The sequence below is a fragment of the Teleopsis dalmanni genome, chromosome 1 (assembly GCF_002237135.1).
Source record: "Teleopsis dalmanni isolate 2A chromosome 1, ASM223713v2, whole genome shotgun sequence".
Lineage (NCBI taxonomy): Eukaryota > Metazoa > Arthropoda > Insecta > Diptera > Diopsidae > Teleopsis > Teleopsis dalmanni.
The window spans coordinates 69,331,895-69,436,417 of NC_051846.1; the positions used below are offsets into that span (position 1 = coordinate 69,331,895).

A 104,523-nucleotide genomic window follows, 5' to 3' on the forward strand; every position below is an offset into this window, starting at 1 on the left:
ATAAATATATCAATATATAAATATATAAATATATAAATATATAAATATATAAATATATAAATATATAAATATAAATATAAATAAATATATAAATATAATAAATTCAAAAACTATATTATGTTATAAATAAAACTTTAAGTCAATCGAAACACTAAAGATAAAATAAAACAACAATTTAATAAAACATAAGAAAATAAATTAATTAATATATTGTAAATAATTAAAAGAAATACTATGTAAGTCGATATCAAATATTATAAAAAGATTAAAAGTTATTAAAATTTATATAACTAAATTACTACATATTAAAAACAATTAAATTAAATAATAAAAAAAAACATTAAGATGAATATAGAAATACTGGTTCAAATAAAATTAATCAATTTTATTTATAAAGTGTATTATTTAACTATATAAGAAATGTATAAAATATAATATAAAGTAATAAAATGAATAAAATAAAAATAAAAAATAAAATAAAAAAATATAAAATAAAAAGTAGAAAATAATAAAAAATAAAATAAAATAATATAAAATAATAAAACGTAATAAAAAATAATAAAAAATAATAAAAAATAAAATAAAATAATAAAAAACAAAACGAAATACTAAAAATAATTGTGAAAGTGAAATGTGAAATGAAGAATATACAAATGAAAAAAAAAATTTATGTTTTTCTTTAAATAAATTTTAATAAAAAACTTTGATTAAATTCTTTTAGTTAGACTGTGAAAATATCATCGATACTACAGTTCCTAAAACACGCAGATTTTGCCATTTATACTGGATAACATTGTTTTTCCTAAGTGACGTGGTTCAAATTGGTTCGTCTCTCATGAACCAATTTGAACCCAGATTTTGTTTTTTCTCCCAATCTCCAATTTTTTAATTTGCATTGAAAGCAACAACAATTTTGATTTTGATGAGTCCATAAGCTATATGTTGATATAGCATGATTCTTTATACGTGTAGCTTTAAAGTTGCAAGTTGTTATATTAAAATCGTTAAGAAAACCTAGTGATTATTTTTTATTTGTGCAATCTATAAATTTACTACTGGGATCTCAGATATCTGAATAACCATACTATATTGCAGTGGAAAAACTTTTTCGGAATAGATGATTATACTAAAATCTGTTTTTTAATCGTGTTGCGGTGGAAATGTAGTCGCACCCGAAAGAAAAATTCTATCTTTTAGTTAACGCAAACTTTTTGTTTTCAAATAAAAGTGGCAAGAAACTTAGTTTAATCAAAAGTTTTTAGTATTAAAAAATTCAAATGATGAAATGTAAGATTTAAATGATTAAAAAGTGCCAGCATCAGAAAAACAAATTCCTCCAAGAGACAAGATGGTGGGAAGTGCATTTAAATTATTTAAAATGCAATTTGTAAACAAAGCCATGAAAAGACTCCACAAACGCGGATGAAAACTGAATATTATTCTTCGAAGAACAAAATTATTCCGGCGGGTGCAGATAATGTTGAAGTAACTCACTCCTTGACTTCGACCTTGTCTTCACTGCCTTAATAGTTGTCAAAGTGCAACACTATTAATATTAAGAAAAAAAAAGAACCACGTGAATTCAGCACTAAAGTTACTTCCTTCCTGTGCGCTGCGTAAGCTTCCGTTTGCAATTCAACTTGCGTCGCGATGCGTTGTCTTCCTTATGCAAAGCTCATTAAAACTCACCAGCGAAAAACGCTGAAGTCATAATACTTTGTACTTTGCTCGCCCGCAGGAAAAGTGTTGATCGTTGTGCCGCAGCGCATAAAAATTTCACAACGAAGCAAAATTTTCTTCAAGTGAAGTTGAAGTTTAACCAACTTTGGCGATGATTGCTTTAATTGCTTTAGCTGGAAATTTACTGATAAAATAGTAGAATAGTAAAATTAAATAAATTTCATAATATTTGAAATTGTGTTTTTAATTAGGAAATTTGAACATTTATCTAAAATAAAAAAAAATAAAATAGAATTAATATTAAATCGAAAGTTCTTAAAGCATTGCGGGCTGCATTGTGGCAATGGCGGTAGGAAAATATTTGCTGTGCACGTTGCACGTTTTCAGTACATGATTGATTGAGAATTTTTGCTTAGTCGTTACTATGAAATAACCAAACCAAATATCTTTAATAGTAGTAACTAGATATATTACATAATTCATTTGTTTAAGCAAAAAACTGAAATTTGTACAACGAAATTATTTTTGCTGCATAAGCACTTCTGTTCATTGACAGCGAAGTGATTGATTTGCATTTTTAGCAAAAAATCACAATAAAAAGTACGAAAATATAATTAAGCATTTTCTTTCAATTATATTTTTAGACTTTATATCATTTTTCATTATTTAAAAAGTTGTAAGTGAAAAAAAAAATTTTTTTTTATATCATATAGAATTATCAACTTTTATATATATATTAATTTATAAATTTAATAAATTTTTAGTAATGACTACAAGTAACGTAATAAGTACTTGTTAAGCGATTGTTGTAGGTCGTTAGAAAAGATTTTTTAATATCTTAAGTACTTACACGGGTTTTGAAGGGCAAAAACAATAATTTATCTCTAATTTTTTTTTTGTATGCATTAAAATAACTATACATATTTTAAAACAACATATGGCAATCCAGTGAACTCAATAAGCAGACCAACTGTCAATTTTTAACACAAATGTGAATTGTGACAGCACTCCAGACATATTGAAAGAAAAATTAAAGTGTTTGTCAAGAAGTGTCTACATAGAATTCTCAAAATATGGTGGCCAGATCGATTATCAAATCAACTTCTGCTAAACCAAACGATTCAAAATGCAGCAAAAACTTAAATGAAAGTAACAAAGTGGAAGTGAATAGGCCAGACACTTAGGCAACCAAGAAATTATATAGCGAGATAAGCTTTTTCATAGAATTCACAAGGTAGCAGAAGACCTGCTGTGGCAACGAAAATTGGAAAAATTCATTCGAAAGTGAGTTAGCTGAAGTACGATATACATGGAACGATATCTATAGGAAGGCATCAAATAGAGTCAGATTTAGAAGAATTATTGGGGCTCTATGCCTCACTGGGGGAAGTTGACAATAGTAGTAGCAAAATCACTATAGTTTAAGTTGTTGAAATTGATAAATTATATTAAATAATACTTTTAAGATAATTTTTTTAAAAATATCCATTCAAAAATTTAGAAAACTCAATCGTTGAGTACGGACATTCGAGAAGTTCTTAGAAAAGAGTACTTTAGTTACAGTAAGATAAATGAGGATAGTATTATTTAAAATCAGAAAATCAAATCTTTTTTACTAACAGAACTGGTTAACAGAACAAGTGTTTGTAGGCCTCTTGACCTGTTTGTTAACAGGTCAGCAGGAAAATTCAAATTCAATCGTTGAGAACTGGTGTTTGGAGACATCTTGAAACAAAGTATTCTTCGGATAACTCAAGTTAGCATTATTTGAAATAAAAAAATCTTATAAAGCTGCTAAATTAACAGGAAAGTTTTGCCAGTGAGAACTGTCAAAAATTATTTTACTAGTTTTAATATCATATTGCATATTCCTTATATATTTAAAATGACTAATCTAATTAAAATGACTAATCCTATAAATATACATTAGATAGGATATGTTATAGCAGTAAATATCATATTAGTAATTTTCACATCAGTTTGGTTTATAATTTTATTATGCTTTAAAGTTAGATTAAATAAAACCTGGACGCGAATACTTAAGTTATGGTATTTTGCCAGTTTTGGAAGTAGCAGCATTTTAATCTAAGTATGTAGATTCGGATACCTATTAGTATTTGGAGATATCTTAGGAATAAGTATTTTTCAGTTTTTGCTTCTCTAAGAAGTATTCTTTCCCTTTGCAAAATTAGCAGAGAAATTCAACGATTGAGGACCGTTGTTCGAATACCTATATTAGTATTTGGACCTCTTAGAAAAATATTCTCTGGATAACTCAAGATAGTATTTTTTGAAATCGAAAAACCTAATTAATCTGCAAAGTTAGCAGAGATCAAAGAGCAGAGAAGCAAAATGTGATGAAAAATCATTAAATAAATATGTTTTCAGTGATTATCACAAAAAAAAATTACTATTCTATTATAAAAATCTTTTTATTTTTTTAAAATAATTTCTTTGTGACTTATTTTAACGATATTCAGTGTCTAAAAGTACTGAGTCTTTTAGATCGTAAAGTAGAAGATCCTGAAAAATAGCGGCATACGCCTTTGAAATGGTTATAATATTTATAAAACGTTCTCTATTCAACGGCAAATGTATTTCTCCGAAAGTTAAAGTTCAGATGGATGTCATTGAACATTTATTGAGAATGAATTTATTGCGGACTTGACGTGACCTACTAATATATGCCCTCACTACAAATATCTGTGTTAATAAACATCTGTTTATTTTCCTAATTATCTATATACTTTATGTTACTGATGTCATGTCAATGACATGAATGTCATTGAACATTTATTGAGAATGAACATAAGGCGGGCTTGACGTGACCTTTCACTACAATCATCTATTTTAATAAACATCTGTTTATTTTCCTATTTATATTAGTAATCTATGTCATTAATGTCATGTCAATGACATGGATGTCATTGAACACTTATTGAGAATGGATATAGGGACGGTTGGTAGACGAAACCTACTAATAGATGTCCTCATTACAAATGTGTATTTTACTAAATATCTCTTTATCTATGTAATCTATGAAACAAAAGATGTGGTCAATTGAAATAATTCACTGTTTCCAAGTAACATCTGCCTATTATGTATCTCCTACCAAATTTAAAAGTATTAGTTTGAATGTCGTTACTTAAGAGATTAATTTTAATTGCTTTTTATAATTCATTATCTTTCTAAATCCAACTAAAAAGTAAATTCTTAAAAGAAACTCTGTGCTAACTGAGCACACAGTTTATTTGTGTATAAAATAATTTAAAAATAAATTTTCTAAAATGAAGCTAAAATTAATTTTTTCCAGACTATCAGTAAAAACATTTGTTAGAGGAAAAAAACTATTTTCTTAATATATACTTTCTTGTCTGATAATGGTATTTTGTACTTAATTTGCAAATAAACTCATAAAATCCAATGACTTTAATCTTTTGCACACTTGCGAGTGCTAGTATATGGTCAGAAAAAAGTTCTAAATGACGTTCTTTGTATTAATGTGTGCTTAATGTGTCGGCGATAAAATTTCCTATTAAAAGTTTAATTTTATTACATACAAACAATTGCTCCAAAGTTCCTATAATATTTTTAAAAATAGTATTTTTTTTAATAAATTCTAATGGCACGATTTGTTTAATGTATATAAATAAACTTATATTTAGCGCTTATCTACGATTTTTTTAGTAAAAAATCTAAAAATAAAATTAACACAAATATAAAAATTAATTTGTGTGTGATAATCAGACTTATTTACAACCTTGAAATATCGTAACAATATTTACAACTGTCGTAAGAGTTACTTGACTTATTGCAGATACATTTATCATGTGAATTACTTCAGCTTTTAGTACATAAAAGCTTAAAAGTGTTTCTAGTTTGTAGAAAACTGCAATGGTAATGCAATACTAGAATTCTGCTAGAGTGCATTTTTTATTAATTAAATAATTATATAGTAATTTATATAGTAAAAAAAAATTATTTGAATCCGCATATTTTGAATAATAAAAAATAAAGTAACAATGTTTTTTTTTATTTATTATTTCACATTTTAATAATTTATTTATATATATTTTTTTATCTCAAACGCTTACATATATATAGTAAAAAGAATTTTGTAATCGTAACTATTTCGATATTTCATTATTTTATCATATGAAATGTGTAATCAGATAATAGATTTCTATATGATTAATTTTTTTTTGAAAAATTTTTATAGAAAAACCTAAAAGCAATTAGTTGCTCTTTGAAATGTTTTATAATAATATTGTAAAAATTGATTAGATCAGAGCTTCTAAAAGGTCAAAGAAACAAAATTAAATAAAAATAATAAAATTAAAAGAGATAAGATATTCATTACAAAATTTTGGGGTAATTTATACACATACAAGAAAATATATATTGATAATTATATACAATTATGCTATATATATACAGAAAAAAAAATCACTCAACATCATTTAGATATTAAAAATATTGTGAAAACTAAGTGAACGTATTTTCTTGTGGATATACCCTACACACAAATAATGATGCTGCAGAACAATGAGTAGTTTATAAAATTCAAAAATATTCAATGTTAGTTTTGTTTTTGTTGAAAGTAACACGTCTTATAATGAAAAGAAACTATTTAAAACTTAGAAGGGTTCGAATAGAAATGAAAAGACAAGAACAAAAATTTTAGTTAATTTATTGAAGTATTTTTATGGTCAGCCAAACTGCAGTAAATTATTGCTGCTCTATTTGTATGTTCAACCAAACTTCAATAACTTAACTAAAATTTTTGTTGTCTTTTTATTTCTATTTGAACCCTACTTAAATTTTCAATATCTATTAGCAAAGATTAAGAAATGTATTACATACTTAAATAATTTTTTACATATAAATCAACTTCTAAAGTATATAAGACACCACTGTTGTTGTTGTAAATTTATTATTTTTGTTTTGTATATAGTTGGAGCATTTAATTAAAATGAGCTTCTCAACTCATTTTAAATAATTTATTGTAGCGTAATTAGTACACTTTTATTTTTTTAATTTAGTTTTTTTAGTGTAATCTTTATTAGATAATATTTTAAACATTAACATTGCCAAAAGAAGATTAAATACAAAAAACATTTGGAAGTTAATAGCGCATTTGGTGTGCTATATTCTGTGTCTATGTAGAGGGTCTGCCATCGATTATCTCTTAAGTTGATTGCATATAATTGGTGGTTAGGCTGTTAGATACAATAATTGTGGGTAAGAATACTTTTAAAGTCTTGGATAGTGCCAATTCGGTGTTGTATTTAATGCTTTATAAGACGTTAGACCTTTATAACCTTAAGGTTATGATACATTTGAATAATTTTTTCATAATAAGGGCTGTTTACAATAATTCTGGTACATTTTGATTAAAATCGTTACAGGATTTTTACAGGTTACTTCGTCGTAGTGAACCTAAGTCAAAATCATGCTTAAGACAGCTAGATATAGTAGCAAATGGAAATTGTCAATTGCGTGCTTGAATTCATTAGTTATTAAAAGTCACTGAGATTAAAACCCAGCTAATTTTTTAATCTATATGGTTGTCTAGGTATTCTTACTGCTTTATAGTATCAATCTCTTTGTCAATCTCTTTGACATACTCTTTCCTTTCATTTGGCTATTTCTCTTTGCTCCTCAATAGGGAGAAAATTTTTGAACATCTGATGAATAAATGTTCCATTACTTCAATCTTCATTTCTTGAAAAAGTCTATATAAACATCTGTTATGTTAAAAAAATTATAAAATATAAAAATTTGGATATGCATTGGTAAAGAGTTTAATCAAAATATGTATATATATAAAAATTATAAAAAAAAAAAAATTAGTTTTTATATTTGTTACTGGGCTTAGGTCGTTTATTTAATACATAAATTTATAAAAATGTTTTTTAAATAAAATAAAACATTACACTTTTTAAACTGTGTTAAATATTAAGTTATATTTTAATTTTTATACAAAATTATTTTTATTACAAATATTTCGGTTTATTTCGTAGACCATATTTAGTGTATAATAATAATAAATAAATAAATAATAAATGAATAATTTTATTATAAAAAATTCTTTGGTGTTTTTAATGTTATTTTGAAAATTGTAAATACGAATCCAATTCTAAACTTATTGTCTTGTTATTTTCTGAACGTTTAAGTCTTAAGAGTTGTGCTCTAAATGAATTTTATTTATTTTATTTCTGACGTAAAAGTCATTTTCTAGTCATATCCTAGACAATCCAAGTATTTGTGCTTGCTTGTCATTGTTAATTCAAATTGAAAAAAAGGATTGAGTTGCTGCAATATTCTTCAATTCAATAAAGAAAAATGAACTAATCCAATGTTGAGAAATCCGAACAAAATAATAAGCTTCAAGGAATAAAAAATTTCTTTTGTGCATTTTAAACTTAAGTGCCACTTACTCTTGGGCGTGCATTTTATGAAATGCTAGTATCTTAACATTTCCTGACTGTTTTGATTTTGTGTTCCAAACATTTGAAAAACAATTTTTTTTACTTAAATCAGTATGAACTATTAAATGCTTTCCTACTTCACTTGTGCTAATAAATTAAATTTTGTTGCAACCTTAAAATTACGTGATATAATAAAGTTGTTTGTATTATAATTATTTGTATGAATTTGTACAAACATCTTTTCTTTTTGCTAATTTATTTCTAAGAAAATTTTTCGGCAATATTTGCTTGATGTGATGCAATTTCACTTCTAAATATGTCTTAGCAACTTAAATGACAACAAAAAAAAATCACAAACAATTTTTTAAAGTATTTTTTTATCTTGCTATCTTCATATATACTTGTTTATCTTTGGAGCTTTGTTAAATTCGTACTAATTTACAAAAACAACATATTCTGTTTGACAATTGTCAATTGCTGCGAAAGTCACACATTAACACGCTTCAGTAGATACGCTTACGAAGCGCACCATCACCACGTGATGATATCTAAAGATTTTGAGTGCATTCACATGAGCTTTGGCAGATACAAAAACGTTGCACTCAAGCAAATCCGTGCGCTACGAAAGTGACTGTCGACGACGACGATGAGGGTGACGACGACGCGTTGAACAGTAAATCTGTTGGATTATGCGGGTGTAAGTGCAATTGCGCTCTCACATCTACGATTCAATTTGGGTTCGACTTAAGTGCCTTAAAACGGTCATTTTACCAAAAAAATCATTTTACGAATGCTTAAAATTGCGATTTTAATTGAGATACGAAAAATTCTTCTAGATACGGGCACAACACAGAGGGTGTTCTCTCTTGTGGATAAAAAACTTTATGAACTATATTTCTTTAATAATTAAAATTTTTATATATATAAATATATATATTGTATATAACTTTGATCAATGGGGAATACTAACCTTCAAGTTGTACAAACTTAATATTTGAAATTCTTTTAATTGCGCACTTAAAATTCTTCAACAGTACGTACAGCCTTTCGTTCCAATTATGAAATTTTTATATTCACAAATTGCATTTCTTTATTTTTTAAATACACATAAATGGATATATATATTTATATACATATATATATATTTTATATTTAATATGTTGAATCACAAAATTTTATTTTATTTTTTAAGTTTTATAAATTCCATGTATTTCTTGCTTTTTAAATATTTTTGCTTATGACTACATAATAACTTTTTATCTTATTTCTTTTAGATATGGATAAATGTAAACAACCGAATCTTAGATATTGGCCTTCCCCACTGCACCATAGAAACGATATCAGAAATAGTTATAAAGTGACTTATAACAATAACAACATCGCGTAAGTAATTTTTATTTATATTATTATTAAAATATTTTTTTAAAAAAGTTTTCAGTATGAAATTTGTTTTTTTTGAATTATATATTTTTTAAATAATTAAATGTATTTTTGTTAATAGAATTTATTTATTTATATAAAAATAGTTAGAGTTCACTATTTTTATTATCTCTGTTTAAAGAAAGGCTTCTGTTAATCTTTAAATGAAAATCATTTATTTATGTATTTAAATTTTAGACGGTCCTAAGGGTCGTGTTTTTTAAAAAAATTATGTTTTTATATTAAATAAAATTATTAGGAAGAGATTTTTCGAACAGTAGTGAACTACAATAACAATAAATTCATTTTTATATTATTTTAATTAATTGAATTTTTTGGCTGACCATACAGCTGTTTCAATTAATGGCAAATACCCATCTTCAGTGGTCTTGGAAATAATTTTTAAATTTAATTATTCGTAAATAATTTTTTTGAGACTGCAAGTACCAAGAATTGAACTCGTACCCTACCAAATTTGAAGCTTAGAGTCAGCGCTCTTTCCTTTCCTTTGTTTGACATATGTTTTTTGTTGTGTTGTGTACAATATAATATGACACGAAGCACTTAAATTTTGAAACATATTTTCAGTACACATTCACAATAGACTGATTTTTTGAATTTGGCCGCATTAAAACTTTATTCTTAAATTTTTTTGGGCGTGAAATCTAACTCTGAGGAATTTAAGAGCATAGTTTTGCTTCACATGTTTTTTTTCGTAAGTTGCGAGTATTTTTTTGCTACTCTGAAAGAAAGAAACACAACTGTAGTTGCAAAAAGCTTCGTGGTTCGTATCATATACGAAAAATAACCAAAAAAAATGTAACAACAGTTTACAAAAAAATTTCTTTTGAACTATTGTAGCAACTTTAGTACAATCCCATAGTAGACTTGATATCTAATAGTAAAATATATATAAAGAACCAAATACTGATACACAATTTAAAAAATTTGGACAAAACGTATTTCTATTATTAGTATTTTGATTAACGGTCTTTTCCGGATGTATGATGATTGGACAACATGTATTTCAGCCAAAGTTAATAATAGATTTGTACCATCTATACCATCTGATTTGTAGTTTTAGAAATGTGAAACTAAATTACTAAAGCTTTATTTTTACATTAAAGACAGACAAAATAAAAATTTCAAGAAAAAAGGAACCAAATTATAAAAACTGTAAGAAAAGTTATTAGTTCTTGTTATTTGATCTTCCTACTTAGAATTTATATTATTTAAAAACAATGAAGCAAAGTGAAAATAAGTTTTCTTATTTTAAATTATTTTTTATGTAAAAAAAAATTTATTAAAACTTGAATGTACTTAGAAATGCGCATCTCGTGGCTTATCAACCCACGCCCTCAACTAACTTTGATGTTTTATTTACGTATTTTTTGCATTTGTCAAAAAAAAAAGCTGTAAATGACAAATGAAAAAAATTTGAAAGTAGTTCCTTGAATGACTGTTGCTCTGGTAAAGAGCAAATGTGGGCTCATGTATTCACTGCTGTTTCATAAGAAGTACGATTAGTTTTATGATAAATTGTTATTTTGTAACTTTTTATATGTTTCAATTTACAGAATTTTTATAGAATGAAAAATAGAATATTATTATAAAAAACTTAAGTGTTTCGTTATAGCTACTTAAATATTACAGTAATATTTATAGATAGATATTTATATCTTAAAATAATAATATAAACTTAAATTGAGGAAAACTCCTTAAAGTGCTTTTATCAAAATTTCGTCATTATAATTTGATTGGTGCATCTCGAGCGAAACGAATAACATTTCGAGATTCATTTTTAACAGTCTAGATATTATGTCGGATTAGCAAGATTACTTTGTAATAAACAGCTGTTTTATATGCTTTGACAAATAAAGTGTGATTTGATTTGTTATATTAGGTGGATTAATAAGTACCTGGCTTCACAACAGATGGCAACGCCAGAACAAAATCAATTTTATTTTATATATCTGACAAGGTTTAAACGATAGCTTTACAAATTTCGACTTCATCAGATGTTTGGTAAGCTTTTTGCAAATAATTGAAATAGTAAACTTTGATTATTTTTGGAAAAAAATGGAAAAAAATTGAATAATATGGAAAAAATTGAATATCGTTCAGTACTCGTAATAAAATTCATCCATTTGAAAGGAATGAATAATGATGCAATCAAATTAGAAATGGATTCTGTTTACGGCAACGTTGCACTATTGTCTTAGTTTTTGTACTACTACAAAAAATGTTACATTAGGCAACAAAATTAGACAAAGCGAAAGTAAATTTAGATTGAATCCAGATATAGTAATCCAAAAAGGCTATAAGAGTTGATAACAGTTTTCTGTAAAATTTAAAGCTCAGAATCATGTTTAATTTTGAGCTTTTAGTGAATTGACCTAAAGCCGTACTTGACTTCGTGTATATTTGAACTTGAAATTTTGTTAATTAATGTTCAAAACCTCTTTATTAAATACAGTAGTCTCCATTACATTAGGTTAGGTTGAGAAGGCGCGTGCGTGCTGGCAGTTATCACCACTAACACTCGGAGATATAAATTGCCCATTGTGATATCCTCAAAGATTTTACCGAGTTTCTAACCTTTGTTATATTCATGTACTATCCTTGTTAAACCATTTGGTTTTCCAATATAGTTACATTAAGTAAAATAGTCACTGCCGTCATAACTGACATTTTTTCCTTTTTTAAAACATATATTTATTTATCTTCTCATACAATCTTCTCATACAATGAGACTAACAATAAGTTGTAAAATTGTATAATATAAAATAAAATAAATAAACCTTATATCACAGACATCATTTAGATTGGTGGGTTGAATTTCAGTGGTATGAGTGTGAGATGGATTATTAAGAAATTAAATTAACTTTATGAAATTACTAAAAATAAGAGAGGGGTATTTACTTGAATCTATTGAATTTTAATTATTGGCTGGACGGTCAGCTCTTCTTAGGCGGGAAGTACTGCTTTGAAATGCGAGTTTCCTCGCTAAGGGGTTAACATGTTCTGTCAGCTTTTTATCGTATTTTTTTCTTGTATTGTCAAATTCGGCTTTAATAATGAAATTTGTAGATCTCGGTAGATACTTTCATTCTTAATATACCATTTAGCTCCTGTGATTGTTCTCAGTATTTTTGGCTGAGTTCTCTGAATAATTTCAATGTTTGAAGCACTAGCATTACCGAATAGCTGGATACCATAAGTCCATATTGGTTTTATAGTGCTGTTATACAGGAGTAATTTATACTCTATAAAATTACACTCTAAAATTATATACTCTATTAAAATTCCTGGTGTTAACTTTAGATTAAAGTCGAAATATCGATAAATTAAAATGTGATTTATTTTTCAAAAAAAGTTTTGATCAATTAACTCAAAAAAAAAAAAAAACACTAATCAAATGTAATGTTATAAATTATTTTATTTATAAATAAAAATTATTTAATTTTTATTGTAAACTAAAAGAACTTACATAAATATTCTTATACGATTAAATTTATATGAAAGCATTTTTTATAATAAATAAAATCATATATAAAACTATTAGAAAAAAGGCATATATGTTATGGGTGCAAACTATGGTAGATCGCTCGCATTTTGCATGAATTTGTGACCTCGTTGGGTTTCCATGCATTGTGCTCAGTAAATAATTTACTATAAATACTTGAAATAAAAATACCATATTACTCTTATCAGCAATTCTATAATTTCTTTGCTATATAAATAAGTAAACTGACTGTCTTCGTACATAAATACCCGTACATTATTCGTTGGGAATGTACTGAAATGTACAAATACTTGTACATTCGAATTCTTATCAAACCACAGACGCAGCTCTGTCAAAGTATTGATTGCGAACTTATCACAGTTCTAGAGTTGAATTGAATTCAATTGATATTTGAGTAAAGCAATGAAAATTAGGTGTTCATTAATATAGCGTGACATATCAAAAATTAAATAGAAATAAAATAATATGGCATGAGACAAATTAATTATACATTATCAGTTAAATCGACTTATGCCATTTAAACAATCGCCAATCGCCAATCGGCAATCGGCAATTGGCAATTGGCAGTCGGCAGTCGGTGAAGTATGAGAGCTAGCTATTCAAAATTTGGTAATTCAACCAATTTATTGGTTAATTGAAATGTCAAAAATACTTATAATAATAATAACTGAATAAATAAGATTGTATGCCAATCTTATTTATTTGTTTTCTAATTATTTTGAATTGTTTTTGCTTTTTTGTTTTATAATTTTGATTTTTTTGCTTTGTAACAAATGAATGCCTCAGGCGATTTGAAGTGCTCAGTGGCAGTAACAATTACTTGAAGCGAACCGGCGAACAATAGCCTAAGTCCAACAAAGAAGATAGAACTTCAGCCGGTTAACATCTTTTATTGTCGGTGAAGTGCTTTAAGCCGTAATTGAAAAATGTGGCTCAAGTGTGCTGCCGCTTTATACTGTTCGCTTCGCCTTAATGACTCTTAAAAAGTCATTAGTTGATGAGTTAACATTTTGTGTGTGTTCCAGCTGAATTTTTTTTTAATTGATTAAATTTTTAATAAATTGTTTAATAATTGAACAATCATGTTTATGAAAATTATTACTGTATTTAGCTTAAAATTAATACTAATTACGAGTACACTTAGAAATCAATCAATTATACAAAAATTTTGATAGTAAATGAGACTCGAGAGATTATTTTAATGGTTCATTTATTAGCTTTGTGGATAAAATTAAAAATACAAGAAGATTAAAATATTGTTTATGAACATTTACTACTATGTACTTAAAATAAACCGAAAATATATAAAAAATATTAAAATTTTTATATAAATTTAGAATTAATCAGTTTATAATATTGCTTAAATACATTAAATTTGTATTTCTTATTCGAAAAAGAATATTATTTTCTTATATTAATTGTTTATAAAAAAAATTAATAATATATATTAATAATATTAATAATATATTAATAATTAATTAATTAATAATATATATTTTTTATTTCTAATCTAGTTTCTTGGAGTTTTAAATTTATTATTCCAAGAATATTCCTTCTACATTACTATATGAGAATAATATAAAATAGGAGAATACAAGAGTAAAAATATTAAATTACTAGAATAATATAATATTACTTAAATAATATTATAATATTAATAAAATAAATTGTTATTACGACCAATATTCAATTAGTTTTCATATTTGTTACTTGAATTAGATCATTTATTTAACACATAAATTTATAAAAACGCTTTTTAAACTGCGTTAGGTATTTAATTATATTTTAATTTTTATACAAAATATTTGTATTATAAATAATTTTCCTTAGTTCGACATTATGATTCCTTTGTTCGGCAAATGAGAATATTACATAAATGGCACTTCAGAAAGACATCTTTTCTAGTGAAGCATTTAAACCTCTTCTACGATCTTAGCAAGATAGTCTTCTCTTTATTTTTTTTATTTAGAAATAAAGTTTCAAAAGCCTAGAATGTGCTGTACTTTAACCAGCTAACTTTCTTTCTGTCTGGACGTTTGTATTTTCCTAGTAATACAACGACATAGGTATTAAGCAGGAGACTGTCGTAAACATTAAATATGAATTATGTTCGTCTGTTATTTTTCTATCGGCTGGACACTTTGTTTGACTCTTTTCTAATCAACATTTTTATAGTTTGCTTGGTAAAAATTTTTACTGCAATTCACATTTTTTGAACTAGGTTTTCCCTTTAAAGTACAACCCTAACAACAATCTTGTTGTTCGTTCAATTTCAAATCGCATGTAATTAAAGATGATATGTTTACAATTATACACTTTGTATATAGTGTTATCTAATTAACAGGTTAGAAATAGTTCTATAGAAGATTTACAAAATGTTAGCTCTATCTGGAAATCGATGAAATATTTAGTTTTATTATGTGTGACTTTGACTTTGGGCCAGGAGGAGTATGTTCTGATTTTAACTCCTGTCTTCGTCTGATCATAGAACACTCTCAACGAGTACTATTTTCACCAATATTTGAAAAATGGAATAGCTTCTGTTCAGTTTTAGGATCAAATAAAGCACAAAAAGTCTGCTATAGTCGCAATTCTCTTCTTCACTTTTTCTCTTCTTTGCATTATGGATAACCTAATGTTATATTGTGTATATATAAATGGTTTTGGATATTTGGCAAAGTCAAATTTTTTTATTTTTTGTTTTTTGAAATAAAGTTAAAGAATAAATTAAGAAATTAAAATTAATTTTTGTTTCTATTTTTCCATAAAAGAATTTTTTTAAAATGTGTGTTTCTTTCGTTTTTCTTAATTTATTATGAGTTTTTAATTTTTTTATTATATTTTTTTATGAATAACATATTTGTATAAATTTATTATCTATTTATTTATTTGAATTTTTTTCAAAATTATTTTCTTTTTATTTATTTTTATTTATTTATTTTTATTTTTTATTTTTATTTATTTTATTTTTGTGCTAACTTTTATTTTCTCTGTGTTTCTAATAATTGCTATCCCAAAAATGTGAATCAACTTATAACGAAAATTTATTATGAAATTTTTTACGCAGAATTTCAGTTTTGGATTGATTGATGAGTTTGTTGACGTTTTCTAATGGGTTTTGATTTTTGGGTTAAAACGCTTCATTAGCTTCTTAACCTTTTGGATGCTATTTCGTTAAATTTGGGTTCAATTTATATTTAAACATAATGAATTTTTATGGTAATTTAAAGTTGAATATTATACAAGTAATTGATTTCTTGTTAGTGACATATTTTAAAAATAATTTTTTAATTATTTTAATTAAAATTTATATGCTTTATGACAAAAATAAATACTTTTGTACGGAGAGTAAAAATTATTTCCTTTAAAAATTTCTTTTAAACATTTTTTAATAATTTATAAAATTTTTACATTTTTAATATAGAGTTTTAACCATTTAATTAAAAATTTAATTAATTATTAAATCGTTAAAAACTTCAAACAAAATAAAAATATTTTTTGATTTATTTATAATAAGTACGTTAAATCAAAAGATACAGAAATCTGCATTAAATATAAATATTTTTTATTAAATCGATATATCATAAAGAGTTTGTGAAATTTGGTTTAAAATATGATTATTAAATATAAATATGTTTTTATAAAATTAATATAAAGATTTTGTGCAAGTCGGTTTAAGTTTTGAACACAGTTCTGCATGTTGTCATTATTACAATTATTATTTCTATTATTTTTAAAATCAAAGTTTTGCTGTTTTAGTTAAGTAATATTATTTAAAAATAAAAAAAAACTGCAACTTAATTTTTTAATGACTTATTCAATCGAGATGCTTTTTTAATGCACTTTTAGAGCAATTTTAATTTTCGACTACTAAATCTGGAGCAAAATGTATAACATCGAGACTAATGTATAACACTCGAGATTAATTTATAGCACTCTGGACAGTTTGCCAGATTATCAAGATTACCCTGAAATTAACACCTGTTTTATATGATTTAACAGATAAACTGTGATTTAATTTTATATATGTATTTGTAAAAAATATGTCTACTAACACAACTAAAATATATTAGATTATTTTAATTGTTATGCTTTTTTATTGATATGTCTGGTGTAATTTTTTCAATCGAGATGCTCTTTTAATGCATTTTCAGTGAAATTTTTATTTTCGATTGGTAAATCTAGGACAGAATGTATAACACTAGAGATTAATTTATAATACTCTAGATATTTTGCTAGAGTAGAAATATTACCCTGAAATTAACGGCTATTTTATATAAATTGACAAATCAATTGTGATTTGATTTTATATATGTATTTGTAAGAAACTTAAATGTATACTAACACGACTAAAACAATGTTATATTACTCTAAAAATTTGAAGGATCGAAAGTAAATTTAGATATAATCCAGATTTACTCATTGTAAATGCCAGAAAATGTTCGATTTGACAACAAAATTTGACAGATCTAGAGTAAATCTAGATGGAATTCATATTTACCAATCGAAAACCTCATAAAAATGTTCGATTTGACAACAAAATTTGACAGATCTAGAGTAAATCTAAATATATTTCAGATTTACCAATCGAGAATGTCATAAGTTAAATACTGATAATGTCACAATATGTAATAGTTGTTCTACTGAATTTAATTTACAACAGTTATTAAGTGAAACCCCTTTATTCCACTTATGCCAACAATCAATATCTCGTATATATTTAGTACAATTAGCAAAAATAGCACCAAAGACGCTGCAAATACAAAATAATTAGATGTCAAAAATTCCAAATGTTTAAAATATCCTAAAACCATCCATATATAAATATTTTCAATCTTCATATATATATATAAAAATCTTGCTTTGAATGCTTTTAGCGTTACATCTGCAAATTTTCGCTTTTCTACATCCAACTAAAGATTATATAAACCAAATCAAAAATACATTAATTAATAATTTAGTATTAAGGCATGTTTTCTGGTATTTACAATATATTTTTGCATTCATAAATAACCAAATTTTTTTATAATATTTCCTAAACTGTACGCAAACAAGCAATTCGAATTCAAACATTTCATACATTTTATTAGATTTTTTTCCTTTCATTGGCGTTGCACGGTGTCAAGTGCAGTTATTAAGCCATAAATTTTTATTTCGATTTGACGCTTTGACAAAAACAACACGAACAACAAACAAACAACACAAAACCATCTACGACATTAACATCGACATAGACATCGCCATCGACATCGACGTCGCCAACGAAAACAATATCAAAACCATTTGTGCCATTATATGCTGTCTGAATTTTTCAATTTAAATTTCCGGCAAACACACCCACAAATTTATGGGAGAGACACACCTAAAGCACTGAACATGCTTATAAAGTAAACTGAAAACAAATTTCAAAAGTGACAAGCAGAAAAATCTATTTGCAAAAAAAAGAAAAAAAAATAACGAAATTTACTTAACAAACCTAAAATCGTAGAAGTACAAATTTAATTATTGTTAAGTGCTTCAGAATCATTATGCATATCGCTCATCTTCTTCTTCTTTCAACACTCGCCTTAATTCAGGCTTACCCTCAGCTCAGTCAATTTTCAGTTTAATAACTGCATAATTCAAATTTCAGTCACATATTTCTGTTCTATAAATAGTTTCGGCTTTCAACAGATTTCTTGAATAATTTGAATTTTTATGCTCTCTACAAACTATAAATATTATTTGATGCCCATACAAAATTATTAAGGTCATATGAAATATTATTCTGTTGTACTAGTTGAATATTATTGGTTGGAAAATATTATTTTTATTCAGGCAAAACAATATATATATAAACCTTAAACCCAAGAAAAATATAAAATAATTTTTAAAAAGTTTAATAACTTTTTAAGTAGTTAAAAAAATTATTATTCCAAGAACTATTGTTTTTAATTTCATCATTCAGTTTGAAGATAATGAGATTATATCTATACTTCCCAGGAAACTAACACCATTACCATAAACAGTGGATGTAAAGGCATCTATTTCTTTTTAAAATGCCAGTTTCTACTTACCCCGGTGAAACTACAAAAACTTGGTTCACTACCCTATTCGCATACACTTCTACTACATGGCTTAACTCTTTTATAAGGTGGGATTTGACACATAATTATTTGCAGTTATATTGTTTTTAATTTTAATGCACATAAGGTGTTAGTAATAGACCTACTTTTTTTATGGATAGTTACTTGCATTGTCTGTATTTGTTTAATTCTTTTATTTTTTTGAGCAGAGATCCTAAGTTTCATCGGTGCTTATTAAACCATTTATTGCCATCGCTCTATATTTGCCGTATACCTTTGTCAATATTGTAATTTGCAGTGTTTTTAATCTTTTTTTGAATACCCTCATCTTTTCTTAATAGACACTCACAATATTTTCCCGCATTGCTCTATTAACGGTTGTTCATACTACGTACTACGTCCTCAATTATCTTATTTGCTGTGACTTAATCTATTTTATGAACATTTTAAAATAGAGCATCTGTTTCCTCATTGATATTGAATAATACGTATAGATACATATAGCATCTATAAGACCTTACCTTTTTTTAAGCATTTGTGCTATCACAACTTTTAAATGTATATATTCGTAAATAAGCAAAAAGGCGCCTAATTTGGGTTTAATACTTGCCTAATTTTTGTCGATGTGACATAATTTTGGCCTTCTGCTGTCTTCTATTTTTTGGAAGATTACTTTTACAGTGCGTATGCTAAGCGCTTTCAGTTCGATATTGGTCATATGACCGTCAATTTAAATCCTGCTATTGAAATTGCATTTATCAATTTCAGCTCTGGTTACATTAAATTGTATTATTTGGAATATTTAATAGACTAAGTGGCTTTTATGATGTTTTATGTTATTCCTACTTGTTCTGAACCTGATCATACTCCCTTGGTATTGTGTGATGTCAGCAAATTAGATAATATAAGAAGTAAAGTGTGAGTAAATAAAAATGTTACCAGTTGAGTAGATATATCTCTAAATTTACAAAACTTCCTTTTGCTCTAACTTGGGGAACTTTAATCAAATTCATGAATTGTGTTATTATGGAAAAAGAATCACAAACGCATGATTTTCAAGCAATTCGTTAATATGCAAAACACGAGAGATACGAAAATAACTACAATAAATAATTTATTGCAGTAAACAATTTACTAACTAATTTTAAAATTTTTTGTTTTTGTTTACTATCGATATCATCTATTACGATCCCCCAAATTATTTATATGTATAAACGTAGTAAGATGTAGACTTTAAGCAAATGAATAGATTCCGAGTAAGGGAATGTTATATTTGAATGTAAGGCTTATGTCTTCAATGATGGATTAGATAAGTACTAATTGTTTATATTATTTTATTATTTCTATCTTTTCTATTGTTCTATCTGTCGCATTAAGACGAAACCGTGTTTATAGTATGTATGTTATGACTATAAGTAGTAAGTTAACGATTTTTTTTTTCAAATAAGTATTTGCTTAGTGATTTATAGAGAAAAAAATCATAAATGAACAAATTGAATACGAACGAGCAAATGAATAGTTGATTTGCTTATAAGCTGATATACTTACCAAAAATCTCTGTTTCATTTTTATAAAACTGTTATTATTCGCAATGAGCTTTTCGCATATTTTTTGTAAATATGCGCCTACTTAATAGATCACAAAACGGAGTGTATTTAACGTTAATAATTTCTGATTTGTTGAATTTTAAATAAAAATAATTTATTTTTATATTAATTTTAAAGAGCATCGAACTAGATCATTGAAAATCAAATAGAACTTGGCAAATGAAATTTGAAGATATTCAAGAAAATTTTAAATATCGTATATAAATATCGTATATAATATTAGCAGAGTTAATATGTATTATTTACTTTTGTTTAATTTAAGCTTCAAGCTAAAAAATTTGTTTTTATAATAATTTTAAAAAATATCGAACTTGATCACAGAAAATCAAATAGAATTTGGCAAACGAAATTTGCAGATATTCAAGAAAATTATAAATATCGTATATAAATGTCGTAAAATTTTAATAAAAATATCGTAAATTTTGTTTAATTTAAGAATTAAGCTAAAAAATTTATTTTTATAATAATTTTAAAGAATATTTAACTTGATCACAGAAAATCAAATACATTTTGGCGAATTTGTAAATTTGCAGGTGTTTAAGAAAATTTCTAATATCGTATATAGTATGTTCTAAATGATATTAAAGTAATTATAAAAACAAAAATTTTTTTTTTTTAATATTTTATTTGTTTATTTTTTAACGGTCTAATTGGTCAATAATACATACTTTAAAATTTTTTTTAAAAAATATATTTTATTGTCATGTTAGCTATTTTACCGTGATGATGACTATAGACTATAGTTGATATTTTAATGCCAATAAAATTAATTTTTTTGAAATAATTTGTGTCTGATTTCAACAATTGAATAATTGGCTCGTTTAAATATATATAAATAAAAAAATATAATTTTTAAAATTTTTTACAGAGCCTTTAATTTTATATAACGAAATTCCCAAAACAATTCGTTTCTATTTATAAAATAATTTCATTTTCTTAAATATTTTTATTTAAAGTTTATTTATTTTAGTTTGTACGTCAAATTCGCCTTTTTTTAATGTAAAAAAAAATAATATTTTTGAACTAAAATGTTTATACTTAACATTTTTCTTGGGTGTACCATGTGTCTCAGATACATTTTAATTAACGCATTTATGAAATTAACTTGACTTGAATTTTTCTTGTGCTATGTATCTTGTATCTTTATGTTCGCTTAAATGTTTTATATCAAAATATTGTCAGAAAAACTATTCTGTTTTTATATTTGTTTTTACTTTACTCTTTCTCTGCGATATAATGGTACGGAATCTGCGCGCCGCCGTTTATATGGTTTCATATCTGAAATGGTGCTGTGTGTTTAGTTGGGTGTTTACACTTGCTTATTAATAAAACATTTTGTACAAATGTGCTAGTATAACATTTACAAAATGAAAAATACAAATAACAACAACAATAATAATAGCAACTATTATTCTTTTAATATCAATAATAATAAAAATGTAAGCTAACTTTTAGTTTGCATATAGCGGCTGCGACAGCTGCAGCGGCTGCTGCAACAATTTTCAGAATTATTGTGGAATTAACCCGTAACGTGTGTTGCTGCTGCTGCTCTACGAACTGACTGTCGCAGTCACAGTCGCAGAAACATATGCCGCAGTCACAACAACCGCTGCTACTGCTACGTTTGTTGCTATTTTTAGCTTAAAGTATTTTTAAATGGCCTTGAGGGCGTGTGTGAGTGAATAAAATTCTGTTTTATGTGCATATAAAACTTAACGAGTGGCTTTGTGTGTGCATCTGAATGTGTTTGTGTGTGTGTGTGTGTGTATATAAGCACGTCTGTTAATAAGTTGTTTGCAGTAGTGATCACATGTGACGATCGTCTTTAATTTTATTACATACGCACTTTGCATACAAACTTTCACACACACACGCACACACATTCTTACATATATTCGTGGAACATAAACAAAACAGAATCAGTCATTGTGTGTCCAAAAAAACTTTTCAGTGTATTTTCAAAAATTAATTAAGGCATTGGCATGGTATGAACGTGTGGTATGGTTCTGAGGAATTTTAATAACCGTATTAAATAATATTAAATAATTAAGAAAAAAAAAGCATTGCAAAACACATGCAAAAAAGTGGAAAACAACAAAAACAAAAAAAAAAACGGTAGCAGAAAAAACCAATAAAGGAAATGAAAACAAATTCATCAATTTTAATTGCTTTTTTCAAGAGGCACACTTCTCTGAAGTGTTAGCGCCGCATAAATTACTTAATCCGCCAAAACAGTCGTTAAATTGTGCGCAAAGTTAAAACGTCGAAACGTCGAGCTACTGTTCGACTTTAAACAAACAACGCTCGTTATGATAAACAAACACTACACATTATCTATAATTAGTTTGTCTTAAATATTGTAGTTTCGTTATTCCGAGAATTTTTTGCACTGTACGCGAGCGAGTTAGTATACTTAACGCCAGTCATAGACTCATCACAATTTTCAAATATCTCGAGTTCTTTCATAATTAATTTTATAGTAATTATTGGTTTTTGAATTTTAAGTACATATGTATGTTCTTAAGATAAACACATTTATTAAGTATAGTTGTATTTTATAGATATTTTTGGAAGAGTATCGATTGGAAACATAATTTTGGAAATTTATAAATGAAATATATAGGCAGGATGTGTACTTTCAAAGTGCTCTCAGCAATTCCGTGGCCCACGAAAGGAATTAAAACGCTACGAAAGAAAGGTGTCTATCGAATTCGGTGTCCTGGCACTAATGAACTGAAAACATAAATTAGATACATGAGATAAATTAGGTTTTCCGCAAATTTTCGAAAAATAAGTTGGAACAACCACAAATTTGTAATTTGAACCACAGCCACGAAGAATAATATTTATTTTGATCAATGCAAAACTTACTTCATACACCACAAAGAAATCAAATAAATTAGTTTGGTAAATAGATTGCATCGAAAGGCTCTGCGAAGACTTTTCAAGGTACCATGATACATTAGGACGAATGACATCCTCAGGGACCTTAAGATTGATCCGATCAAAAAATACATAAGGGATAGAGCCCTGAAATCATTTATAAAAACTGACAGGCTTACCAACACCGCGTAATCGAATCTCAGAATGGTTACAGGCTTCTCGGTGAGGTATGTAGATCTCAGGTCGATTATTGCTTCAGATTGAAAGCCGTAGCTAACGATGGAAAATATTTGAATTAAAATAAACTTTTCCATTACTTACAAATTTAATGTCGAATTTTCATCTAAACACGTATGACTGACTGAAAGTTCCTTATAAAGAAATGGTCTAACCATCTTCATTGACATTAGTGTAGGCAGTGGAGGTTTGTTAGAAGGACTGACTATATCTACTTATTATAGATAACCTAAATTTGTGAAATGTTGAGAAGATAACAAAGGAAAACAAAAAAATAAATTTTAAAATTCTAAGAAAATTATGAAATTAATGATTATTGCGGATGTTTTATATATCCATATAGATAACTTGTTGCTCGATGTCGATAATAACTTCGACAACATCATCAATAAGTACAAAAATAAGAATATCCAACTTGTTGGAAGTTACTCCAACTTGTCAGACTAGTTTTACATTTGGAGACTAGATTATATTGTATAATCTATTTACAAAGTATTGGGCCAGCGCTGAAACCCTAAGATAATTTAATAAGCTAATTTGAATAAATAAAAATACTGGGAAGTTTTTATATTTCAATAAACCTGTAATTAGATTGACAACTGATTTTCTAAGTACAAATTCATCTTTAATGGACGCCTGCAATTGACGATAAATGAGCATAGTATTTTTATCTGGCTTAAGTTAATCCGACAAGGTCTGATCCGACTGTTTTATCATCTTTAGATAAGCAGAATAACTCTATGCATAATGTAATAGATCTGATAGGTCGCGGCATTATTATTCCATATCGCTGTAACACTCACAATGAATTTTATTATTAATGGTACATAAAACATAACTATTCTTTGCTGTCAAATCTATTGGCATGAATTCATTTAATGAATAGCAGGAAAGTTAAGTCGGATTTAATAGAGTTTATTAAAATTGAATCTATTGGAACTGATTATTATTAATTAGTATTTGAACCTATAGATGGAGCAATCGTTAACTTTTTTTTTTAGAAAATCCAAATCTCATCTTTTAACTTTCCAATTTGTGCGGCTGTCAAAATTTCATCCGATAACAATTTTGTTAATAATTGTTAATATTATATGCCTTAATTTTTTTTTAATTTACCTATTTTAATTTCAAGAGTTAAATATTTCTGTTAATACGTAAACCATTAAAGCTATAACCTGGTGCTTCTACTTTAAATGAATAAGAGTCATCAAAAGGCATATCAAAGGCAGCAAAACTTTTTTTTTGGAGTTCGCTCAAATTTTGTGCCACGATGATAACATTTTACAGATTTTTTCCTCATACATTTTTGTTCATATCCCAGCTTGAGGTTTTTTGGTCTTACGTAACAATACACAATGAAAAAAATTGGGTGCATATATGCAGTCACGTACATTATGTGATACAGTTTCAGCTTCAAAAGGCTAACAGGCTTTGTTTTAAATGAACACTGAAAAATGAATTTAAATGGAAATAAATACCACAACGGAAGCGGTTTAAATAAATTATGTGAAAAAATGTGGTGTGCTTTTAGGGGCTCTTGCTTGTTTAACAGTTTTTGTAATATTTAAAACGTTTTATGAATCTCTTAAAAAAAACCAAAATTAAACGCATTTATTAATATTGTTTTTTTTTCTAAAATATATTTTTATCATTTCACCTCAATATTCAATACTCTAAAAAGCAATAACAGTCCGTAAATATTTAAGTGTATCCTTATTAAACATTTTTATTCATAGTTCTTATGTATAATGTTCAACAGTGAAAATTTATGATTTTAATTAACACAGAACTGTAGGCTATTAGCTGTTATACAAGTGAAAACGTTTTGTAACGCCTGCGGATATGCAAAGATTTTATTTCGTTTATTGATGCAAAATAATTTTCATATGAAATTCTCAACTCTTTGCTTACCATTTTAATCATATTCGCCATAAATTTTGAATTTTCAATGAAAATGAAAAATACAAAACGGACTCCGGAATTTAGTATTGTTTATGGTCCAACCAGTTTTGGCCAATGAATCATTTTTAATTGCCACAATTTACGATGGTATTTTATATTTTATGCTTCCATCCAGCAATAAGCGGCGGCTGTTGTAAGCTTACGCATCTTAAGCCAGTTTCCGATGGCTCTTCGAACGGGTGACAGGGTGGCTAGTTGATTTTAATTCGACCATTTAACAAGTTACATTTAAAGCGGCTGCCTCCGTGTCTGACAGCGCTCCGCATATACCAGGTAATAGGTTTTTCTATGAGGTGGCCAAACGAGTTGTAGTTTTTTGTGCCATTTTGTCTTATTTTTGCGTTAATTTTTTGTAATTTGTATATAGTTTTTCTTTTTTTAAATAGTTTATTAGATGCATATACAGCTTAAAACCAATTTTTTAATAAAGCCAGTTTTGTTAACGGCTTTTCACATTTGAATGTTAAATAAAGTAAGGTGCGATTAACTTCAATGGGTAAGAAATACAATAAATAAATATAAAATATTATTAAATTAAGTTTTATTACAGTTCAGATTTTTTATTTTAATATTTAATTAGTAAACCCGATTAAAGTTGTTAATCTTAGGTATGAATCAACGCTAGAAATTTAATTTCTTTTCGGCTGGAATGCAGAAAATCTTGTTTAATACTTTCGTATCGGTTGACTCATGTGTTACTTGTAACTTAATATTATCCTAAAGGTTTTTGTCAGAAAAGTAATATATTGATTCTATTATAAGTGACTAATACAGAATATGTTTGAAATGTACTCAACTTTTTTGGTGTTTATTTTTTAAACATTTTTTTTTTTAACACAGTTTCCGATCGTGATCCAACTTTTTTCTCTTTTCCAAGTACTTTGAAGGTTTTAAAACGTTTTTTTAAACAATTTTTTTTTTAAAATACAAACCTTTTATCGTTCATTACTGTGTTTGATTAATTCAGTAATGTTGTGTAGTATGGTCCAATGTTTGTGCATCAAAAAAAAAAGAAAGCCATAACAATTCCGACAGGCAGTCAGTCTTCGTTTCTCTTCAAGATCTGTCACATTTTTAGATCCACTTTTAATACTGGAGGTAAATACAACCTTGCGGCATAGCCTAACTTGAAGTGATAGATGTGTATGAGTGGTGCCATAAGGTTTAGGAATACTGTAAAAAATATAATTTTTGTATAATCAATTAAATAGTTGAAGTAAAGTATGAATATATTGTAGAATCATACAATACATTTGTTTATTGTTTTAATTTTCGAAATATAGTGATGAATCTACGCTTCTTCAAAAGTAATGAGTTTGCTCAAAATTAAAAAGTCTAAACTGGTTCATTTCAATTGTTCCCACATAGCCTTAGAAATGTTAAAGCAATTACATTTCCGTACAAGTAGCGAAAGACTTTCTCATATCTTAATCTTAATACCATATTTTTTTAATGCAATCAGGTCAAATGTGTTTAGCTTCAACATACTTTTTAAGTTTTATAGGTCTATCATCACATACTCTACGAAATCGCCATAGTCCGATTCATTACGATCGTATTAAAATGGAAAAAATAATTTATAAATATAAACACAGACAAATATAATAAAAAGGGAAACAAATAAAATTAAGAGAAACCCAGACATAGGCTAGTGAATAAAATTATCAATGGATAACCAACTTAGGAATCCTACCTTAAAGTATTAATAATAAAGTTGACAAACGGGAGGAAATAAACGATATAGCACTTTTTTATCTTTTTTTTAGTATGTATTAACAAAGAGCAAAATTTAAAAAAATAACGATTAGTCACATTTACTAACAAGAGACTTTTGCGGTCTAATATTCGAGAAGAATTATTATAAGTCCCGGCTTTGTGACAATATAGTGACGATACGTTAGAGATTTTTGAAACTTCTTATCACAAAACAAAAAAAAAATAAATAAATGTCTATGTTTATAAGAAAAACGAAAATTAAGTAACATAGAAAAGAGGTTTTCCGAATAGTAGTAAACTACAACAACAAAAATTCATTTTATATTATTTTAATTAATTGAATTTTGGGTTGACCAAACAGCTGTTCCGAGTATTACGAAATACCCATCATCGTAAATAGTTTTTTGAGACTAGTACCAGAAATCGAACTCGTGTCCTGTCACATTTGAAGCTCAGAGTCAGCGCATCTTAACCAACTGACCCAAAGCCGTACTTGACTTTTATGTTCGCACATTTTTCAAGAAGTTTTGTTACTTTGCAGTAACATAGAAAAGTTATTGGAAACTCATGTTATAGTTACAATAGATCAACTGCGATAGAAAAAAAACTTTACATTGAAGTTTAACAAAATGTAACGATTTTTCAAAATTAAATTTAACCATCAGTTTTGTAAACCAAACTTTTATTAGTATACATATCTACTTGTATGCATAAAACTTATACACACATATTTTCTAAAGTTTATGTAACATATTTCTAGGCGGAAGGGCTTCAATTCTGATAAAACGAAAGCAGAAGGCAGAAAGCAATGTAAACGAATTTTATATCTGCCGGAAAAACACAGTTTAGTCAACAATTAAAACAGAAAACAAACATATGTTATCTGAATTGTTGGTAAATATTTAATACAATAAAAACAAACGAACCCAGCAACAGCATGAACATCTTTTCATCATAACAAAAAAAATGATAACAAGGGCAATAAAGTTAAAATTGAAACAAAGTCAAAAACAACACAACAACAAAAAATAAAACCCCGTAATAAAGTGCACATCGATAAACACACAAATAAAATGAAATTAAGCACAAGCCAAATCTAAAAGCTGTAAACGAGCCTTAAATCAACTTCAGGCAAACTTGAAAACAAGCACAAAAGGAGACAAACACTGACTAACACATATACACATACACACGCCTAATATCAACATCAACATCATCACTAACACAAACAGTAAAACAGTAACAATTTGCGAGAATAAACCCAGCGGCACCATTATGCCAGCGCTGAAAAAGTAAGCGAGGAGGTAATAGCTCTTCGTTTTTATTTTTCTTTGTTTTCGACATTTGTGTTTGACATAGGCAATTTCGGGGTTGAAATTATAAAAGAATGAAGAAGAAAAGCATATGAGTTAAGAATTTCTTGTTTTGCCTACATTGTATACATTTAGTCTGCTTTTGATTTTAGTGAAGTGCGAACAGTGAACAATTTTAATTTTTAAAATCAAATAAAAAACAAAAATATAAATAAAATATAATTTGTAATTTCACATAAACTCACTGTAAGTATATGCAAAATTAAGTAAATATATTTAAAATGATAATTGTAATTTTTGTTTTGTATTATGTAGAAGCTACTGCGTCAAGAACGATTAATTGACCAATGTACTGCGAATGCAGTCATTCTAAAGCAAAGGGTAATCAGCTGTAGTCATGTAGTCAGCTGTTTCAATTGGAAAATTTTACAATTCAAACTGAGGAGGATTTAATTCAATTTAATGAAGAAATAAACTGCCGTTGAAGTACTTGTAAGTTAAATTATATATGTTTCTTACTCTCAATTTCAACTTATTAATATATTCACATGTAACAATTTTACTAATTCATACATTTCTTTTCATCTATTACGTTATTTATAGACTGCATCAATGAGACGCGTTATTAAAAAACAATCAATTACGCGAAAAATTTCCTGGAATTTTGGAGAATGGTACCCAAGGCAAGAAGTTCTTAAGAGCATTAGAGAATGTGACAGCAGCACTTTTTGGTATGGTATATTGTACATAATTAACTTTAGCGTATACAATAACATACTTTTGTATTTACAGATGCTTTAAGTACAGATGGTAAGCCAGAACAAGTGATCGAGTCGAGTCTGGAAATCTCTTCAAGGTGTTAGTAACAATTTCCAGAAAAATATTCATCTATATAAGTATGTTATATTTTTTTATGTAAATATTAATATTTTAATTGTATAAAACATAAATATAAAATATAATTTATTCAAAAAAATTTATGGTATTTTATTTAAAAATCAATAGCATAGGTAAAATTGAAAATTTAAGCGAACATATCAGCGCTGATATGTTGCATTACAAATTTCGAAAAGGTAAGCTAACATGTCAGCGCTGATATGTTGCATTACAAATTCGAAAAAGTAAGCGAACATGTCAGCGCTGATATGTTGCATTACAAATTCGAAAAGGTAAGCGAGCATGTCAGCGCTGAAATGTTGCATTACAAATTTGAAAAGGTAATCGAACGATTCAGCGCTTGCCCGCAATGACATGCACGTGTTAAAGTAATTAGGAGTTTCATTTGAATAATCAGCGCTAGGCATTACCATTCAGCGCTGAGGGAATCGATTCCCTCAGCGCTGAAAGTCCCGCTGGGAACATTCTGAAGAAGCACCAAAAAAGAAAGCGAAAAACAAAAAAAAAAACAAACTACAGCTTTTTAAAAGGCTTACAAATAGAGACATACTCACTCGTTTCTCATTTATTGCTAGGAGCGCTCACATGCATATGCATGTGGATGGATGGAATACAACAAACAGTGAGCAACAAACAAACAAAACAAGAGAGACAAAAAAACATTCATGAACAACATTGTACATTTTTAATTTTTAGCGGTTTCTTTTTTTTTTTAGTTTATTTGCTATGATTTTAAATCGCAGCTCAGCTTTTAATGCAATCCCGCAGAATAGTTTGCCAAAGAGCTTGACCGACCGACTGACCGACCGCGCTTTTCTCTAGTAGTAGCCAGCCAGACCTAAGTACCCTTGTCCCTGGCAGCCTCTTGTTGAAGTACGCTGTGGTTTTGTTTCAATATTTAGACGACACAACGCCGCTGTAGGATGGCGCATGATACTCATGTAGCATTTATGCGTACACAGTGCATATGATTCAAGTGCGTGTGTGCATTAAAAAAGTGCGCTTAAGTTCATGTGTGAGCATATTTGTATGTTGGTATATATGTTTGCTTGTATATGTGTGGGCTTATTGGGCATTGCATTCACACTGCACAAAAGCACATGTGGCGCGCATTCAAGTATTTCCCCACGGTCTATTTTTAGAAAATCCAGTTTTTGGCAGCGAAAACTTAAAACAACTACTAAAAAGCCAACAACAACAACAACAACACAACAATAACAACAAACAAACAACTAAATAAAGCAGATAACATTACAAAAAGAAAAGGTAAACAAAAACTAAAACAAAAACAAAAACAAAAATATTAAAAAGAAAAAATTAAAAAAATTATGCAAAAAGTTGCATTCCTGCGCGCTTGATTTTGTGCTAATTTGTTTGATTTTTTATCTTTTGCAAAATTAATTTAGTTTTGCATTTGCTTTTGTTTTTGATTTTGTTTTTGTTTTTGTTTTTGTCTGACTTCTTGTCTGACTTTTAACATTTCACGTAGACGATGATTTCGTGTTATTATAAAGAAATATTGACTTCAAAACTTCTTTAACCAAACAATAAACTTTCTGAAGTAAAGGCAGGTAAATTAATAGCGATAACATCGAATAAAAAAAATGTGATATAAAAAAATAACAAAATATTATAAAAATAAATTATATGTATTTAAAGGGTAGAACTGGTAAAATTTATGTGTTTTTTAATTTAATTTAATTTAATTTAATAATTTTTAAATTTAATAGAGTTTTAAACCAACAAACATTATAAAGGCCATGTGGGACTTTTTCCACTGCACTTATGTAAATATTTATTTATTTAATTACTGCACTTATTTATTATTTTTGGTTAGAAGTTTTCAAATTTATTTATTAAACATCTTATAAAATTTTCACCATAGTTGCACTTAATTTACCTAATTTTTATCTAATTTACCTTACTTGAAATTCTGGTAAATACCAACATTCGCTGCCATACCGACATAATTTGCTATTTCCCTCAATTTATCATCAATTTACTCAAACTCGCACACGGCCTAAATTATAGCTATATATTTAATTTTATTATGAGGTTTATATTCTTAAATTATGTATATTTATTTAATTAGTAATAAAAGTATGATTATTTTTCTGTAGTTTTAAGTATAATGATTGCTTGACAAAACCCTTTTGAAATATTTTTAGAAATTTATGCGAACCTATGCCTTATTTAGAAAAAATACTCATTACTTGCTAATGCTTTCAAGCACGTACTTCATTATAACTTATATATACTAGAGCTAAAAATTCATTAAACAAAAAAAAATGTATAATATATCATTAAATTAAGTAGTTAATTAGTACTTAAACAATAGATAGATGACCGTTTCAGCATAGTTCTTAACAATTACTGCATAATGAATTTGTTTAGTACTCTTATGACTCAAAATTGTTGTAGTTTGTTTAGACATGCATTCACGTCAAGAAGTTTCAAGTACATAGCCAGAAAAATATATAAAAAACACTTAAAAAAAGGAAGAAGATATATGAGAAGACAAGACTTTTATGTGAAGACAAATATAACTATTAGACTTATGACGTTTTCGATTGATAAATTTGGAGTAACTTTTTTAATCGGAATTCACTTTTAGTGCAATTTTCATTTTCTATAGGTTAATCTATATAATACTCGATATTAATGTATAGCATTCGAGATTAATGTACATTGTGACCGAAAGGTTTTCGGAAATTCTCATTTAAAATTCGCGCGCTGTATATTTTTCGATATTTTAAGTTTATGTAGTTTGGCAGCACTGTCCTTAATTACTATGCCAAAAATGAGCGCGATCTGTCGGACAGTTCGTTTACGGCAGCTGTTGAAACCAGTTCACCTCAGTAGTGCGTTGCGAAAAAAACAATGGAAAAAAATATTGAACAAAGAGTTTGCATCAAATTTTGTTTTTCGAACGAAATTTCGTGTGCAGAATCGTTGCGAATGCTACAAAAGGCTTATGGGGAATCAGTTTTATCGAAAACTCAAGTTTATGAGTGGTACAAAGCCTTTCAGGACTGTCGTACGACCGTCGAAGACATGCCGCGTTCTGGACGACCTTCGACCTCTACCACCGACGAAAACATTGAAAAGGCAAAGGAAATCGTGTTCAAAAATCCTCATGTGAGTGTTAGAGAGATAGCACGAGAGCTAGGCATCGGTCGTGAGATGGCTCGTTTGATTTTGGTGGACAATTTGTGTATGCGACGTGTCAACGCCCGGCTTGTTCCGATTCACCTCAATTTGTTCAACATTATCAACGATTTTAAGGCCAAACATTCAATAAATACCATCGAACAGCCACCGTATTCACCTGATCTTGCACCGTGTGACTTTTTCCTGTTTCCCAACCTCAAATTACCACTCAGAGGAACGCGTTTTGAATCCATAGAAGACGTAAAACAGAATTCGCAGAGGGAACTCAAAGCCATACCGGAAAGCGCCTATAAAAATGTTTTGATGATTGGAAGAAACGTTGGCATTTGTGTATCGCTTCTAATGAGCATATTTTGAAGGAGATAAAATAAATATTGATGAAGGTTAAGAATTTTGCGTTTTATTTAAAATTTCCCGAAAACTTTTCGGTCACAATGTATAATACTTAAGATTAATTTATAACACTCTAGTTATTTTGAAAGAGTACCATAATTACTCTGAAATTAGCAGCTGTTTTACATGATTTGACAGATCAAAAAGCGTGTTTGCACATATGTTTTCCCTCTGTCTCTCTCTCTCTCTTAATTTGTTTGTTTATATATTTAGTTATCGTTTTGAAAAAAAGTAATAAAATTAAAATAATAACACATTTGGCTGCAAATGTATTGTCATCTGACAACAAACAATGAGATAAAGACGTATTTTTCAACTTAATACCATATGTAAAAACGAAAAAAATAGAGTTGAAGATTTTGTCATGAAAAGTGTGTACAAATATATAGAAAAAGAACTTGGTCTGAACATTAAAATTCATTTGGTTTATTTACTATCACAACTACAAAAATTTTAGATTAATCTAAAAATGTTCGATTGGGCAAAAAAATTTAACAGATCTAGAGTAAATCTATATTGAATATAGATTTACCAATCGAAAGCGCCATTAATTTCATTAATGTTTGTTAATATTAGTACCTCTTATAATTTTTATTTTTCGTAAATTTTGTATAATGCCTAAATACATAAAAATGTAGAACTATTTTAGTTCATTCCCACAGGTGATTTCGATATTCTGTTGATTTCGTCACTATACCATACTCTCATGAAACTTATAATGGTGCCATTTTTCGACTTTTTTATGAATGATTGGTTTTCAAACACGCACTATTTTTTGATATGTTTTTTGGACCATACTACCACTACTACATCAAGTCTATTCTTTTTAAATACAGATTTTAAATACAGTAAAGTCAATTAATCCATTTCTTAATCGTAATGCAACATATTACATATCAAAAACACTGACTAAGTCTATTAAGACTAAAAGTGAGAAAACTATACATACCTCTAACATATTTTTAATTTTTATATATGTGTTTTTATTATTAATATATCATGACTATTTTATGAGATAAATAATTTTTTTATACTATCGAAATTATTTAAAACACTGAAGTAATTTTTTGACTACAGGTCTAATCACGATTCTAGTATATGATTGTATACTAACTTTTGCAGACAGAAATCTATTTTCTAACTATTTTTGGAAGTCACATTTAAAATAACAACTCTATTGTTAAATAATTAGGATAATGAATAAAGTTAATAACAATTTGGAACGATTTGTTTTTGCAAAAACGAAGCAACATCCCTTTTAAAAGAAACAGAACTGAGATTGCTGACAGGTTAGCCGATGGGACATACTAATTTGCCTGAGGTTATCTGAGGTTATTTGCCTGTAAGGAAATCAAACTTATAGGCACATTCACAATGATAGTCTGACTCTAATCTGGGCGTAGGAATCAGAAGCTTTTATCCGTATCTGATATTAAAACATTTTGATGAGATATAAAGGCTATATGGCTTCTGTTCAGTTGGGATCAGTTAGGACCACTACTATGGTCACAGTGCCTCTACTCACTGTGTTAAATTAAACTCTTTTGTTACATTTATTATAATTTTTATTTGTTAATTTCTTAAAACATTAAAAAAGGAAATTTTCAACATTTAGATAGATTAAATTCTTTCATAAATACGTCGAATACAGTTTCGTGAACATTTTAAAGAAATTTAAATCTTTGGTTCTTTAAACAGGAAAAATAGATTTTTAAATCCGTATTGACGTTCCCACAAAGTTTTCTTCAACCTCTTTTATTAAATTTATCTTTTCTTAAATTGCAGGACTGAATGAAAACACCTTCCATTGATTTCTTTGCTGGTTTCAATTGATGCTATTATACTTGCAACAACCTGGTCTTCTCCATTCAGTAGGTTGACAAGTCACACTTTGGTTGGTCATTTATATTCCTTATAAAAAAATTCATCGTTGGAACGTTTGTTTACCTTTTGCGTCAACGTAAAATGAAAACAAAAGCTTTAATTAAAACTTCAGACGGCAAAATTTGCATCTCTTGAATTCTATTCTTTAAAAAATATCTATTTAATAAGAACAATTTAAAAATTGTTTACTCTTATTTAAGTATGGAGATGTTCTATTAAATGATATGGCAGACATTATTTTGACAAATTTAGTTTGTCTTGCTTTTAATCCTTATACTGGCCAAAATTGCTAAATGAAATGTCTATTCATTTTCGTTATCTGAACTTTAAAAGTATTCGAAAAAGGTACTGCACATATTTTAAATAATAATATATAATTCACGAATTAAAAGCTCGACTTTGCTCATAGGCGGATAAGACCTTTAGTCTATCTTTGTGAGTGTCCGGCTTTGATCTGGATTAGCAAGAAAACTTAGGTAAGGAAACTTTATTCCCAGTTGCTGCTAGGGTATATGGTATTTTACAGTTGACATTTTAGCTTACTTTCGAAGGGCATGATATCTTCTGTGCTTTTTTTCAGCTGCATGAAAACTTAAAATGATAATACAAGACAGAAATATTGTAGATATACTGGTAGATAATTTCATCACATTTATTAAATATGATTTCTATTTTTTGCGATAAATGACCCTATGGCGTAAATGGTAGCATGAAATTTGATTTTCAATGCTCCAAGAGTTGCTAGTTTGCTGGTTTGTCGGCATAAACCAATAACTTAACATAGCCCCATAAAAAATAATCGATAGATGTGAAATCACACTAACGAGGGGGCCAGTTGACAGGACCACTTCTGGAAATAAAGTTGTTATCAAATTGATATCGCAATAAATTGATTGTTAAACGCGCTGCATGGCACGTTACGCCGGCGTTGTCTTATTAGAACCAAATATCGTCGATCCTTAACTGATTGATTTTTGGAAACAAAAACTCAGTCGGTGTGGCTTGATAGCACTCGATAGCGTCATTTATCATAACCGCAGCTCCTTTCTCATTTCGGAAAAAATACGGACCGATGGTGCGTGTAAACCGCACCAAACAGTCAATTCTAATGGTGATCTGTTAACGGCTTGAGGAGCATCTTCGCTCCATAAACTGCAATTTTGTTTATTGCCGTAGCTCACTAGGCGGTTTATTTTGACTGTCAAATGGACGAAGTGCTCTATAAACTTTACGAACAGATTTATTTTTTTTTTTAAGTAAATTTCCACAATTCGGTAACGCTACGCGTTGTTGTAGCGTTAAACGTTCGTGATGAATTGCCCAACCTTACAACTTCACAGAAATGTCCATACAGTTTGACATATTCAGCTGTCAAACCATATCGACAATTCTCAAAACATATCGATATCGACAGTTCTCATGCAGTTAAAAAATCCTCGGTATAAAAGAATATTGTGTTTTCGCTTTTAATTCGTCGTCTGCTGTAATATAGTGTAGTCAATGCAAAAAGCTCAGGACTTTAAATCTTCTGCTCAAAAAGTACTCGGATTTTGTAAATAAAACACACAAATTTAAATTTTATTCCAAATTTATTTTATCTCCTTCAAAATATGCTCCTTCTGAAGCGATACACATTTGCCAACGCTTAAACCAATGTTCCATACACTTTTCGTAGGCCCGTGTAGGTATGGCTTTAAGTTCCTTCGGCGAATTCTCTTTTACCGATTCAATCGACTCAAAACGCTTACCACGAAGGGGCAATTTGAGTTTCCGGAACAGGAAAAAGTCGCACGAATCCAGATCTGGCGAATATGGTGCCTGAGCGATGACAGTGGTGGTCAAAAAATCGCGTACAACAAGAATTTTCCATAGTAAAAATCGCTAAATGCACTTGAGGTAGTCTCACATTAACAGCTGCTGTAAACAAACAAATTGACAGATGGCGCTCAAATTTGTACCATATGTCAAGAAATTCGGATACTTTTTGAGCAGAAGGTATATCACAGTGGAAAAATTTTTTAGAACGGTTGACTTTACTGTATATCCCCAAAGTGTGTATTAAAAACTAGCTTAATTTCTTAAATAAGCAAATAAATGATTAATGATTATTTAATGATAATTTAACTCTTATTTATCAATGCTGTTATTTCTTAATATATGTCATAAATATTCATAATTATCATTATAATATTAAATTCACATAATTATAAGAGGCTTTAATATCATATGCGTAATATCTTACTATAATATAATAATATTTAAAAATTGTCATAATATTTTAATATTGTCGTAATAATAAAAAATTATTATTTCATAATCAGTTTTAATTTAAAAAAAAACCTATTATAAAATGAATTTAAAATATAGTATAAAAATTTTGTAGATATGTATGTATGTAATTTTTTTTACCTGGAAAAAATAATTTCAACCAATTCATGCAAGTAATTAAATTCAGACGTGTATTAAATTTGCAATACACGAGTCCAATTAAATTAATTAAATAAAAATTAATTTTTTGCGCCTTTATTAAATGAATTGCACACTTTCAAAAGGCAATGGCAACTTTTTTCAACATAAAATATAATATTACCAAACTTAACCCAATTTAATGTCTGATTTTATTTTCAATAACATAATTTATATCTGCTTATTGAACTGAACCCTTCACTTTCACACGTTCAACGTTGAATGTTCAGCGTCCAGCATCCAGCATCCAGCGTTCATCGTACATCGTTCATCGTTAATCGGCAATTGTCTGTAGTTGGAGCTGCTGGTTTGCTGGTGCTGATGCTGATGCTGATGTTGGTCTGGTGCTGTTGCTAGTGCTACTGCAACCTGCTCAAATTGGTAAAATCCCAAGCAAAACCTGTCAACGCCATTTATGGCACAAAAAGCCGTTGGTGTTGCAAATTGCGTTGATGAAAGTGAAATTCTGTGACGAGCAACGACGCAATGTGCCATTGTCTTTGAAACATGAATTCGCCAATTCATTCAGCGAATGCAACAGCATTTCAACTTTAATAACAGGAAAAAACTATATATATTAAATCATAATGAATAAGGCTGCTTGGTAAATTACATTTTAAAAAGCATCTCACACGGCAGGCTACACATACTACAGGCAAGTCAGTCCATTCCTCGCCAGCGCACACAAGTGGCAAGAGAGATACTTTTTATTCGATCAGCCGTTAAGTTGCTCATTGGTTGTGAAACATGCATCATTGCCACATTTTGGTCCTTTGCAAATAGCATAAAACAAAAGCTGTTAACAAATAATATACATACAACATACGCAACATATATACATTATATGCACTGGTAGATACTGGTAGATGAAGGGGGAGGGGAACTTTTGTTGTGAAGTTATATGAGTACATTATTTGATACACTTGATGGCACTTTGCAACCATCTTGGGTAAAGTCAAGTTACATAAATCTAAAAGCAAGTACGTGCTGATGTCGGTATATGCATGTATGTCGATTATGTTAGTTTGAAGAGGAGACGACTGCATAAGAGATTACATACTTAAAGGTTACTCATACGCAATGAAAACGAAAAGCTTGGAAAAGCATTTCGTAAAAACAAAAGTAATAATTTGAAGCAGTCGTATGCCTTGGCCGTAAGGAACTTAGTCAGGAACTTAAGTAGGAAAAGCGGAAAAGGTAATGTTGTGTGCAGGGAACACATTATGGAGTTGTTAGTGAAAAGTTTCTTAAATGTACTTTAAGTACGAGTTTTCTACTTTTTTTGTTTATTTTAAGTGTTTTTACTTGAAATTTATATATAAATAGGTTGTAGCATAATTCAGTACATATTTCTGTAAGCATTATTTGAAATTTTTTATCTTTTCAGAAAAAACATTTCAAAAACAAACGAAATAAATTAAATTAACTAAAATTTTTGTTGTTGTTTTTTCATAGCTGTTCGAACTCTTCTAAAATATGTTTGGGTTAATTGATATGCTTTGTTACAATATTCTATGTTTAAATATAACTAGAAATTTTAAAATAAAATAAAAAAGATTAATTTATTGTTAAATATTTATTCCATTGTTCTTCAAAATAATCACCATCATAGGAATTATAAATATGCTGTAGTTTTATCTACTCTTCAAACCATTTTTCATGAACCGACGAAAGGGATTTTCTTCACCATCCTTAGCGAATTCTCTTTTGGGGGTTCAAAGGACTAAAAAAATTTTCCTCAAAGTCCAAACATCTGAATAGGGCTGTTGTTGTGGTTGTTATAGCCTGCGGTAATTGTGTAGTCCCTTTGGGGGATACGGGTGGCTGCGGTACGTGACCCGACCGTTCTTAGAACTAAGTAAAGCTAAACTGATGTTGCTACTAATTGTTGGCACACCAATTATTACTTTGTAGTACTTCCAAAGGAGATCGAATACAATGAAGATCGTTGAATTTTCTTTTTGGAGACATAAATGATAGTCTTGGCATGAAGTCCTTGCCATTTGATTGTCTATTCTGTAAAGAAGTGTACTAGATCGTTATTTGTTTATTGGATAGATAATTGGCAATCACAATTAAGCTCACCTAATTTAGTAAGCTTGCTGGTCAGATGTATCATTTCTTTTCATAATTAAAATCAAAATTTGCTTAAAATGTGCGTTGTTAAAATTTTTAATGGAGATTGAATACAATGGATATAGGTAAATTTTTTTGTTGGGGACATTAAAGATGAGAGATAATTTTGACGTGAAGTCCTTGTCATCTGATTGTGTATTCTGTTAGGGAGTGTATGTTGGATAGGCGTATCATTGTCAATTGAGCGTACCTAATTTAGCAAGCAGGTGTATCATTTTCTATTATAACTAAAACTAATATATAATTAAAGTGTGAGTTGGTAGTACTTCCGAAAAAAGATTGAATACAATAGAGTTCGGTGACTTACCTGTTTGTGGATATTACAGATACTTTTGACGTGAAATCTTTGTTAAATGTTTTTTTTGTATTCTATTAAGGAGTGTACTAGATCGTTAGATAGGCATTGTCAGTCTCAATAGAGTTGCTAAGTGGCAGTTGTGTGTATAGGTGAATGTGTTCGTGAGCTGTATCATTTCCTTTCATAAATATAGTTAAAATATTATTCAAATGTGAGGTAGTTTCATTTTTTATTTAAAAAATGTATATTAAAATATAAGTTTCTTGCTCTCTATATTCACACTAGTGTATCATATATATGGTATAATCCTTGCTAACAAATGTACACTTGTTTTTATGAAAGTTTCTAATCAAAAAATATTTTATTTTCAAATAATTCAAATATAATGACATTCAGACAAGTAAATTTTAATATTCATTTTATATCATCTGCAAGCTTATACCTTTAGCATCTTAACAATTCCACACATTTAACACACGCTTGCACCATTTTCACAGCATAAAGGATAAAAGGATGTAGTGCAGTCCAAAGAAGACTGCATCTGTAGAAAAAGATAAATTGCACTGCGAAAAGTGCAATTTTATTTTCAAATTTATTTGTGTTACGAAAGTATAAGACATCAAATTAAATTTATGATAAATTTTTTGCAATATTTCACCTTGAGTTTTTACAACACCACATAATTGAGTAATTTCAGCTCATCTGAAAGAATGAAAATATTTCGTAATGAGGACTTTTCCATAAGGATATCTTAAGAATAAAATATCTGTTCATAACATGTATTGCCTTTTACTCATTAAGTGAAAAAGAAATTGCAGCTAAAATTTAAGTGCATTGCAAATGGATCTACTGTTATTATATTGCACTCTTCAGTCATAAGTTGTTTTTCATTTTACTCCCAGGATAAACATATAATCTTCTTGACATGTATAAAATGGCCATAAGGATTTCTGAAAAACTTCCTCAGTTATGTTATTTCCAGATAAGTTTATTAGAGCGAAGAAAAGTAATGGTCGGAATTTATTTACAAAATATTTATAATAATTTTTTTTTCAACTTATGTTAAAAAATATGACAACTAAAAATTTAAGTAATGTGGAATCAGAAATAAATATGTAAAATTTAGTTTTGTAGTGTTCTACTATAAAAAATTAAAATATATAAAATAAATAGTAAATAAATACAACTACTCCGGCTGTATATAGGTACAACACAGCCGGAGTGGTTGTATTGTATATAGTAAGACTTTGCACTGAAACAATTTCAGTTACGTTCAATCTAAGCGCTTAAATGAATCGTGTAATTATTTTGATATATTAGATCGATGGACTTACAAAGATATCTCCATACCGAATACTTAGCTGTATACACACGCGATAATTTACCCAAACTTTTCAATATCATCGGCTCGCATTTGAATACTATCCTTTCTGTCCCAAACATAATTTCTACTACTAGTGTCAAATATGTGAACAGTTGTCAGTAGTCTCAGATATCAAATTTATGCATATAATTAATTAATATAACTAATACAAATAATTAATAAAATTATATAATAATTATAATTATAATTAATATAATTATTATATTATTAATTTAATATAATATAATTAATATGTTAAAGGTGTTTATATTGCCAACTCGAAAATCATTTTAATAACCACAATAACAACTAATTATTAATTTTTTGACATTCTAGAAACCAAAATATGTATTTTGTTTATTACTTTGAACCTGCAAAATCGAAATATTTTTTAATTTTAATTTTTTTTATCGGATAGTGACGCGTCTTATGATGAAAAGAAACCACTTAAAAGTTAGAAGTGTTCAAATAGAAATAAAAAGACAACAACAAAAATTTAAGTAAAGTTTAACTGACCAAACAACACTGTTTCGAGTATCTGTAAATTTTGTTGTTGCAAATAACTGCAATTCGAACCTCTCTAAAAATATTTTTGTTAATAAATTAATAGGCTTATGAATCTGTAGTCGTTCTGTAGAAATTTTATATAATTTTATATTTTATGTATTTTAATAATATACAAACATAGTAATTTTTTGTATAGAATTCTACTACTTACCATATAGTAATAATAGAAGATAAAATAACTTTCATAGCAGTGATAAATGCTCTATATTCGACAATTCTTGTTTTCATACAAAGAAGAGTTTTAGTATGGATGTCGTGTTTTAAAACCATCATTGATTAATTTTCTTCTAAAAATATTTTTAATAATACTTTAATAGGTTTAAGAATCTATTATTTTTCTGTGAAAACTTTATATTTATATAATAATAATAATTATTTTAATACTTATTATTTTATTCATACTCACACATAAACAATTTGGCAAACTTTTCCGAATATATTGTATAGTGAAAAATAATTGCATGAGTAAATATGCGATTTATTGAGTTATGATATATAAATTGAGTAAATATATGTAAATAAGCTTCCTTGAATACGATTTATATGTTATATACAATATGTTAAAAAATTAAGTCGAAAGTTTATGACATAAGTCCCATGTAAAAAGATAGCTTAGTACCTGGATGCTAAACATCGTAAAGTTCTACTATAAAAATTAATGATATACATTATTGTATTGAGTTTTTTATGGAATATTTAGTATCACACAAATGAATCCGAAAAATTTCATTTAAATAATTAATTGATCCACATTGAAGTCATAAATGCAAAATAAGTATATGCAAATCGCCTAACATTGACGTCTATATAAGACGAATTTTATCTAATAATGAGTTATTAAAGTAAATACAAATTAGTTGAACTGCTTAAGTTAAGTTAAGGGAATATACGTAAACGAAGACATTCAAAATACTACATATTTAATTATTTTTTTACATAAACAACCTGTCGTACTGACGTCTATAAGACGAATTTATTTAAGATTGATTTACTAACGTAATACTGTGTAAAGGCTTTCCTCTCAGTGTCAATGTCAATGATAAAGTGTTTACTTACTTAATATGATTGTGTATAAAGGTCAACTAAGGCAATTTCATTTTGGTCTTGAAGTCAGTCTTACAACTGTTCGACATCAGTTCTGACGTTGAAGATGCATAAATTAATATCAAACGCAGCATCGAAGCATAGAACAACACAGTACGTGCGTGACTAAGAGTTCTCTAGTTGGAAATAATAGAAGTGATGTGCATGACCAACAACTATGATGTTGAAATTAATAGAACTGAAAATTCATAGTTACTCGGCGAACGCAGTCACATAGATGTCCTTTGTGTTCTTATATCGCTGCAATTGCAATTTACAGGCAAATAATGCTAAAAACCTCATTACTTCGTTTGAATACTTGACCAGTTACTCTAATTGGCGCACAATAATATTTTCAGTTAGAAATGATATTTCCCCTCATAATTTTATTGCAGACACAGATACTCTTGATATTGTATCTGAGCGCTGCATTACTAAATTACAAAATGGGTTCAGTGAAGTGAATAATTTTTTAGTGTTCTGATGTTCAGTGTTCTGATGTTCAGTGTTCTGTTGTTTAATGTTGAGATGCATTCAATTATTCATTTGCAAAGGTAATGCTTCTATTGAGTTTATTGAATTTATTGACAATAAACCAAAAATATTGTCGAAATAACATCGTAAGTTGTTAGATTTATTAGATAGATTTCTTTAAATGAGTTTATCCATTTCGAGTTTCCTCAAGTTAACACACTTATGATTGAAGTTTCAATCATTTGAATTGATTGAATTTAATTGATTGAATCAATGAATCAACTTATCATTGGGTTCGAAATATAAACTCTTTTATATGTCCTTCACAGGACAAATTGCAGTACGAAATTCTTTTGAGGTAATTTCTGAAGGACTTGTCTGTACATACAAACATAGTTTGCCATAATTTAACGAATATTCATGGCGAAATGTAGAGACTTGAAAAGTGGAAGCAATTCATAGTCCCATAAATGATACTTATTCCAACTTCGCACATGAGTACTGGTTACTGGAATTACTTTTTTTTGATTATACAATAAACAGACAATAAATTTGATCAACGTACGTCACACACAATATTGAATTAGTGTCGTATTACACACATCTCTATTTTGAGTTGTTAGTGTTAAAAATCAGTTTATTTTCCATGGTAATATTTTGCATAGTCCGATATAGTCAGCTCAAAAATGTTATTCATTATTCCTCTTAATTATGTATGGAAATATAATAATATTAACTTATTATCTTCAATAATATAATAATTTTGACTCTAATATTATCCATATTGAACACAGTGTCAAAGTTAATGGTGTGCTTATTAACAACATTAAATAGGCATATGACGCTACATCTAAAGCTGATAGTCTAATAGGCTTACAAGAGCTAGTAAATAAGTTTATGTCATAAAGTGAAAAATTTAGTCCTTAAATTAAATGAAAATAATAAAATTGTATGCTTGCAAGCGAAAAAAATATTTATAATATAAATTTAATTATTAACAAATTTATTATCGAAAGAGTGCAACATATTTAATATTTGAAATGTCATATTAATGAAAACTATAACTATACTAAAGAAATAAAAGTGTCTACGCAAGGGCACCCGAGGTACCAAAATTTGCATTCTTTCGAACAGTCAAACATCCCTAAAATCTTCAGTAAACTCTTCTTTAGTAAACTATTCAAATCAAAGTTGGTCAGGGAATGCTTCCACTTCTGAATACTCTAGCATCGAGGAACTATGTTACTCTTATGTGGGTACCGGAACATGAGGGGCATGTGGGCAATGAAAGGGCAGACTCCCTAGCAAAGAAGAAAGCACATACTTTTTTCATTGGTCCAGACCCCTTTTGCGGGATAACAAATAGTTTCATAAATTAGTTAATATGTGAATTAGAGAAACGTAATCTACTTGAACACTGGAAAGTTTAAACAGGCATGCGGCAGTCAAAAAGATTCATTGATCCTGAACACATCAAAGTTGACGCTATCTTTAACCTTAGCAAAAACGATATTAAATTTTGCACTGAACTACAGGACACTGTAGACACAATTTTCACATGAAGAATAAAGGTGCGGTGGAAAGTGATTCCTGTCTATTCTGTCATGTAAAGAGGGGAAACATCAGAACATATGCTATACAACTGCTCAGCGACGGCAAGACGTAGACTTAACTACGGGATTTTGGTCCCAAATCAAATAGATAAAATTAAGCCCACAGCAATTACGAGATTTATTGATAGTCTAGAATTGTTTTATTTGGGCTCAATAGACCTTCTAGGTTGTGGTACATTCAAAGATTATTATTTAATAATAAAAAAAAAAATAAAATGTCGAACAGAAATGTATGAAAACAAGTATGTAAGTATGAAAACGTGACATTAATCTCAAAATTAAAAACCGGATTGTAAAATGCTATGTGTGATCTATATTATTCTCTGCTGAGAAAACAGTTGCTAACAACAGATATCAATTAGTTAAAATCGTTTAAATTATAGGCCTGCCAAAGACTTTTATAATCTATAGTAATTAGACAACCATTTTACAAACAAAGAAGTTTTATGTAGAATGGATTGTGAAGGCGAACCGAAAAAGATAATATTATATAAAGGACATATCACGCAGAATTATAAAGTCGTGCTCTTACAATTGATTATCTAAGCTAGTGGTTCCCAGCCTTTTTGTTTGACCAAGGACCACTCTGATATTTTTGTTTTTAGTAGGGACCACAAAGTTTAACTATAATAAACTGTCCATAGGTATAATATATGGGCTATATAATTACTTTTAAATTTTTTGTGCTTATTTTCTAAAAAGTGAGGTCTCATTGGACAAACTACAAACTATTTATCCATATCTGTTAAATTTGTTTCACGTACCATTTTTAACCGTCTTGTGGATCACTGGTTGAGAACCACTGATCTAAGCAAAAATCGAAGTAGGGTAGAGTAGTAGTAGGGTGAATCGGAATATAAAATAGTTGAAGTAACCTAAAACTTTCCTTAAAAAAATAATAATACTGTAATGAGTGGCAAAACTATTAGTCCAGTTGACAAATGAAGAAGTAAAATTTTGATAATTCTTTTAAAAAATATAACAACATTCTTTAAATTCTTCTACTGTTCCGTTTAGAACTCTTATCATCATATTTTAACCGCATTAAATTATTTAACAATAACAAAATTTAAAAATAACTTTTTTACTAAAGATAAAAAGTCTAAAATTAAAATAGTTTTTAATATATATTTTATTTTACACCAAAAATATTTTTAAAGCAAACAATTTATTTTTGTACCAAACCAAACAAAAAGTACAGCCTAAAAATTATTCTAAATTTAGTAGAAAGAGTGCTGATATACATAATATAAAAAAAGATTAAGGAATTCAGAAGTTTTTTTTAAATTAAAATTAAAAAGCATGGAAAATATTTTGACTGCGGGAACTGAGAAAATACACATACTATTAAACTATACTACATGAGTATAGCATAGTCGTATATTATCCACTACTTCCATTATTAACAATGGATGTAAAGATGTAACAATGGAAGTAGTAGATTAATATTTGCAAGCGACGTAAATAATACGGACAAGTTTTAAGATGAATGATTCTCCTGTAGATATATATATTTTAAAATAGTTTATGTGTAGTTATATGCAAATACTATATTTTAAATTTTCCTCTTAGAAATGTTTAATAAGTTTAAAAGAGGAAAAATCTTTTCGCGGAGATTAGTATTAAGTTTAAATTAACTAATAGTCCTTAATCATCACATACATATATTAAAGTCAGCAAAGTTCTTAATTGTTTTTAGGAGTTATGAAATCCATTGTTCAAATATATGAGATCTAAAATATACATCCTTAGTAAGTTAATATCTTTATCTAGTTTATTAGTATTAACTTTAATCTAACCACCACAGATTATTTAACCACCACACTATTGAAATTAGTTATGTGGTGTTCAAGTACCTCACAATTATCATCAGTACTTTTAAAAACATACTGACACATTAAATGTGAATATATTGTTGTTTTAACAATGTAAGTTATAGACAGATGACAGTTATGATCTCATACATCGGTAATTTTTTTATTACCACACTCATCTTGTTAACTACGTTGTTATTTCTAATAAACTACTTTATAAAGTAAAGTTTAATTAACTAAAGCAAAAAGATAAGATTTAAATTAGATTTACTCTTATAAACTATATTTATATATATATACGGACCTATTCTGTGCACTTTATAATCTTGTCAAACATTGACACTTGTCAAAATTGACAAGTGTATTCTGTGACATAAATAAAATGCTCTTTTCCTTGTTAGTTGTCAATACTACAAATGCTGTTGACAACTATAAAAATATGCTCTTTTTAAGCATTTTTTATTTTTTACATGCATGACAAATATTCTTTATTTGTTATATAGATATATGTATCTATATATATAGATCTATATATACAGATCTATATATGCCTATCTATTTATGGATCTAAATATAGATCTATATATATCTATCTATATATATGGATCTTTATATAGATTTATATATATCTATCTATATATATGGATCTATATATATCAATCTATATATATAAATCTATATATATCTATCTATTTATGGATCTATATATAGATCTATATATAGATCTATATATCTATATATAGATCTATATATATATATCTATATATAGATCTATATATATCTATCTGTATATATGGATCTTTATATAGATCTATATATATCTATCTATATATATAGATGTTTTTATATTTATCTATAAAATAGATTTACTAATATCTATAATATCTATATATATAGATGTATATGGATCTATCTATATATATATATCTATATATATAGATCTTTTTATATTTATCTATATGTATAAAAAAATATAGATTTACTAATATCTATAAATACTTTTATAAACTAATATATATAAAGATGTGTTTTAAAATAAAACTTATTACTTGAGGCAACTGTAAGTCTACAATTTGTTGTGTTTAATATTGCAGCGTTTATTGTTGTTGTTGTGGTTGTTGGCTGCCTGTTTGACCGCATTTGTTGCAGTGTAACTACTAGAATCTAAAAATAAACAAACATAAATAAACTTAAATCTAAAAATAACTAAACGGAAACTACTATAACTCACATTTGTTACAACAACTATATTGTTGCATTGACAAAAAAAAAAAACGAAATAAAAAAAACTAAATCAACAACATCAACACAACTGCAATAATAACAAGAAGAAGCAAATCTTGACTAAAAGCAAAGGCAATTGCTGAACTCAACTCAACAGTTGTCAATTGAAAGACAAGTTAGAGAAATATGGCAACTCAACACAAACATAGTAGCAAAATCATGAGATTTTATTACCGCACTGCGTAAAGAAGCTACTCCATGGCTCCCATGGCAATACTCGTACACTGTACTCCGCACTAGCAGAGTCCTGCCTGCAATTGTGGCCAGCCAACAAAGTTGCAACAGTTTAAAATTTGGACTTTAAATGGTAACACTCGACCGACAAATGCAAGTGCATACGAATGGGTACGATTACGTACGAGTGAGTGCATATGTGTATGTACGAACATGTATGTTTATATACGATTATATGTGAGTGTGTATGTGTGAATGTGTTAAATTTACACTGTAAATTGAACTAAATTTAGCACGTATCGTTTATGCAATAATTTGTAGGCGCCTGAATATTTAAATGCCGGATTTATGGTAATAAAAGATTAAGTACGTGCATTAAATTTTGCTCACGTAGTTGAGTTGTAGCAACATTATTGCAATTCCCTCGTAAAGGAATTCTATAATAGGACCCAATTGCATAAACTATTTTACTGGATTTATTAAATGTTGCAAAAATCTTGTCATCCAACCACAGGTGAACTGTAATATTAAATAAATAATAGATACAAAGGAATACACTTGGTGTAATTTTACTAATTTAAAATATTAAGTAAAGTTAGATAAAAACTTTTTGCTGGAGAATGTAAATGAAGTTCACAAAACTTCATCCATTCATCCGTCTGTGAAAATATGAAAATTGAAAATTATGCGTATACTCCCACTTAAATGTATTGTATTTTCTATCCAATTACGTTAATTGAATATCATTATTTATGTTTGTTTTAGTTGCTATGATAATTACGTCAAATATTTCTTTTCATTAATGAAATAACAAGAATGAAAGCAATGAGAAACCCGTACATCACTTATCGTACAATTTTTCTTCATTAAATTTTGAGTGAAGTATTTAAAATGTATGGTTGGTGTTGCTCCTACGTACCGAGTTTTTTTTTGTCTTCGCATTTTTTCAAAAAAATTTCAAAAAATTTAAGTATGAAATTTTCTTTGGTACCCTCTTAATTACCCGAGCCAATGTTGGCAATAAAAACTTTCAAGAAACAATAAACAACTGCGGCAATTTAATTGTCCGAAAACAAAAATGAAGACTAAAAAAAATGAGAAAGAATTTTTGCAAATCATCACATAAACAAATAAGATAGATTATTGTTAAAAAAAAAAGATATATAAAAGAATTTTGGTAAAAATTTTTTAAGTTTTTTCCTATATGTTAAAAATTATTTTTCAACCAATAAAAGTTGAGTTTGATTTTGCCGTACACTTTACCCAATGAAATGTTATTATTTTTAGAAAGGATAATGGTAAGGTGTGAACTATAAGATCTTTTCTGCTATAGTAGGCTAAGAAAACAGCCTTCTAAATAAAGACTGTTAATAAACCTAATCATTTCTCTTGGTTCTAGATCCTTGTTGTTGTTGTGTTAGCACGCGGAGGAATGTGTAGTCCATTTGGGGACGGTGAACGGTACTTGGTCGTCGAAATTGACGAGTGTCTTCAAGAGGTATATCTGACCGTTCTTGGAACCTTTCTTAAATCCGTCACTTTATTAAGTAAAATTCAAATCAATGAACCAATTCACAGCCGTTATATAAACCTGTAACCCTGAATGCTAATCGCAGGAGAGTACGACTAAAGACTTTTATTTAATTTAGTATTTTTGTTTCAATTTTGTTTATTATATGTTTTGTTTTTATTAAATATTAATACAATTTCTTATTAAAAAATGAATATATTAAGTTAAATCAAAGTAACATAAATTGCCAGTTTACCTCGGTTTGACTGAATATACCCACATGAAATTTAGGTAGACATTATCTCCGTAACGCTTAGTCACTCTAAACAAAAACTAGTTTACCGGTAGCACACACTAAGAATTTTTATATGAATGTATTGAGTACTACCAATCTTTTATAACTGTATCCCGGTCATACTTCAAAATTTTCAAAATGAAATCTGTTTTATAAATATCGAATAAAGCAAAATACCATAGTAGAGGTAATAAATTTAAAATTCAAATTCCCAAAAAACTGTGAATGTGAAACTTGAATATGTAGACTTCAATACTTTAGAAATCCTTTGCTTTCAAAACTTGAACCGAAGTCTTGATCATTAATGTGTATCCAACTCCCCAAGTCCATATATGGTTTTATTATCTCATAATATGCTCTAAATGTCTCTTGAAGAATAATAGTGGATTCTAAGAAACTAGTCTATTATTTTGTCACAGCTAGAGCACTTGATATCCAATATCTATGTCTATATACAAATTCTTCCAACACTTTTATGTTATATCAATAAAATTATTTTAAAATAAATTCAATTGGTTTTAGAAATACCTCATTATTACGAAATAGTTTTTTTTTTAAGTTAGAAAAATACCGGAAACATCTATTGCTGCTTAAAGTTTTTCTTCAAAGTATTCATTCTCATGCATTTTTAAAAAAAACACTAGACTCAATGTTTTATGACCTAAAATATCAAATTATAAGATTTTTTGTTGATTTGGAGTGGTATATATAGAATAAGAACTATGGACCCTTCGTGTTAATCCCTTAGTAATAAAGTGAGTCGAATATCCGAAAAATAACAGTAAATTTTACGAAGAAACGAAGATTTTTTACAAAGATTTTGTTTTGCTCCGAAAAGGCGATTTGGTGAATGGGTTTAAGTGGAACCAACAAGTTTTCTCACTAAGTTATATGTCGACCAAATTTAGTCCGAAATATCAAATTTCAAAGCTATTAACCTATAATAGATTCTTTAAGAAAATTAAGATACCATATCTAGCGTCAACTAGTATATGCAGTGTTTATATCTGTAACATAACTAACAGGTAACAACAGCTAGACTTAAGTGATAAAGTAAGCGATATTGACATATAACATAATCGGACAGTGTCTTAAAATACCTGTCAAAGAGGCATGTCTGAATAATTGATATAATGCCAAGCTACATATTTATTTTAACATAAGTTCTAAAAATATTTATATATCTATGTGATATGTGGTATATACGCGCTAAATGGCTATATTCTATACTAGCAGTTTACAAACTAATGTCCTTACAATTTATTATCGTCCTGAAGGATTTATAAGTAACCATCTATATTGAAAAGAGCTTTAGAACAGTAAAAAATGTTTTAAATAAATCTTGGCTTAAGGAATTATCATTCTATTACCCTAAAAGAAATTTTGCGGTGTAGAGTTTAATGGAGGATATAACCCTATAAATCTTGTCTCTTTCTCCATGTACTTTTAACACTTATTGTCTATGTCTACTGCATTATCTGGTTGTTAACGTTTATTAATGATTACTAATGATTGTTTTCTTATATTATTGTTTTCTTTATATTATAATAAAATTAACAGAAATTAAAAAAAATTGCTACCTTTTTTTTGTCATTTTTATATAAACAAATTTATTTATTTTTATTTAGAAATAGAAAAATGTAAAAATGTTAGATTATTTGTAAGCCGATTTCAAAATTTAAGTGTTTAGTTAAATGTTTGTGAAAAATAAATTTTGGCAAAACAAAGTGTAAACCTTATTTAAAATTAGTATGTAAGGACCTTCCCTTCATTCTGTACCGCGCATTCATATGGCTTAATGGCGGTCCATGAACTAAGTGGGAGTGTTGATGTATGGTGGTTTCCTACATTTTTCTGTCAGTCACGTTTTGGAGAATACCAATCAAGTGGAACAAACTCTTGTACATTAATATCTTTACTTGTAGCCAATAGGGTAGCTAAAAGTTCCGAATGTGGCTTCGCAGTGACCAATTCGGAATTGGCAAAACATGCCGTTGATATATTCGGTGCTGCAATAAATGAAGGAAATGCTGTTTACAAACGCTCCACCATTGCTAATACAAGGACCAGTCAAAATTTTAATATTCCTGATGCTATAGCTTTACTTGCTGCTCAACCGGATTTAGGATTTTTTATAGGTGAATGGTTCTACACACATCTATATGCAAATCCAAATGATAGTTTATATGTTACAAAAGCATCCAGAACTCTTGCCGATATCATAGAAGCTACAATAGATGTCTATAAGAACAAATGCAAGGCTGCCAACGCTCGCTTTCTCTTCACCGCCCTGATAGCCGATAATAGAACGGTAATTTTTGTGTTTGAACTACCAGCTAACGTAGTGGCTGTGTTTGACTCACATCAACATGGACTGGGAGCGGGAGCTATTATAGCTAAAAGCTCAATAACTAACGTAGTCGATTTAATTCGATGGTATCTTAAAATGTTATTCACTTTATTCAACAGCAAACCAAAAGTTATTGAGCTATCCTTTTTAGCGTCCGAAGCAGACACGCTACCCAAGTTTAAACGACGCTTTTACACATGTTGAATAGTTGAATAGTATCAAAAACGGAAATATTATATCATGAATGCGTCTAAAAGAATGTTGGGAAGGGAAAACATACGTGTGAAAATTTTAAATAAATCATATATTTTTGAATAAACTACTATTAAAAAAATGGAATTAAAAGTAAAGAAACTAAATTCAAAGAGACAGCAGAATTTTAAAAAAAATTGTTAGGGATTCCGCTCTTAAGCGTTCACACACTTAATCCGAATATAGTTACGGGATAAAACAGTTATTGGATTTTATGAATTCCTTACTTAGATTTTAAAAATAATCTTTAAGTACCACAAGCAGACAACGTTGGTAAGTTTTATAGTTGATGAGTTGTAAAGTAAAAACCACTAATTTAATAAGAGATTTGTTCTTACAAGTTGGATACGATACCTGGACTGACTAATGGTGCCATCACATAACAGATTTAGGCAGCTTGAAGACGCATTTAAGAGCAGAATTTGACTATAAATGGCATAGCACTTGTCTAGAGAGCATCAAGCTTTTCACAACAAAAAAATATTAAATTTAATAAAAATTACAAACATATATTTTTTTATGTATTATATATAATATCAATATATTTTTCAAGACAATATACATACTCAAATATTGACTATTATGTTTTTATTAATTTTATTTTAATTAAATTCTTGCTCAAAATTACCTACGAAGGACAAACGCGACTTTTTCAGATAAGTAAGTTGATGTCCCATTTGACAGCAATCAGGCAATCAAATAATATCGCCGGATTTGAGAGGCCTTATATAATTCAAAAGAATATCTAAGAATTTTTGCAGACAGTAAATGGACAGATTCAATGTTTACAGATTTTTGCTATGGGTTCGTTCCTCTATGGGTTTTGTTATGTATAATCTACTCTCTTACTGCTTTAGTGATCCAAGGATCCAGAGAAATTTATTATAATACATCCATTTGCGTTTCAAGAATTTAAAAATAGACTAGTACAGATCACACTCGAATTTTTCTTTGTTGTTTGTTGTTGTTTTCAAACCAAAGGAAGCATCATTTTAAAATCTTTGTTTTCATATATTAAAAAACATTATAAATGTTTGTAATTAATCTGTAATTTACTTCTACTGCCATTGTATAATAATTAAATGATTATTTATGAAGTCTATATCGTACAATGATTTAGGTATGTTATTCTTAAATGGATTCGTTGCTTCTGAACAGCCAACCAAGATAGTTGATCTAAGGTGCAAACTAGATTGTCAAAGTATTGAGACCTATTAGATACTAGATTGCATATATAAATCTATTATATATTTTTGATACTTCAATTCAACAAAAAGTTAGATATAAGTTAATTTTTTTAATATATATTTTTAGTTATGTTTCGATTTCATATAAAACTTTGCAAAATATAACAGGCGAAGATATAGTCAATTCAAAATTCATATATAAAATTTGTACTATGATTCTCACAGTATTTAGTCCACTAATGCCAATTAGAATAAAAATATCAAGATTTTATACAATCTGTGAAGTAAACTAGATGAGATAAAAAGAGAAAAGATCATATAAGAAGCGAACTAAGGTCATCTATTCCGCTAATTTAAAGTATTCGGTGATGTGTGAGGAGTGTCCCAAGCGAGAACTACCAAAAGTGTTCTAAAAAAAAAGCCTACAAGAGAAGGCATGCTTGTCGCTCAATGTTAAATTTTAAGGACAAAGTTTTAGACACACCGAGAAAGAGAATTAAGGTCATTCGTCAAAAAGGTAGAAGAGATTTTGCGAGATAAATCTCAATGAAGGGTTTAATGAAAAAGAAGGAAAGACAAAGTATAGATTTGTTTTATTATGTTACAATTTGTTAGTCACAATTTATTGGTTACATTGGCTAAAGTTCAACATAATATGATTAACATTTCTCAAATTATATGAATTTAATTTAATAGTTAGATAGCAACAATTAAAATTAATCATAAGTAACCTATTATATTTTAGAAAAATAAATTAAAACATTTTTTTTTTAATTATGTGTGCACTTTCAGGTAAAAAAACTATAACTGCTTTCCCATTATAAAATGCTCAGTTTTTTATTAGTAGAACCCATATTACATTAAGATACATAACAGATATGAGCCCACATTAGCTGTTCCCTTTGAACATGAATCGTTTACTAAGTTTCCAAACAGCATACAAAGGAAATATAAACCAGAAAATCCTAGCAAATCCTACAAAGCTAATTAGGAAAAACTATTTTAATCTGCTTTGTCTGTATAGGCGCATCCAAGAGTAAATGAAAAATTGTGAAAGCTGAAATAAAAGTAGTTAAGGAACATAAAATTCATTGTAACATGCTTCGTATGAAAGCTTCCTATATTAGAAATAAACTGTCACGTTTGGCTTTAGTAAAACCAAATAATATTTTTCACAAGTTATCAAATAGTTATTTACTGATTTTTTTTAAAACTGCAGGCATATTAAAATATATTTTCTTCAACAAATAAAAGTATTTCACAAAATTAATATAATTATTGTATATAAACAATTTAGCTAATAAACAAAAGCATACTTTTAGGGCAACATATCAGCCAGTAAAGTTGCAGAACATTAATACGCTTATTTTGTCAATATTGCGCTAAACCTCACACAGTTTATGCTTCCAGTTTACTCGGTAATCATTACCAACCCATACTGTATCATGGATCCTCCCAAAAATTTTCTGGTTCGAACACATTTAATATCTTATGTTCGCGTTTCTTTAAGCAGATAAACATGATAGAAGTTTGTGGAAAGTGGTTTTCATTTATCGGGAGGGGCTTTATTTCTGAATAGCGTATTCAACCCGAAGTAATTAAACAAGTGTGATTTATCGTTGAAAATCTAATTTAATGTCATTTTTGGTGTTTATGCTCAAATAAACAAAGTTTATACAATTTCAAACATATAGTTGTCAACAGTGCCTTGCGTATATAATCCAAATATAATCACCTGGTTCAAACGGAAATCAGGAGACACAAATTACTATCTCACTCAGATACTGAGTGAACATGAAATTTTTGCAAATACTTGTACCACATTGGGAAGGCGACAGAGACTGACGATGCAGAGCACACTTTCTTTTACTATAATAGCTGACTTATATTTAGATATTGTGGAAAAGTTGAGAGTAAACTCAGATGACTGACGAACTACAGAGTCATATGTGATTCAAGTCATTAAAGTGAAAAAATTAGACGTAGAAAGGAAAATCAGAAACTAGGCTAATAAATAGTGCAGACATCAAGAAAATGCGGTAAAAAAATGCAGGTCTAGGCGCAGATCGAAATTCACGAGATTATAGCTTCATATGTCAACATAAAAAATATTCTACTTGAAGTAATGCGAGAGCCGTTCCGAGGGGGAATAAATCTCGCCGAAGAGATGGTACTTTAGTTTGTATACATATTAATGTTAGAAAGTCTGGCACACCATTTTAACGACGGTCTGTCTGACGGTGTATAAAGCATTCCACTTATCAGCACAACAAGAAAAAGGGATATATGAAGGATTTTGCTCTCATATTCCAACTTTTAAGAGATGTGGAAAGTGTTAATGTTACTAACTTTATAAATAATATTCATATTATTTGCTTATTCTTCAATATTATTAAGAAATAATATATAATTAAATTATATTAATATAAAAAGTATAAAATTCATGGTAGTTTGATTTGGTGAACATTCATTTTAAAAGCATCGAGTGTTGATTTCTTCGCATTAACGCAAATCTTTACGTTATCCCTCAAAAATCTGTAATGGTGATAATATATTGGTACCAGTTTACCGAACCAAAATATTAAATTATATGTCTTGGAAATTTCTAGCGGAACAAAAGATTGATGTGGTTTAGGACACCATTCTTTTGAAATCCCAAATCTTCCACATTTCAATGACGCTTTATTAATAAAGTAAAAATTTACTAATACAGATATATACCACTGAAATAGTGCATATATTCCTTTATTTATATAGTACAAAATATATACTATATAAATATATATATATATATAGTATAAAAAACAAATGTTTGTTTTATTTTTTTCTCAACTTAGCAATCTTAAAAAAAGTTATTTGCTGCTCAAAGACGCCTTTTGTCAATATGTGCCCCAATATCTAAACGTTCATTACGTTGTTCATTAACTTGAATTTTCTTTGTAATTTTCAATATTAACCTATTTCTAATAGTTTTTTTTCATGACATTTATATTTTCGATGAGTAAATGTTAATAATTATAATAGTTTTCTTATATATTATTAAATTATATTAATAAAATAAATATTATTTTATTTTAAAAAAACTTCAATTATATTTCTGATGTACCAGCTATAACTTATGCAAAAAAAAAATACCTATCATTTCTTTTATATCTATGTGTATATATGTATTTTATAATATTATATTATTAGTTATAAATAGATGTAATAATTTGTTTTATTTCATATACTCAATAACCATTTTTATTTTTCTATTTACAGAGGAAAAAATTCCAGCTCATAGGTGTCGCGCTGATCGGCCCCGGCCTAAGGGGCCATGACGCGTTGGCCCTTTAATTTGCTTCTATTGCTCTCGGCGGCAGTGTTTATTGTCCCGGGTGTCATGACAGTGCGTGATAGTATGAATCGTACAGTACTTAGTGTTGGTTATTTAACAGCATTAACTGGTGAATTAACTGACAAACAAGGGCTAGCGATATCAGGTGCATTAACTTTGGCTTTGCATGAGGTAAATACTTACCATATATATAGTAAGAATGTTATATGTATGGATTTATATATAGAATCTTATATATTTATTTTTATTTGTATATATCTTTCTGAAAGAGAGCGATTTGAGGGAAATATTAGTTATAATATAATACTAAGTGGAAGAAATAATATGAGTAGCATGTGGAAAGATATTGAAATACATACGAAAACTGTCTCTAAATTTGATTTAATTTCTAGCTTTTATTGTATATTATAAGAAAATGTATTTGAAAAAGTTCATATAACATAAACCTAATTAGAAAAAAAAAAATATAAATAGTATGAGGAACGATATTGAAATATGTGCACAACCTTTCACTAAATCGGATCTGATTCTTAACCTTAGTTATTATATTTTTAGTACAAGAAGAAAACTCACACATATAATTTACCTTCATTTTTTTTATTGATTTTAATTAGATTAATAGCGACAATAAAACATTGCCAAACGTTGTACTAGATCTGCGCTGGAATGACACCAAGGGTGATACGGTACTGGCTACTAGAGCTATAACCGAAATGATATGTGATGGCATTTCAATTATATTTGGGCCAGAAGGTCACTGTTTTGTTGAGGCGATTGTATCGCAAAGTCGTAACATTCCAATGATATCATATGTAAGTGATTAACAATTTATTTAATTAATTAATCAATCTTAAGTCGATATTTTATAAATTAAGCTTATTGTAGTTTCTAAAACAAATTATAACTTAGAGCATTAATTAATGAGAAAATATTTTTAATTATAATTTTATTAATATTTATTTAGATATTATAAATTCATATGATCCAATAATACTAAACTAAGTGTATTGTTATAATAATTGGATGATAATCAAACTAAACCGGCAACAATATAGTTATTAATAATAATAATAAAATACTAAATCAATATTCACTTAAAATATGCCATTAAAAAAATACATTTAAAATGCAGTGTATCAAACAAACATTGACAATTTTCTTGAATCTAATATTAGACGATGGGCTTATGACGTCAGTTAATAAGTTTGTAGGGAATCATGCTCGCACAGAAGGTGTTACTACATTATTGACACATCCATGTCACCTTCAACCTTCAAACGTTACGTGTTGTAAAATCTGACGTTTAGTTGACAAGTTACAGTGGTTTTAGTGACGTTACTTTCATAATTTTCAAAACAATTTAAGCTGACACATTGTTTTTTTCCCAGAAATCATATATTTTCAGCAATTTTTTTCACTACACTATATGCTAAAATAGTTTCATCCTTTATATATATTTAATCCTTTAACTCCTAGAAGGAGCATAGGGTCGCAAGAAATATCTTCCACTCGGAACGATTGGTGGCCAATAGCTTCAACTCTCCCCAGCTTTTCCGCATGTGTAACATTTCCATGTCGATTTGCCTTCTTCAGATGTGAGCAGATGTGCCTCTTCTTCCGCTATTCATCGGGTTCCATTCAATCGCTATTCTTGTGGTGTCATCAGTTGGTCTACGCAAAGTGTGTCCGACCCTTTCCCATTTGCGTGTTTTGATTTCGGTTCTTATAGGTGTTTGTAGACTTCCTTTATATATCTGACTTTATGTTTTGAAAACTATTGTCTCGGATTTTTTTTCCTTTTTTTAAAATATTTGATGCAGTGATGCTTAAAGAAATCAGCTGTTAAAAAATACTCTCCGTAGCACTGGCGATATATATTTTTTTTGTGCAGTGATGTCACAGCCACAGTGTGGGACTTGAACCCACTAAAGCCACCAGTTTTAAATAAAAAGAGAAAATTTCTAACGCAAAGCGGAAACTTCATTCTAGTAATTGAGGAGAAAAGATGAGGACAAGAGGTGACACTAGCGATTTTTATCCCGAAAATGTTGACACAAAACTGTTCTGTAAAATAATTAGTGAAATTATTCTTTCCTACTCTAAATTGCATTAGATTAGTTTCTTTCTCTCTTTTTTGTTTTCAATTTGAATATACTTTAATACTGACCATATGTTTAACAGAAATGAGAAGGTCAACTTCGTAAATGATGTTTAAATTAAAATTAAATTAATATATATTTTTTTCGTATTTTCTTGAGACATAAAAATATTGTCAAATAAGCACATTTTATAATGAAAGTATTTTCAATATTTGGACATTCATAGGAACTATGGTATGTTTACAATTTTTAACATCCATTTAACATTTTATTGAGATAGTACGTTAATCTGCGGTGTCCTATTAAGAACATGATGTGAATCAAACATCCTCTCTGCTCGGTGCAAGGACTTTGATGGGCTGATGAATTTTTTAATCTGAGTTCTGAGTAACCTAGTGGTTTTTTAATTAGTATTCCGCCTAGAATCTTAGTTTTGAAGACAAATTAAGTTTTTTGAAGTTAGCCAATTATTTGGTTGTCTTGCTGTTCGTCATATTCGGAACCCACCTCTAAGCCATATCCCAGTTATTACAGGAACAAAATGGAGTTATTGATATTCCTGAACAAGAATAAAATAAATTTCTTCATGTTTTTTTTTTTATATTTTTGTTCTCCTGTTCGTTAAGCTCTAAAAGTTAAAGTATAAACACTTAAACCTTACTTAGGTTAAAACTGCAGACTCGCGTAACATAAACTAAAATGTAATTATACTATAAATATCTTTTTATGGTCATTACCAAAAAGAAAGTAAAACTATGTTCACACTTAGACCTTTGGACCTTTTCAGCATATTTTTATATGGATTTTGAGTGAGTTAAAAAGGGCACATATTGCGGCATATCTGCTGCATATAAAAGTATAATATTAAGTCTAAACATAGCATAAAATTGATGTGATCATTCGTCAATTGACTGTCTGCATAACAAGGTTTTTGGAAAAGACAACGTTTACTCTTCGTCTGTGCTATTAATAAGTTGTTATTTAAATAATAAATAAATTAAAAATAAATAAGTAAATACAAAAGTAAAAATAAAACTGTACTGTAATTATTTTAATATGTACCATATATCTTAATAAAAAAAATAAATAAATAAGTAAATGGAAAAGTAAAAATAAAACTTATTTCTTACTGTAATTAATTCAATATGTGCAAATATTAACTGTTGATTAAATAAATTAAGTACATGTTTGAAAATTTAAATCAATAAAAATGATTTTTTATATATACAAATACAGCTGCTAGATTTAAAGAATATTTTTATTTTTATTTTTAATAGTTAATCGTCAATATTACTTTTAATTGTTAACAATTTTAACAATAAAAATGCAATACATTAAATCTGCTTTACAATGTCCGTAAATGTTAAATGTAAGCTTATTTATTACAATACATCATTTTGTTTATATATTGAAGGCATTTTCCGAAGGTGGTTTCCTCAGGATTATTATGTTTTTTAAATTGATTTTATTTTTCACTCTATACGGTTTATGTCAATTTTTCCCTCGTGGGATTTATCCTGTCAATTTTAAATTAAAAGTTTATTATTTTTCTCAATGAAATGATTTTATTGTTTCACATTTTACTATTTTTTATTAATAATTTTTTTTTTAAAAAACTTTTTTACTGAGTTCTGTAAACATATAAGTTTGTCAATAAAAGCTGCTGGTTTACGAACTGCAGCTGGTCCATTAAATTTTAAATCAAATGAAATAACTACAAATATCCAGTGAATGAAATTTAAGCAAAATAAAAACAGTAAAATATATATATAAATAAATAAATAAAAAAGTTGCTAAATAACGTTGAACAACTAAGTAAATATTTTATTAATTTTTGTTTAAACAACAGTTTAAGCAAATAGCTTAGTTTAAAATAGAACACAGCTATTTCAATTAAGTTCCAAATCATCATATCATATCAATTTTTTTTATTATCATAGCTTCTCATTTCCACCAAAAAGTCATTAACATCATATAAAAATTGCATGCGTTTTAAATTCTTGTGATCCTTGCTTTTCTATGAAATATCATTATTAAATTTTTAATTTTCTCTCCTTTTTTTATTTTCATGCAGAAATGTGCTGAAAACAGGGCTTCTTCTATACCAACATTTGCGCGCACGGAACCACCGGATACACAGGTAAGTTTAAAGTCATTTCAATAAACCTCAACAAGTGTATTAACGTCATTACTTCCGCCGGAAGCATAGCTTGTTTTTTATATTTAAAGCTTCGTATCTGCTGAGGATACTTGCAGTGGCACTTAGTAGTGTCTTTATTTTTGCTGTCGTCGTAGTAGACGTAGTGGTGTGGTTATATGTACTTTTCCTGCTGTTTGCCTCCAGCGAGGATATCATATAAATTGTATTGAAATTCTGTGTAAAGGATGAATGCATTCCTTTTCACTCAAAATGCATGTTATCTGTCATATTATGTGTTTATGAAATATTTATTCTACAAGGTGTGCGAATAAATCTCTTGGATTTTCTTACAAGTTGTCGCCTTTCTTGACTTAAAATTGTTGTGCAAGGATATTTAAATTTGCATTATACGAGTATTTCCATTTAAACGATTGCAATATAACGTTTATGTATATAACGTCTATACATATAACGTCTATATATAAATTGTTGCAATAAAGATTTTTTAGGACATGAGAGCTATTAAATAAAAATAGCAATAAAAAATTCTGATTAATTATAAAAAAAATTTTATGCAAATATTAAGTTTGTTTATAAAAATGAACATCTAAAAAGAATAATAATTAAAAATAATTCTTTAACAGATTTTTTTAGTTTTTATATTGATATGAGCACTATTATACTTGAACCTTTTTTGTTTGCATTAACTACTCTAAAAAGTAAATAAAATTCTCAAACCTCAATCCAAACATTAAACTTAGTTAATTAATTTGATTTTGACGAAAGAAACCATGTTTCCTAATAGAAACTATTGGTTTCAATAGAAAGGTATTTTGAACAGTATCCAGATCAGAGGTGAATTATTGCTTAGTCTGATGAAGTGATAAACAATAATCCAGTCAAGGTGCAAAGAGGGGTTTTGAAGAAACTTCGCAGTTAATAGAGAGTAAAAGTGCTCAAGTTCATCACCTCAACTAGCCTCAACATAATAATAATAAAACCTTTAATTTTTAGAATTTATTAATATTAATTTATCTTAGATTCAGATTCTGATAATTTCTCTCAAGGAAATATTAAACAAACGTTAAATTTTGATTTTAACAAAAAGTGACCTGTAACCGTAAAAAAATATATAAAAACCATTTTTATTTACATTTATTTAATCAATTTTTGGCTGACCATACACAGCTATTTCGAGTTTTGCTAAATATACCTTACATCAGTAATCTTTTAAACATATTTTTTATAATTAATTATTCATAAATCATTTTTTTAATACTGCAAGTACCAAGAATTGAACTCGAGCCCTGCCAATTTTAAAGCTCAGAGTCAGTTTTCATTAGCCAACTGACCTAAAACCGTAATTGACTTATCTGTTCAAATTTGGAGTACTCTGTTAATTTGATGAAAAAGTTCATTGCTGTGCTATATTAGAACCAAATCATAAACCAACTGTAGAATAATTGAATTAATTAATTGTAATTATATTTTTAATAATTAAATTTCAATACTATTCTTTTTATAGATACATTATTTATCGCATTGCTTCTTGTGCATAGAACCTTATTTGGGAACTAAATACATAGACTTTATTAGTTAATGTTATCGAACGAACACTATATCCTTTAATATTAAAAACGTGTATACTTATAAATAACTTTTACAGCAATTTTCAGACAAATTATTTAGCCAATTTAATGCTGTTAATTAGCATATTCTTTTTGATTTTACTTTTTTAGTGCTGTTAAGAGTAGACCTTTGTCTATACTTAGTTATATATGTAGATGTTTATCTTAAAGTTGCATATTTCTTCAGTGCTAATGTGAGGGAAACGACACATATTTAATTAATATTACAGCAATCATGTAGCTACCCAGCATTGCAAATAACAATACTATGAAATTCTTATAATTATCGAAAAATAGCTATTTTGATATCCACCTTTACAAATATTAATACAAAGCACAATGAATTTCTACTAATTATCGGGAAATTGATGTTTGACATCTTGAAATGAAAAATATGTGACGTTTTTGAATTAACAGCTTTGATATTTTTTTTATCGAATAAATCTCAGAGATATTTCGTAGTAACCTCAGTAACTTCAGTAGCGTAGCCCACTTTTATAGTTATCTGAATTTATATTGCCTGCAGCCCACGCTCTTTGGTAGTAGTCAAAAATTATTGCCTTGAAAAAGCTTTGCCTTCCGTCATACATATATAATGCCGCCATACAGAGTATTTAAGTTCCCGTCAGAATTTCCGCTCAAGTATATCGCAAGATCCATTGAGTATATCAATATTTATAATTTTAGAGATAAAATATTTGCCTTCGATTTACTTTAAAAGTGATTAGCTACGTAAATTTTTATAAACCTTGTTAGCAATGGCATTTCTACTCTCGTAATTGCATATTGGTGCATCCAATGGTTTTTAGGTGTTATTTATAGTAATGATAATCTATTTCTTCACGATATATTGGAACTTGCAAGAGTTTACCGACAAAATCTACGATTTTGGTGCTTTGAGTTTCAAGTACCTTATTATTCTATTTTAAGAGTTAAAACCATTTCAACTGATTTTGCTCATTAATATTTTGTTAAAAATATAATTTAAATATCTATTACCTAGGTTAGGTTTGGTTGTACCAGCGATCCGAAAGGATACATTAGACCCATAGGCTCATTTTGTTACAGTAAAAGAGAAAATCAGAGGTTTAAAATTACTTTGAACTTTTGGCAAAGCTCGTAGTGTTATTTAAGAAGAGGTCTCAAGTCACAATAATCCTCAAAGGATGCAGTGACGTGGTGCCAGAGTTCCGAACCCTTTCTAAATCTAAAGAGAGGTATTGCAGTTGACCAAGATTTCTTCTTAAAGTTACCGTGAACTTTTGACAAAGCTTATAGTGTTATTTAAGAGGAGGTCTCAAGACACAATAATCCTCAAAAGATGCAGTGACGTGGTGACATAGTTCCGAACTCTTTCTAAATCTAAAGGAAAGTATTGCAGTTGACTAAGATTTCTTCTTAAAGTTACCGTGAACTTTTGACAAAGCTTATAGTGTTATTTAAGAGGAGGTCTCAAGACACGATAATCCTCAAAAGATGCAGTGACGTGGTGTCATAGTTCCGAATCCTTTCTAAATCTAAATTGACCAAGAATTGCAATTGACCAAGATTCTCTAAAAAAAGGCCCATAGACTGGTGGAGTAAAATAAAGTCTTTTATATTGAAATCCCGTACTTTGTTCAAGTGTCGCAATGTTATTTTCTATTATATTTCTTTTACATTTAAGCAAAATAATTTTTTTGGTCAATGGCTTATTTCTAGGAATTGAACTCATTCAAATCATCACTTTGCCATAAATATCTCGAGGCATTTTAGTTTTTTTTTTTATAATTGATAGCTTCATATTTATTTATTTGGTGATAAATTGAATTAAATAAAATTTAATTAGTTTGCATATTCGTTGATCAGTTTATGTGTATTTTTTATTAATGAAAGCATTATTTTGTGCTTTGCCCTAAGCTCTTTAGAAATGTGAATAATTAAGTGAGCGATATTGACAACAAAAGCCTCTATTTTTATTAATTTTCCTATCGAACAATTTAGGCACAAAAAGTATGATATAGATAATTTGATTTAATTTAATAATTAATGTGAACTTTATGTTTAAGCCAATTATTTATATAATTTAATTTTATTTATTTTCAACTCATGTTTATATTTTTTTTCGTTGTTCTCCCTGAAGGTTATTAAGTCAGTGATATCGTTGCTACGCTATTATGGTTGGAGAAAATTTTCGATATTGCATGATGAGCTGTGGACGACAGTTGCAGATTTACTCAAGGAACAAGCAACGAAACGCAATATGACAATTAATCACAAGGAATCGTTTATAGATAATAAAGCCAAATGCTGTGAATTGATGTTGTCATGTTGCCGGACTGGCTTTTGGTATCAGGTAAGTAATTCGTTTGTCTTATTTGTTGTTGTTCAACCCAAAGCATTTCTTATTTTTATCTCATTTTTTTACACAGATTGTTCAGAATACCATGAATCGAACACGTATTTATGTTTTTCTTGGTACTGCATCATCCTTGGTTGATTTCATGGCTTCTATGGATACGGCAAATCTTTTCTCAAAAGGTGAATACATGGTCATATTTGTTGACATGATGACCTACACACCAAAGTAAGTAAATTCTTTATAATATCGCATAATCTCTAAGCACTGTGCATGATTGAAATTCACATTATAGAATAAAAATGTATTTATTATTTGTGTATTTTTTTTTTAACAGAGAAGCCGAAAAATATCTACGTAAGCCTGACCAAGTCGAACGCATGACAATTTGTCGCGAACCGGAAAATTTTATGCAATTGGCACGTAGTTTATTAGTCGTCGCATCTACCCCGCCCACTGAAAGTTATGAAAATTTCACAGCTAAAGTGCGTGAATACAATTCACAGAAGCCGTTTAACTTTCTAACGCCGCACTTGTTTTATAGCAAAAAATTTCTTAAGGTGAGTACACAAGCAAAACGAAGTTAATGTGAAATATCTCTGAGGCAGGAGCGTACTTCTGAAAAGTACTTTTAGTATGAAATGTATCAAAACATTTTAGAGAGTTGCACCCCAAAACCCTGCCAATCCCTTTTGTCTACACTATTGAGGTTACTACGAAGTTAATGTGAAATATCTCTGAGACAGGAGCGTATCAGAGACTCATTTCGGGGAAGTCTTAAAATACTTCTGAAAAGTACTTCTAGTGTAAAATGAACCAAAACATTTTATAGAGTAACTTACACCCCAAAACCCTGCCAACCCCTTTTGTCTACGCTACTGAAGTTACTGAGGTTACTACGAAATATCTCTGAGGCTGGAGCGTATCAGAGACTCATTTCGGGGAAGTCTTAAAATACTTCTGAAAAGTACTTTTAGTATGAAATGTATCAAAACATTTTAGAGACTTGCACCCCAAAACCCTGCCAATCCCTTTTGTCTACGCTATTGAGGTTACTACGAAGTTAATGTGATATATCTCTGAGGCAGGAGCGTATCAGAGACTCGTTTTGGGAAGTCTTAAAATACTTCTGAAAAGTACTTCTAGTGTAAAATAAACCAAATCATTTTAGAGAGTAACTTACACCCCAAAACCTTTTAACCCCTTTTGCCTACGCTACTGTGTTGGGTATATCGCATTTTAGTATTTGAGTTAATAAATGCAAATGCAGTTTACAAGCTACAGTCAGAATAATAAAAACAGTAGAGTCGGAATAGTATACTTCAAAGATACTTCAAAAATAATAAGGATTGATACAGGTGCACTAGTAAAAAATGTAAATAAATTGTAAGGAAAAGAATTTTACTTTTTTATTTTTGTTTGAAAAAATACTAAATTTTAATTTTTTTTATCTTATTTCCAATATAAACGTTTTGAAACTTTAAACACAAGATTAAATTTCCTTAAAAAAATTGTTGTTAATTTTAATTTAAATCACAACAAATTATCTGATATTTTGTTATATCAGTTTTATTCTTAAACATAGAGCAGTCTTGTGGCCAAAAATTCACTTCAGGATGCTTTAAGATAATTTCAGTAATTTAAAAAACTTATTTTATCATATTAAACACTCATGATGCATTAATAATAAATATCCATATGTTAAAATATAGTCATTCATTTCATGTATATAAATCCTATATAAATTACCTACAGTTATATAACATATACGGTATGATCAAAATGTTAAGAAAGCTTTAAAATTACGGTCGGTGTATCGTCCTTATCGAGTCGAGTTTTTTTTGTGTATTGGTTACACTGCACCGCACTGTATATATTAACTGTCACGCAGTTGTGATGCATAGTTTGTGTTGAGAAAACTTATATATAGATATCGTAAGCCATACAAAATAAATGTATGTTACAATTTGAAACACCCCACCCCTGTTAATTCCATCGTCGTTTAATAAACAACAATGTAAATACAATATGATTCAAAGAACACATGTATTTAAGTAAAGAGAGCATTAGATCGTAAAGTTCTTCGAATTATAAAAATTGCATATAAAAAAATTTAAATATAAATTAGTTGGTGGGATAGATCTGTTTCTAACTGTTTTTAATATGTGTTCAGAAAATAAATCACAAAAATTGAACTTTTTAAATAAATTATGATTCAATGTATAAGTCAGATGAACTTTACATCTATGACTTTATGAATGGTACCAATGCTCTCAGAAAGAATCAAGACGTCATCTTCACTGTCTTCAATGTAAAGGAAGTAGATAAGAAAAATGTGGCGCATGTGAAGCAATCTTAATGAATGTTTCAGTATCAAAATTTGTTACTAAATTTGATTTATCAGCTAAAACAGTATCGCCTAATTTTCGCTGAAATATAGTTTAAGACCGTCGTTCACAATCCAGATTTAGAAACGTAGATATATGGTAACATCATTGAAACGAAAGTCTCAAAAGACAAGGTTGTCTAGCAACATCAAAAATGAATGCGACGACCCGGAGCAAGCTTAACAGTATATCTGAAAATTCATCCTAATAGTGTTGCTCAAACTGAAAATGACGGTAGCATAAGTGTATAATATTAAAATATTCTCAGTACTCTTTGATCAAATCTCATACATTTGAGTTTATTAAAATCCTGGTTTAACTTTTGAGCATGATAGCATAGAAAATGATATACAAATGCATTGTAATTGTAATTTTATGTTTGCTGTTATTTAAACTGCACGGGTCACAACACCAAAACCAACAACAACGCAAATACAATCGTTACGTAAAACACACAACAATAAATTTGCAGCAACAACAATGTTTCCTTGTGAATGTAGTAACTTTTTTTGTATGTATTCAATTCATTTGAGCACATAATGTAATGATAAATTTCTAGTGGTTTATTGAAAATTGGAATTTTTTTTTAGTTGACTATTGGCATTTAATATAATTAATGATGTGAAATGTATTATTAAAAAAAATGTGACTCTGCTTAGTAGTAAACCCATTTTCAATATCTGATTAAGGTAGTTTAGTAACTGATATTGGGGATTTTTAATATTTCAAATGTTTATACAGACATTTTTTATAGAAATATTTTTTGATTTTATTCTTTTTACACAAATTAATTATTTTATTTTATTTCGTCATCTGGCATTTTGTTTTTTTTTTTTGGTGCAGTTAGTTGGGACTTCAGGTGTGGTGAGTGAAGTGAAGGGGTTTAATTCTAATTGATTCATTTCATTTAATTGTATTGCATTAATTAAACTCTTTTAATATCCACAAATAAGCTTTTTTTGTAATGAGAATATTTTTAATATATCACTTAAATCAGTAAATCATTTGCAATAAGAGATGAATGTAAAGTATAGTTTTATTGTAAAAATATATTTTTATAAATTTTAATTAATAAATGTGTATGGTTAGTTAATTGGAGAATTTATTAAAGTTTGATTTTGATTTTTCCTTGCGTTTTTTTTTTAATAAATTATTTAAATTATTCAATAATTAATATCACACGTACTATTTCTAAATAGCATTTTTAAGTTGTATAATTTTTTGTATTATTAAAAAAAATCATTAAACTCCATAATCCTCTTTAAAAAGGTTTCAAAATTCCACATAAAATGTCACAAACTGTTTCAATTTTTTAAACAATATTTAAAAAGGACTTGAATTAAAATAATGGCAATAATGAGGAAAATAACGACCTTTAGATTAAAGCGAAGCAATGCAAATAAGTTTTATTTGAACTAAAAACTAGTGCCACTCAAATGCTTCGTTGGTTTCATTTTGGTTTGTGGATTTTTAAACGCCAATGGAATTCCACTCGCGGATGTCATTACTCTGTATTGTCAAGTATATGCAAATTTAAGAAAATCCATTGAGCACGGAACCGTTTTCATTTCTGATTCATTCACCTTTAAAAATTAAAATTCAAAAATGAATTGCTTTTATTCTTATACAGATAATGTTGACTGATTTAAGCAATAATCGATAAAATTTATTGTAGGCGGTTTAGGCAGTAAAATACTTTAAAAAATTTATTTAAAAAAGTCTTCTATATTTATATTGAATACTCATTAAATTTTCATCATTCATTAAATATATTTTGATCATATAACGAAATTTATTTTAATTCCTAAAATATTGTGCACTATAAATATAGTAGCATCCTATTCCAATATCTCTCCAGATGAGCATGATTTTAAGGTTCATTAAGTTAAGATCTATCATTTTATTGTATAAATTTGGATGAAATTTTGTATGTGTTTCATATTTCATTTCCTGTTACCATACACATTATAAAATAAATAACCCTATTTCGTTTAGTTTATCCAATTAAAAATTAGGTTAATAATATTTTTTAATTAGTTTATGGATCATGCAAACAGAATTTTTTTTGTAACCATCTTTCTGTAGATGTTTTAAACCAGGCTGAAGTTTTATTTTGAATCCCTAATTTATTAAAAATCACATTAAGCCAATCGAATTAAAGAACAAAAACCATTAAATCCTGATTAGGATAAACTACAATTCTTAGATATTTTGGGTAAGGTAGGTTTATCATAGATTAAGTTAGAATAACTTGGCATGCGCCATACACAAAGGTAATGTCATCTAGTAATACCAGATACAGTCTAACATTATATAGACTTGTAGTAGGTAGTATCTACAATTATCACGAGTTTTTCGAATTTAAGAACTGCTTGAAGTTCCCACCCTGAAAGAGCTTTCAAGTATCTAATTTGTGCGGTTCCACAGTATAGTGTGAGACATCACCATAGTATATGCTTTCTTTGGAGAGACTATGTTCCTGCCTCCTTGCATTTTCTGCAAATTGGCCATGGGCCTATTTGTAATTTCTATTTTGCATACGTATGCCGCTAGTAGAATGTAGACCGTCAGTATACATATAATAGATTCAATCTTCTCTATAATATAATATACATTATACATTAATCTTATATTATTAACATTAATTTGATAAATTCTATTGAATTTCTTTTCAGTTTGTTTCTATATATGCCGCCTACCTCTATGATTCCGTTAAGCTCTATGCCTGGGCGTTGGATAAGCTTCTACGACAGGAGGAACGCATATTAACGGATGATGTGATATTTGATATAGCTAGTAATGGAACTAGAATAATCGACACAATTATTAAAAATCGTACTTATAAAAGTGTGTAGCTTTATATTATATATAGGTATGACTACATTATTATATTTAACAATTCTTTTCCTATATTTCCAGGTGTTACTGGTGCAACAATTAAAATAGACCAAAATGGAGATTCCGAAGGAAATTTCTCAGTACTCGCATATAAACCATATAAGCACTTTTTTCGTGATAATTTATCCTGCAATTATCATATGGTACCTGTTGCCTATTTTCAACAAGGAGAAGATATTCCAGTGAGTGAGTCGTCCTTTTATTTTTGTGTTTATCTCTGATTAAACATTTTCACAATTTTTCCTTTTATTTATGTTTCACACATTCTTTTCAACAATACAATATATTGTTATTCAAACTAATATACACAAAATCTTTATTTGTCCTCATCTTCTCTCAGTAGAGCATAGGGTGCCCTTATATACATAATCATATACTGATTAATAGCTTTTTATGTAACTATTTTTGTTTTCTGTTGACTTTAGGAATACAAATTAATAAATGGTTCTGTTCGTGTTGATTGGCCCTCTGGCGGAGATTGTCCTAATGATCAACCAATTTGTGGTTTCGCAAATGAATTGTGTAAAAAGGATGATCGACATATAACATCCGTAGTTGTTGCAGTTATACTTGGCTTACTTCTGTTTTGTGCCGGTGTTGTAACAATGAGTATTTATCGTAAATGGAAAATAGAGTTAGAAATTGAGGGTTTGCTGTGGAAAATCGATATATCAGAAATAAAAGGTTATCCTCGCAACGATATCGTGTCATCGCCTAGTAGAGTAAGTTTCATATTATTATAAATTTTTTTTTGATTATAACTTGAAATAAATAGAATGCAACAGGGTTTAGAGAGCAAATGACAAACAATTACAAAAAAAATTTTTTAACTCGTAGTCTCTATAAGTCGAACCTCCTCTTTTCTTTCTTTGACTGTATTTATATTTTTTTAAACGCAACAATGTTTGTATTTATCTATTATTTTTTTTATCCAATAGTTGAGTTTGGCTAGTGCTCAATCTCTTGGATCGCGTTGCTCGTATCACTTTTTCACAGCAACAGCGCAACTACGAGGAGCAGTTGTACGCATAAAAGAGTTGAAATTTAATCGCAAAAAGGATATATCCAGAGAAATAATGAAAGAGATGCGTCTACTTCGAGAACTACGACATGATAATGTAAACAGTTTTATTGGAGCATGTGTGGAACCATCAGCAATATTACTAGTCACTGATTACTGTGCCAAGGGCAGTTTATATGATATCATCGAAAACGAAGATATTAAATTGGATGATTTATTTATTGCTTCGTTGATACACGACTTAATTAAGGTAAGTCAGAAATATAACATTTTTATAGTGAATATTAATTTATTTTTATATTCTTTTAGGGAATGATTTACTTGCACAATTCTTCGTTAGTCTATCATGGAAATCTCAAATCATCCAATTGTGTTGTGACTTCACGTTGGGTGCTACAACTAACCGATTTTGGATTACACGATCTGCGACATTGTGCTGAGAGTGAATCAATTGGAGAGCATCAGCATTATAGAAGTAAGCTCAGTATATATCTTAAAGTTGATAATTACATATCTTAAATATCAAATTTATTTTTAGATCAATTTTGGAAAGCACCCGAACTTTTGCGTAATTCACATATTTATGGCTCTCAAAAGGGCGATGTGTATGCATTTGCCATAATTATGTATGAAATTGTTAGTCGTAAGGGTCCATTTGGGCAAACGGATTTCGAACCAAAGGAAATTGTTGATTTAGTTAAAAAGCAACCATTGAAGGGTGTTGATCCATTCCGTCCTGAGTTGAAGTACATTATTCAAAATGAATTATGCCCAGATTACGTACTGAGCTGTATTAAAGATTGTTGGGATGAGGATCCAGATGTAAGGCCAGATTTTTCAACTATACGGTAAGTTTTAGTAGTTTTAAAATAAGCGCATAAATTTGTAATAAAACGGCGTTCTACGTCTCAAATCAGCTCTTCATTTTTAAAGACCTTGCTTATGAAAATCGAATTCACTAGTATATTTTATACCCTCTATTGCTCTATCGTGTTGAATATGGTAAATTTATTTTAGACGTAGATTCATAGGGTTCTTGGGACCATATATTTTCAATTTGGACCAGTAGTGTGTTTCAGACATAGTAAATAATTCCTTTTATAAAGCATCACATAAACCCTACAGCAGATTTGTAACCAAATATATACCTTCCAATAACTTAATTCTTTACTAACAAAGCATTAGATAGGGTAACTGACACGACAATGATTTTTTGACATTATTTTAAAATTTGTATATAATAAAAGTTGTGTTTCTGTTTTTTCTATTCCAGTACTCGTCTGAAAAAGATGCGAGGTGGCAAAACCAAAAATATAATGGATCAAATGATGGAAATGATGGAGAAATACGCAAATAATTTGGAAGACATTGTCTCAGAGCGTACACGTTTACTTTGTGAAGAAAAGCGAAAAACTGAAGACTTGCTGCATCGCATGCTACCACAAACAGTTGCAGAAAAGCTTACAGTGGGCCAAGGCGTTGAACCAGTTTCATTTGATTTGGTAATAAGTTTAAGTTTCCAACTAAAAATATTTACGATTTCATAAACTCTTCTCACGTCTAATTTAGGTTACCATATATTTCAGCGATATTGTTGGTTTCACGTCAATGTCTGCCGAAAGTACACCACTGCAAGTGGTGAATTTCTTGAACGATCTCTACACTGTGTTTGACCGCATTATACGTGGTTATGACGTTTACAAAGTAGAAACTATCGGTGATGCTTATATGGTGGTATGTATTTCTAGAGCAAATAACTCATTTAAATACTAATGCGTTTACTACAAAATATATATATTTCTATTTAAAGGTTTCTGGGTTACCGATTAAAAATGGTGACCGTCACGCTGGTGAAATTGCTTCAATGTCACTGGAGCTTTTACAGGCAGTTAAACAGCATCGAATTGCACACCGTCCCAACGAAACACTTAAGCTACGTATAGGCATGCATACTGGACCTGTAGTTGCTGGGGTTGTAGGTTTAACGATGCCTAGGTATTGCTTATTTGGTGATACTGTTAACACTGCTTCACGTATGGAATCAAACGGAGAAGCACTAAAAATCCATATCTCCTCCAAGTGTAAAGAAGCGTTAGACAAACTAGGTGGCTACATTACAGAAAAACGTGGGTTGGTTGCTATGAAAGGAAAGGGTGAGGTAACAACATATTGGTTAGTTGGTGCCACCGAAAAAGCCATACAAAAGAAACCTGTTGATATGACAGATATGCCCCCACCATTGTTCTGTCGTCCACGTAGAAGTCCAAAGTTGAATAGTGATTCCCGACAGCCTAGTATTATTGGTATGCATTACTATGGCGCTGGTTCTAGGCGGCAGTCAAGCGTACCTCGTGCAGATGTTGAATCTACATGCAGCCTACAAGGTTCAACATATTATGTACCACGTGAATCGCCACGTTTACCATTAAAGCGCTATGAACGGCCTTCACTAAATGGACTTAGTGGTATTATTAGTGGTGGTAATAGCATTGCAGATCGTATCAGTTACTATGGAGGTGGAATTGGTGGTGGAGGAGGCATTATTTTTAATGTCGGTAGCGGTGGTGGCGCTTCTACTGTATATGAATCAACGCAAGCGTCACATAATACATTGGATCATTCCGAAATAAATGAAACAAACTGTGATAGTACTGGCGGTGGCAACAATAATAATGGTCAGATAGTACCACTATTGACTGCTGGTATGCGTAACTCTCTATCGCCAAAACCCTTGGCCATGGTGCGTCCTCATCGTATTATTGAATCACAACTGCCGTCATCCTCATCAACTCAGGAAATATTTAGAAGAGCACTAAATGACGGTTTAAGTGCAACCCAAACAGCTCTTTTACGTGAGTCCCGATCACTTGATATGATGCCGATGCAAATACAATTACGTAAACGTCAGGAAACTACAAAGTTGCCTCCGTCCAAACTCTCCAAGAATAATTCACGTTCATTAGACTTTGGTGTTTCATTGACTAGTGATGAAAACCCAACAGCCACCACAACAACAAAAGCTACAAACACCACTACAGGAACAGCACCACATGCCGAGAGCGAAGATTTACAAATCGACGATTTTGATGATAACATAAGTTTACTGATACGCGACAATGGTGATCTCCGTGCACGACATTCTGTCATTTTGCCTTCTTCGATAACAGTGCCAACTTCTTCAATGCTATTAAATCGTCGTCGTAGCGGTGGAAGCAGTTACATCGGCACTGGAAGTAGTGGAGCTAATTTAATGCCATATAAACATTACAACAACAACTGTAATGGCGGTATGACAATTGAAGAAGATGTACAGTCACCGCTTTTACAGCGGCAATCGTCTCTCACTACACCGCCTGATGAAATTTTAGCGCGTTCGAAACGTTGGCGTTCGCTTGAAACCATTGAACACCACAGCGGTAACAGTGTTAGTTATGCAGCCGATATAGATGGCAATAGTGATGCTGGAGGTACGGGTGGACAGCAGCCGAATTCCACAACGTCGCAACGTGGACTTGGTAAAAAGGCGACTTCGTGGCTGGTAAATTTTTTCCAAGGTAATGGCATACGTACAAATGATGCATCACTGCGACGTGTGGGCATTTTACCAACCGGCGTACGAGGCGTACCTGGTTTTGCGGAAATGCCAACAATACCGCGTGATCGTGAAAGTATTGTTTAGGTTTGTTATTGTGTAAAAATTGTAAAAGAATTAAAATGGCAGGGAACATGTTAGGAAAAATTAGAATTTTGATCATAAATGTTTTTAATTAGTATGTGGAGAACATTGCAGAAAACTAAAGCTGAGATAAGCAACTACGAATTACGAAAAGTGTTGCAAAGTAAATTTTTTTTGTAGTATTTTTTTTACTGCAAAAAATGTAGTTAATTTATTTCTATTTTTTTAAGATGAGCATTAAGTGTAATTAATTTGTCTTTTTTTGTTTTATTTTTAGAGAAGTAAAGCACAAATTTTGGAAATAAATATTGTTAAGCAGTAACATAGAAAGTCAAAAAGTGAAGGTCCCATAAGATTCATAAAAATATTGAAATAAAATTATTTTTTGTGATTTTAGAAATATCATAACTAAATTCAATTAAAAATCACAAGTAAATTAATTTTTATATACCATATTTTTTTTATTCTTTTTTGTTTTAATAGCACGAATATTGAAAAATTGCATTTTAAATTGTTTATAAATTATTTTGAAATATTGCGAAAAAAATTATTATTTATTAAATTAATTTTGTATACAGTCATATATATATATATATTTTCTTTAAATCATTACTTTAGTTATTTTCCGATAAATTATTGTTTTCATTATTTCAAATATTTATTATTTTTTAATTTCTTGTCTATTATTTTTTTGTTTAATTTTTAATATTTTAATTTTATGTTTATAATATTTCAATTCTTCTTTAATTTTAACTTTTTTCTCATATTTCTTATTTTCTTATATTTATATATATGTATACATATATTTAATTTTTTTGCAGTATTTATTTTATTTAATTTTTATTTCATTATATTCTTTCTTGTATTGCGTTTCATTTATCTCTTGAAATATATATTTGAATTGGATTATAAATAATTTTTAATTTTTTTTTCGTCATATCAAACACTGAACATGCAGGTGTACTCACCTAGAAAATCTTTAATAGAATTTGGCAGTAAAATAATTGAACCATCTGTTTAAAAAATTAAAAATCCAAATGAACTAAGTAAAGTAGTAATAATAATTAAAAAAATTTTTTTTAGTGCCATAAGAGAAATTAGAGCAGGACTCTATAAAAATAATAAACTAAGTACAATTTATTTAATAATTGAGCTTAGGCACTAATTAAAATCATATCCTTATTACTATTTAAGGACTTAGTTTAATTGATGGTACCATATCCCAAGAAAAGGACTAAATTCGCTTCCATTAAATATAATTTTTTTTTATTAGTTTTAATTGTTTTTTGCAAATAAAAGTTAAAGAAATATTGTTTATGAAAGCAGAGATTTAGTGACATTTTCTTTGGAAGAACAGAAGCTTAAATAGAATTTTTATGTTTGGCTTCAAAAATCATTGTCAAATTAAATAAAAATTTTTAACTGTTCGTCTTTTCATCAAAATAGTTACAAAAAATATAAACTTTGAACAAGAAAATATTTTAAATTATTATGAAGAGAATTTTGTTTTCTGCAGTCATAGAAAAGGGATAGCATATAATGCCCTATGAAAAAATCTTCTGCTTTTGCTTATATATGTACACAAATGCTTAACAATAATATTTTTAATGAGTTTTAAAATAATAAATATATTTATTTAATAATTAATTAATATAAAACTGTATCTAGTCAAAATAACCAGACTAGTTTTTCATAGTTATTTATAAATAAAAGAATAGTACTTCAGTATGCATAAAAGTTAAAAAAATTTTTTTTTAAATATACATCTATATAATATATAAGTCAAAAAATAAAAATAAATTGCTTTTTAAATAAAAAATAAATATATCTATAAATATATATTTATGAAAATTATAAGACTTTTTCACCAAACAAAGAAACATTTTGCATAGTTTTTTAATTTTTAAATCTAGTTTTAATTGAAAAAGAAAAAAATAAAAAGTAAATAAACAAAATAACTAAATACAATATATAAAAATATATAATTTAAATTAATTATATATTCATATATAAAAACAAAAAATAAATAACGAATGTTATTTAATTAATTAATTTTAAAAAATTAAAAATTTTATTTAATGAACAAAAATTATAAATTAATTACTTGTTTTTAAGAGCAAAAAATTCATTTTTTATTGTTGCAATCATTTTTAGATTTTATGTCATTATAAATAAAAATAAATAAATATAAAAATAAATAAATTTAAATATTGCTTGATACTATATATGTTTAGGAAACGCACACATATATGTAATATATATTTTAAAAATAATATTTTGTTATATCTTATATATGTGTGTATCAAATATTATGTCTAATAAATCACATGAAAATATTAAATGTAATTTTCTTCAAAATTATAAAAATAAAAGATATATGGAAATATGCAACTATTTTTATATTTATATAAAAATTCTGAAATAAATGGACATGTTTTTATATGCTTATAATGCAGCATATAAAAAATATGTAAAATTAATGGCTTCAAAAAAAAAAGAAAAAAATTCAATAAAAATTTTGTTAAAATTTTTTATAAAAAATATCATAATTGTTTATATATAAGTTTATGTAGTCGTAATATCTGTAAGTAATGTGTAAATGTTTGTATTTAGTTTTAATATTTAAATATTTAATAATTGTTTTCTAGTTTTTAAGTCAGAAGTTTGTAATATTAAATGTAATTAAATATAAAATTATTTTACTTATAGTTTTATTAAAAATTAAAAATTTATCAAATTTAAATTAATGTATTTATGTCATATGTAATATGTACGTTGTATGATGTATGTTTGTATTGTATTGTGTGTATTTTAAAAAATGAAAATATATATAAAAATACTTAGTAAAATGATATAATTTGAAAGAAAATAAAAGAAAACCATAATTGAACATTTTTAGTTTTGTTGAAAGAAAAAATATTATCTATGTTAAACTTTTTGCCATATTTAAATTAAATTAAAATATAAAATATATTTAATAATATAAACAAAATAAATGAAGAAATGTACAAAATGTGCTATTGAAGTTAAATTTTATTGTTTTACATTAAAAAAATTCTCTTAAGTGATTACGAGTCGATGTGATCTGAGAAAAAATTAATATAACTCTTTTATAGAAGAAACATTCTAAATAGTTTAGAGCAGATAGCATTATCTTACATACCTACATAACATTTTTAACGACTCTGAAGTATAGGAATAGGAAGTAGGTAAATTTTAGTAAATTTGCTAAACCCTTCCTTATTTAAGAAGAAATAAATGATATAAATGATATAAAAACATTTTGAAATGAAAGGTGTTAAATGAGTAAGCAACCCATTTCATGGTTCTAGTATTATTTTGTATTTCGAAGATAGGACTCTGTAAAGGTATTAAATTTTTTTGTCATACTTCTATAAATTGTTTAACTAATTTGTGATTAGTGATTGGATAATCAAGTAACTTGTGATTGGATAATCAATCCAAAATTAAGTTGGATTTGCAGGATGATAAAAATTTAAAACGAATTTTACAATGAGTATAATCAGTGAATCCAAATGCGCCTTGATTGAAACAACTCATCAAAATTTTCGACATAATAAAAGTAGGAACTTGTATTTCCAAAATACATAGTCTATTACAATCAACAAATCAACGTAGTTTTCGGTTAAACTACCAAGCTAAGGTTCTTTAAATCGTTTCATAGGATCCGAAACTTTTTTTCGGGATATACTCTTATCAATCTACATAAATACTTAAACACATCCAATATAAATAGTTTTAGAAGGTTTGGACTAATATCAAAAATCTTAGGTAATGCAAATAGTTCATTCGTGTTTATAGGAAAACATTCATAAGTTTCGAGTGATCTAATTATTAGATTCTAAACTTGAACATATTTAGGCTTATCACCAATTAACATGCAAAACGAATCTTTTACCGATCTTATCTTCACGTGCCATGCGATTTTTAGGAAATAAATCTAGAATCTCAAAATGGGTTAAGGCAGATGGAATGAGTTTTAGGATCCTGAATCAATCTATATTGTTATATTTATCAATAACTTAAAATTGTCTGGATTAGTTTAAGATACTCTTTCTAGGAGTAGTAAAATAGATCTTATACCATTCTTACTTATACTGCTAACAATATAGTGTTGTTTTTATTATCAATTTCATAGGGTTATAAAATCCGCAAAAACAAAAGTGAAATAAAGGTTTAAGTGTATATATTGACACATACTGATTACAGTTTTAAGAACTTTATTAGTTAGGACAGTATAGGCTTCTTAGTGAATGAAGTAATATTAAGATTTTGAGATATTAAGAAATTGCAAACTTCTTCAATATAAGAAGAAGTCATGTGTCACAGCTATATACCAAAAAACAAAAATGATTTGACATAGGTAAGTTTAAAAATTATATTATTGACAGCCTATTAAATGCATTGATCTATATGTGCTTAAATACAATTTTTAATTGCAGATTAATATTTAACACAATTTTGTAGACTATAAACTGAATATTAAATAGAATAGAATTTAGCAAGCATTTCATTGGAGACATTTTCTGTGCTTTCTCAGCATTCTCTAGTGGCAAAATTTGATATCCCATAGAAAACTTAAAGCTCTTGTTAGATCAACTGTATTCAGATTTGTGAATCCGTTAAAATATATTAACTCCTATGGAATTAATCCTTTATATGAAAAAAACAAAACAGTGATATAACAAGTTCTAGCGTAACCATCCGATATCCAATAGAAATCTTAAAAGTAATGTTGAATCAGATTTGTCAATTACTTGAAGTAAAAATCTCCTAAGGAGTTACCGATTTGTTTAAAGAGAGCCAGACAGCGAAAATGTGGCAGGTTAGTATTAGCTGCCTTTCAGGAAGCCATGATCTATTAATGAATACCGGAAACAATAACACAACGTTTTAATAAAAATTAAGTTAGTTCACGCTCTGGAAGTTATGTGAAGAATTGCTAATGATTTATTTTGTTATTCTACTTCAACAAAAAAAAAAAAATCCAGAACGCTCTTTATTAAAACTGATATATTATTTATTTATCTGATTCACTTTTAATAGATTATGTGTTTGTATTTCATATTTTATTTTTGCGTGAACTTCTAAATAAATATAGTAATTGTTTTATAGTTTGTTATTTTAAATTTATTTTATATAATTATTTTCTATATAAATGTCGCCGTTTCGAAGTTGTTTTCTACGTCTTTCTCAGGACGGATAATTATATCAACTGAATATGCAAACATATGATAAGGATTATTTATATTATATATAATATTGATGCATTATATGTTTATGAACGAACCAACAAAGGTAAAAAAATATTAATACTGTCATAATTTCAAAGTATTATTTTAAAATTTTCTAATATAAAAATTTTAATTATCAAATGATAGCTTGTTTTTAAAAATTAGGAAGTACAAGTTATTGGTTTACGCCACCATTATTCTCATAATCTCATATATTATATGGCACAGATGTAAATTTATTAAAAACTTAACTATATAGTTTAAAAATTGTATTATTTTTGTTGTGAAATTAGCTTTATCCAAAGACTTATTTTGTTTTCGAAAAATACTAACACAAACACACAATATATATTATATATATTGAATATACTAATGCCATTATCAAATGATGTTCGAAACAATATTTTTTTTATTCATAAAATATATATTATCATTATTTTTATTATTTTATTTAAAATATATTTAACAAAGCGTATATCTAAAATTTTGCCATTATTTATACTTTTTATATTAATATTATTATATAGATTATAATTGAATATGGAAGTATCTTTCAATATCTTTTGTATAACAGTTACAATATTATTGTTCTTCACTTTACACACTTTTTAAAATATTTTATTTTCATCATTATATGCCTTATAATATCATACGTACTTAATTACATATAAAAATTTGCACAAAACATGCATTTTATAATTTATTTATTTTTTATTTACATAAATACTTATTTATTTATTGATGTCATTTAATTATTAAATTCTGTTGTTTGGTATTTAATTGTGAGATATCTATATATTCAACATTTCAAAGGGAGGTACAAAACTTAGAAGGTGGGAATATACAATATAAATGAAATTAATATTCTATTTACAATTTTTTTTTTCACAAAAAGTTACTATTTTTTACTACATATAAATATATTTTTTTACGATTTATTTTCATTGGAAATAACGCCAAAGAACTAAAAGCTTGGGGAGAGTAGAAAACTTCTAACAGATTTTGTTTTAAAAACCTTAGGTTGTAATATAAGAAGAATTTTTTTAATAGAGATGGTCGCAATACGAAATATTGCATCATTATATATATCATATCATTATTTTTTTAATTTTAATTAAATATATTAATTACGTTCTATCAATTTTTATTTATATATAATTTTACGTATTGTCGTATATTGTCTCTTATTAAATATTGAGGCATGCTTGCTTTTAGTCTTAAGCAGTTGGCTTTCATTTATAATAACTTTTACGAAAAAAAAACAAATACTTTGGTAATTATAATTTTTCATATTCGGTTAATTTACTAAATACATAACGAAATTTACAAATAACAAAGATACAAAAAACATTGTTTTACCAACAACGCTAAATTCAAAAACTAAACAATGAACTAACACAAAACAACGCAATAAAAATGCAACTAACCTGCACTTAAAATAACCTGATCATCTCTAACATTTCGTGACCGTTTTCATTTAATAATACTCGTCAAACTGGTATAACCAGTGGGTCCACTATTGGGCCGCGTAGACTCACGACACCCGCCACAACAGCACATTTTACGCATTACATCGGAAAAACTGCTTTGCTCAAAATCATCCATATTATTCATAAATACACCGGATGTGAGATCATCTTCAGATAATGTACCCACAAATTCTTTTAAGTCCGAAATCGGGAAACCATCCCGATAATATCTTTTAATCGTATCATAAGCGTCCATTATGACGGATATAAACAATGATAGCACCACATAAATATACAGGGATATAAATGAGTACAAGTAAATCTGACAGAACCACCACAACCAGCTTGATTTGCTGGAGAGTGTGGCAAATGTAGCAAACATATCATCACCATTGATGAGTGCGAAAAGACATTCGGAAGTTGTTGCCAATGAACGGAACTTCATATGATATGGTCCAAGTATGAGCCAACCACAGAATGCAAACCCAGCATATATTAGCAGAGCAGCTAATAGGAAGCGCAGAATTTTTGGTGCTGCTTTTTTCAATGTGAGTATTACTACATTATAGGTTTTAAAGAATCCCAAATACCGTAGCACACCAAACCAAACTAACAAATTGCCAATGCCTAAAAATAATGAGCAAGTATCCCACTGATCCACCACGACATATTTAGCTTCAATTTGTTCTTTAAGCGCTGAACCGAGTATGAGCAGCACATCATTGAAGAGTATCATTATATACCTGAAAGTAAGATAAATGTTAATACATGATAAATAATAAGATTGATATTTCATACCAGAAATTAACAAACTCTATGCGCCCATCAAAACTTAATTCCTTATTAAAATGCACGCGGAAAAAGTTGACGGTCTGGCAACGTAATAGGTAAGCACGATAAAGTGCTCGTGCGCAAAGTGCAAAGGATAATAAACAAACGAGTAGCACAAAAATATTCAAAATGCTTCGCAATATTGCGTCGAACTCAGCATCGGAAATAAAATCTACATCGCCTTTACAGTGTAAACGTGTGGCATCTGCGTCCAGGGACAGCATCATTTGTCCATCATGATCGCGATTGTCAAAGAAAATAGTTATATCAAACTTAAAACAATCAGGCGCAGATAAAGGTCCACCGTACGCTTTGAAATTCACAGTTTTAATAGCAAAAACTAGTGTGGCTTTGACAAGCGAAGAGAAGCTCACTTCCACATTACGTTGTTTTAAATAATTCTCCACGCCGATCGTTGTTACATTTGGTGGCAACGATTCGCAAAGCATTTCAATCTCTGGATTGAATATGTACGATTCATTAAAGCCAAAAATAGTTCCCTCACGGTAATTGTAAAGGCACAGTTTCATTGAAGCCATTTCATTATTTGGTGTGGGATAATCGTAAGGACCAATGGAACGATTAACCGCAGAATAACCAACTACTGCATAGTCTATGGTAGCGAAAAAATCCTGTTTTTCATATAAAGCAAATGGACCAACGGATGGTGGATAGGAGTCCACCTCTCGAGAGGAGTCCCAACCTCTGAGGAAAAGATGCGAGAATGCAATTCTATTGTCCCATGTGTAATTTATGTGATTATATCGAGAATGCGCGAACAGACATAATTGCATCGTTACTAAAACTATTTTGACAACCTGAAAGTAAGAAGAAAAGAAATTAATGATATATAATTAAAAACAAGATATATGAGTTTATAAAAACGTGCTATATAAAGTACAATATATATAAATAAACGCCCTGCTTTAAAAACTCTACTGTGTTTAACTTGTGTAAAAATATATATATTTAAATGCTAAGATAAGAGTTTAATTGCATGCATTAGTGAAGTGTAGGGGTTCACTTCAACATTAATTTAAGTTAGTTGCGTAATTACTATATATAGTAAAGTTTAATATATATAATAAATAATAAAATATATATAATAATATATGTAATAATGTATGTAATCATATATATTGAATATATATTTTTTATTTTTCGAAAAGTTACTCTGCAAGAAAACTGGGTACTAGCAGAAATGACTGATTATGTAAGAAAGGTTCATTCATTAGATGGATAGGTTAACAACACCTTTACGGCAGGACCCAAAGGTCCATTATAATAAATATTATTAACATGCTACATTTTAAGAGTCAAAAACTCTACAAATGCCTACAAATGATAGATAAATTGAACCGGTTTATATTGAATGTCACGCATAGGATCGTTCCAATTAATACTAGTGAGGTTATTAGATTATAAGCGATATTGCTACTCTGTACTAAATACTAACAGAAACATTTGTATCTTTTAAAATATAAGCTAAAGAGTTGCTTAAAAGAATCGTAGATTTTTTATACTAAAGACTGTCATCGTGCCCACCATAAAGACTGTTAACCCAGTATTAAAGAGTCGACTATTTCATATGTTGAGTTTATCATTAATAAGCTTAACGATTAATTATTACGACCCTCCGTCTCTGTTAGTAGTGACACAGAAAATTGTAAAAGCTTTTTACTTGATTATGCTTTATAGTTTGAGTCAAACCAATATTTAATTCAAATAGGTCTTATGTACCCACCGAACTTATCAAAGAACCATACCTATAATGTGTTTCTTTAAGTGACAATTATTATTTTGCTGTTATTACAAAGGAAAGAGAGTTGGAAAGAAATATGCAACATGGGTTTTATATAGTTCCCAATACTTGTGTTTAGTTTACTATTAGATCAAAATTGGAGAGCAAATGAATTATGACTGTCTACAACCTAAATTCATCCCAACGACTCTAGTGGGAAATTTTTCAATAGTTTTTTAGACAATATTGGATGCTATTGAAACTTATACTATAGAACGCCTAAAAAGTTGATAAAAAAAACGCCTGCGCTACTATATATACAGCTACAAATTTTCTATAACCTTAGACCACCAAATCCAAGTTGCTCTAAAGCTACAAAAATATGATATCTAAGCAGATTAATACAAAGTACCAGAGACCAGAAGGTACTTTACTTTTCTTCGTGGAGCCAGTCCCCTTTTTGCGGGATATCTGTTAGACTTCACCTGTACTTAAAAATACTGAATAAAACCTGCTTGTAAGAGATTTGGACCAATTTCAAAAGCTTACTGCTATTCAAACAACTGATTCAATTAAATAATAATATTGAGAGACTTGTCAGTCTAAATAGAACTAAACTCAGATTAAGTATTGAGTAAAGGACACTAACATCTACAAATTTTGTGATATGCAAAAACTCGGTAATTATATCAGCACCTACAAAAACATGGTTTTCATTGACCTAAATAACATCTGTGATCTTGAGAATAAACATATTATATTATGTATATCAATAGTCGTGATTTTACAGGATTATATCTCATACATTGTCGTTTTCCTTCTAATAATAATATGTATATATATACAATCGTTTTATTTTAACTAATCATTAAGAGAAGTTGATTTAAAATGTTGAAAAAATAGTTAACCTAACCAATGCTATATTATTTATTTGAAAGCCATACCAAAAGCATAATTATTTCTAACAAAATTTTCAGTCAATATTTGTAATTTATTATAATTATTAATTTTTGTTTTTGCTTACTCAAGGTTTAAATATATAAAATATGACTTAATATGAAATTTAGTTAAAACAAACAAATATGTGAGTTACAAGTAATGAAAAAATAAACATTTCCGGACTTAAAACTAATGTTAGTTAAGCCTTTAACATATCAGACTGGAAATGTTAATGTATCTGACTGTTGTCAAATGTCCGACAACAAAAATTACAAAATTTATCTGCCTTTTATGAGTTCACCCACTAAAATAAATTTTTCAATTAATATTATTGACTAAAATGCTTAACGATATTAAATTGAAGTTTTGAGTACACACATGAATCACATAATCGCATAACAAATTATTAATTTAAACAAAGCCAATTTTATATAAAATTTACTTTTCTTTATTTGCTTAAGTATTGCATGTTAGCAAGAATTTATAACAATATGTTTGTTAATAATATAACATTTATTTATTTTAATTATTAATAAATAATGTGATAGTCATTTGAAGAATTAAAGTTAAATAATTATTTATAGGAGAATCAAGAGTTTGAAAAACACTTTAACTGAATTTCTTTCGTAAGATTTTTTAAGTAATCAATATATAATTTTTGGAGGAGCTTATTTTTATCTTAAGTATAATATTCTCTATTACTTAATATATAGTACTTCTCTATCAGTACTCTAACAATTTTACCAAAAAACGTCGGCTTCGGGTAAAGAACCGATTCCTTATAACTATAAAGACACGACGCTTCTCAGTATAACAGAGATGAGTTTGTCACTAGGTTATCTCATATAATGCCTTCATGCGTAGTTGAAGATTGGATTTTTTATCACATTTTATATGATTGTACATCCTCGATCATTTATCACTGACTAATATTAGAAAACTGATCAGAGACATTTTTGATAATAATTCATAATTATCGGCACCATATCTGGTGTCCAATCTTGGCCTGTTTCAAGATCAATTGGGGTTTATTTTACAATTGTTTAAGCTTATAAATATATCGAAGTACCTTGTACAAATGTTTATTCTGTTTCCGGATTAACATTTTTCAAAGCCACAGGATTCCATAAAATTCATGTATTAATTGAAACATCTTTTCTATTAATTTTTTTAATCCGTCATTTATACAAGCATTTTTCTAAAATGCATTATTTTGGACTCTAAGCTGCTGCTTGATACTAACGTTTCATTAATATTGATTAATTATTTCCTTATATTATAATTGGATTCTCTTCTGAATGCTAGCCGATGTTATTCACTTTGGCACTAGTGCAGACATGATCAGCATCACAAAAATATCTCACAAAAGATTTTTCGATCAGGCTTCTCCTCATTAATACTAACTACATAACCCGTTCACAGGAGTCTACTGATATTTTTTTTATAACTAATTCCGATTCGAGGTAGATCGCCCATAGTTTGTGGCTATAGCATTTCCATAAAGCTTTTTCGTCACTTATAGGACCATGGACTTGGATAATTCTTGCTACCAATGCAAGTCTTAATTCATTACGTGAATACAGGTTCCCATAGAGTATATTCTTATACAGCAGTAACTTGAATGCGATGATAAAGTGTCAAGTTTATACAACAGTAACTTGAATATTATGGTAAGATACACAAGTATTTTTTCATCCATGTTTTTATCAGCTACTTTAATTAATTGAAGGTAGGCGAAGAATTGTACATTAAACTCGAAAACTACTATTCCGATTGTATCAGACTCTTATTGCAGATAATCCCACAATGTAGTTTATCTTTCCTTCGTAAAAGAACCGTTCCATTGTTTATATTATTTGAATCATATGTTTAAAGAAACCTTAAAAACATGGACGTTATTATTTCAATCAAGTTGGTGTAAAACACAAGATTTGATATCAGAATAGAGAGCCGAAGAGTATATTAGATTGTAGGATACAATACTCTCATGGAAAGGAAATAATTAAACTGATTATTACTTGGCAAAAATTATAATTTTTTAGTATAAATTTTGTACAAATATTCGATTGATTCTTAATTATATGGATTCAATGTTTTTAATGGTTTTCTGGAAGGTCTGCATAATGATCCTTTTTATTTGATTAAAATCGATATGGATTAGTTGTAGTAACAATTCATATATTCTTTAACTAATTTTAGCAATAGTTTTTAAGCTGTGCAGAAGCGTTGGGTTAGTGGGAAATGATTTCTTTCTCTATAAAACGGATTTCTCCCTGTAAGCCGTAGCCCGGTTGAAAAAAGAGAAGGGATCACGACCAGCTAGTCTGAATGGTTTTTTGTACATCATAGTGTCTCTGAAAGTAGGTAAATACAAGCAACTCTTCTAGAAGTCACTAAGAATGCGGGTTGACATAGTCTTTGAACCCACCACTCACCAACTAATCTTTACATATACAGGTAACAAACATGATTCAAAACTTCAGCGGAACTATATCTCCACGGGGTAACCTGTTTACGACTAATCCCCTGTCAAAAAACTTAGGCTAATATCTCTTTAACTAATTTTAGGATACCAGCTAACTACTGCGCTGGTTGCATACCACTTATACAGCTTATTATATCCATTCAGAGTCATGGTGATTAGTCCGAGCCTCATATATTGTAGTGGAATGATACGCAAAACCCATTTTATTATTTACTTTTTAACTCTTCTGATCCTTTGTAAAAGGGTCAATGCTGTTGCTAATAATTTGAGTTTCGATTTGGTTCATGTTAAGGATAATCTTCAAACCATATTTAAAAGAAAAAGATGCTGACATATTTTGACTGTGTCAGCGTCAGAATTATACATTATCTCATAACAGATGAAGTAATTAAATCTAAGTCCAAGTTTTGGCGTCCTAGTGTTGACAACTGTATGATATATTTATAGCGAACTTATCGCATAACTTAGTATATCTAAATAAGGTTTGCTTGTCTAACCGAAGTAGGGAACGATACGTAATATTTGAGTACATTATATATATTTAAGTATCATTGCTTAAATTTTATGGAAAACAAAATACTTCATAAAATTATATTGAGATCTAAATATATGACAACTATTTTCTAAAGAAAGTACTATATAAGACACGCACATTGTACCTAATTGAACCTAAATTTTTTTATGCAATAATAAAAACATCTACGTATCTGCAATTTTTCTATGGGTGTACAATGTTGCTTAGTAACTTGATATAGTTTGTATAAAATAGAATATTGATAATTCTGAAAAAGATTACAAAAACAATGACACAAAGAAATTCCATGACAACTTAAAATTAATAAAACAAATATTTTTAAAACAAAACAAATATTTTTATTGAATGAAACTGAGTTTTACTATTTTTAAAATTGAATATTTTCTAAGCTATTGGGGTTACTTATAAAATATTAAAATTTTTAATCTAGAATAAATATGGAATAATATATTTATGACTACAGCAAACAATAGAATTAAGTTGGGGGGTAGTACGACAGGAAACTAAAATCATTCGAGACCAAAGTACTTAAAAATTAGTCTAAACTGATTCATAAAGATAAAAATAATACGTATACCTTGTTTAAGTACGATGTATTCATGCTAATTGTGCTTGTTCTTGTGTTGTGGACTTATTTTTACTACTTGCTATTACTGATTAGACAAGTATATTTACACTTGATAAGAGCGCAGTGGAAAAATATTAATTGAATTAGGCACAATAAATACGAAAAGTTTGAATATTAAGAACAGCAGAAGAATACAAACAAGCAAAAGAATTCCCAGAAAGCTTACGACACAAATCTTTTCTCTTTCAGAATAACTCTACTTATATAAACCAAATTGTTATTTAAACCCCTTTCAATATAGGTTTGAAATAAATTCCAGAATTGTTTGGAAAAACACACATACATATACGAACGTCGAATATTTCAAGTAGAAAGGGTCACATAAAAAAATAATAACTCTTTGGAATTGCTCGGAAATAATAAAATGAGTATTATTTCTCTCTAATCTATAAACTATATATATTCGTATAAAACGCATATATTACACATATTAGGTTTCCACAGCATCAGAATATAAAATTGAAAATTTTCATACAGTATACAGTATAAATCATTTAGCCCTGGTCCTGCTAGCCATAGCCGAAACCTGACTTATAATTATTTTTTGAGATAGGCAAATAGAAAGTGAGCTCATATTTCCTCAACAGCAACATCAAGAGGTACTTGGCCACTTTACTCCAATTGTAGAACCTTCAACTTGATACACAGATTCAAATCGAAAGTATCTAAGTTAATATATATTTTAACGGGCACTGGACTATAGAACAGCACCGACTAAAGCTCGGCCTGCCTTGTAGTATCTCCTGTAGTACATGCCTACTAGCGCACGAAGAAAAGGCTTGTCTAGAACCAGATTAAAGTTTTTGGGCGCCTCATTTTTTAACATACTCGGCGATATTTTTAGCATTAGCATTGACCAGATACTTGCTTTTATCAATTACACACTATAACATATTATAATTTAAAATCAAAACGGCTTTCTTAGTTAATAAGAAGGATTCGATCCTGCTTCATAGGTTTATCAAACCTATAAATCATTTATATATAATTTTAGTATAAAGTAACTTAATAATACTTGCATCCGATTTGCCAAATCTATATAAGCTTGGGTATAAAACTATTTTAAACAATAGTTTTATATTTAAATAAAAAAATGAAAAAGTCACTTTCTATCATATATATGCCTATCATGTATTTACATGTGTTGATGGAGATATGAGTACATTTTTTTAACAGTATTAGTTAATTTATAATTACATACATATTAATAAATTTTATATAAATTGTTTTCTATATAAGCAAATCTCTTAATGCAATTAAATCATTTTTAAGCGCACTACTTCAAAAGTATGAAAATTCGTTAAAAAGATTACATTGTTTAAAAACAATAGAATTTTACTGCAATTTTAAAAAACATAAAAAATAAATTATTCAGAATTGAGTATATTTAGCAAACAGTGTGAATTAGTTTGTTTTCTTGTCTTATGTAATATAAACGCTATTCCCACACTTTTTTAGTGCATTTGTTCATTTATTTTAAGTACCGAAAACGACAACATTCGTTAAAATGCAGGAAACCTTATATTAAGTATTTACAGTTTAATATATTCGAAATTAGAAACAGTTACGAATTTACAACGAAAATTACGAATATATATATAGTATTTACATACACATTATGCCAAAGTGTATAAAACAGACAATTTTACAATCGTTACTTAAGAGTTAGTGCTGCCTTAAGCTTTAAGAATCAACTTTTTTTAATTAAATAGTACCTTATTTAATATGTAAACTTAAGCTACGGCCATTACAATAGGGAATCTGAACATATCAAGACCAATTAATTTTTATTATTAGATTTGACAAATAATTACAGTAAAACTAATTTTAATCTAGGAAGTCTTTGCCGATGAACACACATAACTCATTGTACAATATTAACATTCTATGCTCTATAAAATTATCAAGGGAGATAAAATGATAGCATGAATAATTTGAAAAAAACGAGGATATATGTAGCATGACGTCTAAGATAACACCAGAAAAATAACGGACGTCTAAGATGACACTAGAAAAATAACAGGTAGAGCACAACACAAAAAGAACAAAAGACACATATTAAGATGCGTCGGTTAAATTTTAGAGAGGGAGAGTAAACGGTTGGTACAGAAAGAGGGGAGCGAGAGAGGAGAGAGAGAAGAGAGAAAGAGAAGAGAGAGAAAAGGAAGAGAAGAAAAAAGAGGAAGAAAAGAGAGAGAAAAGGAAGAGAAGAAAAAAGAGGAAGAAAAGAAAGAGAAGAGAGAGAAAAAAGAGAGGAAGAGATAAAGAAAAGAGAGAAAAAAGACAAAGTTAAAAGAAAATGAAAATAGAGAGAAGGGAAAGAGAAAGAAGAAAGAGAAAAGGAAGAGAGAGAAAAGGAAGAGAGAGAAAAGAGAGGGGAGAGAGAGAGAATAAAATAGTCCTTCACAATTATCTCGAATAATTGTCAAGCAATCTGTGGAGATGCGGTCGCTATAATTCCTGTTTGAACGGAACGAAGAGAGATAAAATCTCTATATTTTTACTTTGCGAATGTCGAATGCATACGGCCTGAGTTTAAAATTATTAAAGTGCAAATGAAGAGTGTTCTATATTTTCTCCACAACGTAAATAAGCAGAGTCATTTGTTACAAATTTGAACTTAATATTTTTTTTAATTAACAATGGAGTAACAACATATGCAATTGGAAACAAAACTAAGAAATTATTTGGAACCTGGTAAAACGTACAATAATAGATGTTCACAGCTGTTAAGACATGCAAGAAAGATAATAAAATAAATGTTAAAAATTTTGATGTCAAAAAGATTCTTACTTCACAAGCTGTCAAAAATTTAAATTATTTATACCATAAGATCACGTTGATACCCACATGCCAATGGCAGACTGATTCACTGAAGATTACTTCACTTATATCTTGAGCTGTAGATATTTTGTGCTATATAATTTTGTTTTTTATTCTAACTGTTAGGAGTCTAAGAGTTTTGAAGAGATATACCTTCTATTTTGAAGATGGAAACCATTGTGTCGAATAGACACTTAATGAAGAATAAACCTAGATGGATCGACGCGTTCTACCGAATGCCAAGCGGGTGGAGATCCTCTTTTAGGTTGTTTTTCCTAATGTTTAACTATTTATGTATTTTGGGTTGGATATTATTTAGTTTGATATACGTTTAAATGTCGAATGAATAACAATAAATGTTAACTATATTGCATATTGATTTGTCCCTTATAGAGTATTAAATATTTATTGAGTTTGTTTTGTGTAGATTTAAGTTACTTAAGTTGAATACTCTGTGCTGACTAAATATTTTTAACACATATTAGTACTACACATTTCATTTCGAGATGTACATTTAAATAACGATCATCGCTTAAGCTTGATTAAATTATCTATTATATTATGAGTTCAAGTTATTGTTATCTTCTGTAGACAGAATGTCTAGATGAATATAGGAAAATTGTATAATTAGCTATTTCATTCGAAGAGTGTGAATATATTATTTTTCGAAAACGATAAGAAATACTATTTTGTTTATAATTCTACTTTTTTTAAATAAATATATTTAAATATTGAAACTTTGTTAACTGAAGGCCTTAAAACAAGTTTTAATTAAAAATATCTAAGACTCATAAATAAAAAAATTCGAGTTCTTGAAAGCTTTTAAACAGCGCAATTGAGTGGTAAAAATAATAATAAATATTATACAATTGATTTTCTCAGAATTTCATTAATAATATAGTTTGTATTTCCCCTTTAAACAAAATTGTTTGTCTGGAACATTGATACGATAAAAAGGTTTCTTTTATGAGAAACCTGGGGACATAAATATTATCAGCACAAAATATTGGCAAGTAATACCTCAAGTTGTAAAAATTAGTAATAACCAAAGGTGTTCAAGCATACAACCTATCTCAAAAAACTACACTGAGTACAAGTAATGCCCACAGTGGACTTAGATATACGCGCGATATCTTTACTACGATTAATTGACGTAAATTGAATTATTCACGAATTTAAAAGCGTTAGTGACATTCACGGCAATGCACTAATTTACAGAATCAAAAAAAAAAAACATGAGAAAAATTAAAGTTTTTAATTGAATTAAAATTGAACACGTGAATTTCGGACTTTTTGACAATGACGACTATGAGAATGAAAGTAATGATACCAGATATAATCATTAATAAAAATTAACACATGTAGTATTTAAAATGTATTTGAAAACATTAGAATGTTAAAACACTGATTTAGATAAAACAAAAGTACCTTTTGTAAAATAGTTGACATGGGTCCATATCATAAGACTTGTGGCACACTTTTTTTATAATAACTTTATTGATAAAAAAAACACTAAACAATTCACTGCAACCTGAGATATCTTTTACATAAGCTGGATTTTTCCAACACTGATGCTTGCGTAGAAGACATCGAAAATGTAGAGCAAATTCTATATGAAAACCTTGACAAAATCTTCACCATTAAAGTAACCTTGGTATAACACCAAAATTATGCTAATATTTATTAAAAGTTTGAGCATACAAGGTCAAAAGGAAAGGGTTTACATTATAGATCAATTTTAGTTGCGGTTATTCTTCAACTCCATAAACATTCATAACAAACATTGTGATTTTTGGAGTGAAGAAGACCTAAAAATGTTTTATCAGCTACAGACATGGTTGAGCTGTACTTCATTTATTATGAAGAAAATTTTTGATGGGACTATATGCAACTTCAATAGCACACCCTCTGGTATAAAAATAAGACTTGTCCCAACGGTATATTCTTATACAAGTAACGCACTGAAAGAGCCATGACATTAACGTTCGTGGCCCGATTCTCTCCATTCACCTTAGTTTGGTTGTTGAATTTCTCCTGGTAGATAATACTCTCCAAGTTTTTATTAGGAAACCAACCGTTATTGATAGTTTATAAAGCCACAAAGCAGTGTAGTTTTCTTTCTTTGGCTGCAGAGGCACCATCGTCATTCCTCGCACTTGCCTGAACTTTCTTTCCGCCACACATTCCGCTTCACAAGCGGAGCGGATCCATTATGACTCTAAGCGTAAAATTTATTCCTAGCTTAATCATTTCGTAAGCTTTCGTCTTGATCGTATTATTGTCTTTGTCTTATGCGTATAAGTCAGCAACAATTCCAGAAAATGGAAGCAACCATTCGTATATGCGCACATTGTGCTTCGGAATAGGGGTAAAAGAATCCAACCTGTTGTAAGAGGCGACTTAAATCCACTTAGCACCATGCAACACTGTTTGAAGTATATCTGGTAGTGAATGCGGTATCCGACTGGAGGTGTAAATCTGACACCACATGGTCAGGAGCTGCCACTTCGGCTATCGTGATCAATATAGGTTGGCTTATTAAAATGAGTGGCTGTCGATAAAACCCATATTTACATGGATGGAATGACTGTATACATTTACTTTTATTGGATGTGGAGTTGCTTTTGCAGCAGAATGTTGTCATCTAAAGAACATCTGTGGTATTAGATAGACCTCGCTTTCTTCCAAGGAGGTAACTATATTCAAACTTATAACTACAATTCGTACCAGCGAAACTTTCTGATAATTAATTGACGCACAGTGAAATATAGGTTAAAAAACTCTGGATTCTGTATGTGTTCACCACATACAGTCATGGGTAAGAAAAAAAGGTATAAAATTTGAGCTTAAGTTCACATTTCTAAGATGATTCCGTGAAGCCAAATTGAGCCAATTTATTTTTAGTTATTAATGTCATAAAATTATTTATCGAACAAAAAGTATTTAACTCATTTGCTGAAATATTTTTAATTTGAAAATCCACACCTCCCAAAAAAATTTGCAATATATACTGTAGTTAAAAGATTGTTACTCATCATTTATAATCACTAAATTAAAAAATATTTAACCAAATTTTTTGCAAATAATGTAATTAAACTAATGTTGGAGCATTCTGATGTGAGTACAGTAAAAACTTTATATATGTCGATTTTATTGAATTAAGTATTAAAAATATATAAAATACAGTCAAACTTCCATAACTCGAAGTCCAATTTTAAAAAGAAAAGGTTCGATTTAAGGAGACTTCGAGTTAGATAATTTTTTTTGTTTCTTTTTATTTTTGAAAGAAACTAGAATCACATTTTAAGATATTTGTTTATTTGAAATCAATTAGAGCACAGAAGTTATAGTGCAGTGAAACATTCAGAAATTAGGGTTTAGGATTGTAATTTTTTTTTTTATTATTTTCAGTAAAAAAAGATTCCAATTTATTCTAAACCTTATAGTGATCATCAGTTAGAGTATCATTCGTTTGTAAATAAAAATTCAGAATTTTAAATGTCTTTTACTTCATTTTTGGAGGGCTTTGAACAATTTTATCCACCGAACCCTCATCATTACTTTCCGTTTCGCTTAGAATCGGATCCACTAATTCAGAGCTATAATGATCAATAATAGCGTCATCTGTAGGAAAGCTTGATGTATAAATTTCATTTCAAGCTCAATATAATCGTTAAGAGTACCATTGAAAATTATTATATTTACGTTAAACCACGCTGCCAGCAATTGGCAAAAATGTACTTCCCCTAACACCAATTATGAATTCATACTTAAAACTAAAATTCGACTTATAGAATGCACTTTCCCAGATTCTTATTGACATGTGACAATATTTTTATTCGAGTTATAGAAGTTCGAGTTATGGAAGAAGAATTGTATGTAATTTGCTCTCTAAAACCCTGTTGCAGTCTTTTTAGTTCGAGTTATAGAAAATTCGACTGTAGAAGTTCGAATTAAAGATTTTTGACTGTATTACTCACGTCTTCAAAGTGAGAAGACGAAAGTCGTTTAAATTACTAAATGGATTTTTATAATTATTTCGAGATTATGTTTTTAATATTTTAAATTTAATTTTATGAAAATAAATGATAAAAGTCAATTGGAAAAATAAATTAATCGGAGATCGTAAATCAACGTTCAATGGCCTGGCCCAACTTCTTCATTACTGAAGCCGCCATGAATGCCACTAAACTTTTGAAAATTATTAATTGTTTTAATTAATAAAAATAAATTAATATTTATTAAATAAATAAATATTTAAAAATTAATTTTTTTACGAATCAATGATAGGAAATAAAATATATTATATAAAATATTTTTGGTGCAATTTACACAACACACTTTTTCCATGTTATCTCATTTTAAATCTGCGCATTGCAATTATCCAACAAAAACAAAAAATCGTTAAATTTAATTTTTTCAAAGTCACGTCACGTCACGTCACGTAATTGGGGAAAATTATTATATACAAATTTGGATGACACACGTACCTGCACCACGAATTTATATGGAAACTTTCCGCGCGCCTTCCACTTCTCTATTGGATTCATGAAATAGAATTGCAGCTTGCGTCGCATACGTTCTTCGTTGTAGACGGACATTGGAGTGACGCCTTCGACACATGTCGATGATGCGGGCATCTCTACGAATTCACTGGTGTCTCCGGAATTGGTTATATTCGTGTTATGTGGTGATACCATGATTCCTGCATTGCCACTGCCACTGCCACTGCCAATCGAAGCAGTTGTTGGCGTTTGCGAGGCAAATGCAGTTGCTGATGACCTTGGCTGCGCAGCGCCCGCCGTCGCACTTCTACTGTTCACGTATTCCTCGTCACTTTCGCAGCGCGAATTTTCGCCACTGCTGGCACTTTGTCGTTCTACGTCATTTTGAGTTGCACGGCTTTTTGAGTTGATACGTGCCCGATTCACTACTCCGCTGCCGTGATTTTTCATTTCAATTAACTCCAGCAAGTGGTTACTGCTTGGTGAAAATTTTCTTTTGCGCTGCTATAGGCAAAAGAAAATTTCATCTAATTAGACAAATTCACAAAATTTATTAAATTTTATTTTTCGTTACCGTTCGGACTTCCGATTTTGTTAAATTTCGTTTCTGTACTGAAAAATTTTAACAATTTTCGTGTATTATTTACTTTTTTTTTAATTATCTTCTTGATAATCGACTGATTTCCTTTGTTGTTTGTGTATGACGAGCGAATATCAATGTTATTGAGAATAGTGGAACGCATTGGAAATGAAATAACTTGGAAACAGCTGTTCAAGTGTAGGGTGTTTCATTTAAATGCAAAATTAAAAAATTAAAAATAATGAACATGTATGATTGGCGAATCCGCCACACAAGCTCTAGCGCCATCTCGTATGCAGAATAATTTCATTTTGTACAACAACCAACTTAAGCGTAAAAGAAGAAGAAGAATAGTAACGTTGTTTTGAAAAACAACAAGGCACAAAGTGCGTAAATGAGATGCAATTAATAATAACAATACAAAAATTGTGATATCTTAATTCTTTTATAATAAAAATATTGTGTGACAAAACAGCCACATATACATTTAATATAAATACTAATATATTACGAATTAGTTAATATCTAATTTTAATCTAATTATGTCTTTAATAAAGGCATATAATAAAACTAAATAAACGCTCTTTATATATATATGTATATTTTATATAGGCAAAACAATCATAAAGAACGAATAACAAACAACTGATTTGTTTTTAAATAAGTTCTCAAGTACGTACGTTAAGTATATTTAAATCGAACGAGAAAAAACGATATTTGATGCAATATACCTCTTTATATTGTATTGAATTTGTTAAGAAATGTCAAGCAAAATTTTTACTTGATACGATTTCAACACTTCTGAGCTTCCAGTAATATTATTTGGCCGTGGATCGGTTTTATTGTGGCAGCAAAAAATGTTGAAAAACTATACTTTTGACAAAACAGTAACATAGTTTGATTGTTTAAACTTTTCAAATGTTTTTTATATTTGATGTCTTTATTATTTTTGGCATCTCACAAAAATCTTTATAAAAACTCATTAATAAAGAAGTTTTTCGAACAGTAGTAAACTACAACAACAAAAATTCATTTTATATTATTTTAATTAATTGAATTTTTAGCTAACCATACAGCTGTTTCGAGTATTGCCAAATGCTCAACATCAATGGTCTTGAAAATAGTTCTAAATAGTATTCGTGAATAATTTTTTGAGACTGCAAGTACTACGAAAACTCGTGTCCTGCCAAATTTAAAGCTCAGAGTCAGCGCATCTTAACCAACTGATCAGAAGCCGTACTTGAATTTTATGATCGCATATTTTTCAGGAGTTTTGTTACTTTGCTGTGAAAGTTTTATTAACAAATTTAATTGCTGTGTTTATATTAAAATGAAATCATAAACCAGCTGTAGAATAATTATAAATTAATCAAATTTTTTTTTTAATTGTTAATGAAAACGTCTCAATAGCTTAGATGCTAATGATAGAATTGAGTGCAGACGAAACGTCGACTCAATGGATCTTGAAGAGGAGAAACTCCAATTCAAGTGCGCGAACTTTGGATTGATTCCTTACAATTAAACAAGCAGTTTGCTAGTTAGAAACCTTTATTGTAATGAAAAATGTATCTGCAATTTACCTCTTAAATATAAGTGATAAATTGCCGATACGCATATTAACAATAATGCAAAATTAATAATTAAAATAAATTAATTATAAATTGCAAATAATACAATTTAAATAAAATGCAAAATCAATACAATTGAAATAAAATGCAAAATCAATAAAAATTAATTAAATTATTTTTTAAATAAAAATATGAAATGTTCTAAAACAACGTGGAGTGCATTTGCTGACTTCGCAAAATGCAGTTCCAAGCAAATTGCTTTGCACTGCATTGTTACGAAAGAAGAAGTCAACGAACCGGTCAGCCTTGGCATTGGTTTCGGTTAGGAAATAAATGCAAGTCTATCATATAGTTCGTTGACTTGTCAACATACTGCCCCCGTTGAATTAGAAGAATTCAAGACATATATAACAATAATAATCATAATAAAAATAATATTATTCTTCAATGTTGATTGTGAAATTCTGAGGGCTTCTTGGTGCCGGAGAGGGATGTTGAGATTTACATCGTCTGTAGCGGCATCCTACTACAACTAGAATGAAGATTATTAGTATGCCGAGAGTTATGTAACTGGTCACGTAATGGTGAATATTATGTTTGTTGAAGCTCGTCGGTGCCTCTGATGCCAAAGCTTCACGTAGGTGTTTTATTTCATCTAGGCTTACGGTGTATTCGGCTGGATTATATGAAATTTTTGGCAGTTTGTGTGTTGAATTAGGTAATGGTTCTGAGTTGAAACGAGCGTATGATTGTCGCATGTTGCTTTTGTATACATGATGTCCGCGTATCAAGAATTGCTCGTGTTTCAGTATACAGTTATCTTGAACCTCGAATCGGCCAGCTAAATCCAGAGTGAAGTGCTGTATTGTGTTGTTGCATACGAGGTTGACAGGTGAAGGAGTGCTCATGCCGTAAATCCATTGATTAGAATTGTGTAGCTGGAACCAAGTGGTATTTTGATCGAGTCGTTGAAGTTGACAGCTGGTTGCGTCTTTATTGTGAAACAAGTCCATTTCACATTTTCCTATTTCGGCGTTTGCTCGATAAATTGGGTGTTGTTGATAGCATAGATAGATGTTGTTGCTGACCTCATGACAACCGACCAACTCCTTATTCATAGGATACAGTTGTTCCTTATGCAAATTTATTCCGATAAATCTTGTTAAAGGTTTAATGATGACAAGTGACCCATTTATTGCAGCTGGAATTGGTGTTAATTGGAACAATTCAAATGTTTCAGAATCTACTAATGGCAGTAGTAGCGAAAATACAACCTGTGTATCCGTTTTAAATAGCTTGAGTTCAATGAGTCGAAAATACTCCAAGATGCTGTCATCTTCTATTGGAAGTTGTAGATTTTGCGATAAGTGTGTCCGAATGTTTTGCAGTTCCTTTCGAAACTGATCAGTGGATATGAGTAGAGGATTAATCTTGCCATGATGACCATCGGTGATAGCGTCTATTAAGGCCTGTTGTTGCATTTGGAAGTTGTGAGTTAACGTTAGTACTTGCAACGCCAATGAAGTAAATGTATAATATAATGCACTTTTGTCGAGTGCATTACTGACATTATTGATAGTTGACATTATCAACTTTATTTGTGCATCTAAGTCAGTGAATTTCCGTTTTGAGGCGTCTTGAGTTTGTTTCAAGATGTTTAGTGTTGCGTCCAAAATTGATGTGTGGTTTTTAAGTAATTTGTTAAGGTATTCTTCGTTGTCGTAGATTTGGCTCAAATGGTGTTTCATCTCTGTTTCATAATTTGAGTCTAATACGCCAAACAAGGAATTAGCTACATTTCCAATAATATTTATTGCTCCCCGTTTCGATCTTGCAATAGGGGATTTGAGTAGGGCATTTTCCATTTCAATGTCGCTGTGCCAGTGGTCATAAAAGGTTACGAGCCTGTCGCATGCAAATTGGCCACCGCTTTGATGACAAATGTTATCAAGGGCTGCTGTAGTCGATCTAATCGAATCCCAGGCAATCCAAAAAGATGATAAATTGTAGTATACTACAATGTTCCACTGACTTGATATGATTTTGGTAGCTCCGATGTTTTCGAAATAGAGTCCAGGTCTGGTAAATTGCTCGACGATTGGGCTGCATTGGGATGTAGTCACAAAACAGGCCATTAAAGTTGTTAGCAGAACGTTTCCTATGCTGAGTCGTCGCCGCTTTTTTGGGGTACTATCTTGAACAGTTGGCGTAGGGGCCTCCGTTATTGTTTCATTTATGCATATTGGTTTTTCGGATGTGTTTTGCTCGATTGGTTCGCTTGTATCGATCGGCAGTAGTGCTAGTCGATGAATTGCTCGTTTTATTATACCATTTTTGGTACGCACATTAGCTACACGAATTTTTCCATCTGGGCCTATGAAGGTTTCTACTATTCTCCCCAACGGCCACTGAAGTGACGGTGTATTATCTTCATGAATTAGAACCATTTGGCCCACTTTGACATTGTCTTGGACCTTTTGCCACTTTGATCGGTGCTGTAAATCACTTAAGTACTCTGACCGCCATCTATGCCAGAAGTCGTCTTTAATACTGATAATGCGCTCATATCTTTTTTTTAAATTTAAATGTAGAGGCTTCGCGTCAACATGAATTGTTGCAGTGAGGGGATCACCGATTAAGATATGTCCAGCAGTTATGGCGGTTAGGTCGTTAGCATCTGATGACGTCGGAGTTAGTGGTCTCGAATTCAAAATCGCTTCGATTTCTATTATGAGTGTTTCTAACTCCTCGTATGTAAGACTGACGTTCGATGCACTTCGTTTAAATAGATTTTTTGCTGACTTGACGGCAGCTTCCCACAATCCACCGAAGTGTGGGGCTCGTGGTGGGATGAACTTAAAATCGATATTGTACGAACAGCAAACACCCTGTATTTTTTCTTGGCTTCTTTCATCGAACACAGCATTTTTTAGTTCAGCAAGTTCCTTATTGGCTCCAACGAAATTAGTGGCATTGTCACAGTATATTTTCCGGCACATCCCTCTTCTTCCTATGAAACGTTTTAATGCCATGATGAATGAGTCAGTTGTAAGATCTGTGACTACCTCCATATGTATGGCCTTTGTTGCAAAGCAACAAAATACGGCCACGTAGCTTTTTGTTGGACGTTTTCCCCTGATACGATAATGAGTCCATATTGGACCCCAAAAGTCAGCTCCTGAGTTTACAAATGCTCGTGCTGGTTCAACGCGATCAGTTGGCAAATTTCCCATGATTTGATTTAGTAGTGTCGGTTTCGCCTTGGTGCAGATAACGCATTTGTGAATAATAGTTCTTGCTGTCATCTTTCCTTTGAGTGGCCAGTATTGCTGTCGCATGATTGCCATTAATCCTTGTGGTCCAATATGTTTGTTGCGGACATGAGTCTCTTGTATTAACAGCCTTGTTAATGGGCAATCTGGTAGCAAGACTGGGTGCTTCGCCTCAAATGAAAGTGAGGAAGATTGAAGCCGCCCGCCAACTCTTAGAAGACCTTGTTGATCAATGAATGGAGACAAAGCCTTAATTGTACTAGTTTTGCTGACTTCTAAGCCCTTACGAAGTGAATTTTTTTCTTCTGCTAATCCCTCGTCTTGTATCATGCGAATGATCACTTGACGAGCACGTGTCAATTCTACACTGGATAAGTGACATTCGTTTTGTTCCAATGATGCCTTCCGGAGAATTTGTGTGCAACGAATAACATAAGCAGTTATTCTTTCCAATTTGGAAAAGGAATTCTTATGATCGATATTGTGTAAGAAATGTGGTTTGTTGGGATCGATTGTTACTGCATGTATCGATCTCTTAAGTTCCACTTTACATTCTGATCTGGCTTTGAATGGAGCAGGCCATAGTGACTGATGACCATGCAGGAACATAGGACCGTAAAACCATAAGTGGCAGCTGCTTAGTTTGGATGCTTCAATGCCGCGCGATAGTATGTCGGCAGGATTATCCTTGGATCTAACATGTCGCCATTGGCCCTTGCTGGAAATTTCGAGAATTTTTGTCACCCTATTTGCCACGAATGCGTAGTAGGAGGCTGCCGATGAATTGATCCATGCCAACACAATTTCCGAGTCTGTCCATAAATGTGTTGTGGTATCTGTCAACTGCATGCAATTTTTTACCTTAGCTAATAATTGTGCTGTTAGTAGAGCGGCGCATAGTTCTAACTTTGGGGTTGTTAATTTCTTGATTGGGGCTAATCTCGATTTAGCACAAAGGAGGCGGACAATCACTTGTCCGTGCTGCGTAATGGAACGTAGATAAATTACTCCGCCGTAAGCTCGTTCTGAAGCATCGGCGAAAGCATGTATTTGCGTTGATTTTGGAATCTCGTTTCCGAAAAGATGACGTGGCTGTTTTATGTTATTGAGACAGTTTAAGCTTTCCATGTAACGCACCCATTGACAGGTTAGCTCGTTTGACAATTCTTCGTCCCAATCAAGTTTCAGCGTCCACAAGTGTTGCAAGAACAATTTAGCTTCTACTGTGACTGGACTAACGAGCCCAAGCGGATCGAAAATTCGAGAAATGTCGGATGATATACTTCTTTTAGTATATTTGACGTGTTCGTTTTTGTTGATCTGTATCTTAAACTCATCTGTTGTTGGGATCCACACTTGGCCCAATGTCTTAATGTGACCGCATTCCATCGTGTTGAAGTCTAGTTGTACAGCTATGTCGGATGGGTGCAACCCTTCCATTAATTTTGGATGATTGCCGCACCATTTGCGAAGCTTAAAGCCACCCTTGTGCAATAGTTTAATAAGTTCGTTTCGTGCATGTAATGCTTCAGACATACTGTTGAACCCTGTCATGACGTCATCTACGTAAAAATCTCTTTTGACGATAGCTGCAGCTGTCGGGTGCCTACTTTCTTCAATTTCAGCCAACCGTTGCAAGCATTTTGTGGCAAGATACGGTGCTGACGATGTCCCATAAGTTACGGTATTAAGTTGATAAGTTCGAAGAGGCTCATTGTCGTTGTTTCTCCATAAAATTAGTTGGAATCGACGGTCATCTTGGTCCACCATAATTTGACGATACATCTTCTCGATATCGGCCGTGAAAACGAATTTAGATAAACGAAAACGTGTCAGTATAGCGAATAAATCATCCTGGATAGTTGGACCAGTAGCTAACACATCATTTAAAGATATGCTTGTGGAAGTTGGTGCAGAGGCGTCGAACACTACTCGAAGTTTCGTGGTGGAGCTCTCTGGTCGAAGAACTCCATGATGAGGCAAAAAATAACAGGGATGGATTATATCATCTGGGTTGATCACACTCATATGTCCCAGGTTGATGTACTCTTCCATAAATTTATTGTATGTTGTTTTGAATTCAGGGTCTCCGTTGAGACGTCTTTCTACGTCTCAACGGACAGCACAGCAACGAAAAAACGTTGCTGTGCTAATCTTTGCGAATAGCCTAAAGAAGTGACTTCTCCTTTGAATGGTAATTTCACAACGAATCTACCATCAGTTGATCTTGCCACAGATCGATTAAAGTGTTCCTCACATTGCTGTTCTTCAAGTGTTTGATCCGACGAACCTTGCTGTATCTCCTCTAGTTCCCAAAA

The 104,523-nt window shown here is 29.2% G+C and overlaps 3 protein-coding genes across 4 annotated transcripts; 2 read left to right on the plus strand and 1 right to left on the minus strand.

Annotated features, from left to right (window-relative positions):
• Nucleotides 1-9,391: 9,391 nt before the first annotated feature.
• On the plus strand, nt 9,392-75,804 carry LOC119673528 (receptor-type guanylate cyclase Gyc76C-like). Its single transcript, XM_038084822.1, has 16 exons — nt 9,392-9,494; nt 57,312-57,558; nt 58,002-58,199; nt 61,561-61,626; nt 65,377-65,589; nt 65,666-65,820; nt 65,930-66,152; nt 70,655-70,826; nt 70,899-71,059; nt 71,303-71,599; nt 71,816-72,148; nt 72,208-72,373; nt 72,437-72,746; nt 73,172-73,400; nt 73,468-73,632; nt 73,709-75,804. Exons 2-16 carry the CDS (start codon nt 57,367-57,369, stop codon nt 75,575-75,577), a joined length of 4,749 nt encoding a protein of 1,582 aa, XP_037940750.1. The 5' UTR covers nt 9,392-9,494; nt 57,312-57,366; the 3' UTR covers nt 75,578-75,804.
• Nucleotides 51,938-53,387, plus strand: LOC119673529. The gene is made up of 2 exons (XM_038084823.1): nt 51,938-53,136; nt 53,205-53,387. The coding sequence occupies exon 1, from the start codon at nt 52,060-52,062 to the stop codon at nt 52,813-52,815; it is 756 nt and encodes a 251-aa protein (XP_037940751.1). The 5' UTR covers nt 51,938-52,059; the 3' UTR covers nt 52,816-53,136; nt 53,205-53,387.
• Nucleotides 75,805-81,314: 5,510 nt separating the features above from the next.
• LOC119667968 (mucolipin-3-like) lies at nt 81,315-97,482 on the minus strand. Of its 2 annotated transcripts, none has more exons than XM_038077321.1 (4): nt 97,360-97,482; nt 96,771-97,286; nt 83,097-83,947; nt 81,315-83,041 (listed from the first exon to the last, which is right to left on the minus strand). In XM_038077321.1, the coding sequence occupies exons 2-4, from the start codon at nt 97,233-97,235 to the stop codon at nt 82,303-82,305; spliced, it is 2,055 nt and encodes a 684-aa protein (XP_037933249.1). In that variant the 5' UTR covers nt 97,236-97,286; nt 97,360-97,482; the 3' UTR covers nt 81,315-82,302. The 2 variants fall into 2 exon arrangements, with proteins under 2 accessions (XP_037933249.1, XP_037933248.1); XM_038077320.1 differs by having other exon boundaries at nt 96,771-97,289.
• Between the last annotated feature and the right edge of the window lie 7,041 nt (nt 97,483-104,523).

What these genes read in the sequence shown, in the direction of transcription:
- LOC119673529 (XM_038084823.1), top strand. Translation starts at nt 52,060, where the DNA reads ATGGCGGTCCATGAACTAAGTGGGAGTGTTGATGTATGGTGGTTTCCT.
- LOC119673528 (XM_038084822.1), top strand. Translation starts at nt 57,367, where the DNA reads ATGACGCGTTGGCCCTTTAATTTGCTTCTATTGCTCTCGGCGGCAGTG. An exon ending in ACATTCCAATGATATCATAT is followed by an intron (nt 58,200 to 61,560) that starts GTAAGTGATTAA and finishes ATTTTCATGCAG; the next exon opens with AAATGTGCTGAAAACAGGGC. An exon ending in TAAAAATCGTACTTATAAAA is followed by an intron (nt 70,827 to 70,898) that starts GTGTGTAGCTTT and finishes CTATATTTCCAG; the next exon opens with GTGTTACTGGTGCAACAATT.
- LOC119667968 (XM_038077321.1), bottom strand. Translation starts at nt 97,235, where the DNA reads ATGAAAAATCACGGCAGCGGAGTAGTGAATCGGGCACGTATCAACTCA. An exon ending in CATATAAATTCGTGGTGCAG is followed by an intron (nt 83,948 to 96,770) that starts GTACGTGTGTCA and finishes TCTTACTTTCAG; the next exon opens with GTTGTCAAAATAGTTTTAGT. An exon ending in ATAGAGTTTGTTAATTTCTG is followed by an intron (nt 83,042 to 83,096) that starts GTATGAAATATC and finishes TCTTACTTTCAG; the next exon opens with GTATATAATGATACTCTTCA.